Source organism: Mastigoproctus giganteus, chromosome 10 (genome assembly GCF_048544385.1).
Source record: "Mastigoproctus giganteus isolate SK-2022 chromosome 10, ASM4854438v1, whole genome shotgun sequence".
In the NCBI taxonomy this organism is placed as follows: Eukaryota; Metazoa; Arthropoda; class Arachnida; order Uropygi; family Thelyphonidae; genus Mastigoproctus; species Mastigoproctus giganteus.
In genome coordinates this window covers 177,021,606-177,165,784 of record NC_143584.1, presented here as the reverse complement: position 1 = coordinate 177,165,784, position 144,179 = coordinate 177,021,606, and the positions used below count along the sequence as shown (strand labels likewise).

Sequence of the window (144,179 nt, the reverse complement as noted above, 5' to 3'; positions counted from 1 at the left end):
AAGTTTCTAATAGTATTTTTTGGTGAGGAAGCCCTTGATTTCCTTGTGCTGTAACTGCTAAGCCTGCATAATCACCAAGTATTTCTAGTTCTCTCTTCCTATGATGCCTCCGATCTCTTTACCAGTCTGCAGCTGGTAATTCCGGCCGACTAATTTCACTTGATGCAATCCCTGAGGGTTGAGTTTGTTAAATTCCATCCTAATAGCATTGCTGAATTTTTCGACAACCCAGAATAGTTGCTGGATTTTCATCTCTCTCGGTTACCACAAAGAGCTAGAGCGTTGTACATCAATTGGAAGAGGGTTACAAGTTTTCCTTCCTTCTTTGAGGTTATATCCATACCTGCTCTTGTTGATCATGATCGCTAGCGGGTTGAATGTTAGGCTGAACCACAGTTGGCTCAGAGTATCTCCCTGCCCTGGAGGATTCTTCTTGTGGGGATCGTTCTGATTGTGATGTTCTCCACCTTGATGGCGGTACTCCATTTCGCAATGGTTCCTTCTAGGAAGTTTGCCATTGTCCGATTAACTTTGCAGATCATCAGCATTTCTCTTAGCCAGCTATGAGGCACAAAGTCGATGGCCTTGCAGTAATCGATGTAGGCCGGATACAGGTCGCGGCGCTTCTTGCAGATTTGCTCTATAACTGCAGCATCTATGGTTAATTGCTCCTTGTATCCTTTCTGCTGTTCGGCCATTATGTTATGGCTTTCCAAGCGGTCTTTTTTTTTCTTGGTTAGGCAGCTGGTGTTGAACTTGTGCATTGTTGAGAGATAGGCGCTTGTCCTGGATTTCGCCGGGTTTCTTTTACCTTGGTATTTAGACTTCAGATTTTTTTGAAAGTCAGAGCTAAGATAAAACTAAAATATCGGGAATGGGTTTGAGGAATCACAGCTTTTTAATTCACCATTACATTTTTTTGAATAATCCTAGTATTAAAGCTCTTATAGTTGATAAAACACAGTTATTTTTGCTAACTTTAAATACCAGGTCATTAAGAAAAAATTGGTTTAACTTCTTGCAATATAAAAGTGCAATTAGGGAATATATTTTATGCATAGTTTTAACAGAGATTAACTTAAGAGTAGCCTTAAGAGGCCAATGTTGTTGCTCGTGCTAAACCAACGGGAGAGCCACGATGGCAGAACTTACAGCAGGATATAATGTGAGACAATTGAGAGCAATTTTCAATAGGACTAGTCGATGAATTCTCAATCGAAATGGGTATCAAAGTTGATAGCAGATGTTACATCGCTTCTTGGGCGGTTACTCACGGATTATAATCACCCTCCTTCCACATCTGATGGACAAGTCCTAATTCGAATGTGTTAATACTAATACTACTAAAACTATACCTGATATTCTTCAAACATATATGAAATTCAGAAAAAAATATAGGACAGTTTAATACAATTTAGATTATGTCTTGAAAAATCGCTACATAAGCAAAATTACAAAAGTAACTATATAAAATTATATGACGGTATATGAGAGCATTAACTAAAATTATATAATCAATTTCTTTTCAAGAAACATACCTGTTATTCTGTTCTTCAGTGCGCAAAAAAGATAGAAAATTATCCAGCTGATATTGGCGTGGTTTTCAAACCACCTCCTTATGCAAGCCAACAATTATTTGGAAATTTCGAAAGCTGAGGAAAACTCTGCATGGTACTGTATTAAGACGTAGAGTGAGTTTGCATTATGTTATTCAACCGGAAAACGATTAAGAACGTATGACTGAAGATCTGGGCGGGTGTTACGTCTAAGTTATGTTATTTCATAAAGCAAAACCAAATAAATAAAATAAAATTTCCGTTTATTTTTCGGAATGGCAAAAGGAGATCAGATTTCAAAAGATAGAAAACATTAGAAGAATTTCACATTGGTGCAAATCATTCCACTCGAACAAACAAGTTCATTCTGAGACGATCGAGATTCAGTTGGTCAAAAATACGGTTGGTCCATGGATATTTGGTCTACAAGACGATTGAAATCTTTCATTGGTTGAGAGGACTGTTGGTCGACAGACTGCAAACACTACAGCTGGTGGTATTCCACAGATCTCTAATGATGTTCTTCCATGTGTTAGACTGACTCGTTTGAGATAGAACTGATGACAACAGAGACTGATTACTGCCCACCTAACTCCTCCTGACAACGCTGAATGACAACGAAGTAACGATATTGATTCTGCTTCCTGTTGACAAGCTGTGATAAATTTTGTTTGTGCCTCTACTGAAAATAAGTCCATTCTACCAAAGGTTAAATCTGCAACAATTATCTCCTTCACTGAACATCCTCCGAGAGAGAGGGGGTTTAGTCTGCAGGGAAGCTCTAGAAGGTTACATATTTTATAGGATTATTAAGAGGACTAAACTCTCCACAAATCACATTCTGTGCTAAAGGAGTGGGTGGGAACATGTTGTGAACAGGTTAACCATAGAAAATGAGAAGCTGCGAGTGATACTTAAGGGAATGAAAAAACGAAGCTATAATTTTAAAATCTTTCCAATTATCTTTTGCTGCTACTGACAACATTAATCTTAAGATACTACAATTGAATGCCCAAAGTTTCAGGCTTGTTGTCGATAAGGTGTGCAATTATTCTGATGATATTCATTTTGATGTAATATCACTATAGGAGCCATACGACTATGGCTGAAAGGTGCTGGGATACCCTGTTTCTTTGAGAGTCATACAATCAGATCATTCTGACCAACATTCTGCTATTATTGTAATGAATAACACTCTGGATGTCAATTTGCGGTCTGCGTCAATCTTTCAGGCTAATTTCGTTCACTGTTTCTTGAATCCCTCTATTGGCCTCCCACCAATTATTCTGTCGTTCACTATTGGAGCGAACGGATGGGTGAAATGGTAAGGTTTTTCTTTTAGCTGATGCCACATAAGCTTGCTTCTTTGCATTAAATATGCCTCTACTAATGCTAATCTGCATAATCTGAATCCTGTTATTCATCCTGTTGGAACTCATCGTTTAGTAATCCGGTCTGATATCAACGCTCAATCCAGTTTCTGTTTCTCTGGTTCTACTGACTGACTTCAAGGGTCTTCAGCTAGAAGACTTCTTGCAATCTCTTCAAGTTGCTGTTTTAAGCAAACCGAGTATGCACCTCCACATTTAGGTCTCTAAATGGAGTCACAACAGTGATGTGACTATCAACTTCAGTATATTTCTCGCTAGTTACTTACTGGTCTGTATTTGAGGAATCTTGCTCTAGTGACCACTTTTCTCTATAATCTCTAATGACAAATCTTTTTACTCTGCTCTTCAAGATCTCAACGCTTCTTGTTTAGGCGGAACTAAAAGGAGCTACAGAGGCACTGTGCTAAAACAATCAATAACTGTAAATCACATAATGCCAGGAACTTGTTAACCACTCAGATAATCATGGTTTCTGGGAAGTTGTATACCAACTAACCAGGAATAAGGTCGCTTTACCTACTGACTATATCTCAATGATTACTGGCTCAATGATTACTCAAACGACTAATCGGTCTGACACTGTTAACACCATTTTAGATGTTCTCTGGCCTACCGATAATGAAAGAGTGCCTACTTTTCCATGATTGCTGCTGATGCCTTCACTCAAACTAAAGTTAACCTTGCTCTTGCTAGATAGAATAGTATTTCTCCCCTAGTTTAGTTCATATTGAAGGAATTTTTATTAAGATGGTTCAAAGATTTCTTTCCACTATCATAGCAACATTATTTATAAATTTTTGAATGAATGCCTATTTCCTTCAATTTGAAAGTTTTCTTTGTTAAATTAATTCCTAAACTATCTGTTGAAGCAGAAACAAAATCTAATCATACAGACCCATTACCTTCTGTTCCATTTAGGGAACCTTCTCGAACGGTTGATCTCTACGAGGCTTACTTTTGTTTTCGCAAATAAAGAGAAAAACCATGCTACCCTCGCCTCAGAAACACTAACTCAGCCAAGTTGTGAAAAAGATTCATAAAAATTTCTCATGTAATCGGTGGAATTCGAATTTAGGTCTTATCCACCCGGTGTAGAAGGACGGCGATTCTAACAACTGTACTACACGAGAGGGCATATATGTGTTTCCCTCCTTCATGTGATTTTGATATCAACCCGAATTAGTAAACTGTTTTGACCTACAGTCTGCGTGTATAACACAGTGGTATAGTCACCGTCCTTCCTACACCTGGTGGAAAAGGCCCGGGTTCGAAGTTCGTCGATGACGCGAGGAATTTTCTGGACTCTTTGCATTCCTGGCCGAGTGAGTCGGTCTTGGGAGTAGATAGCAATGTTCTTCACCCCGGAAACTAGAGGTATTTCGTCCAGAAAAACAAGTAAATCTACCAGAGAACAAACGGAATTTACAGACATATATCGGTATATGTAAGAAATTACCAGGTTACCTTAATTGTTTGGTTTGGTTTGTTTTGCCTTGAAAATCATTGCTGGGACCCTGCCGCATGATTTAGAAGATATCCAATGCGAACTGTCGTGCCATTTCTCTAAGGGTGTATCCCAACCATCCTAGACTTCACAACAAACCTTAGTGGAAAAGAAATGGATGTATGGCCTATCCCAGACCGCCTCACGATTCTCACCTGGACTTCACACCCTTACCTTCTGACGGGCCATGGCTTGATTGACGGGCATCAAGAGCAAACTTACATCCTTGGGGACAGTGGATGATCCCATGTGCGCCTGCAGGAGCAGGAGGCCTGATCTCACCTCTTCCGTGATTGTTCACTTTATGAGGACCGTCGTGGAATCCTTATCTCTGCCAAAGGATCAGGAATTCTATCTCTTGGACAACCAAGAAGAATATAGAGCCCTCACCCTTTTTGCTCAGAATCTCTTTACTGGGAGAAGAACACTCCCACAAACTGCTCCTGGTCTGGCGTCCTCTGGAAACAATGCCACACCTACTAACTGATAGGAACAACCTACTTCGGTCTCTCTGCCTAGAAACCTCTCCACGGGGATACAGATTATGTTGACACCTACATGACAATCTTCAGTGCACTGGACTGACAACTACCCGACTGACCTTTCTGAACAAACTGAAGTGACAATCACCGGACTGACAAGGGGAAGATGACGCCAAAAGATGATCACACCTGTGCACACTAACACAATTATTTTTATCCCATTCGCACCCCTTCCTTTGTCCTGATGGATATTATTACCCATTGTACCTTGAGAACGCCTTTTTCTACATCCCCGATACTCGTAATTTTCGCTCTCCTCTTCTTGACTCCTTGCCCCACTAATACGGGACTACCTGGCTTACCTCTCACAGGTAGTGGGTGGCGTGGGGTTCCACTAGGGCAACGTGGGTTCCAGTAGGGCGCTGCGTGCGTCAGAAAGCTAGATGAACAACACAACCCAACAACCACACTTAACACCAACAATACACAACTCACACTTCTGGCGTTTACTGAGTTCTATTTTACCCACAAGAGATTAGCTAATTTATTGCATTCGTTCCTTGACTATGAATTAAAGTTCTTTACATGCAACTGATTTCATTCAAATTTAAAATAATTTAAAAGTAGTAGCATTAATCTCTTATCGTCCTCTAGGTTTAATGTTCTGTCCTTTGTACAATTCATGGTCTTTTTTAAAATACTTTTCACTTTGACCTTTAAAAGATGTTTAAAAGTTTTAGTCACGCCTGGTAAAACAAACAATGACTTTATTCAAAATTGTTTATTCAGTTGGTTGTAATGATATCTTTAAAAATATATAAACGGACAAACGCACAAAGCGTGAAAAACCATAAATTAGCATACATCAGCATTTCTTCTGAATCACCGAAAAATTACGATGCAAATTTCTTGTTATGATAAGAGAGTGGAAAAATAATAAACAGGATTCATGTGAATCTCAAAATTTGCAACGAGAATTCAACTGAGACCTCATCTGAAACTAGAATTTCGCAATTATTAAAAGATATTTCTTCTGCAATGAATTCATTAATGCTCATCAGCTACAAAACTGCACCATCATCAAACATATGACCCTAAAATATCATGTGATTTCATCTGCTTTGCATCATTGCATAAATATCATATAATTTACCATTAGTAAATCTCATGATACACTACATTATTCTACTTCTTATCCACTTTCAAAGCTGTTAAATTGCTTAGAATTGGGAAAGAATGCACTCTGTCCTAAACTAGCCTCAAAAGCAACCTCCCCGTGACCCTTATTTCTAAAGAAAGCTACACTGCCTCTGATTATAAATTATAACAGTTTAAAGTTCATTTTTGAAATATTTCATAAGAATTATATTCTATTGTAAAAAAAATATATTTAATTCATATAATATGGCTTTATTATATACGAGGTAGTTATAAAATAAGTTTCCCTATTGAAGAGGCCCTACCTAGAATACAGTAACACTAATGCAGCACTACATGAATAACGGAAACTTAAAGGTTTCTGTAAAAGACCTTTGACATTGTCAATGGGATGTGGTCACAAAGGAACTGAATGCCAAAAATAATTTTTATATCATATACTTGGCATTAAGGCATTAAGGGTAAGTTGCTACAATGGATAAAGGGATGGTTGTGTGGGAGACGGCAGAGAGTGGTAATCAATGGACACTGCTCTTCGTGGACAAATGTTATTAGTGGAATTTCCGAGGGTTCGGTGTTGGGCCCATTGTTGTTTTGTGTACTCATCAATGATTTTGATGAGGGTATATCAGGTTTAACGTCCAAGTTTGCAGATGATACAAAGGTTGGAAGGGTTGTTAACGACAGTAAAGACAGTATGCTACTCAAACTGGATCTAGATAAGTTGGGAAAATGGGCAACTGAAGTTTAACATTGACAAATGCAAAGTACTGCATATGGGTAGCAATAACCGAAGAGAAACTTACCAACTGCGTGGTACTACACTCAGCAAAGTGGAAAGTGAAAACGACCTTGGGGTATTTGAGCAGTACAATATGAAGTTCGCTGAAAGTGTAGACTGGCTGCTAGGGCAGGTCATGGAGTGTTGTCAATGATATATAGGAATTTTGCTAGAAGGGACAGGGAGATGATTATCCCGGTATACGAGGCAATGGTAGGCCACACCTAGAGTACTGTGTATAGGTCTGGAGGCCTCATTTTAAGAATGTAGAGTTGCTAGAACGAGTACAAAGAATGGCAACAAGATTTGTGAGGTGACCAAAGTGATGCCCTTACAAAGAAAGGCTTAAATTCTGGAAATTGCAGCACCTGGAGAGTAGGTACTTGCGATGCGATGTGATCTGATTGAGGTGTAAGGCCTTGAATGGGTTGAGTAAGCTGAATGATGATGAGATTTTTCCTCTTGCTCAGATTAAGGACCTGAGGGAGCACAGATTTAAATTGAGGAAAGACAGTTCTAGAACAGATGTGCAGAAATTTGCCTTTAACCAGCGGCTAGTTGATTGGTTGAACAGACTTCCATCTTTTGTTGTGGAAGTTGATAGCCTAAATAAATTTAAGGCTGAGCTGGACAGGCATTTGGAACGAATGGAGGGGCGAAATAGGAAGTTTTTTGTTTTTTTTGGGTGATGCTGCATAGAGCTTGCTTTCTTGCATCGTATGCCTCCACTAATGCTAACATCCCCAATGAGATGCTACGCGAAACTATCTTCAGTTTTCAGAATGTCATCTCAAGCGAAAGAAAGCACATAGAACAATATCTGTAGATTTCTAAGTTCTGTCATTAAAATCTAATCCTAAGTTAAGTATTCCATGTCATCTTTACGGTGCCAATTTCTCCCCTGGTGGCGGAAATTTGACCTAAGTTTTTTTCTTCTACACGTCGCTTCCCCATACCCTAATGACATATTCACCGATTTTCACAGCGCTATCTCTAACCGTTTGTACACTAGGGTCTCCTGAATAGGACAACTTATTTTATCAGCACTCGGTATATATATGTACAATGAGAGTACAGAATTCATGGGATACTTAATTATTTGGCAACGCAACGCTGTCATCCCTCTCGCTAGTGGACGGACTTACCGCTTAGCAAGTATATAGCTACACTGCATTCAAGTAGACGGTAATTCGATGTCAGTATGGATAAAGGTTGTGAGTTAATCGACTTTGAAAGCTGGATGATAGTGGATCTGGTTCCAATCCTCTCGAATGCAACTTCTCAGGAAAAGAACCATGTCCGGTCAGTATATAGCTGGTAAACATCGAAGGGTAAAACCATAATGAAACTGCTTTTGATAGCGAGAAATCCGCCTGTGGAATAATTTTCCTGGTTATCTCTCCAACCTCAGATGGGTTCCAACGAGTCCTCCAAATTTCTATAAGACAATTCCAAATTCGAAGTTTATCTTCTTTAATACTAGCAGTCAGCTCAACAGAAATATCCAAATAACGGATAGGAATCCCTTTCTTCAAACCATACAGCAAGTCCAAATGAATGGATCCCGCAATCACCTGCAGTGCAGCCGTATACACAGTCCTTGGAGCAAACAATGCAGTCAACAGCATGGATCTCTGAAGCGACATCAATTTATTTTTAATTCGAACTTTGACAACTGCTCCCAACCATACTCCTGCAGCATACGCAAATATTGGCAACAAAATAGTTTTGTAGTCCAAAGACAGTTCTTTTATTAAGACTCCATTCTTTCCTTGAAATACGAATCACTGAAGAAGTGAATTTCTTAACTTTGTCAGACAAATGCAACACATGCTGATAAAAATCCAGTCGGTCATCCAGAATAACCCCCAAAGGATTAATTTTAGAAACAAGTGAAACTTGAGTACCATTTAATAACACTCTAGGAGGACGATTGTAATCAAAATGTTTTTTGAATACCATAAATTTGGTTTTCTTTGAGGAAATTTTTAGCTTATTCAAAGTAGCTCATTCGCAGAGGTCATTTAGAACTTCTTGCATTCTCTAGTCCAGAGCCACTCTCGATCCTCCAACGACCAAATAATCCGCGCGTGCCACTTACAAACATTATAATTCACTCGATCTATTAAGCCACTGATCCACAACCGCATTCCAAAATGTCGGTCTCAGGACAGATCCCTGAGTACATCCTCGAGTGACATATTTACTGAATACCACGTGCTTGGCACAAACCTTAACAAGACGATCACTGAAGTAAGAACGAATGACCCCATAGATATGTTTATCGAATCCAGCCATTCTCAGAGATTTCAATACACTCTCCCACAGACTGAATCAAAAGCACCCTCAAAGTCAACAAACACAACAAGAACATACTTATCAGGAGAAGATCTTGTATAATTAAGCAACATCAATATTGCATCCTCCATCGAATGTCCCTTTTTAAATCCAAATTGATAATCTAAACTAAGATTCTTTCTGAAAACAATCTGACTATGCAAGGAACCAACAGTCTCTCAAACAACTTTCCAAGATTTCCCAAAAGAGAAATGGGTCTATACGCTCGTGGGTCATGTTTTGGCTTACCAGGCTTATGCAAAATGTTAAAAAGAGCAATCTTCCAAGGTCTAGGGAAGGTCATCTCCAAAGGACATTTATTAAACATATTTAGCAATATTTGTGGAAAACGATCATAGAATTTAATCAGTATTTTGTTCTCAATCAAATCTAGGACTGGGCATTTTTTAACGTTTAGCTTTGCAAAGGCAACTCCAAGTTCCAACAAGGAGAAGAGATCAATTTCAGATGAACCCATATACTCACAATTATCAGATCGAACTCTAGATTGATCGCACATATCCAATTCCAACTCATCCTCTGGAAAACGTTTTTCGACAATATGCTCCATAGTATTATATCAGTTATCAGTCTCCTTACCATCAGATACAACAGTATTATAAACTTCTCCATGCAATAGCTTATCTCGTGAGCTCTTATAAATCAATCCTCAGGGATCCGAGCTTCCTACATCTCTAATAAGATTCTGACAACAATCAACTTTGGCTCGAACAATTTCCTTATGATAATTATTAATACGCAAGTATCTATAACTTTTCTTAAATTGCTGAACATCCCGCTCCGACAAATGTCTATTCGCTGGTACACATGCCTTGCTCTTTGCACCTGAGATCTCGGCACAGCCAAAGCAGGGGTCCACCAAGGAACCGGGGTTACTCTGGACTGCTTCCTTCTAGTAAACTGAAGCATTGCATGATACAAATGATATAGATGGACATGGCCCTCGACGTCTGTCTCGCATTGTTTCAGCCAACCGGAGAGAGACAGTGCCACAAACCAACGCCGACTACAATGAGGGAGGTGCCAGAAACGTCTCCACCAAGACCATCAGGCGATCATTAGCCGCAATAAGTTATGGGAACCGCCGACCCACCAGAGTCCCATTGCTAACACCACGAAATAGGACACCGGTTCTTGGTATAAGACATCGATGGACTCTGTGTGTGGCTAGATTAGATCAACAGAAGCCCATGGATCCATCGTGCATGGCGAGAGCAACAGAAGCCCATGGACCCATCATGCATATTGATCATTATCGAGCAGATGGCAGTGGTTTCCTCATATGGGGCCTGTTTTGCTGTCAAGATCTAGAACCCCTGCTGTGTATAGACGGACGTTTTACTGGTGAGATCTGTGGGAAGCTGCCCAGTTAGGATTGTCTCCTACTCCACTTTGTCTCTGTGGACAGAAAGAGAGTATTGGCCACATTATTTTCGATTGCCAATATTATCAAGATTACAGGCATGAACTCCAGCTTGTTTCAGATACCTGCACAATGGGAAATAAATCTGCGCTTATCCGATCTCAAGCAGCATTTATAGCACTGAACATGTTTGTCTCACGTGCTTTTAAAAGAAGAGAGGAGCTTAGTCTTGCTAATTTGGGATAATTGTATCAGGAATTGATCATGATTGGATACTCATTGTAACTAAATATACCCTGCTGGACATTGATCGTCTTCTTGTATATAGTGTAAATTCTTGGTGTTCTGCTGACGACACGGAACCTGTTTATAGAGTGATTGGGGTAAAAAAAATTCCCCATTCTTGTTTTCCCGAGGAAAGGCCTGAAGCAATGTCTACAAGAGATTACACATAATTATATCTCAATAAATCTTGCTGATCCTAGCTTCTTGGATGGGATCCTCCATGGGATTATTTCCCATGACATGAGAAGTCAGTCCACTTCTCCACCTCTTATATCCTTTAGTCTTGCTTTATTTCTTCTACCTTCTAACTACTGGAGGGCTCCTCTGTCTGATCCTCCTCTCTTCTATTCAGTATTCTAACTCCTCCGCACCCAAACTTCTTCTACAGCCTTTTCATATTATCCTTATTTGGGATCTCCCGGGTATTTTTCTCTGAGCTAGTCCAGCAGGTGATAGTAGATCCTGGTCGCCTCCACGTGGCAGGGATGGGGGGTAGGATGTGGTGACTAAGTGTGGCTACTTTCCATCTACTAAGAGCCAGGTACCGGCCGACAACATAACAACACACCGTATCACTACACTTATACATCCAACACACTACATAAAAATGGTCGGCTTTGGCTTAAGTTTCTACACAAGATGTAAAACGGCGGCTAATGGGGTAAACCCTTTATCCCCCACAACAACACATGAATATATTTCTGTTGATAGCTCTTAGGGGTTCACCTGCACCGTGCTATGTTGCATTTTATCCCGGACAGAAAAGGGATTCTGCAAGATGATAATGCGCCATGTCATCTGGTTGCACTCTGCATGATTGGTCCCAGGAACACGGTGAAGATATCACCCATCTTGATTGGCCTCCAGATGCTTTGACCACAATCGAATTGAACATCTATGGGATATTTTGGAACAAGAACTGAGGCGTAAGGACACGGAATCGTAATCTATTCCAACATGTGGAAAGTCTTGTAGGCTGCATGTTTAAATTTTAATAATTAGCAATGCCTCGTACATTTCTTGAAATTTAGCTTTGGTTATTAGTAATATCCTTTGCTAGAATGTGTTTAACAACTCCAGCTGAGTTGGATGGACGATTCCAATAAACATATTCGGTGACACTCTAATAGACGAAGTTTGGATTTTTGCCTATAATTATTTCAGATAATAATTACTTATTAAATTAATTAATAGTTATTTTAAAATTAATACTAATGTACTCTTTAATATTCTCAATTATTTATCGTTAACCTTTTTTAAAATTTCATATCACATTACAAAAATCATATAAACTTGAAAGAGTTTATAAAACCCTAAATTATGCATTTCATAAACTTTTCAGAACCCCTTCTCAAAAATAGTGTCCCATCTAGCATTGTCGGTTTTATGTGTGGAGCTGATTAAAGGTATCGACATACACAACATGTCAGCTAAGCTGATTGTGCTGCCATCTTTCGCGTTTAGTATGAATTACTTTATGTTAGTAATTCGTGATGCCATTGTATAACCAAAATGGCACGTCTTTGTGGCAATCTTTGTGGTTTTCTCTTATGGTCTGGTTTAATAAAAACACCTCAATGGGAAAATTTTGAACCTAAGACAGGAGACTAAAGAAATGTGGAATATTGAACAATATTCCTGCCATCTTGGAAAAATTCAAGCAAGATGTCAGCGATTAACTGCAAAGCACAAAGAATATGGTCAATATGGAACCAGAGGAGGAACCTCATACCATGGAACAAGAGGAGGAGTAGCAAGAAGTAATACAACCCGGAGTCACTGAAGTGGAAAGAGACGAAGTCCAGTCATGATATACAGAATGGAAGACGAGTGGAAGAAGGCCCTAACAGAATTCGAAGGAATGGACCCCGCAAGAACCCACGTGATACCTAAGCAGAGGCCAAATAAAATCCTGCGGAGAGTAATAGACCACCTTAAACGACAAATAATGCCACATTACCTTGACAACAATGGTGCAACGCTGGAGGCTCTCCACACAGCCGTATACTGTGCTGCCATAGCAGCTACTAGGATTAATGGAAAAGAAACGAAAGACCAGCAGCAGAAGAACCGAAAACAGAAGGAACCGCCAGCTTGGGAAAGAAGACTTCAGCAGAAGATAGAAGAATTAAGAGTCAAGATAGGTCAGTTGACCCAGTACCAACAGGGTAGTAGAAGAAAGAAATTGATTGGAGAGGTGAAGAGCATTCTCAAGAGAGACAGCGTCCACAGAAAACATGAGACCAGAAATCAGAGAACAGGAGAATACATGGATACACTGAAGCAGAACCTTCTCACATTCAGCAAGAGACTACGCAGATACAAAGCGAGCTCCCAGAGGAAAATAAACAACCGAATCTTCGATGAGGACCAAAGACCCTTCTACAGGAAACTGAGTGAAGATGAAAAAGCAGGAAACGGACCACCCGAGAAGAAGACGATCGAGGAGTTCTGGGGAAATGTCTGGAGCAGTGAAGTAAGACATAACAGCAGAGCACGAGCACCCTAGATAGAAGTAGAACGGAAGAAAACGAAGGACATACAAGAGATGAGAGAGTGGGAGATTCGAAAAGAATAAGTAAAACAGTCGATCAGGAACACCCACAACTGGCAAACCCCAGGAATTGATAATATCCACAACTACTGGTACAAGAAGCTCACCTGCACACACACAAACACCTAGCAAAACAGTTCACTCGAATGATAAGGCGCCCTGAGACAATCCCGCAGTTTCTCACCTAAGGAATCACATATCTGAAGCCTAAAGACGAAGATACAAAAACCCGGCGAAATACAGGCCAATTACCTGCCTCCAAAATTGTTTAAGATCCTGACCAGCTGCATAACCAAGAAGATATCAGACCATTTAGAGAGTCAGAACATAATGGCCGAAGAGCAGAAAGGATGCAAGCGGAGGAGCAAAGGATGCAAGGAGCAATTAACAATAGATGCCGCAGTTATGGAGCAAACCTACAAGAAGCACCGCAACCTATACCCGGCCTACATTGATTACCGCAAGGCCTTCGACTCCGTACCTCATAGCTGGCTAATAGAGACTCTGAAGATCTACAAGGTCAATCCGATAGTGACAAACTTCCTCTTAGCAACAATGAGAAATGGAGTACCACCATTAAGGTCGAGAACATCACAACCAGGCCAATCCCAATTAGAAAAGGAATCTTTCAGGGAGATGCTCTGAGCCCACTGTGGTTCTGTCTAGCACTCAACCCGCTATCCACCATGCTTAACGGCAGCAAGTATGGATATAATCTCAAAGAAGGAAGAAAGAACCTGTACACCCTCACCCACCTGATGTACATGGATGACATCAAGCTCTATGCGGCAACCGAGAAGCAACTCCAGCAACTACTTCGGATTACCGAAGAATTCAGCAAGGGCATCAGGATAGGAATTTGGTCTAGACAAATGGAAGACCCACACACTGCACCTGGGAAAATTAGTTGGTTGAAACTACCAGCTGCTGACTGGTAAAGAGATTGAAGCTATGACAGAAGGAGAGACCTACAAATACTTAGGGATGATGCAGGCTCGGCAGTGGAGAGACTAACAATAGCTCGGAAGGGGGGGCTGATAGACCTGATAGAGCAACACAAAACAGCAATAGTTAACCTGAAGGATTACTTCGAGCAACACAGTCCCAATTCACCAGGCCATAAGGAAGATAGATAAGTGCTATACCCCCACTCAACCTAAGCGAGGAACCCCCACCCACCCAGACGGCAAAGAAACGAAGTTAGAAAGATGGGTCCCGCCTTGGCAGAAGCGAACAAGGCTCCATCATGCTGGGAGACAGGTATAATAATAATAAATACATAAAATAAATAATAACAATAGAAATAAATAAACATCGCGAAAGTTGCACCAACGGACCAAACTTCCCCATGATCTGAGTGACAGGTAAGATAGTGGCGCCATCTGGTGTCACCCCCAAGCCCAAGAACTAAGACCACCACTGGACGTAAGCCGTAGCTAAAGAGGTCCACCTCCATAGATGGATGATGTCGAAGAGAAATAATAATCATATTGCATCAAGTGTGGCGCAGGATAAAGTCACTCGCGTTCGGGCCTTAGGCAGAGGCATCGGTTCGAAAAGTCGGAGATAGTCTCTGGTGGAGCAAGTGGCGTTGTTCCCCATACGACTACCACAAGGCAACGGCAAGACCATCCAGCTCAACGAACTGAAAGTGCTTCTTGGGGTAGTGATCACCCAAGAAGGAAGAAAAAAACGCCAATGCAAGAAGTGGAACATCGAAATTAATACGTTCATCAACGAGTATACAACGATATAACCAAGCTAAAGACCAATATGAAAATGTACAGCCCAGGAATATATATCAAGTGGTTGGAAAGATTACCGGATATGCAGGTCATCGAACAGCGAATAGTGGACCAGACAGGGGCCACCATCACGAAGTACCTGATAGCGCCTGCAATCTTGGAAAAATTTCAACAGGACGTTTGCCTTTTATTACTTTAATTTGCTCTTTATATCATATATTGTTATATATTATTATATTGTTTGCTCTTTATTACTATAAAGAGCAAACAATATGGACACCACGGAACCAGAAGAGGAAGAGCAAGAAGAAATACAACCAATAGTAGCTGAAGTGGGAAGAGATGAGATCATACACTGGTGTGCAAAACTTAAGGACCAACACTATTTCTAAAGGTTACAACCACAAAATCTTTACTTAAGGTACTCTTTACTGATGAGAGTAGATTCAGTCTCAGCAGCGATTCTGGACGTCAGCTAATCTGGCGAGAGGTTGGCATACGGTATCACTCTGTAAACATTACTGAAAGGGATCGATATGGCGGTCAAGGTCTTCTCGTCTGGGGAGGCGTTATCTTGGATGGACGTACACAACTCCAGATACTGGAAGGCGGTACTGTAACCGGTGCATGCTACTGTACTGAGGTAATTCTTCCCCATGTGCGTCTGTTCCGAGGTGCCATTGGGCCCGAGTTCGTGTTTATGGATCATAACGCCACATCCCATCGCACTGCAGCTGTTGATATGCTTTTGGAAAGCGAGGACATTGTTCGTATGGATTGGCCTGCTTGTTCTGCGATCTAAATCCCATCGAGCACATATGGGACGCTCTGGGGAGACGCCTAGCGGCACGTCGACACTCACCAGAAAATGTTCGCCAGCTGAAAGATGGCGCTGACAGAGGAATGGACGATGTTATCGCAAGAACTTATCAACAACATTGTTCTGGACAGGCGGTGCAAACCTGCATCAACATTAGGGGTGGCCATATCTCCTACTGAGGACCACCTCTTCACTTTGTTCCATCTTTGGCAGTGATGCATCTGTATCATGGCAGCCAGTGCTATGTTGCCATTTTTGATTAAAGTCCCTCTGTGCCATTTTGCTTCCGTTGTTGTCTCGGTATTGTTTCCTTTATCATTTCTGTACCTCACGAGGTTCCTTTGGTATGCTTTTCCCATATCCAGGCCACTCCTATGAGAAGCTACAGGTGAAAATCTGACTGGTCCTTAAATTTTGCACACCAGTGTAATATCCAGAATGAAAAATGAGTGGAAGAATGCCCTAACAGAATTCGAAGGAATGGCCCACGCATGTGATACCGAAGCCCAGACCCAACAGAATTCTGTGGAGAGTCACAGACCGCCGGAACGGCAAATAATACCACATTACATCAACGACAATGGTGCAACACTGGAGGCCATACACACAGCCGTATACAGTGCTGTCATATCTGCCACTGGGATTAATGGAAGAGAAACGAGAGACTAGCAGCAGAACAAACGAAAAAAATGGAACCCCCAGCTTGGAAAAGAAGACTTCATTAGAAGTACTAAGGGTCAAAATAGGCCCAATTGACTCAGTATCAAGGGGGAGGTGAGCCAGAAATAGGAGTAAGAAATTGATTGGAAAAGTGAAGAGCATCCTCAAGAGAGAAAATGTCCACAGCAACCACCAGACCAAAAATCAGAAGATAGGAAAATACTTAGACCAACTGAATCAGAATCTCCTTGTACTCAGAAAGAGACTACTCCGATAAAATGAATCCCAGAGGAAATAAACAACCGAATTTTCGCTGAAAACCAAAGAGCTTTTGACATCTTGTCCGATATAAAAGTATCTCACTAGATGGGATAGGACGGAAACGGAACACCCAAGCGGAATGTGATCGAGGAATTATGGGGCAACATATGAAGCAGAGAAGTACACTGAGTGGACAGAAATAATGGGATACCTACTTAAAAACGGTTAGGCCCACCTTTCATCCGGATAAGCGCAGTCACACGGGGAGGCATTGCATCCAATTGTTTACGAAAGCATTCCACCCGTATTTCTATCCATGCATGCTGCACCGCTTTCCATAGTTCGATCACATTCCTGGTTGGAGGATCCAAAGCTCGAACGGACTTTTCCACAGCATCGCAAAGGTGCTGTACAGGGTTCATGTCCGGTGAACAAGAAGACCATTCCATTGTGGTAAAATCTGAGTATTGCTCTTCAAACATTGTTCTTGCCACCACTGCTTTGTGTGGGGTTGAAATTGTCTTACTGGAAGAGTTCCATTGCCTTGTGGGTGCACATGGCCATGAAGGGATGCAGATGGTCTGCAAGGATGGACACGTAACGTGGACTATTCAGAGATGCGTCTAGACGTACCATTGATCCCAACGTGTGCCAGTTGAACACGCCTCAGACCATTACCAACCGTCCACCTGCCTGAACAGTTCCTTGTTGACATGACGGGTGCATAGCTTCGTGCGGCGGTTTTTTTTTTTTTTTTTTTTTTATGTGAACCCCAAACACGAGAGGTATTAGAACCTATAGTACTTAGTACCGTGCTTGGGTTGGAGGTTGAGAAGACGAAAGAAGATATTTGTTGACATTGGACTTGAACTTCTGTAGATTGTAATTTTCAGGAAATACGTATGAAGGAAGGTTGTTCCAGAAAACGGCAGTTGAATGAATAAATGAGGAAGATGAAAAGTTGGTTCTGTGGGTTTGAAGTTGGACAGTAAATGGATGTTGGCTGGTGGCGGCACGTGTTCGGACTGTTCTGAAAAAGAGAGCAGGAATTATAGAAGCCAATTCAGAAGAACAGTGCCCATGGAAGTATCTGTAAAAGAGGCATGCAGCAGAAACAGTGCGTCTATGAGAAAGCGAGTGGAGAGACTCTGTTAGAGATGAGTCAATAATTAACCTAACTGCCCTCTTCTGAATGGAATCAAGAAGCCTGAGAGAGGTTTTGGGGGCACCACCCCAGATGTGGGAACAATATTCCATGGCAGGGCGGATTTGCGATTTATACAGAGTGAGCAGCTGTTTGGGAGAAAAGTAACGCCGAGAGCGAAAGAGAAAACCAAGTTTTTTAGATGCAGAGGAAGCAATATTTGTAATGTGCTTGTGCCAAGAGAGATTAGAAGTCAGGGTAATCCCCAAAAGAGATATATCCTTTTGCCTAGAAATTGGAGTGTCACTAAAGATAAGCATAGGAGCAGAAGAATCCTTTTTGCGAGATATAAGACAAGACTGAGTTTTAGAAGGGTTGAAATCAACTAAGTTGTCTTTGCCCCACTGGAGAATTACCTGAAGATCGGCATTTAAGGAATTGGTAGCAGATTTTCGAGAAATTGAAGCTGATTGAGCAGGACAAGATTTCTCAAAATGGAAAGTTGAATGCAATGTGCTATTATCGGCAAAACTATGGATAGGATTTCCAGTCAATGGAAGAAGGTCATTGATATACAAGAGGAAAAGAGTGGGGGAAAGAACTGAACCTTGGGGGACACCGGCATTAGTGGAGAAGTTAGAAGACAGAGAGCCATCTACCATCACCCTCAGTGAGCGATCAGAGAGAAAACTGGATAACCAATTACTAAAAACAGTTGGCAAACCATAAGATGGAAGCTTGTTTAGAAGACCTTTATGCCAAACGCGATCAAAAGCCTTTGAGATGTCAAGAGCAACTACTTGTGTTTCACCGAACCTTTCCATTGAAGTAGTCCATAAATGGGTAATAGACAGGATATCACCAGTGGATCGACACTGACGGAATCCATACTGGTGATCGTTGTCAGACGGAAGGTTTCCGCCAGATACGCACCCTCCCGTCCTCTATAACTGGAAACGTGACTCATCGGATCAGGAGACCGGTCTCCAGTCATCCAAGGTACAGTGCAGATGCTCTTTCGCCCATTTGAGGCGTCGAGTCGTGTGTCGTGGTGCTAGCAATAGGATTCTGGTGGGTCGACGGCTCCCATAACCTATTGCGGCTAATGATCGCCTGATAGTCTTGATGGAGATGTTTCTGGCACCTCCTTCGTTGAAGTCAGTGGTGATTTTTGCTACTGTCGCTCTCCGGTTGACTGAAACAATGAGAGACAGACGTTGACGCCCACATTCATCCACCATCTTTCTCCACCCACAGCGCTGTCCACGATGAGATGTTATTTTAGAAATGGCGTATTCCCGATATACTCTTGATATTGTTGAACGGGGACAGTGCATTTTCTGTATCACCTCTGCGATAGAGTGACCCATGCGTCGGGCACCCACTATCATCCCTCTTTCGAAGTTGTTTAACTTACGACGTTCATCCATACTGACATTGAATTACTATCTACGTGGATGAATTGATAAGTGTGCCTATATACCAGTTAATCGGGGGGTTCGTCAACTAGAGAGAGAGAGGAGTAACAGCGTCGCGTTGCTCTGGAACCAGGTATCCCGTGAATTTTATCCTTTCAGTGTACATCGATTATCGCAAAGTCTTCGACTACTTGGGTCTTAGCTGGCTAACAGATACGCTGAAGATCTGCAAAGTCAATCCAACATTGATGAACTTCCTAGAAGCAATCATGGTGGCACGGAGTACCACCGTCATGGTCGAAAATAGCAGTCAGACGTAATTCCATCAGGAGAGGAATCTTTCTTGAGAATCGTTGAGCCCACGGTGGTTCTGTCTAGCGCTCAACCTGCTATCCACCATGCTGTAACCTGAAAGAAGAAAGGAAAACCTGTACACTCTATCCGACCTGATATATATGGATGACATCAAGCTCTACGTGGCAACCGTCAAGCAATTCACGCAACTCGTCCAGATCACCGAAGAATTCAGCTCACCGAAGAATTCAGCAATGATATCAGAATGGCATTTAGTCTAGACAAATTGAAGACCCACGGATTCCATCAGGGGAAACTATTTCGCCGAAACTACCAGCTACAGACTTTTAAAGAGAACGAAGTATGACAGGGGGAGAGAACTACAAATCCCTGGGAAAATGTAGGGTCAGCAATTAGAGCACAAGGAGATCAAGGCCTGCCTGATCGAAAATACGATCAGAAACTCAGAAGCCTGCTCAAATTACGTGTGAATGGGAACACTTAAATCCGTAAACAGTAGGCACTCTATGTGATAACATACTCTTTCGGGATCATAGATTGGGCTAAGACTGAGACTGAGTATATCATCAGAAAGACAAGGACAGTTTTGACCAAGAATCCCCAACACAAACCGAAGTCATCCACGGAGAGAGATGACAATAGCATGGAAAGAGGGACGAAGTGGTCTGATAAACCTCATTCAGCAACAGAAGACAGTGATAGCTAACCTGAAGGGTTACTTTTATTTTTTAACAGTGATACCTCAAGGGGTACTTCCAAAAAAAAAAAAAAAAAAAACACAGCATCACTCTATCGGGCAATATTGAAATTAGACAAGCAAAACAGCCCACTCAACATAATCTAGGAGTCCACTTTCATCAAGGCCATGTAGGTAAAATGGCTTCCGATGAACGGGTCATTGGAACCATTGTGGTTTGCTCCTGGACTATATGGAACATACCTTTTATCAGATCACGGCAGTCTCAATAGCAAGCTATGTATACTTTGACTGTCTCCTTCCTCTTTGTCTCTATGGAGGTGAAGAGGATACAGATCATATTCTTTTGGAGTGCCATTATTATAAAAATTTACCGAATGAATTACAACTAATTACTGGTTCCTGTGACAGGGGAGAAAAACATTTTCTGATCCAATCACAACATGCATTTAGAGCTTTTAACTTATTTGAAAGTCGAGCATTTAAATGACAACAGGAATTGAGAGTTGCTGCCCTAAGATAGCCTGAATCTGGATCAAGAGAAAGGTATGTTTATTTAAGAATTTCTGATTATATTTTACATTTTAGTACCTTGACTGGGGTAAACTACATAAAGGATGACAAGCCATTTGATGGTACCCTCGAGTTTGGGCTTTGAAAGGACTGTATGCTTCATCAACTAAGGGTCTATTTAAGTCAATTTTTGTTATCTATTTTAGACTTGTTCCTTGTTTGACACCATATATTAATACTTCAATATTTCTTATCTTCAGATGTTGATTGCCGAAGTGATGTTAGTTCTCTAATCTTATCCATTCATTTAAGTGACTTCAAATAGGATTGCAATTCTCCTTGGGGACTTATAAAAGGACTAAAATTCTCTCTGCAATTTGAACAAGAACTGTTATTTAGAAAGTATTGACAAATACATTGGATTTTAATATATCATTACATTATCACTTATTTCTCTATATCCTTTCTTATAAGAACTGGTGTAACTACTACTGTGTTTGGTGGACTAGTAGCAGCTGTTGGATACTTATTGGGAAGTGAATAATCTCCTTTTCTGCCTGTTGCGCTTAATGTGCATGATTGTAACTACATAATGTCTTAATTACTCCATATTTCTATGGAATTCTGCCTCACGAACATTGGGTGATCTGACCTGTCCGAAATAAAGCTTTGGTGACTCCTTTTTTTTTTTTTTTTTTTTGTATTTAGTGTAACTACAAAATGTCTGGTCCTTGTGGTTGTCGCAGACATTTTCTCAGATATGCCAGACAAGCTGTACTTGCTACCTGGAGTCTAAAACGCTGATGGAACTGATATTCGGGTGACACTCAAGTCAAGTGGACCCAATTTCGGCGACGTCCGGACGGTCTGTGACAGCCAAATCCTCTGCTTGCACCTTCACGATGGTGGGACTGTTAGTAATGCTCGGTATAACCTCTATGGACAAGCACACGGTGGATGACCACCCAAGTGTGAACCAAAGTCAGCAGGGGTCGAGGTGTGGCGCCCATACCACATGGTGGAACGCCGCCCCTCTTTGTTACCAGGCAGTACTAGGTGGTAGATGACTCTCATCAACCGGTGAAATACCACCACTTTGCTTATTGGAGGCTTGAAGTGGTGGAACCCATGTTTAGTCTCCAGAGCTAAGTTCCGGTCAACCCTTCCCCATCTCTTCCATCATGCAGTATGACTGATGACTTTCGAGGTTATGATGGACGTCATGGCGAGATCCAATGTTCCTTACATTTCGAGGGTACAGCTCTAAAACGGTGTTCGCAGGCCGGCCGCTAATTAGTACACCGGACCGAACCTATTGGTAACTCTCTAGGAGGCTTCCGGATCAGCTAGTGTATAATTTTGCTACCTCTACTTTGCCAGATAGTGACTGGAGGGAGTCCGGGTAGTGTATATGCGGGGGGGGGGGCATTGTCAAGGCCACGATATGTCAAGGACCTGGGTGTATTCTTACCATGCGTACCCCATTTCCAAAAATTGAATTACTTCAAACAGCATGTCCCACCCACTTTTCCTTACTATTGAATACACCATTAATTGTCAAACTAATAGAGCAAGCTTATCTGTGAAAAGATCTAAACCTCCCAAGCACTTCCTAATTCATTTCACAAATATACGTGGTCACAGTTCTAATCTCAACGATGTCCATTTCCACTTGCAGTCTATCAAACCCCATGTACTTTTTCAGACAGAATCTCAGTTAATGGTTGATTCAACTAATGCTCATCTTAAATGCCCCAAATCATTCGCTGTATGATTCCTTTCGCCCTAAAGGTGGTATTTGTGTATATGTCCGTTCCGATATTCCATGTCAGAGACTTGGAAATTTGGAATCTCCTCTCTTTGATCTTCTCTGACTTAAAATTTCTCTATCTCATTGTGTCAAATTCATCTGTGTCTCTACCGTTTACCCCAACTCCACTAATCACTTGGAACTCTTTGACTTCCTCTCTTTGCAACTTGACTTCCTCCAGTCCAGCTTTCCTAACAGTGAGGTAATTTTCCTTGGTGATTTTAATGTTCACCACTCCACCTGGCTTGCGTTTTTCAGTCACACCGACCCAGCTGGTCGAGATGCTGAGGCTTTTGCAATTTCTAATAATCTTGCACAGATTGTTCATTAACCTTCAAGAATACTGGACAATTCTAACCATACAGCCAACACGCTTGATCGTTTTCTCACAAAAAACCCTTCTAAGTACACGGTCGAAGTGAGTGGTCCTTTAGGCACTTCAGATCACAACTTTAGGCACTTCAGATCAGAACCTTTATCTCATGGCTATTCCCAACCTCGTATTGTTTGGCATTACAAGAATGCAAAGTGGGATGACCGGCGAGATTTCTTTTCTTCTTTTCCTTGGTCTGATTACTGTTTCAAAACTTCTGATATGACCGTTTGCTCAGATCGTGTCAGTGAAATTATTCTTGCAGGAATGTCTGCGCGGGTAGCACAGTGGTATCGTCACCGTCCTCCCCACACCGGGTGGAAAAGGCCTGGGTTCGAATCCCGTCGAAGACGCTAGGAACTTTAATGGGCTTTTTTCACTCCGTGGCTGAGTTAGTTGGTCTCAGGCGTAGATAGCAAGGTTTTTCTCCCCAGTAACTGGGGTTTTTTCGTCCAGCAAAACAGGAAAATCAACCATAGAACATAAGCAATTTACAGACACGAATACGGGTTAATGTATTTAATTTCGGGCAACCCTATAATAATAATAATAATAATAATAATAATAATATTCTTGCAGGAATGGAATCGTTTATCCCACACTCCACTTTAAAATCTCGTCCTTTATATAAACTTTGGTTTTTCAATAAATGTGCTAAGTCTGTTCAACAGAAGAACGTTGCATATCGTAATTGGCTTGTTTCTAATTCTTCAGTTTCATTTTCTGCCTACACTAAAGCTAGAAACAATTATAAAGCAGTTATTAATCAGTCCAAACTAGAGTTTGAACAGGCTAAGAGTAGAAAACTTGCTTCTTGCCCTAATGGTAGCTGAGCATTTTGGTCTCTTGCCAAAGATATTGGCCGTAACTTTCGCCCATCTCTGCTCCCACCTCTGTCCAAACCAGATGGTTTTGTTGTCACTTCAGCCAAGGATAAAGCTGACCTTCTAGCATCCCATTTTTCTTCCAACTCATGTATTAATGATCTTGGTAAAACACCTCCCACCATTCCCAACACGCTCCATTCAATGCCTCCTGTGGTCTTCCGTCAAAAGGATGTCAGAAGGATTTTGACGAATCTTGATGCTAAGAAAGTTCCATGTCCTGGTGGTATTTCTCCACTTGTTCTCAAAACCTGTGCTCCTGAACTTACACCTATTCTTTTCGCCTTTTTTCACTTTCTTATTCCAAAGGTGTTTTTCCTTCTGCTTGGAAATTTGCTCACATCCAGCCAGTTCCTAAAAAGGATGACAAATCTCTCCCATTTAATTATCGTCCCATTGCAATTACTTCTATTCTTTCTAAAGTAATGGAGAAATCAATTAACCGCCAACTCTTAAACTACCTAGAAACCTTCCGTCTGATCAACGATCGCCAGTATGGATTCCGCCAGTGTCGATCCACTGGTGATATTCTGGCTTATGTTACCCATTTAAGGACGAATTCAATGGAAACGTTAGATGAAACACAAGTAGTTGCTGTTGACATCTCAAGGGCTTTTGATCATGTTTGGCATAAAGCACTTCTAAACAAGCTTCCATCTTATGGTTTGCCAACTGTTTTTTGTAATTGGTTATCCAGTTTTCTCTCTGATCGCTCAATGAGGGTGATGGTAGATGGCTCTCTGTCTTCCAACTTCTCCACTAATGCCGGTGTCCCCCAAGGTTCAGTTCGTTCTCCCACTCTTTTTCCCTTGTATATTAATGACCTTTTTCCATTGACTGGAAATCCTATCCATCATTTTGCCGATGATAGCACATTGCATTCCACTTTCCATTTTGAGAAACCTTGTCCTGCTCAATCAGCTTCAGCTTCTCGAACATCTGCTACCAATTCCTTAAATGCCAATCTCCAGGTAATTCTCCAGTGGGGCACAGACAACTTAGTTGATTTCAACCCTTCTACACTCAGTCTTGTCTTATATCTCGCAAAAAGGATTCTTCTGCTCCTATGCTTATCTTTGGTGACACTACGATTTATAGGCAAAATGATATATCTCTTTTGGGGATTACCTTGACTTCTAATCCCTCTTGGCACAAGCACATTATAAATATTGTTTCCTCTTCACCTGGCGCTTCCGTAGTCAGGTGGGAAGGAGCAGCAGTGCGTAGCACCCGCTTCTTGATTAGACTTCTATTCTTATTCCAAAGACCGGGGTTCGCGCCTGTCATCACCAAATACGGAGGATGCGGAAAGGTCAGGGAATGACCACCGCATATTCCTGGAGCAACATGGCGTTTGTTGCTTATGCTCCTAAAAACCAAATAACAAACAACAAACATCCTCTGCACCCAAAAAAATTTGGTTTTCTCCTTCACTCTCAGCGTTACTTTTCTTCCAAACAGCTGCTCACTCTGTATAAATCGCAAATCTGCCCTACCATGGAATATTGTTCCCACATCTGGGGTGGTGCCCCCAAAACCTCTCTCAGGCTTCTTGATTCCATTCAGAAGATGGCAGTTAGGTTAATTAATGATTCATCTCTAACAGAGTGTCTCCACTCGCTGTCTCATCGACGTACTGTTTCTGCTGCATGTTTTTTCTACAGATACTTCCATGGGCACTGTTCTTCTGAATTGGCTTCTATAATTCCCGCTCTCTCTTTCAAAACAGTCCGAACACGTGGCGCCACCAGCCAACATCCATTTACTGTCCAACTTCAAACCCACAGAACCAACTTTTCATCTTCCTCGTTTATTCAATCAACTACCGTTTTCTGGAACAACCTTCCTTCATACGTATTTCCTGAAAATTACAATCTACAGAAGTTCAAGTCCAATGTCAACAAATATCTTCTTTCGTCTTCTCAACCTCCAACCCAAGCACGGTACTAAGTACTATAGGTTCTAATACCTCTCGTGTTTGGGGTTCACATAAAAAATATATATATATTGGAAATTGTGGTTCTTGGTTTAAAGATGAAGACCACTGAATGGAATGCTGGTTAATTGTTATGCTAGATCTGGAACACAATATCAAGCTATGGTAATTTATCACACGTTGCAGTTTATCTAACATTGAAACTTTGGATTGCTACAACTACCTAACCTCAACCTGGTCTGACGATGAGTTCTGTTTTTCCTTTGCTCCAAGAGGATTTTCCTATAAAATTGATGGGACTGCTGAAGAAATCTTCAACGTTGGAAATGGTTTTCGGTCGTTGGAAGAGTAAACCCTTCAAGCTGAAGGATCATTTGAGGAAGCGCCTCGCATCTGCTAATCCTGGTCACAGGACAGGAATTGCTAATCCTAATTTAGAATTTGATTATACCACGATATGTGGCTTCTACAAAAGTTGAAATCTTCTTCCAATTCCTCTTTTTTCTTTTTTTTTCAGTTTCTCTTAATTCACTTTTATTACGGAGGGTCCCATCTCTGACTCCCAGCTGCATTTCTTTTCCCCACTCATACACAAGTTTTCCAATTTTACCCCTTTTTCCTTTTCTCATACCTTTGTCTCCCTTACACTGTAGGCCCATTCGTAGAGTTCTACTTGCATACAGAGGACACTGGTGGAGATGCACATTAGTCCAAGTACCAACTCAGACATACACACTGTGCTCCCACTTTATTAGGTACACCCCGTGCTGTGCACACAAATGGTTTATCCGACAACGTTGCAAGTCACATGACCACAGTTGTGACTATAAATGCAGCAGAACCACCTTTCTAGTATCAGTTAAGCGCACAAACCTTAGCAAGAAAGGGGAAAAGGAGTGATCTAACGGACTTCGAATGTGGCATGGTAGTAAGTGCAAGATTTTCTGGACAAAGTATCTCAGAAACGGCAATTCTGAACTTTTCACTCACCACAGTTTCAAGGGTGTATCGAGAATGGTGCAACGAACAGAAAACATCCTCTCAACGGCACTCCGGTGGAAAAAAATTGCTTGTTGATGAGAGAGGTCAGAGGAGGATGGCTAGAATTGTGCAAGCAAACAGACAGGCCACAATGTCGCACATCGCGTCAGAATACAATCTTGGTGCGCAGAAGAAAATATCGCAACGGACCACTAGCCGCACTCTGTCGCGATTGGGCTACAACAGCCGACGGCCACATTGCGTACCTTTGTTATCAATGAAAAACAAGAGAGCATGCCTCCTGTGGGCACAGCTACACCAGCTCGGAACTATCGAGGATTGGAAAGCAGTTGCTTGGTCTGACGAGTCGAAGTTCCTGGAACATCATGTTGATGGAAGGCTCAGAATTTGGCGAAAGCAACATGAATCCATGGACGCGTCATGTCTGACTACTACTATGCAAGGTGGTGGGGGCAGTGTTATGGTGTGGGGAATGTTTTCTTGGCATTCACGTCTGAATGCCACATCGTACCTAAACATCGTTGCTGACCAAGTGCATCCGTTCATGTTGACAGTTTATCCTCAGTCAGATGGTTACTTCCAGCAGGATAATGCGCCGGTGCACAAAGGCCGAATCACTATGGAATGGTTCCAGGAAGAAGACAATGACTTTTCTTTGCTGCAGTGGCCCGCTCAGCCCGGTAAAATAGCCCACTAAGTTAGTTAAGCCTGATATACCGTTAACAAACCCATGTTTTGTGTCCATCAGAATGCTATATCTATAAAAATGTCCCTGGAGTGCGCACTTAATCATTGCGTGTAAAATATTTCCTACTACTGAAGTCAGACTACCCGGTCTGTAGTTTCCAATCTTTGTTCTCTGAATCAAAGCTTTCTCATATGCAGCCTCGGCATCCCTGACCTTATTTGCGTTACTATTACAGATCACCATGTACCTGGTGTAGAATTCAGCATTTTTCGTCGCTCTGTAACTATCTCGCTCTCTTTGACCAGCCAACTCTGCAGCCATCCATTTTGGCATTCTTCTCCTGCAACATTTTCTTAAAGGTATGTATGCGTTCGTGGCTTCTGTGATTTTTTCTTTAAAAGTATTCCATAATTACTTTAAAAGTAAGCTACTTGTAATTAGAGATATACACTGAAAGGACAGAATTCATGGGATACCTGGTTCCTGGGCATCGCCGCGCTGTCTCCTCTCAATAGTGGACGAACCCACCGTTTGACAGGTATATATGCAGGTATAGGTACACTGCATTCACCTAGACGGTAATTCAATGTCAGTATGATAAACGCTATGAGTTAACCGACTTTGAAAGAGGAATGATAGTGGTTGCCTCACTCATGGTTCACTCTAATCGCGGAGGTGGTACAGAAATCGCACTCTCCTCGTCCGACAGTATCAGGAGTGTATCGGGAATACACCATTTCCGGAATAACATCTCATAGTGGACAGAGCTGTGGGCGGAGAAAGGTGGTGGATGAACGTAGCTGTTGACGACTGTCTCGCATTGTTTCAGCCAACTGAAAAGCGACAGTGACACAAAGCACTGCCGACTTCAACGAGGGAGGTTCCAGATACGTCTCCACCAAGACCATCAGGTGATCATTAGCCGCAATAAGTTATGGGAGCTGGCGACCTACCACAGTCCCATTGATAACACCACGACACAGTATCTATGCTTCAACTGGGCGAAAGAACATCGGCACTAGACCTTGGATGATTGGAAATGGGGTCTCCTGGTCGATGAGTCCCGTTTCCAGTTAGCTCGAACGGACTCTTCCATAACAGCCGGAAGATTCTCTTCATGGTGCATGTTCCGTGAACGGAGAGGACATTCCACCGTTGTAAAATCTGCAGGATGATCTTCGAACCATGTTATAGTTACCACGGCTCTGGGGCGAGGCGCATTGTCCTACTGGAAGAGTCCATTGCCCTGTGGGTGCACGATGACTATGAAGAGATGCAGATGATTTGCAAGGATGGACACGTAACCTGGAGCGTTCAGAGATGCGCCTAGACGTACCAGAGATCCCAACATGTGCCAGTTGAACGAGACCCAGACCATTACTCATTGTCCTCCTGCCTGAACAGTTCCTTGCTGACATGACGGATGCATAGCTTCGTCCGGTTTTCCCCCCCCAGATACGCACCCTCCATCTGGCGGGTGAGTGTCTGTCATCGAAATAACGGGAAACGGGACTCATCTTCCACCCAGGAATGCTAAGGAATTATGGGCAGCAGTGCAGCAAGCGTGGATGGAAATACCTACGGAACGCTTTCGTGAACTAGTGAACTCATTGCCTCTTCGTGTGACTGCCCTTATCCGGGCGAAACGTGGGCCTACCACTTATTAGATAGGGATCCCGTGTGATTTCTGTCCGCTCAGTGTACTCGCAAGGAAATGAGGTGAGTGGGAATAGAGCTCTCGCATGCATTTCGTGGGAAAGTCTTCGGAGTAAAATAGCTGAATAATTTAGTATCCCATCTTTTCAAAACTAGCAAATACTAAGGACTAAGGTGAATTACTAATCACCATTTCTATTTTTCAGCACATATGCAAAATCATTCAATCAAAGTTAAACATTTTATTGCTACGATGTTAAGAATAATAAGACAAGACCAGAATTAAATAAGAAACTTTCCATTTACTTTAAGAGGCAGTTATCATTCCTATCATGATCAATGCGGCAGGATTATAGTTTAGAGGTAATATACTTATCACAATGCAATCATAGTTATTCTTCGTACAACATTCTCCTCTTGACCTCACTCCATGTTTGCTGCTCATTATCCATCACAACCTTGGAAATTTACCTCTAGATTTACATGTTGCTTTTGAGGTTTTTGTTATTACGTATGTAAAGGTATATCAGTTGAATTTCAAGGCATAACAACTGACCCATTGATAGAGCTTAAATCTGAGAAACACAATGTTGACATGTTACTTGCAAGATGACGGGACAAATGGACGTCTATCGAAAAAGGACAAATAACCAAGACAATATTCCCAAATGCTATATCTTTGTCTGATGAGTCAGCTAAGAAATGACCTTCACCGTTTTGAAATTAAGTTCGGGAGTCTGGCTAAGCTCGAACATACGCCCAAATCCAATGAATTAAAGGATAACTTTATCCCCAGAATAGGTTCATATAACACTCTATGATTTCGCTTCTGTATTCAAGAACAAACAAGGTTCCATCCTCTGCCCACATGGAAAGAGGTGTAGAAAGTAATGGTGATGTTTCTCACCATCATTAAAAGCTGTTCTTGACTTATAGGACAACGGTTTATTGCGGACCACGATGCAACAGATACAGCAACACCGAGAATTGGTGTTTGAGCTGAATCTTCATTATGAAAGGGTCTTTTGTGGATGCAGGTTAATTAATAGAACCCAAATTGTTGATACCTACCATAGCATTCTCTTTGTTTATCTCTTTTGATATCTCTATTTTGTTTATCTCTATTTTGATAAAAAAAATCCTGGCATTGAATTGATATAACACGGATGGCCCTCAATAACGCTATATTTAAATATGGATAATTACTTTTGGTTACGTTTTTAGATTTTGTTAGTTTATTGGAGATTTCATTTAGATGTCAAGAAAGTAATTTTTAATGTGAGCATAATAGCATACTACAGTACCCATCTGTTGAGTAACTTTTCTACTACAATTGAAGAAAAAAACTCTGCATATTTTCGATGGATATGAGCTATAGGACAACTATAGGCCTCATGATCACCACACGAGCAAAGGTAAATTCTAGCCCAAAGGAATATTCGAATAACGTTACCTTGGGGTACAACGAGAGCCATACCAATCTGATGGTTCTGAGTGATTATTTCAATTGCGATAAATTTAATACAGATGGAATCCATGAAGTACTCCATAGGTGGGGATGCATTGCATTTCCTCTCATCACTCCTTCAGAACCGTACAATCATACTCCATAATTCTGAAAGATCTATACAGAACAAATATCTACAGGAGTGCCACAACGGGGAGTCCTCTCCAGCCTCCTCATTACTGCCAGCATCTCCCGTTTTATAATCCAGAGACCAGATATATTTTCTTATGCTGACGATGTAAAAATTCTGACCATCATCCAAACAAATGCAGACCCAATATGACCACAGAGGAAATTAACAGTGTGCTCCGCGCACTAGTAGGCTACCTCAAACAAATTAATATCAACCCAGCAAAGTCTGAGTGCATGCTCTACTCCTTGAAGAAAGAGCCCACAACCATCTCGCCAAAGATCAACAGAGTACTATACCGTCTGTTTCCTATCATTTAGATTTGGGTGCAGTTTTTGGCAAAAAGCTGACATTTAACCATCACATCTAAAAACTCATCAGGCAGGCGGCGCACCTGAAATGAAGAGCGAAACAGCACCTACATTACGTCTCAGACAAGGCCACAGCAACAAGATATCTCAGGACCATCATATACTCTCCGCTACTTTATGTAGCAGAAATCTCGAGCTCGGCAGCATCCATGAACACAATACCCATCTGGACAGCGAAGTATTGACTCCTCAAGTGGGTAACCTACAAACACAGGATACCACCCCAAGCCCGTACGACTGAAATGGCCCTGGCCCTGGGAATTCCCAGGCTAGCCTCTCTTTGAAGAAAGAATACTGGTAATCACGATAAAGATGCTGACCGGTGTCATCACATCTACTTCATTCTGGGATCTCTGTGGCAGGAGGATTCCGCCGGCCCAGCTCAGAGCCACCTCAACAATTTGCCCTCTTCACTTATCAGATCGCTTCCTACTCTACCAGATGCTCGGAAGAATCCAGGACATCGATGCCGACTTAAAAAATTTGCTGTTAATCGACACTACAGACACTTGATTCTGAACCCCACACATCCCATGCCCCCCAATCACTCAGCGTAGACAAAGGGCGTCGTCGAAACAATCTAGTTACATGCAAATTCACCAGAGGTTCCTTCCAGTAAGGAATATTCAACGAAGGACCGGACAGTCTGTAAAATAAAAAGTATTCTCTTCGTCGCATCCAAGCCAGCATGTACTGCATTCACCACTTTAATGCTCCGGTTAATTACTGAGAGACGGATCTAGCGGTGTGTGCATCAACTGCCTCTATTCATGCCATTCTTTCCCACGAACTGAGAAGACAAAAATCGGGACTTCAGGGTTTTCTTTTGTTAATTTAATTTTAATGTCATCTTAATATTTTATGAGATGAGCGACCGACGTTCGGGGACTGGTGTTGTGTCTTGAAATTTAGGAGTTGTGGAGAACTCGACTTGTATGCTGTTCGGAAATTTATCTAGTCATAATAGAGCATGAATTCACCCGTTTGTCAGTAGTCGATTTCTATTCAAGAATTTCTTGAAAAGCGATCCATCAGTGTGATGCTGCATCCACCATGATCATCGGATTTATCTCCTTATAATTTTTGTTTTTCATTCCATATGATGGTTTAATATAAGACACTCGCAGGTATTACAGTTAGATTTATCACTCTCTACCCTACACCGGCAGGAAAACGCCCAGGTTCGAGTCCCGTCAATGAAGCCAAGAACTGTTATGGTTTTTATTTCTAGTGTGGCTTGGTCCCAGCCCGGGATTGCATGGTTTTGCTTTCGAAAAATGCAAAACTGCCAAGAGCATTAAAGCAATTCACAGACACAGTATACTCACGCTTCATACCCTTAGTTTATTTGGCTCTTAACACACAAGAAAACATCAGTATAATGTTCTTAAAACTGTGAGGTTTTTAAAATGATTCTCATTGGCCTAATTTGAACTATTGCACAGTGACCTGAACATAGAGAACGTTCTAGAAATAAAGCGAAGATTCAAGACTCGTTGAATGCCCGGAAATTTATAGACTGTTGAGAGGTACATTTTCATCTGATTTTCTGAAAAATAAAAATATATATACTTTAACATATGTTGAATTCTCTAAAAAGGTACTAACAGTATTACATAAATCGAATTCACAACTTTGTTATGAACTTTAAAAAAACTGTTTCAAATTAAAGAAAAGTTGAAGTATTAAACTAAGCTTTATTTCATTGTACACTATTTAAGAAAAGTATTCATAAATTATCATGTTGTGCAAAACACGACTTTTAATTAACATATTTATAAGATGGAGGTTTGGATTTTGCCACAATAAATTTTGGACACGATAAAAAGGAAATAAGAGTATTAAAAATCCATTATACATAAAGGTATATTATCAAAGTTCAGTTAGAGATAAATGTTCAGTGTTGTTGACACTGCTATTTTGTCCATTTTCGTACCAGGCTGCTCTTTGATCTTTTGTTCTTCCACTTCACTCCAAAGATATAACTTTAAGTAACTACCATTAAGGGTCGCCTCAACCAGATTGTAAATTCTATTCAGTGGACTCAACTAATGACGTTACCAACAGCAAATTCTAAATTGGAAGCAGTCAGAAAAATAAATCATAGAAATTCTAGGATTTTCATACCAACTAAGAAATACTCTTCGAGGCTTGGTTTATATGATGAGACAAGTGGAAGAGGAAATAAACTGCATGGGATGCATATAAAGTATCAGTTGATACAGAAGTCTATGGTAGATACAAAGCAGCAAAGACTTCTTTGCTTATGTGAACGCTAGAAGGAAGGGGATGAATCAAATTGGTCTACTTGATATTGATGATATAACTATTGATGATCCTGTCCAGGTTACTGAAAAACTGAATGGGTATTTTGCAACTACATTCACACATGAGAAATTCTTTAGGAACGGGGATACCAGAAATTTGTCAAACCTTAACAGGGCTAAATGATTTTGTAATAACTGAGAGGAAAGTTGAGGAGAAGTTGTCGAAGTTAAACATAAAAGAGGCACCTGGTGTGGATGGGATCTATCCAATTCTTTTAAGGGAGTTCAGCGAAGAAGGTGATAAGCAAACCCTTGGCCACAATTATGAGAGCATCGCTGGGTTGGGTCCCTATGGACTGGTGATATGCTAATATTTCTCCAATTCACAAAGAGGAATCAATCGGTGACATGAACAATGCAGACTTCTTTGCTTCACGTATGTTCCAAGGAAAATATTGGAGTGTCTAGTTAACGAATTAATGCAAGGCCATTTAGACAGGGATGCAATTATATTGCAGACACAGCATGGATTTGTTAAAGGGCTATCATGTGTGACCTGAGAGACAGGGCTATCATATACTTGGATTTCAGGAAGGCTTTTGATACTGTTGCACATAAAAGACTGCTGTGCCAATCGGAGCAGGGTGTCATTAAGAAAAATTACTGCTGTTGATGAAGGGCCAGTTGAGTTGTAGAAGACAAAGTGGTGTTATCAATATACACTGCGCTACGTGGGCCAATATTAGTAGAGTCCCACAGAGTTCCTTGTCGGCCCCATTGTTGTCTGTACTTAGTGATAATATTAATGAAACTATACTAAATTTAATGCCTAAGTTTTGAACCAAACAAAGTTTGAAAGAGTGGTTAATGATAGTAATCAAGTTTTGCTACTGAAACAAGATTTATAAAAAATCAGTCAGATGTGGACAGAAATGGCAGTTTAAATTTAACATTGACAAATGCAAGGTCCTGCATACGGGTAACAGTAGCGCAGATTAGCCTCCCATCTGTGTAGTACTATACTCAGGATAGAAGATAATGAAAAGGACCTGGGGTAATTGTGCATTCAGATATTGAGTTCTCAGAGCAGTGGAGACAGGCTACTGGGAGCGCTCATGGGGTTTTGTCAATGATATACAGGAATTTTATCAGTAGGGATAAGGAAGTGATAATTCTATTGTATATGCAGATCTGGAATCTTCATTTTAATAAGAATGTAAAGTTGCTGGAACTGGTACAAAGAAGTGCAACGAGGCTGGTGAGGGGAACAAAGGGATGCGCTTACGAAGAACGGCTTCATTTCAGTTCACATAATTGGAGCATCTGGAGAGTAACAACCTTCGAGGTGATATAATTGAGATATATAAGGCTTTGGAAGGATTGAGGAAGCTGAATGCTGATGGGATTGTTGTTCTCTTTGCAGAGACTGTGCACACACGAGGTCATGAATTCAAAAGGAAGGAGGGTGGTTTCAGAATAGAAGTGCAGAAGTTTGCCTTCAGTCAATGAGTAATTGATTAATGAAACAAGCGTTCGTCCGCTGTTATGGAAGTCGATAGTTTCAATAACTTACGGGGGAACAAGTTGAACTATTTGAGGGGATTTAGCGTTCTTTCACTACTAATACTAAGACATACAGTAGACATGAAAACAAATGAACGAAGTTCGTCCGAGAACCTCTGACCCAAAGACCTTACTCAAAGACTTAACAAGAAAGGGTTTCAATGAATGTTTCTACAAGTGGGTTCCTCGATTTAGCATATTTATGGAGTTTATTTCGAAAAGAAGAAAGATAATTCGCAAAAGTCAGTGAGGAAATTTAAAATTCAGCGAATTTCTTTGCTTTAATTTTAATTCAATGATAAAACTAGGTAAATTTTAAATATCTCAGATTAATTATAGCCTCCCTGGTAAAGAATTCTTGTGTATCGATTTTGATGATTGAAATAAAATGATAACCATTCTTTTTCATGAAACCTATAATGGTTTCTGTAAACTATTATTAATGTAACATCTTTGGATGTGGATTATATAAAAGGCAATGGCGAAACCTATGAGAAATTGCTACATTTTTCCATCTCTGTTTTGTTGATAATGTCTCCTAGCGGGTAATGTATTCGGTAGAACCAGGCAAAGAACGTAGGCTCTTTGCCCGGTCCACCTTACAGTAGGAGACACTTTTTGGACTATTTTAAGACAGTAGCTGAGTTATTTTTTCTCAAGGCCTTCATTGCCTTCGCTCATATTATGATCAGTCTCGAAACCAAGCCACACAGCCGAAAATGATTAATAAAAGCCATTTAATTATTGGATCTCTTTGGATAACAACACTTTCAAAACAGATACTCTTTTGTTTCGCTTTAGACATAGGATAATAATAATAATTGACAAAATCAGATTCATTCACTTCATTTCAACATACCTTTCCCAATACTACAATAACTTTTCAAATTGACAGAATTTATATTAATGCGATGCAACAGAAAGGGAAAGAAGGATCCTTACATTTCATTTGCTTCAGGAATCTTTTGATATTTTCTTAATAACGGACTTAAGAGCTTTGGCTCAACCTCTTTGTTGGAACCTAAGTAAAAATACAAATTAATTGTTTTCTCTAAATCTTTATATCTGAAATATAGAAATCAACCAATTTTTGTATCTGGATATATCTTAATTTTAGTTGCTTTTTGTTGGTAGATGGCGCTGCTTATATTCTGATTTAATTTAATTTTAGTCGATAGATGGCGCTGCTTATACCCTGATTTAATTTTCTTTTCGTCGATAGATGGCGCTGATTTTTATATTCGGATTTATTTTGGAGGAGATTTGAGCCTGCGTTGTTGGAAATGTCATGAGGATGGTTCGGATATCTTTTCATGATGTCAGAGGGATATAAGGCATTTTAATAGAATTTTATTCATCTTTTGCTGGAGGGGGCGCTGATGTCTGCACGTTTCTAGACTATATAATCATGAAATGTCCCTTTTATGGTGTTGTTTGATTCCTTTTACTTATTTTAATTTTTAAAAGTACACATTGACTTAAAGAGGTTGACAACACTCAAATGGAATGAACTGAATCTTGAAAGAGAGAGATCTGAGTGTAAAGAAAACTATTTGAACTTCTTATTCATTAAATATTCAAACACTCACCAGCGATGCTGTGCATATTCAAAATCTTTAGAAGTCTGCTTTAATTTCTTACCTGTTAGAAGACTCGCAATATATCCAACCACCAATGTTGTCAGGAAACCAAAGTCAACGATCCACATGTAGGATACTTTGTATAGGGGAAAAACGTAACTGAAATAAGAAGAAATGTACTTAAATTAAAGTTTTCATATATAAAGAGAAAAATTTAAATTTCCCTTTAAATTGGCACAATTGCATTTATTGTCATTGAATTTTATGTTTGGGAATCTAAACTGAAAATAAAGTATCATCAGAAAATATAAAAAAATTTGGAAATTCTTATCACCTGGCATGATCAGAGGTTCCTTGGTACATTATAAATACTGTACTGAGTTTCTTAGTCGTACAGATCATGGGGAAGACAGATGATCCTTCTGGGTTTCAGTAAGCCATAATTTTTCATGTTTAGAAGGAGCTACAATTGAGAAAACAAATGAATTCACTGGCGTTTCGAAATCAGTCATTTGAAAAGTATACAAAGAGTGAAGCATAATAGAAGAATTCAGCTTTAAAAGGAAGAAATGCGCCAGAAAATCGATAGTCCAAGAACGAGTCCACAGGAATCTTTAGCAAATTGTGCATCAGAATAGAAAGTCCAATGTGCAACAATAACTGAAAAACTGAATTTAGACAGTGAAGGCAAATTTCCAGCCGAATTATATGGCAGGAGGTGAAGAAACTGGCTTCTTCATGACTGTGGGTCTGACAAGTCTAAATTTGCATTGTTTAGCACCAATGGTGGAGTCCACTTGGACCAATTTGGGTCCACTTGATTTGAGTGTCACTCGAATATCAGTTCTATCAGCATCTACATTTTAGACTCCCAGGTAGCAAGTACAGCTTGTTTGGCCTATCTGAGAGAATGTCTGCGTCAACCTCAAGGACAATTTGGAACTACAAATGCATTATTAAATTTTATTGTTTTTATAAAGGTCATTTACTGTAAACATATCAGGCTTAATTACTTTTAATTATAAGAATAATATGATGGCCAATAAACGCAAGGTACCAAATTTCTGAAATAATGAATGGACATCCTTACTTACTCTTCTTTTTCCTTCACCATACTTGTAAACTTTGTGGTTATCGGTTCTGAACTTTCCCACGAAGTGTTTGTGCTCAGTTGAAGGATATCTACCAGAGAGGAACTATTCCCGGCTATTGTGTGGTTGCAGAGTTCCACAGATAACGGCAAAGCGTGTGAAGACTTGTTTTTCGCTGATAGAATTCCGAATGCCATCCAGGCACCAACTACAATTCCTGTGACGATCCCCGCCATCGAACCCTAAAATAATAGACACAGATTAACATTATTATAGAAGAGACAACCGTTTATTTTTAAGATTATAAATAACAGAATGATTTTTATAATTATTCAGTCCAGGGTAAACTTACCATGGACTGAACACTTTTGTTAGAGATTATTACTTAATACGTTTAATTTATTTTAATAATTCACAAGTGAACTAAATTTTTCTTAAATTGTTCTTGATTTTTTTCTTAAACTGAATATATTTTTTAAACTTTTGTAATTAATAGAAGCGAAAAAAAACAAATTGACGAATATGATGAAGACTGTAAATTCTTTTTATATTTATTTATTTAAAAAAACAATGATAATCACCTTTTGATTTGTTCTGATGGTAAATATTCCTAAGATGAACACGCCTAACATTGGTCCACCTATCAATCCAGTCAGAACTATCATTGCTTGGATGATGCCATCAAAAAATCCAATGAGAAATGCTAAAGCGATGCAGAGAACTCCATAGAAGAATGCTGAAATATATGAGGGAAAATTGCAATATATAATTTCAAAAACGAGATTTTCATGCAAATTATTTTCGTATTGGTATGTTTCACTATAATATAAAAAGGCATGCCAATGAAATCTTATACATTTACCAAGAAATCTGGCGATGAAAGCTTTGTGCTGTTGAATGCGCTCGAAGGAAGAGTGAGGAATTATTACATCCATCATTGTAACAGTGGTCAAAGAGTTGATAGCAGAAGAAAGTGTACTCAACGAGGCGCTTATGATCCCACACACACACAATCCCGGCAATCCAGGAGAGTTGGAGAATAACACCATAGCAAAATACGGAAAGAGCTGCAAGAAAAAGGGGAAATCTTAATAAATCTTATCTTTCACCAACACATTGTCACACAGACATAGAATTGAAAAACGAAACCTACAACAAATGAACAGATCTCTCACTGAAATTCTCCACGAATGTCAATTGGAGAGATCGGGATTTCAGTTTAGAAGTAAAGTGGAGGAATTTCTAAATACTTCTTCCATCGCGGCTGTAATTAGCCGATGCTCTATTCCTAGATTATTGATGTCCGTGTTCTCTGGGTCGATTTACCTGTTTTGCTGGACAAAAGAACCCCAGTTTCTGGGGGGGAAAACCTTGCTATCAACACCTGAGACCGATGTGTGTGATTTGTTCATGTGTAGTGTCATGTACCGTTGTTCATCTGGTCATTTAGCCGTTGGACCCCTATTCAGGCCCAACGTTGCCCCATAACGAAGAAGGAATGCAAAGGGTAAAAGCGAACGTAATTGCTTTACTTTTCAAAAAATAAAAACTATTTTAACGCATAAGAATAATTATGCGTTAAAATAGTTATCCCTAAAACACTTAGGAGATTTCCTTTGATTTTGGAAATAGACGAGGAAAATATTATCTCCAATCATGTCGAATAATCGGAAGTTTAGTGTATGTGAAAAAGTATAATATACAATTAGATATGTTTCTTTTAGTTTTGTAAACTGAGTTACTTACTTGGTCAGCTCTGGACAGAGAAGTTCGCGGATCTTGAAGTGGATCGCATCCATAAAACTTAGCAAACATCACGAAACCAAGAGCAACGGAGAAGAAAGAAAAGCATACATTAAGGGCTAGTCCAATCGCAAAGGTCCTAGAAATAAAAAATAATAATAATATATTGTTTTATGTTGTTATTAACAACATTAATATTCTTATTACTAAATCAGTCTTAATTATCTGATAAAATTTGCTCATAGGACAGGTGGCATCCAGCTCTCTCTCTCTCTCTCTCTCTCTCTCTCTCTCTCTCTCTCTCTCTCTCTCTCTCTCTCTCTCTCTCTCTCTCTCTCTCACACACACACACCTATTGCAGGTCATCTGCCTAATCCATTGTGGGAGAAGGTAGAATATTTCACTCATCGAACAAACTGTGCAGATGGCTCTTAATAAATATACACCATTGAAATATCACTCATACAAATTGGAGGGAGGAGTGATTCACCCAGTTTAGACTCTGAGGGCGACAGCAATCAATCGATCAACACATGTCTTTCTTCCTTTGTTGGTCCTTCCCTAATAACCTCCGGTCTTTGAGCTCAGGTTTTTGTGAAAGACCAAGTCAAAAGATCTTCCTAGACAGCGGTGGGTTTAGGAAGTAGTGTATAACAGAATAACGTCTATTGTAATAATTGAACCAAATCAAATGCATCAATCCTATCCAACTCAGCTAATGACATTTCACCAAAAATTGTCCTAAAACATCTGTCAAATTTCCCCAAAACCAGCGTGCTTAATTGCAAATCTTCGAAGTTGTAACGGAATGAGGCTCAATAAATCTACTTCTATCACAACCTAAGTTGAAAGTAATCGCTCTGTGATCGGTGTTAATCCAATCTGATTTAACTCCGATATCAGAATAGATATATGCAGAAGTATCCCCTCTGAAGCCATACAATTCGAATAACTGAGATGAGCAGGAGTTGAATCAGCTAATGATTCGGATTCTCTCAGAAAGAGTACATGGCATTTGGCAGAATGTAAGTATAAATGGATATCATTGAGATTGAACTGGAACTACCTATGTTTGTTAAATGAATCGGGAAGTGTTTTGGAGGTTTAGATCTTTTTGCCGATAAGTTTTTTTCTATTTGGTTTAACCATTCGTGGTTTTGTTCAGTAGTAAGATAAGGTGGGGAGGGCATGAAGGGCTGAAATTTTTGGATGTGGGTTACAAGGTTAAGGTGTCAAGGTATGTTCGTTTCTATTGCGGTCTTCAGGGTTCCCCTATATGCCACTGTAGTATCTGAAAAGGTGAAGGCCGACAAGTGTATGTACGTAGGTGTGTAAGTATGTGTCTTGTTATGTTGAGTGTTGAGTGCCAGCACTGGCGACTTTGCCCCCTGACTCCCAATATTGGCCACGAGGAGGGGCACCATTGTCCACTTCCTAGCTGAGACTCTTATTGGGGATATCAGGCAAGCCTGGGAACTCCAAGGTGTTTAGGGAAAGTAAGTGGGGATAAGAATTGAGAAGTATGGGGATTGGAAGGGATGGGGATGTTGGATAGAAAATAAGGGGAAGATTATTATAATGCCGCTTTTCTTACCATTTGGCATGTGAAAACGATTTCGTGGCTAAAAGTCTTTGTGCTATCAGTTGGTTTGTTCCTTGATATGCAGCTCCATAAATTGTTGAGCACAACATCCCATTCCAAAAGCTGTAGCGGTTGGTCATATCGAATTCAAATCTGAAAGATTAATTTTTATCAAATGATATTCCGTTAATATTTCACCATTTTTAACTAAAATATTTGTGTTTAAGAATAATTTTTTCTTTATTTGGAGTATTAACTTGTTTTATGAATTTTTTTTTTTAATTTTAATTGGCACAAGTATGATTTTGAAAATTTGAATGTTAAAATATTGACATATAGTCCAATATTATTTCTACTCTAATATGCAATTACATAAACACAGTCGTATTTGAGCCTAATTAGCAACCAATTGCTCTGAGAAACCAATTGTCATTTAATGAGAACCAATTGCTCTGGAGGGGATATTTTAATACATTTTAACACATCCGTGGCAGCTGCAGTTATCACCGATATAGAAAGTGATTTCTTATCCAGACAGCTGGAATATAATTTCGGATCCTCTTATCAATTAAATTATTGCAGCTCCTACTAATCATACTATTATGAGGTTGTTTTACATTCACCCGGATAACGTTAATCTGCCTCCTTTGGATCCGATATCGATCACGTTTCCGAAACCACCAACCGAATCTGTTCCTTTTCCCAAAAGCAGAAGAACAGCAAGAAACATCAAACCCGCCTGCCACACATCGCTCCATATGACACCCTTCATTCCTCCCTGAAAACAAAAATATATTGTTTGTCGTAATGGAATTGAATCACTCTCAAGCTATCAGATTTAAAATTCCTGAAGTGGTTTTATGAATACATTGTTGTATATCAAGTTTGGCATTTGAAAAACAATTCAGGGGCTGTACTAACGAAGAGGACTTGTAGTTGACGTTCTAGTTAATCCGAAAGATATCCATTTTGGTTAAGATCGGCCCTTTGTGTTGCCCTCTAAATGTTCCGCTCTTGGTCTCTTCAAGCCATACAACTCATTCATTTTGACCTGGAGCGGGCTGTAAGAGCACGTCGTGTGACTTGTCTTTCTGCCTTTGAGATGAATTCAGAGATAATCGCTGGGCATATTTGCGAAGCACAATATTGGTGTATCTCGTAGTTGCATTCAATTTTCTGCAATCAGAAAGGTTTCCAATGATTTTGGAAAACAGTGTATATCGCGTTTCGGGATTATCGCTGTTATCTTTTATCTTCAAGATTTGGGTTCGCCCATGTTTAATCAAAATCTAGCAGGATTAATTTTTATGCTATTTCATGCTCTTACTGTAGTTGAATTTACAAAAAAAGAAGTGATGATTGAAATTAGCCACTGATTTAATTATAAATAATACGTGTCCTTGTCCTCCGTCGTAGCTTAGTTGGGGAAAAATTAACGCCGTTTTCCAATCGTTTGCAGAGATGTGAGTTCAATTCACATCCTCGATATTCTCTTTAATCATAAAACAAGCAAATCTTCATGACCTTTAAGTTGAAAAAGAGTTCCAGAACTAGCAATGCAACTTATATGTGTTGTTCATGAATTTGCCCCGAATACCTGAAAGCGTTTTTTGGTTTAATAAACCTTGTTTCACTTTCTCTCCTATTATAACACCTCTTGGTTCTTTAGTATGAAACGTGAATTATATTTAGAAAGGCCCATGAACAACAATAAGACTAGAAGGATTCTCTACGCAAGAACCCGTATTACATTTATTGGATGGACTAAACTTGCGATGGAATTCGATATATTTCCACCCGGAGAGTGGCAGAAACCTTCGTTAATTAATTTCATAATGTCACAAACTCAAAGTGAAATTGTCCAAATCTGATTCGCTAAAAATTTTCTAGACAATTCGGTCGCAGGTTACTACTACCGATTATCTTTTTGCCGGTGTTGTGAGTGAAAATTTCCGAGTTTATGCCAATAAAACCATTGAGCACTGGTCTGAGAACAGTGGATTCTGCACGGTTCGACAAGAATAGTCTATTAGAATTCCGTCTATCTGAAGCAGAATAACCAATCAACATTCGTGCTGTGTTCCTTAGACATCAGGTTGTCTTAGCAAAAATCTGAGTTATGGAAATCGAAGATTTTAATATTCATCACTTTTCACCCCTTAATTTTGGGATTTTATTTGTTCCAATGCCCTGCATGCATTGGAAAAACTCATTCTTGAGATGTAATGGATTATTTTAAGGTTTATCCGACAATCAGATGGTATAAAAAAAAAAGAGTACACTGTGGCCATTATCAATCCACTGCAGGACGGAAGCCTCCTCAGTGATTCATGTTGAGTGAAATGGACCATAATCTGCCACGCGGATTGGCAGATCGATGGCGTTTAGCATTAAGGGGGATTGAACCCCGGTATACCCAAAGAGCGTGTGCTACTGCACTCCCGCTCCTGACCATTCGGCTACGGAGGCCGACAGTTAATAGCTACTACCAGTAGATGGTAGGAGCGGTTAAAAGTTGAATATAAAAGGTAGGCACATTCATTGACAGGAAGATGAAAGAATGAGAGTAAGTTGTCACATAGCGTGCATGACCATTTGCAAGACAGTAAACAGAATGGAACAGCCACTCTGTTTAGAAAAGTCAACTGCTGGAAACATCATGCACCACTAACTACAGAATGGACCGCCACCATCTAGTGAACCTAGAAAGACTACCTTAATGATCTTTCCCCTGGCACGAGCATTTTGATATTTGAAACGGGTACTCAGAGGAAATGAGAGTGGCATCCTTAAGAATAGCAGAGAACACTTCTTCATCGATTCAAAAGGTACCTGTCTTTGCTTATTGTCCAACTGTATTATCGCAATTATTAAAAATCATAACTCTCTAAGGGATTTTAAAACAAATAGTGGTTCATTTCGCATAACATTTACTCTAGAATATATTCTACTTCATTTAACAAATCAAGATACGTATTTACTTTTTCAAAAGCACACAGATTGGTAAGGAGGATTAGTAGTATAGAATTTATAATATATATTCTTCAAAAGCACTCAGATTGGTACGTAGGAAAAAGTAAATTTCTTACTATTGCAGAATACGTGGTACAAACAACCCCTGCCGTACAGATATATATCCAATCTGGTACTCCTGTAACGCTGTTTAAGCAGATGGAAGTTACATACAAAATGACACTTGAATAGAGAATCTGTAAAACATAAAATAAACACATCAACGGTATCTGCTATTTGAATGATAATAATAAATGACAATGGAGAAAAAAAGAATGATATCTTAAAATTAATGGAAGTTTATGTATAAAGAAATCCAGAAAATTGCCTTAACTTACCGATTGAATCAAAAATGCAACTGAGCACAATGTCCTTAAAGAGTTTCCAAATCTTCGCTGCAAATACTGAACATAAATATTTTATTAGAATGTTATAAGATCATCAGTGTTTTCTGTAAAAGAGAAAACTATTATTAAAAGATTACACCTTTTATTTCAACAGATAGATGCTTTATAAGTTGATATCCAAGGTATCATCTTCGTGACACAACATTTTTTCCTGAGGGAATAAATTAAGGCCCTTGAACCCTTATGGTTCACTTCCTGAGACCAAAGATTGGTGGACAGGTTTCAGGCTGCTCTTCTAACTGATTGTCTTCTGTGTATACTTCTATTTGATACAGAGATTGTCTTTATAAGAAGTTTAATATACCCCAATCCAGTCCTGATCATTGATTCATATCAATATGCACTTATCACTGTATACTGATATGAATCTTTACTATCTAATATAATACATTTTAACATATTAAAATATTTAAACACCATAATTAATGCGAAAATAAAATTAATTTGCTCAATAGTAACTTGGGACATACGTACCTCATTTATTGTGAATTTTGAAACTCCAAAGTAGACTGGTATAATGAGAAACCCAGCTAGGATAATCCCCAGACGATAAAAAATAATTTGATAAACGAGATCATTTCCAAATCTGTAGATCTCTGATGGGTATCCAACAGTAGTGACTCCAGATATTGAAGTAGCCATGAAAGAAAGCGCAATGGGAAGGATTCCAGTTCTTTTGTCACCCAACAAATACTCTTCGGTTGTCCTCTTCCTTCCATCTACGATTTTGAAGTATATTCCGATGGCAACAGGTATTATTAAGGCAATGGCAATAACAGAATAATCAACACTCCCCAGCCTGGAACTTGTGGGACCTGTGTGGATTCCATTGGCTGTGGATAAATTTGTTAATATTAAAGTTGAACTCGCAATACATTTGTTAAAACTTTAATTTAAAGAAAGACCAGTTTATAATTAAAATAAAGGTTTTTCAATCATTTAATTTAAGATAAAGTCGATTTTTGCAGGCCAATTGCTGTTAGGTTCCTATGGAGGATCTTTGGTAGCACTGTTGGGTGCTTGACACGGCAGTTCATGAGTTTTCTTGGCTGTGACTACAGCTCTTATCAATTCAATGGTAATACCATGACCGGATATTATACAACGATGCAGCATGCTAATTAGTAACCACTGTATGGAAATTAACAATGACAACACAAAGAACTAATGCTGTGAATTGAATAGATGCTTCACATGGCTCTCTATTATGGCTCTCAGGAGAAACTGCAAGCCAGTCTAAATGATGCAATTAGTGATAATGCAATTAGAAAGTCGCGTATGCAATGAATGCCTTGAATGTTCAAGGAATTGCAGTAGAGGAAACTTACTGGTATTATTCATTGTCTTGCTGTCAAGTCCACTGTGAATAAATTCAGATTCGGATCCTTTTTAATGCAATGTGGGAGGACAGTGATTACAACCATTTTGCTGCTAGACACTTGTACATAGCATGAGTACGATTTATTTGATGACAGTTTCGTTCCAAAGTTGAGTTCAAAAACAGAGCATTGTCGCAGCATTTCGAGTGCTGAGTTCTTCTTAAGAGATGTTGCCTTCTATATGTATTTGAAAGAGATGTCGTGATAGAAATTCCATAAAAAGTACAGAAAATCTGAAATTGATTCCAAAACCCTCATACTAAGAGTAAGATGTCGGTTTTTGGAACCATATAAAGTTGAAAATCAGCGGGATTTGTTGGAAATATAAGTTCCTCATTGCTACAATATTAATGATCCACTTTGTATTAAAATACCTTTTTTAAAAAGACTCATTGTCAATAAATAGAGTTCTAATTAGATGCTGATATCACTGCCGATGCATGTAATTAAATGAATAAAACTGATTGAGGATCAAAAGAGAGAGATGTCAGGAATGGCTCCATTCAACTGATTAAAACTCAAACTACAACTTCTGCAAAACCTAATGATTTTTTTTCAAAATTCTTTACCTCTTCAGCAGTGGGTTGAACGTTGGACTTTTAGTGATAAACGTAGAGTAATGTCCTACTGGAAGAACATTTATCGAGTTCTTTGTGGGTTCCATCAGAAAATTACCATTGTCCTGGTCAATAAAAGAGAAATTTGCATTTGTAGACTCCATAGCTTCAACAGAATAAACGACTAAGGTTTCTGCATTATTTCCAGGATGCACTCTGAATTTTTTTTTGTAACACAGACAGCTGAAAAAGTTGACCATCATCATCATATCGTGGTTCTTATTACTTGAGTTTACTCTGAGCAGAATCTTCTTGAAGAGTCTTCCAACGCCTTGGAAGATTTTGCAATATATTTAAAGGGAAGGTATCATTAGACCCGTAGTGAACTTGCAAATATTTTTTTGCACATAACTGCTGCTTTAAAGTAGTTAAATTAATTAATTAAATTGGCATCGTTTTGGTTATATCTCATATTGTGACTGCCTTCACAACGAGTTGCCCTTAAATACTTTATAGTCTATATCACTACGCACCATCAGGCATCCCTCATATTGTGAAGTTATACTTCATAATTGGGTTGTCACTATTGCAACACCAGGATACCTGCCCACCCACCGAAGAGAAGCCAACAAGCTTTGAAACGATGCTGTCTGGGTTGTGGTATCCGCTGATAATAAATAACAGTAGTCTTCTCCACTGGTGAAGTGTTATTTATTCGAGGTAGTACAATACCATGGCAACTCGTTGTGAAGGCTGTCAAAATATGAGATAAAACCAAAACGATGCCAATTTAATTAATTAATTTAACTACTTTGGTAGATGGCTATGTTAAAATGATGCATTTGCACTAACCTACGTATTAGTCATTCTACTGATTGGCCACGAGATAATAGCGTATATGACCAACTTTCGCTCGAATCACTGGTCCGAAATGACATGGTATGCATCTAGAGGAATTGTGGTAATTTTTCAGGATGCGCACGCATCAGGAAATGCTATTTATTTATTTCAATGCATCCGCAGAATAATCAAAAACAATACAATAAAGTTGTATACAGAATGGGTATTTTAGGACATCTTTCAACTTTCACAAAAACGAAGGTATCTCTCATATTGCGGAGTTATACTTGATAACTGGGTTGCCCTTATTGCAACTCCAGGGTCCCTACCCACCAACCGATGAAAGGCCAACAAGCCTTAAGACCCTCCCATTGGATAGATTGCAGGTTTAAAGTTATATATTACATCAGATTGACTACGCTTCATACAAATTAATCGCCTTAGTATAACATCAGATTGAATGCCGTTATCATTAGTTCCTCTTACAGCCGAAAAATAATATTAGGTCTATACTAAGGTAGTCTTCTCTACCTTTCTTAGAGGGGACTTCAATATGCCCACCCAAAGACACTCGGAAACTAGGAGAGACTTCATTAGCTTCATTGAAAATTTAGGGTTGGATTTCCTTGAGTCACAGCCTACAAGGGGCGACCAAGCGTTAGACCTAGTATTTCATGGTACTGCAGATTTGTTGCCCACAATACCGACCTTCACTTTTAATTCAGACCACAAACCACTTACGTTTGCTTTTAAGTTCCCGTCGATGCATCCTAGGGATGATGAAGTCCTAATCAAAACCATTTTCTCAGTTAATTTCATCAGGTAAGACGTCATAATAAGTTTTCTCACCTCAACCAATTGGGCGGCACTTTCTACCCTACCGATCGAAGAAGCCACTAATGGTCTGGCTTCCCTCCTAAAGACAATGGCAATTCAAGAAGCTTCAAAAACCATCAGAATATCTAAATGGACAAAACCATGGTTCTCAAGAGATCTGAAGCCCGATTTTCTGGATAAGCAACGTGCCTTTAGGAAATGGAAGAGGACTGGATCCACAAGTGATTTCATTAGCTTTAAAAAGAAACGAGCATTTTTCCTGAAGCAAAAGCGACAGGCCAACAATAGATACATAGCTAATAGATTAGTTTGCTGAAAGCGGCCATTTTCAGAGCATTGCAAAGATATTAAGATGGATGAAAGCCTTTTCGTTGAGTGGGCCGATAATACGTTTGGTGCGCCTCATGTGAAGAAAGGATCGAATCCTCCCATCTCCATTCGATTACGTGATTTTACTCCCCTGTCTACACTTAACATCACAAAGGAGAATCTGATGAAAGTAATAAACGAGTTACTGAACAAAGCTACTGTCGGACCTGATTGATTTCCTTTGTTTATCGTTAAAACATCCTGTGTCTTCATTGGGGATGCTCTTTTACATATCTTTAATGAAATTTTACGAACCTCGGCAGTGCCCCAGATTTGGATACTCTACCGCGTCAAACCCATTCCGAAGAATTCGAGGCCAAAAACTGCGAAGGATTTTCGTCCTATCTCAGTGGGCTCTTCGCTCCTTAAAGTTTTTGAAAAGACAATCCTTACTCAACTTATGGAGCACTGTTTCCATCATTGCGGAAACATGAAAGGTCTACTACCACCAATCTCCTTCAAACTCTCTTTCATATACAGGAAGCTTTGAATTCTCGAATTCAGCTCGACATAATTTTTCTGAACGTTAAATTTGCATATGACAGGATTTCCATCACATCCTTACTAAACATCCTGAAGAACTGCTTCAGGATCTCAGATAACCTGCTCACCGTACTCAGTAAAATTTTGAACGAAAGACGGCTTGTAGAGCACAATGGTCTCTCCCGTTCCTTTACTGTCTGCAGAGGGGTTCCACAAGGTGGCGTTCTGTCAGCAGCACTGTTTGCAGCTGCTTTGGAACCACTTCTGGCAAATTTCAAAAACATGATCTCTTACGCCGATGATTTCAAGCTCTTCATTCATTCGGATCAGCCAGAACAAGCGCTCTCAGTCCAAAGAGCTGCAATAAAACAAAAAAAATGAGATAAACACCTTTCTGCATTACATCGGACTCGAGCTAAATGCAGAAAAATCTGCCAGAATGACCTTCGCAAAGAGGAAAATTATAATACCAATGCATCATCATCATCATCATCATCAGCCATTTTCAATCCACTGCAGGATGAAGGCCTCTCCAGCAACTTTCCAGTTCCTTCTGTTTTGAGCACTGGCCATCCATTTACTACTCAAAAACTCATGAATTTCATCTATCCATCTCCGCCTTTGTCTTCCAGGTTTTCTTCTAGCTCCTCTTGGGTACCATTCTGTTATTTTCTTAGTCCATCTGTCATCATGTCTTCGAGCTATGTGTCCTGCCCAAGACCATTTTAGTTCTTTAGTTTTGATAAGAATGTCCTTTACGTGAGTTTGCTGCCTAATCCATGTGTTTCTCTTCTTATCTAACAGTCTGATTCCCAATATAATTCGTTCCATTCTTCGCTGTGTAGTTCTTAGCTTCTCTTCCATTCTTTTGGTGAGTGCCCAAGTTTCACTTCCATAAGTCATGGTGGGGAGTATACATTGATTCATTATTTTACGTTTCAGACAAACTGGGATATTGCTCTTCAGTATGTGACTATATTTCCTGAATGCTATCCATCCAAAATTTATTCTTCTCTTGACTGCCAGCCATTTATCATTATTACAGCTAATAACTTGTCCCAGATAAGTATATGACTCCATCTTTTCAATTACTGCTCCTTCAATCATTATTTCCCTTTCCGTGGCATACTTGTTCATCATTACTTTTGTTTTAGCCATATTCATCTTTAGTCCAAAATCCTTACTAACTGTGCATAACTGATTAAGATTTTCCTCTAATTCTTTGGGATCGTGGCTTATGACCACAATGTCATCTGCAAATCGTAAATGGTTTAGGTACTCTCCGTTCACATTGACTCCTTTCTGCGACCAGTCTGATCTTCTGAAAGCTTCCTCAAGGGCAGCAGTAAACAACTTCGGAGATATTGTGTCTCCTTGTCGAACTCCTTTCTCGATTTTAAATTTGCTACTGTCTTTGTCTCGTCTAATAAAGGATTTAGCACTCTCATATATTTTCTTCAAAATCATAATATATGGGGTATCAATGCCTTGTCTTTCCAATGCCCGAAACATTGCCTTATGCTGTATGGAGTCAAATGCCTTTTCATAATCCACAAATGCCAGGCATAATGGTGTTTTATATTCATTTGCTTTCTCAATGCACGTCTCTATAAATGGAGATCAAATAAAGCATGTCAACTCCCACAAGGACCTCGGTTTGGTGTGTGATTCGAACCTGTCTTTTCTGGAGCACTTCAAGGAAGCAAGGAACAAATTCCACGCAACCCTTTGGTCTGCTCGACAGGAACTGGTTGGTTACGGCAATAAGAAACTAATATCTAGATTTGTCCAAACTTGTGTTGTACCCGTGGCTCTCTATACATCGGAAATCTGGTCCTCCGCTCCTCCAACCTACCTGCAGCAGTTCTTGGGGCTTCAGTATTGGCTGCTGCGATCCCTGAATAGGTCTTCAGGACATCCCCTTACTATCGCTACGGCTATACTGCATTCGCTGAATGGAATGACCCCTTGGAAACAAATAATCACTACTCGCAATATAATTACTCTCTCCAAGCTTATTTCGGTAGACTAGATGCTCCCATCATCGATAGGCTCATCATTCTACCCAAAGATAGCAGAAGAACAAATAATCACCAAACGTCTAAGATCCGACCAGCCCTCAACGAAATCAGCTCGCTCAGTCATATGTTTCCAGCAAACACGATTGGTCTCAAGAACGACCTAAATATTAACCCCGAGGCGTTTTGCGTGGAGAAGATCTACAGATCCAAAGTACTTGCGGACACGTACTCAATGTTGGAATTTTAGATGTTTCAGGTCTCCTTCGCTCTATGTAGTCTTCTGTGAGCACAAACTGCGCTCCCCCTCCAGTTCCGGGCAGCTTCCTACAACTTTCCTGCTCTCCCGCACAGTGCTACGAGGAATGCGAATTTATTTACAACATTTATCTCGAATATTGTCTTAGCTGCTGTAATTTATTTGATCTGTATCCGCTATATTAATATATATATATATTGTTAATCTGTTATAGTTATATTCACCCTCCTAGCAATGTTTTGCTGTCTTGGGGTGAATGTAACCTTTCCTTTTCCTTTACTTAAATAAATAATATCAATAATAATATAATAATAATAACTTGCCATTCTCCAAAAAGGGGAGATTTGAGTAATTGTGCTTATGTGAAGAACGATGTGAAGACGGTAGCAGCTCGAGATCACGCTCCTCTTCAAATAGCAGTTCCAAATGAGGATGTAAGTCTAATGTCGGCCTATAACAGCTGTCGTAGCTCTTTCAACAACAAAGTGATTCCGGTCCTGTCGAAGTCAAATGGTTTTAAATATCCACAGCACTTGGGGAAACTAGATTTGGTAACGGAATGTCTCATATCTCCGAGACTCCCATCCATGTGGCATTCATACAGTCAATACAGGATCCTCGGTCAAGTCATAAATATTCGCCTGAAGAAGTTTCACTTAAATTCCGCTATGCGTGCTCGGCACACACATTTTTTTTTTTCTTTATAAAGGAAAACTCCTCGTATATATTCAGACTGCTAAAATCTATTGGACAGAAGCAAAAGAATATTAAACTTCAAGAAGAACTTCAATCTGAGGATATTATGAAATTACAGAAAATCTAGAAGCTATACTTACAGTCGTAGCTAAAGCTATTGAGCATATACCTAAAGATAGCTTATAAAAAACACAAACCTGAAAAGAAAAGTAGATGGAGAGTTATGCTAGTCATCAGATGATTGGTTTCAAGCAGACTTATTTGATGTCGATTAAGTGATTGGTGTATTTTCTATGTGTGTATGTACTTGAGCGAGGAGTATATGTTATATTAAATTTTAAAGACTGTGGCTAATACATATAATGAAGAAAATACAAATAATGAAGAAATACAAGGTTCATTTTATGAAAAATCTTAGTAAAATATAATATGAAAGCTGATATTTATCAATTGAAAAATTCTGAATAGTTTTATTTTACTGAACGGGTCAGTTTTGCACTACAATGAGAATAGTTCAACATTCACTTCATAGATGGAACCACAGGAAGATGCTAACTGTTAAACAAACAGTTGTTTGTTTAACAGGTTTGCTAAACAGATAAGGCATTTTTTCTGATTAACAATTTGCACTTTAACTATTTAACTGATTGAAAATTTTCACGTTTGCACAATCCTGTTCTTTATTCAGAAAAAAAAAAAAATAATAATAAAACTCTACTACAAATTGTGAAATTTTCGCAACGGGTACAGCTAACTGTAGCCATTGCGTACGATAGGCCTAACCGATTGGGTCTCAAATTGAAGATATTTCTTCCTACGTGTGCGCAGAACCATGGGAAAATATGAAAATTCCGAATAGTTTTATTTTGCAGAACGGGCCAATTTTCTCTACTAGCACTGCCTACCTTAAAAGAAGGAATAGTTTTATTTTACAGAAATAAGAAATGAGAAAGGATTCGACGTGTACTGGCTTACCTACTGACGACCAAACATGGACTACATTTCTTTAAAAGAGCTAGAGAAGAACTCTGCTACCAATTGCAAAATTTTCTTAAGGTGTACTGCGAGTTCTTTTTTAATTACAAGTTTTTTAATTCCTTTTGATATCTTTTCAGGTTTATTTTCAGGCATACAATTTTTTTTTATCTTAAACCTACAAATTCATTCATAATTTTTTCATTTATCCAATTATTTTCTTATTTAATGTAGAATTTTTATATTTACGAATAGATACAGATATATTTATCTATAATTATAGATAGATAATCTGATGTATCAAAATAGTCTATCATTTCTTTCTTCTCTTCATAAAAGTTGTTTCTTTCTTTCTTCTCTTCATAAAAGTTGTTTCTTTCTTTCTTCTCTTCATAAAAGTTGTTTCTTTCTTTCTTCTCTTCATAAACCATTTTCATCATCAAGTACATATCGATATCAGTTGGTAATTATAATTCAATAGTTGTAATTTTTAACACTGCATTCCACAATCTAGGAGATGTATAATACCAAGCAGACATTGACAGGATTCGAACCATGTCTTTTCAACCCCGTTTTGGGAGAAACTTTATTTCTCTAGAATCAAAGATACAAATTTTGGAACGTTTTGAAAAGGGGGAAATATCATACGTTGCAAAAAGTTTAAATTTAAAAGAAGCAACAATCGGACCATAAAGAAAAATGAGTAGCTTGAAGAATCTTTCATTTCTTCAAATATGACAGCGCGTCTCCGAGTCCTAATCTTTGAGAAAATGGAAAAATCCCTCTGTTGTTGGATTGCCAATAGCAGTTAAAACGGATCCCATTAGACGGCAATGTAATTTAACAAAAGACACTAAACATTTATAACCATTTAAAAGAAAATGGAGAATATTCTGTTAACCTGAAGTTTGTTGCTAGTAAAGGTTGGTTTGAGCGATTTCAAAACCGCTTCTCATTACTTATAAGAATTCAAGGGGAAAGTGCATCTGCTGATAATGAAGCTGCCAAGAAGTAAGCAGAGGAATTTCAAAATAAGGTTCTGATAGTAATAAGAAAAATGGTGTATTTTTGTTAGCTTTTGGAACCTCTTTTTGTACTCGTTCTTAGTCCCGCATAACATGGTTTCGCACTACACGAGATTTTATAGGAACCGTGTTATTAGAGAGTTGCCTGTATATAAAATTATAAATAACATTATATGAGAACGTATCTAAAATTATAGAGGAAATTTCTCTCAAAGAAACATACCTGTTATTTTGTTGTACACTACGTAAAAAAGGCAGAAATAATGCTGAATTTTATGTGGTTTTCAGCTCACCTCCTGATGAACGCCAATTATTATTTGAACATTTCAAAAGCTTTAAGAATACTCTGCATGACGCTGTATTAAGACACAGAATGACTTTGCATTAATTTATTCTACCAGAAAATGATTATGCACCTATGACTGAAGATCTGGGCGGGTATTAAGTCTTAGTTATATCCAAAATAGTTAAAATATATTTGTTAAAGAATGCTGTCCGGATCGGAAACTGGAGATCACACTTTACTGGATAGAAAACACAAGAAGAACTTTACATGGGTGCCAATCACATTAAAATCAAACACACAAGTTCAGTCTGAAAAGACCGAAATTTAGTTGGTCAACTATTGTTGGTCCATGAATATTTGGTCTACAAGCAATTGAAATCTTCAATTTTTGGACAGGGCGATTCGTTGACTGGCTATTTGTCAACAGAATAGGTGGTGGATTGACAAATTTGTCTAAATGACAATTGGTGAACGGACTGTAGTACTGGAACTTTAAAAAAACCAACTTTCCGGGTTTGATTTTCAAGTCGAATTAAAATATATTGTTTAACCATAACAAAAATTAATACAGACTCAAAGGAGAAGATTGGAACAGGGTGGATTGCAATTTTCGGGAAATACGTATGAAGGAAGGTTGTTCCAGAAAACGGAAGTTGATTGAACAAATGAAGAAGAAGAAAAGTTGGATTTGTAAGTTTGAATTTGGGCAGTAAAAGGAAGTATTTGGACTAGTTTGGAAGAGAGAGAGAGCGGGAATTACAGAAGCCAAATCAAAAGAACAGTGACCATGGAATTATCTATAGAAAAGGCATGCAGCAGATGCAGAACGTCGATGAGACAAGAATGGAGACAGGAACAAAATAATCCTTTTTTGCGAGATATAAGACAGGTCCCAGTTTTAGAAGGATTGAAATATACTAATTTATCGTTGTCTTCCCCGGGAGAATTACCTGAAGTTCAGCATTTAGGGAATTGGTTGTGGATGTTCGAGAAGGTGAAGCTGTTTGTGGAGGACAACATTTCTCAAACTGGAAGGTGGAATGCAATGTGTTATGATGAGCAAAAATATGGATAGGATTTCAGGTAAATGGAAGCAGATCTTTAATATACAAGAGGAAAAGTGTGAGAGAATGAACTGAACCTTGGGGAACACCAGCATTAGTGGAGACGATAGAACACAGAGAGTCATCTACCATCACCCGCATTGAGCTGTCAGAGGGAAAGCTGGATACCCAAATACAAAAAAAAAAAATGTTTCAAAACGAAAAGATTGAAACTTATTTAGAAGACCCTTATGCCGCAAACGATCAAAAGCCTTTGAAATGTCAAGAGCAACTGCATGAGTTTAATCAATTTTTCCATTGAATTTGTCCATAGATTGGTAACATCAGCCAGAATATCACCATTAGATGGACACTGACGGAATCCATACTGGCGGTTGTTGATCAGATGGAAGGTTTCTAGATAGGTTAACAGTTGGCAGTTAATTGATTTCTCCATTACTTTCGAAAGAGCTGAAGTAAGTGTCATGGGACGATAATTGGTTTGGAGGGATATGTTACCCCTTTTAGGAACGGACTGGTTATGAGAAAATTTTCAAGCAGAAGAAAAAACACCTTTATGATAAAAAAGTACAAAAGAGAGACACGGAAATCCCTCTTTCAAAGGCGGTTAACTCACGACATTTATCCATACTGACATCGAATTACCGTCGACATAAATGCAGTGATGCAGTGTACCTATATACCTGCCAAGCCGTGGGTTGTCCACTAGCGAGAGGGGTGACAGGTCGCATTGCCCAGGAACCAAGTGTCCCATGAATTCTGTCCTTTCAGTGTACATATACACATGTCCAAATGGAGGCTATGCCCAGGATTACTACCATTCCCACCATCGTGAAGGCGGAAGCAGTTGATTTGGCTGTCAAAGACCAGACGTTGTTGAAATTAGGTCCACTTGAATTGCACAAATAATTGGCTTTTCATCATGCTTTCCATCAGCGTTTTAGACTTCTAGGTAGCAAGCATAGCTTGGCATATCTGAGAGAATGTCTGTGATAGCCTCAAGGATTATGTATATAACAACATACAAAAAGGACTATGCACATAACAAGCGACATAGTGGACAGTGTTATTGTTATGCGATTCCTGTGGTTTCCCACAAATCAGCGTTAAGTGATCTGTGACGATGCACAACATTTAAAAGCAGTCGATGTGGGTAGTGTGGGTTGTGTGAGTAGTGTGTTGTTTGACTGGACTGTTGGTTATTGGAGGCTCGATCACCAGGACGCATCCTCCCAGCATCCGTCCACCGGCACGAGAATCTAGGTAGATGAAGAAACCAGTCAGGCAGTAGAAAATGACTGGCCGTCAACACTCTTGCAGGAGCGAAAGTAGAGAAGGGCCAAGGAAAGAGAAGAGACAGGAAAGTGGACGATAGGAAAGACAGCAGGGAAGGCAGAGTGTAAAGTATCCACCTGGCGAAAAGGAGCAAAAAAATGTTGGATGCAGTTGGGTTGTTCTTAGATTTTAGGATCATCGGGGGCTAAGGCCACGTTGCCCCGTGTATATTGTCCGTAAGTTGTGTGTTCTGAGGTTGATATTCGGTTTTCTGGATGGAAAACCCGAGTTTCCGGGAGAAAAGACCATGTTGCTCTCGCCTAATACCGATTAACTCAGCGACGTTGTGAAAAAGACCCATAAAATCCCTCCTCTCATCGACGGGGAATCAAATTCAGGTCTTTTCCATCTGGTGTTGGTTGGACGATCCTATTAGCTGTGCTACCCACTAGGACGGTGATCTTTAACTACTCTAGTAATCTTTACATCATCTGCAAATTTAGACATCATGCCCCCTATCCCTTCATCGATGTCATTTAAAAAAACAAAAATTGTATTGTCCCAATGTTGATCCTTGGGGAACTCCACTTCTTACATCAACACAATCTGAGGAATAACCATTTATCACAACCCTCTGCCGCTTCCCATGAAGCCATCCAGCTATCCATCTACGAATTTTTTCTGTGATTCCAACCTTTTCCAGCTTATAAAGTTACCGCTCATGTGGGACTGAATCACATGCTTTGCTGAAATCCGAATGAACAATATCCAAATTATTCCCTAAATCCAGATCACGAGTGACCCAGTCAAAATAGCTAATCAGATTTGTTAAACATTATTTTCCCTTTTCAAAACCATGCTGCGTATCTACTATTCTACTACTTCTCCAGCATTTGGTGCTACGGTACCCCCTATAATATCGATATCCCCTAAAGTTCTGACATAAAAACAGTTTAAGAAACTCAGCAGACATGGTTGGTTAGTGGTATAGGTTTTTGTAGAAAGAGCCACCGGTGGTTTCCCACATCGAAATTGTCTTTCATAGCGCCATGAAATATTGTTTATTGTGATCTTTCAAGGAGCAGATTTTGAATCCGATAATCAGAGGAACAGATGCTAAACTTATTTTGAGTTTGGAGAAATATGTGGCTTGAAAATCGTGTAAAATACATGTATAGGATTTTACTATAAATATTTATAGGAAAAAAATTCGGAATCATTGCTTTTGGTTGAACGTAGTAATTATCTTTGTACAGGTGATCTACCAGCAATGATTCATCATAATGTTCCTGATAATTACAGTAAAGAAAAGAAGTTCCTCCCTTTATCATCATGGATGGTTGCATAGTTTAATTCCTATCACACTCTTCCGAATATAATACACAAATAGCACAAGTATACTCAGCATTTTTCTTGTTGTTTACCCTGTAGAGTCCCACTTAAAAATTCACTTCAGCTTTAAAAGAAGTAACTCTATTTCCTGTTCAAGGTCTACGTGCACTTTGGTTTGCACGAAGGTAGCATAAAATGCTTTAGGCTAGACGTTTTTATGAGAACATCAGGGAGTTTTTAGAAATATGTAGCTCGTATGAAGCTTGTTTAACATCTTCATAATTAAGAAAAGCTGATAAAATAATTTAAGAATTGGAATCTCCTCCATTTCAGAGAAGGTGAGAAATTACTTCTTTTTTTCACAGTGCTGTAGTTATTGTTGTTGTTGTAACTGATTTCTAGGAGCATGTCCAACTAAGGCCATACTGCGCCGTGTATACTGTCTGTAAAGTGCTGTGTTCTAAGGTCGATTTTCTGTTTTCTGGACGAAAAAGCCCAGTTTCCGGGAGAAAAAACCATGCTTCGGTCGTCTGAGACAGACTATCTCAGCCACGTTGTGGAAAAGGCCCATAAAAATTCCTCGGCTCATCAACGTGACCCAAACTCGGGTCTTTTCCCCTGGTGCTGTAAGACCCTAAACTCTTGTTTAGGGTCTCAGCACCAGGGGTTTCCCTTATCTCCACGTTATGTTTTTGCATCACAGAACACTTATTAAGGCCAGAGATTTTTTTCAAAAAGTGTAGGAGTATTGTTCTGTTGTGTATTGTTGTGGTATTTTATTTTTTGGACTTTTAGTCGTTGGGCCCACTGTTGGAGCCCCCAGTTGCCAACACTTTGCCACGAGGAGGAACGTCAGGCACCCTTACTGAACCCAGTAAAAGTTTATATTAGCACTCTAGTGCAGGCCTTGCCATCTAGTTTCCGAATATTTCGGTGGCTAGGTCCAGTAACGTTGAACCAAGGTGAAGTTGCATTTGAACACCAGTAGAATTTAGTCGGTTAAAATAGGGGCGTGCGCTGTCGGAACAGTTAGAGTTGGGGGGAGACTGAAGGCTGGAGGGGAAAGATAGAAAAAAAAAAATATGGGTACGATAGGAAAGGCGACCTCGGAGAGGACAGTGGGGGTGAGAAGACAGAAGACCGTCCCATCCCCCTCCCTACCCAGTGAAAGGGATGTAAAGTGAACTGGGTGAGAGGGCCCAGTTTGGATCGCCAGGGAATGATAGAACACTGAGAAATGCAGAGAGCCAGTTCGAAGAATCAAGTCCGGGCAGGGAATTCATGGGACATGGTGCCGTCCATGGTGAGTAATGTAGTGTCATGTGCGGTCTTGCCATTCCTGGGACAGTGTCCCACCCATGATGATTCGTCACATACAGGTTTGGTAGTAGCTAGGTGTTTGAAGAGTTTGCAGAAGGTGTCAAATTATTCGTATTTAGGTCTTATCCACCGGGTGAGGAAGGACAGCGATTCTAACGATTGAGCGTTCTGATAGGCGTCTATGAGGGTTTGAATAGTCGGTTAGATGCCCGCGAAGGAATTAAAATGGTGGGCCCATCAAGCTCTCAACTGTCCAACTCAACGCCATAGCTCACTCTCGTGCAGCAGGCAAAAACAGCAGCAAACTTCAGGGCAGAATGCGCTGGTCCCACAGGAGCTAGTTATTGTTGATGGCTCAATTGTGAGGGAAACGGGCAATGGTATGTCTACCAGGAGCAAAGGTTGATGACATTGTAGAGCAGATATCATCTTTAAAGGGCACAAATGTGATACCGTTGTACACGTTGGCACTAGTGACATTAATTGTAGGAGATCTGGGGATTTACTTAATATGTACAGGTCAGTGCTGAAAAAAGTCGCGAGTTAGGATTGAATTTGGAAGTGTCTGCAATTTTGCCCAGACACAATAGGAGGGAGTGCATGACGAGAGCCATGTCAATCAATTCGCCCTGGAGAAAATGTGCAAGGCTCATGGGGCAGAATTTTTCCCAGCGTGGTCTGTGCTTGTTAACAGGAGAGACTACCTCTACAGGGGTGGGATACTCTTAAATAGACGGGGTGCAGGAATATGTGGATAGGTGGATCGGAAAACGTCTAGCTTTGGAGGATTCAGAGAATAATAGATTAAGAGCAGCCGCAGCAGAGGTGGAAATTATTCTAGCAATGTTTCTATTGGAATGAGCAGCACATTGGAAAGCAAGTTTCTGGGGATTTCAGGAACTGCTGGAGTCACGAAACAAGTAAATACATGGGCTGTGTTAGAGTAACTAAGAGTAAGAACAGGCGCATGTACACTAATGGTAGGAGTATAGTAAATAAATTTAATGAATTTGAAGTGCTGGTCAAGACATCAAAGGCAGATATAGTTGGGATATCAGAGACGTGGTGTCACACAGATATAAGGAATGCGGGATTGGAATTTGGGGGGTACAATGTGTACAGAAAGGATAGACAGAATAGGAAGAGAGGAGGGATTATGCTGTTAGTTAAGAAACATAAAATCTAAGGAAGTGCATCCAATTGATGTTGGTGGACAATGCAATGTTCAGTCAGTTTGGTTTGACGTAAACATTGGAAAGCAACAATGAGGGTAGGAGTTTGTTATGTGCCTAATGACTCTGATGAGTACAATGAACAATTGTACAGAGAAATAGAGTGGGCTAGTAAATCAGAATGTCTTATAATGGGGGATTTTAACTTCCCAGATATTGACTGGAACTCTTGCATTGGTCACTAGCACATTAGCAAGGATTCTGTGGATTTATTGAATAATTGTTTTCTACAACAGCATGTTCGGGAGGCAACGAGAGGCAGTAATACTCTTGATCTGATTATCAGCAGTGGTTATTCATGCATGAAAAATTTACAGATAAAGGAATCACTAGGTGGCAGTGAACACAGTGTACTGATGTGGGATTTACTTAAAGATGTAACTACCATCAGGGGTAAAGCGAAAGGTTTTTGCTTCCTTGATATCAGATGAACTAATGAGACTCTTGGCAGAGAAGAAAAATGTATGGGATGCATATAAATCATTCGGAAACATAGAAGGATATGGTAGATATGAGCTAGTCTGTAACCAAGTCACAAAGGAGGTTAGGCAAGCGAAGCAAGATTATGAAAAATCTTTGGCAAAGGATTCAAAGAAAAACTGCAAATACTTCTTTACTTATATAAACTCTGAAAGGAAGGGGATGAATCAGATGGTCCACTTGATATCAATGGTTTGACTGTAGATGATTATTCTCAGATAGCTGCCAAAATAAATGAGGATTTTGCATCTACATTCGCACAGGAGGAGAGGGCCAGGTGTTTATTAATATCTAACAGAGAGTTAAATGATTTTGTAATAACTGAGAGCAAAGTGGACGAGAAATTGTTGAAGTTCAACATAAGAAAGGAACCTGGGGTGGATGGGATTTATTCTGTTTTATTAAAACAGGTGGCAAAGGAAGTAATTGAACCTTAGCCATAATTATGAGAGCATCCTTGGACTCAGGGGAAGTCTCCACGGACTGGAGATGTGCATATGTATCTCCAATGCACAAAGGGGGATCAAAGGGTGACACAAGTAATAACAGACCTGTTAATTTGACTTCTGTTCCAGTGAAATTAATGTTAATGGAGGCACTGGTTAAAGAAGCATTGCAGGATCATCTAGACAAGATTGCAGTAATAACTCAGACACAGCATGGGTTTTTTAAGGAAAAGTCTTGTCTGACCAACTTGTTTGGATATTATGACGTGGTCACAAAGGAACTGGATGCAAAAAAATAATTTTGGTATCATATACTTGGAATTCAGGAACGCTTTGGATACTGTTGCACATGGAAGACTACTGTACAAATTGGCGTAGTATGGCATTAAGGGAAAGTTGCTACAATGGATAAAAATAAGGTTCAGTGGAAGAAGACAGAGATTGGTAATCAATGGACACTGCTCTTGGTGGAAAGTTTTTTCGCAAGGTTTTTTCCCAAACTTTTCAACATTAATCTGACTGTCCTTTGAACCCTCTCCAGAAATTCTCTGTCATTTTTCACTGTCTGTGCGCGTAGCACAGTGGTATCTTCACTGTTCTCCCCACACTGTGTAGAAAATGCCTCAATAACGCGAGGAAATTTTTATAGGCTTTTTTACTCCTTGGTAGAGTTAATCGGTTTCAGGCGTAGATAGCAAGTCCTTCCCACCCACCGAAGAAAACTCCACTTTACTATTCAGGGTAGAAAGCAGCAAATCCACCAGATGACACACGCAATTTAGAAACACAATAAATATGGGTAGATGAAAGAACTTTGCCGATGATCCTGATGTATTAGTTTTTTTTTGTTTGTTTGTTTGTTTGTTATTCAGACCTGAATAAATGCAATATTCCTACTTGCAATGGTTCCTTTAAATCATGGACAGAATACCAAGAGCCTTCCAGCAGCCTCTTTAACCGTCATGGAAAATCTCATGTCAGATTAAATTGTAAAACCGGTCTTTTCTACTGGCTTGAACCACTTTGAGTTTCCCCTCCCCCTAGATGATACGTGACTCTGGGATCGGATTTAGGATACTCAAACTCATAACCTCTTACATCTAGAAGCAGTAAATTTTAGTTGCTATTTTTCAGATCACATATGCTGCCGATCGAAGTCATTTTGAAATATCGTAGCCTGACAAGAATTATTAACCACCTTTTCCAACTCCAAATCATCAGAAAACTTTGTAACTTTGACAGCTTTGTTTGAATACCCTCGTTAGGGTTATTTATGAAGATTATAAATAGAACCGAATTTCTAATTCGTTTCTATTTATAAATTGTAATATGCGTTTCTATTTATAAATTGTAATATGCGTTTCTATTTATAAATTGTAATATGCGTTTCTATTTATAATAGAACCCTGAGGGACTTCACTTGTTATACTGATCCACTTTGAAAACTGACCATTTTTGACAACCCTCTGTCTCCTTTTACAAGATTTGTGAACCAGAGTAAGTTCTTCCAGTAACTTTACCTTCTTCTAATTTATATATTAGTCTCATGAGAGACAATAACAAAAACTTTTCTAACGTCATGGTGTATAATATCAAATATGTTACCTGAATATTACTGTTTAATTATAACATCATACTGATTTAGTAGATTAGTCAGTATGAAATCCCCTTGACGAATCCTTGCTGGAATTTTATTGAAGATGCAATTCTTGTCGAGACGGTCTTGAATCAAAAACTCCTATGAAAAACCACAGACTCCGTGATATTTCTTACCACAGAAGTCAAACTCACTGGCCTATATTTACCCAATTCCTCTTTAGGGCCACTTTGTGGATTGAGTAGATAATAACACTTTTCCTGTCTAAGTCGGTCACTTTAGAATATACAGAATAAAATTAATATTTGGATATATTGAAACAATTATATCAACGTAAGAGAAAAGAGTGAATGTCTTTCTAAGACGGATTTAATTAACGAATTCGGCCATCTGTTTATAACGAAATTAAAAACAAAAAATCAATACGAAAAACATATACTGGTGTGAAAAAGGTTTTCACCTGTAGCTTCTCATAGGAGTGGCCTAGATATGGGAAAAGCATACCAAAAGAACCTCGTGAGGTACAGAAATGATGAAGGAAACAACACTGACACAACAACGGAAACAAAACGTACAGAGGGACTTTATTCAAAAATGGCAACATAGCACTGGCTGTCATGATACAGATGCATCACTGCCAAAGATGGAACAAAGGGAAGAGGTGGTCCTCAGTAGGAGATATGGCCACGCCTAATGTCGATGCAGGATTTGCACCACCTTTCCATACTTAGAACAATGTTGTTGATAGGTTCTTGCGGTAACATCGTCCATTCCTCTGTCAGCGCCATCTTCAGCTGGTGAACATTTTCTGGTGGGTATGGACGTGTCGCTAGGTGTCTCCCCAGAGAGTCCCATATGGGTTCGATGGGATTTAGACCAATGGAATGGGCAGGCCAATCCATACTAGCAATGTCCTCACTTTCCAAAAGCATATCAACAGCTGCAGTGCGATGGGGTTCGGCGTCATCATGCATAAACACGAACTCGGGGCCAATGGCACTTCGAAACAGACGCACATGGGGAAGGATTACCTCAGTACAGTAGCGTGCACCGGTTACAGTACCGCCTTCCAGTATCTGGAGTTGGGTACGTCCATTCAATATAACAATTCCCCAGACGAGAACACCTCGATCGCCATATCGATCCCTTTCAGTGATGTTTCCGGGGTGATACCGTGTACCAACCTCTCGTCAGATTAGCTGACGTCCAGAATCGTTGTTGAGACTGAATCTACTCTCACCAGTAAAGAGTACCTTACCCCACTGCGCTGCTGTCCAGTCCTAGTGTTCGATGCACCGCTGTAAACGGTGTCTCCAATGGGCAGGTGTTAAAGGGACACAGCGTACTGGTCGTCGGGCAAATAGTCCACCTTTTTGAAGTCGCCTGGCCACAGTAAACCGCGATATCCTGCGTCCTTTGCAGCTGATTTGCAATGGATCCCGGTGTCTGGTGTCGGTCACTCTTGGCCTGTAGGAGTATATAAGCGGAGGCGTCTCCGTAGCCAGGTGGGAAGGAGCAGCAGTGCGTAGCACACGCTTCTTGAATAGACCGGGGTTCGAGCCCGTCACCACCAAATACAGAGGATGCGGAAAGGTCAGGGAATGACCACCGCATATTCCCGGAGCAATATGGCCTTAGTTGCTAATGCTCCTAAAAACCAAATAACAAACTAACAAGTATATAAGCGGTCATCAGTGGGCGTTGTTTTTTCGTGGACGACCACCACTGGTCATTCGAACAGCTGTACCTGTCGTTCTGAAGACCGACCACGCACGTGAGACGATGCTATGGGTGATACCGAACTCTGCAGCCACACTCCTCGCACTTCGACCTTCCTCAAGTTCCCAATTATTCGTCCCCTTTTAAAGTCATCCAGATGTTGTCTACTGGCCATTTCGTTGTCTGTAGCACTGTATGAAACCAATCGAACGTCTGTAACAATCGTGCTCACCATTCGGTAATTTGCACATATGTATCTGATGAACTGCTGCTTTTATCTGTTTATGTGAGCACCCTCATCACGATTCAAATTTTTGCATGTGCACCAGCTTTCTACTGAACGGCCACAGTCATGCAAATCGCCACAAGCTGTTTCGTTTGATTTTTTGGTTGTAACCTTTAGAAATTGTGTTGGTCCTTAAGTTTTGCAGACCAGTTTACATTCAGCAACATCTATTCAACCCTTCTTCATCAGAGTATTTTAGTATTACAGTATTTTAGGAAGCACATCAATGCTCTGCTTGTAAATGGTCGTTTTCTCTTAGTTGCAAAATAAAAAAAGAGTTACAAAATTGTCCATAAAAGCTCCTGCCTTCCAGGAGGGAATCGTATAATAATTAATGAAATTTAAACCCAGACTGAAGCCACTATACCGTAATTGACCACTCAGTTGACATCGTTCAGGTAATAATAATAAATTGTTATCTAGTGAAGAAATGAAGCAAGAGTTATTGAAAACAGTAAGACTAATGTTGCAAGATATTAACGTTAAAATAAAACTTTGCTGAAGTGAGGATATAAAGGTAATTATAGAGACGGATTCAGACTGAGATCTTGAGGAAATTAAAGGATGTATTCAGTTTAAAGATCTTGGCGTGACTTTGGAGAAATCCAATAGATTGAAACCTAAGCTGCTAGACTTTGATGTTCGTAAAGTGGTTACTAAAGAGCAAATGACTGAACAAATATGGGAAAGGAACTTGATCGAATATGGAATATTAAGATCAAATGTTGAAAGATGTCTTTGTTTTTCTATTAATAAAGTTAAAGGAAAAATTACAACTAATTGGATTATACAAATGTCTGGACATATCCACAGGCTTTTGTTAAATAGTGGTAGCCTATTTATTAACTGGAACTCCTGCCGGGTGCGGAATATTGTAACAGTAACCCAATGTTATAAGAGTTTGGCTGATGGGCATATAGCAAAACATTGTAGGAACTAAACCGTCTGGGGACACTATAGTGCACAGGTTCACTCATTGAGGAAATATTCCAAAAATTGACACATTCTAAAAGCATCAATTATTGGTGGAGGAAAAGTTCCCTGAGCATAGCGCAGTAATAAACGATGCCCTGAATAAATATGTTTGTACTAACGTTTTACAAATAAATGCGTATCGGACAAAAGATGTAGCATCTCAGACATGTAGGGCGGTGGAGGACTCCAATCCAACAAACCTTGCACCAGTACTCTGCTGCAAGAGTCGTTGGATTGAAGTGTTCTGCACAAGCTTAATATTTCTAAAGACAAAACTATCACTAAGTTGCTGAAGAGAAGGATACGCAGGATGAAGCCTTCTGTTGTTCGTAGTGGAGATGTCTCTTTGAGGAACGTCTCGCCCTTCAGGTACCTTGGTGTTCCTTTATGTCAAGCTCTGTAGAGTAATAAGGATGAATGTGGGATCAAAGGAGGATCATTGAATATGTTATATGAGTATGTATTTGTTCCCATTATCACATATTCTGCTGGAGCTTGGTGCCATAGAGTGAAAAATGTTGTAATTAGGAGGGATTTAATGTCTGTCCAAAGATTCACTCTTCTAGGCATCACCATGTCCTGTCGTATCGTCCCTACTGACGCTCTGAATGAAATACTTGGGAAGATGCCTGAGGATTTATTGGTAATTCGCGTTGGCTTGAGGTACTGTTTTAGGAGAAGCAACTCCACAGAAATTTTAGGTATTCGTTAATGCCCGGGAGGGGGAGATTGAGCGGCGATTACGAGGTGGCTGCTTGCGGTCGAGAGGCGGAGGATGCATCATGAGTTAATGACTTTTTGACAAATTAGATGGAATGACTCTGACAAAGACAAGGAAACTACTCCTTTTTGCCCTCCATAACGAACGTGGATCGGAAACTAAGATTATGGTCGCGGTTCAACTTCCTGCTGGCAGCACAGGGCTTAATGCCTAGGCTGAGTCTGTTTGGCTTGGTCTCTCATGGATTGTGCCTCTGTGAGGCGGTTGAGATTGGCCTGCATTTCATGCGCTATTGTCCCTATTATGAAGGTCTGCGCAGCACACTTAAACCGGATACCTTCCATTTGGATTTGAATACCTTCCTGGATTTGTTTGTAAGTCGAATGTCTTTAAAATATTTCTCAACTTTTGTGAATTTTTTTAAAAGGAGGGCTATATTGTTACATGATAGTGGAGGCTATCGTTCACAAAGTATAGGAATGGTAGCTGAAGCCACTGGACAGCACAACGTGCTATTCAGTGCCGAAGGGCTAATATTACGACTTTCTGATTTTCATGACACTCCGAACCAAGGATCTGATTCACTAGAACTCAGGAGCCAGTAATGATAATGAAATATTGTGCGGGGAATGCCAAACAACCACAACTACATTGCGTACCAAAGTACACTAAAGGGCCAGACGGCAGAATAAGAACACTGAGCGATTACGAGATCATGAAAGTAGCCAGCGAATAATACACCTTCCTCTTTCCCAACCAATACACGATAAGAATTATAACATACAGATAAAATCACCCGCAAATGACAGTTCCTATCGTAATGAGAACTAAGAAGTAACCCCATTAAAATAGTAACTTCACAACTGCAATTTTTAAATAATGGTAGTAGAAGGCAGCATATCAGTGACAGCCCTATGTATATCAGCCTGCGCAGTAAACAAAGCCATGCAGAAGCTGGTACTCACTAGCTTCTGCACGGATGATCACTGATCCTCAATTTAGTAGCTCTATTGTCACGAAAAAGTAATGGTATCGCCTCTGCTGTTAGAGCAGAGATAGTCCAAGTCTGGTCGAGAATGGAACTATTCCTCCTCAACCTCCACGTAGAACATGAACAAACGCCAAATTATATACCTACCTTGAAGGAGGGAAAATAAAATGCTACAGCGCCTTTTCTCTTACCGCAATGCGCTGAGGACCATGCATAATGTAGCACCATATACCAGCAAACCTCCAGCCAGAAGTTAAAAAACTCTCCTCGCATCTCATACTACTAAAGCTTACTGAGAATTCGACCTTTGCCTACAGACAGGCTGTTAAAATTACTGTTGTACAGAAGTTATCCCAAGGCTTCAATTGAAACCCACGAGAATAAACTCCCTCAGGAAGACTCGCAATGTTGGAGTAATTATTGAGACAGCCACAAAACAAGAGACACATTCAATCATCTCCAACGTGACAGTTATTTCACTCTCTTGACCTGACGGCAGAGTTTCCCAAGAGTAAAGGATGCTCTGCACTGATATTTGACGTGGACAAAGATCTCACTCTGCACCACTTCATAGACGAGTTAGTTCATGGGAATCTGCAAGGTTCCTTTGACATCGCTGAATTCGGAGACCATTTCAAGCCTAACTCTCAGGAGAAGTCCCCACAATAATGTAACTGGGTTATGAATTTCTCTCTCTCTCTCTCTCTCTCTCTCTCTCTCTCTCTCTCTCTCTCTCTCTCTCTCTCTCTCTCTCTCTCTCTCTCTCTCTCTCTCTCTCTCTATCTATCTCTCCACAAGCTTGGAACGCGCTCCAACAACACATAAATATTACCTGCAATAGATTTCGCCTGGGCATTCGATATGCTCTTGTTTGCCGAGCATCCTGCGAAGATTGCGGAAATCACATATTCCACTCAACTTGTACAAGTGTATCCAAACATACTTGGATAACCGTAAGATAACAATTTCCATTCCATTCCTCACATGCTCTGTCCTCAGAGGATGCCAGGGCTCGTTTCTGGGTCCTTACCTCTGGAACATTGTTTTTGATGAGCTCCTTGCTTATGACCTGGTCCCTGTTACCGCTCAGGCATTCGCTGACGACCTCACCATATTGGTCGCTACAGAGCATCTCTCATCCAAATCATCCTATTATGATCTTTCTGGATAGGGCCCACTTCGGGAAGCCACGTATCTCCCCACAGAAAACGCATTCCATTCTCCTTAAGGGATCTATAAAGACAAGGCCTCCACAGATTAAAATCCAAGAAACTACCATCAAACTGGTTAACGAATTTAAACATCTAGGCATCGTCTTGAAGTATAACTCACCATTTTACCACATCCTTCTCAGCTCCATACCAAGATCTGCAATTACATAGCCCTCATTACTTGGGCTCGTGAGAGTGGGGATTCAACAACTGCATGCTTGATTAGCTCTAAAAATCCATCTTTCTACCACTCATTGCATTCGGCTCCAAGGTCTGTTTTCACCGAGTCACATTCGACCAGCATAACGTGGAAACAATCCAGCAATATTTCCAACTATCACCAGGGTCTGCTGCACGGTCATTTTTGCGGACCTCCAGTGTCCTTGTGGGCGTGTTTCCTCTTAATCTAAAGGTCATCTTGAGGATTCTATTACTACCCATCTAGGGGTTTACCAAACTCCATCCTTGGGTATACCATCAACACCCTCAGTGACAGAGACTGAGAAGAAATTAATTGCAGCGAAGCTTCTGCAGATACTGGTCCCTTGCATTTTTCAATATTAAACTTCAGTTGTCACTTCTTAGCCCATCTACCTAATTTGTCTAGATAGATCTTTTTTGAGTAGCATACCCTGAATGCTGTCATTAACCAGCCAGCCAACCTTTATATCCTCTGCAAACTTAGATATTAAGTCTGATATGCCTTAACACCATTAATAAATAGTGAAAGAAAAATGGGCCAATCACTGAATTCTAGATCTCGCATAGCTTCCATTCGTGCATTACAAGCCATATCGGTCGTTTTTGATGGCATTTATATGTCTTCAGGCCTCAACTAAATCAGAGAAATCCTATTGTTTGCAGATTGTAATTTCAAGGTGAGAGGATCGTAGAATCCTGATTCTAAAGGAAAACTATATGTCAGTTCCTCCTCACTGTTTCTTGCCTTAATAAAACAATCCTAAAATGGCTTACACCTAGTATTTTTATTTGATACCTACTAATCAGATTCGTAGGACATAAGATTTAACACATCGGATTCGAGGGCATAAAAAGATTTAACACAAGCAAAATAGAACAAACATTAAGGGAAAACAAAGGATTTAAATCAGCAGCCATGAGCAGTAATACAGAAAGACAAATGATACTGAAACTGAAGAATAGCGATGGTGTACTTATAAATAGCAGAGAAATCACAATTCAAATAGCAGAAGACTACTATAGAGAATTATACAAGGAGCGAGGGAATGATGCCAGCAGTGGGGAAGATGGATCGCAAATTAGTAACACAAACGACATACCTGATATCCTTCCTGATGAGGTAGAACATGCGATGAAGAAAATGAAGATTCAGAAAGCGCCGGGAAAGATGAAGTTACTGTAGAGTTGTTAAAATTGGGAGGAAGAGACATAACACAAAAACTGGCAAGGCTCTTCACAAAGTGCATTAGAAAGGGTGTGACTATTAAGGAGTGGAATAATGCAATCATAGTTTTGCTGCATGAGAAAGGAGATAAATCATAAATTGGAAATTGTAGAACAATTAGCTTGTTATTCCACATGTTCTTTGAGGTTGTCACAGACATTCTCTCAGATATGCCAGACAAGCTGTGCTTGCTACCTGGGAGTCTAAATGGAACTGATATTTGGGTGACAGTCAAGTCAAGTGGACCCAATTTTGGCGAAGTCCGGACGGTCTCTGTCAGCCAAATCCTCTGCTGGCACCCTCACGATGGAGGGACTGTTAGTAATCCTGGGTATAACCTCCATGTACAATCACACGGTAGGTGACCACCCAGGTGTGAACCAACGTAAGCAGGGGTCGAGGTGTGGCGGCCACACCACATGGAGGAATGCCGCCCCTCTATGTTACCAGGCAGTACTAGGTGGTAGATGACTCTCATCAACCGGTGAAATACCACCACTTTGCTCATGGCGGCTTGAAGTGGTGGAACCCATGTTTAGTCTCTAGAGCTGAGTTCCGGTGAACCCTTCCCCATCTCTTCCATTATGCAGTGTGATTGATGACTTTTGAGGTTATGATGAACGTCGTGGCGAGATCCAATCTTCCTTACATTTCGAGGGTACAACTCTAAAACGGTGTTCACAGACGGGCCGCTAATTAGTACACCGGACCGAACCTCTTGGTAACTCTTTAGAAGACTTCCGGACCAGCTAGTGTATAATCTTGCTACCTCTACTCTGCCAGATAGTGACTGGAGGGAGCCCGAGTAGTGTGTATGCGGGGAGCATTGTCGAGGCCACGTTATGTCAAGGATCTGGGTATATTCTTACCACGTGTACGCCATATTCACAAATTTAATTACTTCATATAGCATGTCCAACTCACTCTTTCTTACTATTGAATACGCCATGAAATGTCAAACTAATAGAGTAAGCTTATATGCGAAAAGCTTTAAACCTCCCAAACACTTCCTAGTTCATTACACAAATATACGTGGTCTGAATTCTAATCTCAACGATGTCCATTTCCACTTGCAATCTTCCAAACCCCATGTACGTTTTCTGACAGAATCCCAGTTATCGGTTGATTCAACTACTGCTCATCTCAGTTGCCCAAATGATTCCTTTCGTCTCAAAGATGGTACTTGTGCATATGTCCGTTCCGATATTCCATGTCAGAGACTTGGTAAATTGTAATCTCCTCTTTTCGATCTTTTACGGCTTAAAATCTTTCTACCTCATTGTGTCAAATTCATCTGTTTTCTCTACCGTTCTCCCAACTCCAATAAACACTTGGAGCGCTTTGATTTCCTCTCTTTGCAACTTGACTTTCTCCAGTCCAACTTTCCTAACAGTGAGGTAATTTTCCTTGGTGATATTAGTGTTCACAACTCCAGCTGGATTCCGTTTTTCAGTCACAACGACCCAGCTGGTCGAGATGCTAAAGCGTTTGCAATTACTATTGACCTTACACAGATTGTAAGGTCAATTACAAAGCTCGCAACAATTGTAAAGCAGTTATTAATCAGTCTAAATTAGAGTTTGAACAGGCTAAGAGTAGAAAACTTGCTTCTTGCCCTAATGGTAGCCGAGAATTCTGGTCTCTTGCCAAAGGTATTGGCCGCAACTTTTGCCCATCTCTGTTCCTACCTCTGACCAAACCAGATGGTTCTGTTGTCACTTCAGTCAAGGATAAAGCTGACCTGCTAGCATCCCATTTTACTTCCAATTCATGTATTAATGATCTTGGTAAAACACCTGGCACCATTTCCAACACGTTCCATTCAATGCCTCCTGTGGCCTTCCGTCAAAAGTATGTCAGAAGGATTTTGACGAATCATCGTGCAATGGTGCCCACTATTTATATATTTCCACCGGTTCATTGGTGAGGTAGTGTTCCTGTTTGCGATCCCCATAAGCTGCTGGTGAGGTCTACCGGCAACTCTTAGGAGATCATGTGCACAATGTTGTATTATCCAGGACAGAAACGGGGTCTTCTAAGATGATAATGCGCCGTGTGATCGGACGCGCACTGCGCACGAGTGGTTCGAAGAAAACACAATGAATTTATCACCCATCATAATTGGCTTCCAAATTCGCCTGACCTCAATCCAATTGAACACCTATGCAATATTCTGGAATGGCAAGTGAGGCGCATGGACGTGCAAAAGTCATCTGCTGCGACACACTGCAAAGCTTGCAGCCAACATTTTTGCAGACCTCCAACGGAACTATTCAGACAGCTATTGGAATCCATGCCTAGACGAATAGTGGGCATTGTCCGTGCGAATTGTGGCCCAATACGATATTAGGTAGATTCTCATAATTCAGTAATTACTGAGTACTTATATAATTGTATATTTTGCATAATTGTGCTTTCGAAATGCATTGTTGTCTTTCAGATTTTCTACAGCCTTGCATTTCTATGACTTAGAGTTTTAACTAAGAGTTTTGACAGTTGTTTTGATCCACTCCACACTTCGAGGATTATATATATCGTACTTGGTCGATTTTACAGAGGTCCTGTAGGTGAGCATTCTGGTCTTTTGCCAAAGAGTCAGGATTGACGAGTTGAATTGACGTTCCAGGTGCCGCTATACACTAGACATTGGATACCGACATGCATATCCAGTGGATGAAATCTGATGATTTCTGTAATAAATAAAATCAAGCCAATTATTGTGTTGAAATAATTTATTTTATTAACAATTCAGTTGAATTATGGATTAAAAATACTAAAAACCAGGATTCAATGTGCTTCATTTCAAAAATGAAAATTAAAAACATAATATTAATATATATACAAATGTTTATATATTATATAAACAATATATATATTTTTATTTGTAAATTATATTGAGGTCGATCATGCATTGAATAAAATGAAGAACCAGAAAGGAAAGCCCCAGGTGAAGATGAAGTTACTGTACAGTTGTTAAAATTTAGAGGAAGACACAGAAACTGGAAAGACTCTTCACCAAATGCATGAGGAAAGGCGTGACACCCAAGGAGTGGAACAATGCAGTCACAGTTTTGCTGCATAAGGAAGGAGATAAATCAGAAATTGGAAATTATAGACCAATTAGCTTGTTATCTCACATCTACAAGTTGTTCACAAGGGACATTACTAAGAGATTGGAAACAATTCTTGATGAGAATCAAGGGAAATAGCAATCTGGCTTTAGAACAGGATTCTAGACTATGGATCACCTTCACGTAATTTCACAGCTAATAGAGAATTATTATTGTGGGTTATGAAAAGGAATTCGACTCCCTACAGCATAAGCAATGTTTACTCCCTACTCCCTAATTCGACTCCCTACAGCATAAGCAATGGACATAGACATTTCATACATTATAATTTTGATGGAAATATGAGATAACGCTCCCTTCTTTATTAGACAAGTCAAAGACAGTAGCAAATTTCAAATTGAGAAAGGAGTTCGATAAGGAGAAGAATATCCCCAAAGTTGTTTACTGCTGCCCTTGAGGAGGCTTTCAGATGATTGGACTGGTAGCAGAAAGCAGTCTATATGAATGGAGAGTACCCAAACCATTTACAATTTGCAGATGGCATTGTGGTTATAAGCCACTATCCCAAAGGATTAGAGGAAAATCAGTTATGCACAGTTAGTAAGGATTTTGGAGTAAAGATGAATGTGGTTAAAATAAGGGCTAAAGCGGTCGGCTACTCACTATTAGGTAGTATACCTGATAAAGTGGCCACTCAGCGCAGTTTTCTGTTGTTGTTGTAGTATGCTTTTAGAAGCATCAAAGACTAAGGCCACATTTCTCCCTAAGTAAAATATGCAAATTTCGTGTGTCTCAGTTCGATTTTCTGTTTGTGGAGCGTCAAGCCACAGTTTCCAAGAGAAAACACGATCTACCATCTCCTGAGACCGACTAACTCAGGAAGGTTGTGAAAAAAACAAAACGCATATAAATTATTTACCATCATCGCCGGGACTCGAGCTCAAGTCTTTTCCACCCGATATAGGGACTACTACTATTCCACTCACGAGTACACAGGTTTCTGAAATTAGTGTGCGTATTGTTCGCAACCTTCTCGTCTTGTATGTTTAGGTCCTGCATCCTGAAAACAAACAAAAAAATAATTCCTTCCACCCGCGGTATGGCATCGGAAATACTAGCGGGTATGTTAACCATAGATACAATATTATGAACATTAATTACTTTGATATGTATATATAAAGTAATTTGAAATGATATTGTCACTGTTCAAATTATGCTTCTAAAAGTGTTACCAAAGGAACAGACGGTTTTATACAAAGTTAGTAATTTCTAATATCAAATATTTAATAAAGCATATTTCTATCTAAGGAATATATCTGATATTCCGTTATTTATTATGGAAAAACCACCCGGAAACTTATCAGGATGCAGGTGATGTACTTGGCGAACTTCTTATTTCCAGAAATGCAAAATATCAAATAAATTTTAATGTCTTCCGGTGACACAAGACTCAGAATGACGCCGCGCAAAATGTTTTCTACTATCCTATTATCATGTTCACTGAGTCGGTGATAAGAGGATCGTGACAAGTGGATTCAAGTTGTTTTTCTTCCTGAATAATCTTTATTGTAAATGCTATACACTGAGTGACCCGTTTATTAGTTGAGATCCCAATGTCCAAAAAATCCAGAGCTCTGTAAAAGACAGTGCCAATTATCTGTTCGATACATGAGCAGTTTTAGTGAGAGCACAAGCGTACGGGACAACTGGAAAAGGGATTCGATGAATCCCTTTTGCAGTTGTCCCATGTTGGCAGGAGGACGTGAAATCCACCTGGCTTCAGCAGCAGCATGAATCAATGGACACATCGTGCTATTTTTCAACCCTGCATGCTATTGATGAAAACGTGTTGGGGTGGCACACATTTTAGTCACCTGATAATGGTGTATTAATGATCGAATACCAACAGCAACTTGCAGAACTTTATTGGTAAGCGCACCCCTTTGTTCCTCTCTCCAATTTTGTTTCCCATCTCTGTACAAGCTGAAGCAACTCTACATCCTTTCTAAAATGAGGCCTCCAGAACTGTACGAAGTACTCAAGGCATGGCCTGACCATTGCCTTATAACAGGCCTAGGCAAATGTTGGGCTGAAGGGTCATAATAGGAATTCAAAAAGAAGGCGGGCCGCACGTAAAACACTATTTTGAGATATATATTATTTGTTATCATGAAGAAGAAATATAACATAAAAAAATATTCTCTAAGAACCAAGAACTTTATGAGATGAATGGAACTGTTTTAAATCTTTAACATTTTTTTTAATTTCGGGTGTTAATTTTGTAGTTGAGATTCTTAAAACTGCTTGTAAATGTTCATCGGTGATGCTTGATCGTAAAGAATTTTTATTTAGATTCATGATGGAAAATATTTGTTCACATATGTAGGTTGATCCAAAAATAACCAATATTTTTCGAGAAAAATCTTTACGTTCGTCGAATTTGTCCGAATTAATAGTATTGTAAAATTTACAGATTTCCTCACGACGGTGCAATTCCCTTAAATCGGTATCACGCTGCAGACCTATAATCTGCAGTGTGATATCGATTTAAGGGAATGGCTACCAGATCTCTTGCTGGGCACCTAAATTATTGAACGGTGCAGGAAGACTGGACCTCCTCAGACCACAGAGCTATCACCTTCACGATGCACAGATCGCTTCACCGGGTTCCAACAAACAGCTACAAACTCAATAGAGATGCCGTTGACAAGGCCACCTGGAACAATTTTCAAGAAGCCATAATTAGGAACACGGAGAACCTGTTTTCCAATAACATCCACAACCAAACCCACGATCAACACCAGCGTGCTGTCACTAACGCCATCCTACAAGCAGCGGACCAGTCGATCCGGAGAAGGGCCCCCCAGCCAGGCGCTGTGCCGTGGTGGTCGCAGGAACTTGACCTACTTAGCAGAGATATGAACAGGAAAAGACGTGCCTTCCAAAGAGCCAGACGGTCCTGGCCTCCCCCAGAGGTTGAACCCCTCAGACAACAATACAGGGAGGCCAGGGATACTACACTGCGATGATCAGGCAGCAGAAGAAACTGTCCTGGGAGCATCTGGTTTCCACAGTCGGCAATACAGACCCATGGAGCATCATATATAGAATAACCACAAACAAGTTAGCAAGGGGAGAGGTTACTCCCTCCACCATCACCCCACAAGGCACCATGAACAACAACTGGTATGACACCGTCAACAACATTCTCAATGCCACCTTCAAACCCGTCGAAGAGGACAATACACCTCAACAGCAAAAGCTGTGCCACTCCAACAAAACCTACCAATCGGCCCGAGTGGAACAACCATTCACTCTGCAAGATCTACAAACTGCCGTACAAAAAATAAAAAAAAACCGGGACTGGACATGCTTGAACTAGAACTGGTAAAAAAGGTGGCCGACTATGCCCTGAACGTGCTGTTAGACTTATATAACCACTGTCTTCATCAGGGCTGGTTCCCCTGGGATTGGAAGGTAGCCAGCATAAAATAAATCATAAAGAACCCATCAAAGCAGCCACATATACCAGAGTCATACCGACCTACAGCCCTCCTGTCTGTATTAGCAAAGTACTGGAACAACTTCTTAGACAGAGGCTTGAAGTTCATTACACGGCAGCAAATTTAACAACGGACACACAATTCGGATTCAAAACGGGGAAATCCACTCTGGATGCACTAGAATATATCATGAATGCCGCGTCAAACTGCCAACGAAAGTACCTTCTTCTCATCTCTGTGGACTTTGCGGGGGCGTTTGACACACTCTGGTGGCAGAGCATACTCGCAAGATTAAGAGCTGCCAACCTGCCAACAAACCTATATGGATGCATTCAGAGCTCCTTGAACAATAGAAGGGTCCTAGTGCAGGCTCCCTACTGCAAGGTTAAGCACCAGCTACACAGCGGCTGCCCTCAGGGCTTTGTACTAGGTCCCCTTCTATGGAACTATGTGCTGGATGAGTTCCTCTCCCTGGAATTGGGGGGCTAAGAGAGCGGACTGAAACTCATCACCTTAATATCTCTGCCACCAAAACCCAATCTATCCTACTAAAGGGATATCTAACTCCTACCAGACCATCGCAGATAAAAATCTACAACAGAACGATCAAGTTGGCCACAGATCTCAAGCACCTAGGAGTGATCCTGGACTGAAATTTATCGTTTACACCGCACTTAAAATACATCCAGAAGAAAATGAAAAACTATGCTGCCATTCTTGCCAGGATGACCCGCCGCGACTGGGGACTGAAAAGAAGAACCCTAGGAATACTTTACAAAACAGCCATCATCCATGCGATTGCATATGTTTCTGGTGTCTGGCACCATAAGGCCTCTACGGCAGTAAATCTTCGGCTACTCAACATCATTCACCAACCGATTTTATTCACCGACCGTGCAGCACCGTATCTACTCATGCGCTGAAAGTACTCACTGGAACCGTCCCTCTTGATCTTGAAGTGATTCGCGTAGGCATGTTACAGCAGCTTAGAGGCGTAAATCCAACTACCTTCCAGAATCACACCATAGACCCAGCTGCAAATCAGACAGTGGAGAAGAAAAGACTCCAGATCTATATGCGATCAATATGGCAGCAGCGTTGGACGACCTCCACAAAAGGGGAAGTCACGAGGAGGTTCCTCTCCGATCTACAGCAAATATACCCACAGTATCCGGCATGGCTTTGCCCTGGATTGTACAGCACGTATCTCCTAACAGGACACGGAGCGATCTGCCACAAATTACACCTTCTCGGACTCGAAAACAACCCAATGTGTGCATATGGCTCTGTGGAGACTTGGGGACACCAGATGCATGACTGCGAACTTTATGATGATCTTCGTGTTGAATTAATCATCCAAGTGCGCTTTAATCCCAAAAACTGGGAACACTACCTGCTGGAAGACGAAGCCTCATAAATAGCATTCACCGAGTTTGCCCAGAACCTGTATGCCAGACGATTGACCATTCCTCTGTCTGCAAACCTTCTCAAGCAAAGCTTCTCAGAGACCCCCCCCCAACCAGACGTCAGGTTTGACTGCTTGATCCATCATGCAGGACAAAACTGGAACTCTTCCGAGGTACACGATGCAAGAAAGCGAGCTTATAGAGCATCAGCCATACACGAAACAAACACCCCTCCCCATTTCATCAATCCATTCATTCCAAATGTTTGTCCAGTTCCTCCTTGAATTTTTTAGGTTACAAATTCTTGTTTTTCTGTACTAATAGTGCAGAAAAACAAGACAAGACTTCAAGGAAGCAGAAAAATAACCTTTTTAACAACTTAATCTTAAAATTTAAACACCAACAACATATACAGAGGATACAAAAAATTACAATCATTGCTTTCAGACAAGACTTCAAGCGCGCGCGCGGGCGCGCGCGCACACACACACACACACACACACACACACAAGTTTAATTTTCAGCTTTTCAAGATGAGATAGAACTTTGGAAGGAGAAAAACTTGAAGAATACGGATTTTATTTTGAAGTTTCAGCAACAGTTGGAAACAACAAGAAATTTATGTTTCAGAAAAAAAAAAAAAATTTTTTCTGAAAGATAATGGATTTATTTACTGGATTTCTAGTAATTAAAAACGAAATATCGGTACAGAGTTGAAGTGAATAGAGTCGATATCATCGTTAATGCTGACGTAAAATCACGGACACTTTAATGCTACGACAGGTACTTATATTAACATGAAACCCACTCTGCAGGTAAGAGTAAATCCAGCTGAGGACCCTGGGTGTGCCAATCCCATACTCACCAGATGTGAGCCTCTACGGTTAATATGGCTCTATTTGTTTGCGATGGTGTCGTGAACGGCGACAGTGGTAATTAAAGTACAGGAAATATGTAACGTGGCAGTGATGTTTGCTGTTTCATACTCCTTATTACCATCGAACGCGGTCCAGAAGACATGTTGTCTCTCTCGAGACAGTTGGTTTGCCTTCTTAATGGATGAAAAACTCAAGTTGGTAAAAAATGAAATTAATTACGTTCAGCTGTTCGTTTGGATTATCGGTTTTCTTAAAGGACTTTTTTTCTGACGCCAGCTGATAATTGCGTGGAAGAGGAGGAATCTTTAGTCACGATGAAAATGTTAATTCTTTTTGGAGTGACTGCTTTTTTTTTTTTTTATTCGAACCCCAAACACGAGAGGTATTAGAACCTATAGTACTTAGTACCGTGCTTGGGTTGGAGGTTGAGAAGACGAAAGAAGATATTTGTTGACATTTGACTTGAACTTCTCTAGACTATAATTTTCAGGAAATACGTATGAAGAAAGGTTGTTCCAGAAAACGGCAGTTGAATGAATAAATGAGGAAGACGAAAAGTTGGTTCTGTGGGTTTGAAGTTCGACAGTAAATGGATGTTGGCTGGTGGAGGTACGTATTCGGACTGTTTTGAAAGAGAGAGCGGGAATTATAGAAGCCAATTCAGAAGAACAGTGCCCATGGAAGTATCTGTAGAAGAGGCATGCAGCACAAACAGTACTTCTATGAGACAGCGAGTGGAGAGACTCGGTTAGAGAGGCGTCATTAATTAACCTAACTGCCCTCTTCTGAATGGAATCAAGAAGCCTGAGAGAGGCTTTGGGGGCACCACCCCAGATGTGGGAACAATATTCCATGGCAGGGCGGTTTTGCGATTTATACAGAGTGAGCAGCTGTTTGGAAGAAATGTAACACCGAGAGCGAAAGAGAAAACCAAGTTTTTTTGATGCAGAGGAAGCAATATTTGTAAAGTGCTTGTGCCAAGAGAGTTTAGAAGTCAGGGTAATCCCCAAAAGAGATATATCCTTTTGCCTAGAAATCGGAGTGTCACTAAAGATAAGCATAGGAGCAGAAGAATCCTTTTTGCGAGATATAAAACAAGACTCAGTTTTAGAATGGTTGAAATCAACTAAGTTGTCTTTGCCCCACTGGAGAATTACCTGGAGATCGGCATTTAAGGAATTGGTAGCAGATATTCGAGAAGTTGAAGCCGATTGAGCAGGACAAGGTTTCTTAAAATGGAAAGTGGAATGCAATGTGCTATCGTCGGCAAAACTATGGATAGGATTTCCAGTCAATGGAAGGTCATTAATATACAAGAGGAAAAGAGTGGGGGAAAGAACTGAACCTTGGGGGACACTGGCATTAGTGGAGAAGTTAGAAGACAGAGAGCCATCTACCATCATCCTCAGTGAGCGATCAGAGAAAAAACTGGATAACCAATTACTAAAAACAGTTGGCAAACCATAAGATGGAAGCTTGTTTAGAAGACCTTTATGTCAAACACGATCAAAAGCCTTTGAGATGTCAAGAGCAACTACTTGCGTTTCACCGAACTTTTCCATTGAATTAATCCATAAATGGGAAACATAAGCAAAAATATCACCAGTGGATCTACACTAACGGAATCCATACTGGCGATCGTTGATCACACGGAAGGTTTCTAGGTAGTTTAGGAGTTGGCGGAATTTCTACATAACTTTAGAAAGAGGAGACGTAATTGCAATGGGACGATAATTGGATGGGAGGGATTTGTCACCCTTTTTAGGAACTGGCTGGATATGAGCAAATTTCCAAGCAGAAAGAAAAACACCTTTGGAATAAGAAACTGAAAAAAGGCGGACGGCAAAGAATAGGAGTAAGTTCAGGAGAACAGGTTTTGAGAACAAGTAGAGAAATACCATCGGGACCTGGAGCTTTCTTAGCATCAAGATTCATCAAAATCCTTCTGATATCCTTTTGACGGAAGACCACAGGAGGCATTGAATGTACCGTGTTGGGAATGGTGGGAGGTGTTTTACCAAGATCATTAATACATGAGTTGGAAGAAAAATGGGATGCTAGCAGGTCAGCTTTATCCTTGACTGAAGTGACAACAGAACCATCTGGTTTGGACAGAGGTGGGAGCAGAGATGGGCAAATGTTTTGGCCAATAGCTTTGGCAAGAGACCAGAATGCTCGGCTACCATTAGGGCAAAAGGCAAGTTTTTTACTCTTAGACTGTTCAAACTTAGTTTGGACTCATTAACAACTGCTTTTCAATTGTTGCGAGCTTTGGTGTAGGCAGAAAATGAAACTGAAGAATTGTAAACAAGCCAATTACGATATGCAGCATTTTTCTCTTGGACAGCCTTAGCACATTTATTGGAAAACCACGGTTTATTTAAAGGACGAGATTTTAAAGTGGAGTGTGGGATAAAGGATTCCATTCCTGCAAGAATAATTTCGCTGACACAATCTGAGCAAACGTTGACATCAGAAGTTTTAAAACAGTAATCCGACCAAGGAAAAGAAGAAAAGACGTCTCGCAGGTCATCCCATTTTGCATTCTTGTAATGCCAAACAATACCAGGTTGGGAATAGCCATGAGATAAAGGTTCCATTGGAGAAGGGCCAACTACCAAGTTCTGATCTAAAGTGCCTAAAGGACCTCTCACATCGACCGTGTACTTAGAAGGGTTGTTTGTGAGAAAAACATATAGCGTATTGGCTGTATGGTTAGGATTCTCCGGTATTCTTGTGGGTAAATGAACAATCTGTGCTAGGTCATTAGTAATTGCAAAAGCCTCAGCGTCTCGACCAGCTGGGTCGGTGTGACTAGAAAACGAAAGCCAGCTGGAGTTGTGAACATTAAAATCAAAAAGGAAAATTACCTCACTGTTAGGAAAGTTGGACTGGAGAAAGTCAAGTTGAAAAGAGAGGAAGTCAAAGAGCTCCAAGTGATTAGTGGAGTTGGGAGAACGGTAGAGACAACACATGAATTTGACACAATGAGGTAGAGAGATTTTAAGCCAGAGAAGATCAAAAAGAGGAGATTCCAAATCTCTGACAGGGAATATCAGAACGGACATATGCACAAGTACCACCTTTGAGACGAAAGGAATCATACAGCGAATCAATTGGGCAACTGAGATGAGCAGTAGTTGAATCAACCGATAACTGAGATTTTGTCAAAAAATGTACATGGGGTTTGGCAGACTGCAAGTGGAAATGGACATCGTTGAGATTAGAATTGAGACCACGTATATTTGTGAAATGAATTGGGAAGTGCTTGGGAGGTTTAGATCTTTTCGCAGATCAGCTTCCTCTATTAGTTTGGCAATTCATGGTATATTCAATATTAAGAAAAAGTGGGGGTGGCATGCTGTATGAAGTAATGAAATTTTTGGATATAGCGTACATACTGTAAGAATATACCCAGATCCTCACTACTGGCAGAGTAGAGGTAGCAAGATTATACACTAGCTGATCCGGAAGCTTCCTAGAGAGTTACCAATACGTTCGGTCCGGTGTACTAACTAGCGGCCAGCCTGCGAACACCGTTTTAGAGCTGTACCCTCGAAATGTAAGGAAGATTGGATCTCGCCACGACGTTCATCATAACTTCAAAAGTCATCAATCATACTGCATGATGGAAGAGATGGGGAATTGTTGACCGGAACTTAGCTCTGGAGACTAAACATGGGTTCCACCACTTGAAGCCTCCAATGAGCAAAGTGGTGGTATTTCACCGGTTGATGAGAGTCATCTACCACCTAGTACTGCCTGGTAACATAGAGGGGTGGCGTTCCTCCATGTGGTGTGGGCACCACACCTCGACCCCTGCTTAAGTTGGTTCACACCTGGGTGGTCACCCATCATGTACTTGTGCATGGAGGTTATACCCAGGATTACTAATAGTCCCACCATCGTGAAGGTGCAAGCAGAGGATTTGGCTGTCACAGACCGCAGGCCGGAATTTGCCGAAATTGGGTCCACTTGACTTAAGTGTCACCCGAATATCAGTTCCATCAGCGCTTTAGACTCCTGGGTAGCAAGTACAGCTTGTCTGGCATATCTGAGAGAATGTCTGTGACAACCTCAAGGACCAAGGAAGAATTTAACGCCTCTGGAAGAATATCTGCTGCTAGCAGATATCCGTCGAGAGCCCTTAAAGAAAGCAATAACTTGATTTAAGGGCCATTTCGATACTGTATCAAGATTCGTTTCGGGAGGTCGGTCAAATGAAGAGCAATTTTTTCACTGATTTGGTCTCAGAACAGAATTGTGAAATGAAAAATAAAAAAAAAATAGTTACAAATATCCGACTATTAGAAGTGAAATTTTAAGGAAACAAAGTCGATAAACATTCAATACATACCTGTAGCATTCTTTCAAATATCGATCACGTGACTTTAGCGCACTTAACTCTGTGTGTCTCCAGGGCCGTGTCGGAAGCTTCAGTGGTGTCACGTGGACTGTCATAAGTTGGAATTAGCATTTACTGCTGCGCGTATTGCGTATCACAACCATTAAAAATCAGCCAAATCCCCACTATCAGCCCACTTGCAATGTGGGGAAAATATCCACCGAGCTCCCTGAAATAAAGAAGAAATAAAAAAAAAAGATTAATTATTAATCGTGTTAATAGCTGTTATATGTTTATTTACATATATTGTGACCAGATGACAGAACTATATTAAAGTGCTGAGTGCATTATATTAAACTGCACGAGAACCATAGAAAACTGTTAAACGAAAAAACTATGTTTGTAGTTTAAAGGGGCATCACGTTATCTGTATCTCTATTGTACTCCTGCTTCACAACGAGTTGCCATGTATTGCACTGCCTCGAATAAATAACACTTCACTAAAAGAGAAGACCATGCTTACTTATTCTCGGTGGGCACCCCCCCCCAGACGGCACCGTTTGAAATATGGTATGGGATAAAGCTCTCTGTTATCCTCATACTATCCCTACTAGACTTAGGAAAGCAATGTGACCACCAAGTTGGCGGCTGCCTGGAGTAGGCCTGCCCTTCATGAGTTTTAGGGTCGTCCCCCTCTTACTCACTCCTTTTATTACATGATTAATGAAAATTGCAAAAACAGGAGTAAAAATGTAAAAACGAGAAGATTAAAAAAATTGAAGCCATCATAGTTCCTCCTCTGCGTCTGTATACACTGTAATGAATACATTTTTGAAGGTACTGTATAAATGATGCATTAAAAAATAAATACCGAATTTTTATGAAACCCTGTTTTTTATTATTGTAAAACAAAACCCAATAGCTTTAATTACAGATTAAGATCAACAGAAATACATATAAAATGATCGGTGAAAAAAATTTACTGTTTATCTACAAAGAAAGAAAGCCAACTAGGTAGAAAGCAATCTTTATTCGCATTAACAAAAATTCAAGCCTTAAGTAAATGAATAATATCTATAAATAATAAGATTCGAATTAAAATAAGTGTGTACATAAAACCTCAGTAAAAATAATAAATATAAACATGACATGCAGATATAAATGAATAAAAATAAATAAATAATAAAATATACAGAAATATAAAGATACACCGCAGTAAAAATTTACACATAAATATATATAACAGTTTAAAGTAACTTAAAAACAAAATAGTTCACTTACTTCTTTTTCCAGTTATCTACTTATTTATAAGTAGATTTGAACTAAACGAAATATAAGAATTGGTGCCGTTAGGGAACAGAGGGCATTTACTGTAGTGGGGAGGGGGGAAAGTGAATGAAAGAAATTTATTTACCTTACCAAATGTGAAATGTGGGCGTTGTGTAGTGAGGAGGAAAGGCAGTAAGGTTGTTTTTGTCTCCGCATCAGCAACTTCTACCACTCTCTTTTTCTTTTCCTCCTCTTTTAAATCAGCAGCATCTCCTTTTTTCTTCCACTACCCCTTCTCATTGGATGCTCTAAGTCCAGGGTCTTATCCTTGATTTTCCGAATATCCCGTGATGGATAAAGAATCCATTGCCTCATCTTTCAAGCATTTTCACGACCATCGAACCATGGGTATGTCATGGCTTTTGTATGGCCACCAAGGTGGCTCCGCAGTCACATGTACTGCTTTTGACCATTTTGGGCAAGCGGGAATGTTACTCAATACCAAAAACACTTAGAGAGCTCAAAGTATTTGCTGCACACGTGGGAAACGATTTTTCCCCTCTCTGGTGTCATCCCATACTCGTGGAGCCCTTGAATGTTTATGAGGGAAGATAGTTTTTTTTTTTTTTAACCCTTTGCTGACTTTACAACGGAAGTCAGTCGCTGTCATGTGCATGCTGGCCTAAGGTTATGTGGCATGTACATCTACATGGTGTCTTCTACGCTAGTTTCGAGTGACTGGGCTTTTCCTAAGCTTTCTTTTAATATTGTAACTCTGATTTTGAATAATAATGCTTGATTCTGCTGGTTTCCGTCTTTGTCTATGGAATTAACAGTTTGTTAATTAAAATAAACGTTTCCGCTTAATAATAAAGATGTGAGTAATAAAAGAAACCAGAATAATATTGGTTTTGTCAATTAATAAAGGTTTAATTTATTCAAAAGGGAAAGGTGGGAACTACACCACTCGTAACATAACTTGAAAAATAAATTTAAGTTATTGATTGTTTTACCTCTTGTTTGTGAAAGCGATTGTCAGGCTTCATAAAAATCTTGTTGAAGCCATCTGTTAATTTATAGTGGGTTTCAAAACGCTCATGATATGTAGTCAAAATATATTTCAGCGAAACATAAATGGGCTTTCCTCTCAAATATTTTAAGTAAATTATATTTATAAAATAAATTAATTATTCGCTATACGCCTGTCCTTGAATCTTATTCGTCCTCTGGAATTGAAGAGTGTACTTTGGTGAGGAGTCATTGCTTAGCGAAGCAGTTTTTTTTATTTCATTGGAATTTACAGAAAAATAAAAAAAATGAGTCACTTTTGGAGAGCAAACTATTAAAGTAACGGAAGCTCCACCTGTTGAAACTTTCAATAAATGAAAGCCAAACAGAGTGCATGACTTTCATCACCCGGTGAGATACCACCACTTTGCTTATTGGAGTCTTGAAGTGGTGAAACCCATGTTTAGTCTCTAGAGCAAAGTTTCCGGCATCCCCCTCCGCCTATACTTCTCCTTCAACCCATACACGGTACTAAGTACTATAGGTTTTGATACCTTTCGTGTTTGGGATTTTCATAAAAAAAAAAAAAAAAAAAAAACTACATTTAACCACATTGAATGACTCCACGGCTGAAAGTTTAAGTCACAGAACCTTGCCCTAGCAATGCTGTGTACGGGGCCAACAGCAACAAATCAGTAACTTGAAAAACCAGCAGATGGTCCTTTCGAAAGTGTCGTAATTAAAACTGCATAAGTAGAGAGTGAAGACGAACCAAAAAAATGAAAGACACTCATCTGATTCAAAGTGGCAGTTACCTGAAACAAGATGGCTTGCAGAAACCAGGTGTTAACGGGGAAATAAACAAGACAGGTGTTTAAAACAAATGGAGAGAGAGCGGTCTGCCTCAATTAAGTTACTAATCTTGTTTCCTTGCAAATTCAAAGTGACTTTTATAGAATCTGACGCGGTACATCCGGCCTGTGTGGTGAGTAGTGCGCGTGCGCGCCTGCATACAGGTGTCTTAATTTTGTGCTCTTCAAAAGTATGCTTTTAACAAGTATCTAACTTAAGGAGTTTCCATTTCTTGGAGTTCAAGTGTTTCACCTACTCGCTGTGACTACTCTGGGCAACTTACAGGGATTCTCTTGGACGATTTCAGGTAATTTTATTCATTTTTCGAATTTCAGTAATACAGACAAAGAGCTTTCTTCTGCTTTCAACTGGCTGGTCAAAGTCAGCAGTTAGCGTCTTCCGGCCTACATACACTGTGTTATGCTTTCAAACGTTTCAAGCCCTAGAGCTATGTTTGACAAGCTAAAGGTCACGGTTAATTACTGACTGTCACTACGAATCGCATCGGAAGGGCTGCTTGGCATATTCTGTTCTTCTGTTTTCTTTTCCACAAGACTATGGAGAAATTGTTAATCTGTACAAGTTGTAGCATCCAAGTGGACTATGCACTTCAATGTACATCCTGTCATGCCCATTATTGCGGATCCTGTTCTCCCTACCGAATCTGAAAAAACTCGCTAAAAAAGTAAAAAAATTCTGGAAATGTGAGTTATGTAAGGGTGGCGATCAGTCTAAGGACTCAATAAATGATGACTCATTAGATGATGCCGAGTTAACATGCCCTCCGTCGTTAACATGGAATGGCACGCGGAGCGCGAGCAGTGACGAAGGATTAACACAGATTTCTACAGCTGTCAAACAACTCTCAAACGAGTTCCGCAACTTCCAGAAAGATCATTTAAATAGAGCCGATCTTATGGCTAATAAACTAATTGAACTTTTGGAGTTGACAAAACAGGGGTCTCATAATGGGAAGCCACTGACAAACAACCTCGATGATAGCACTCAGTTCCTGCAATCTGAGAAAAAAATAATTGAAACTGAAAAAAAGTGCAATTGTGAAGTTTATTCAGATTTTGTTACTAATCCTGAGCAAGGAAACGTTCTTATTAAAGCTCAATTACAAGAGCTGAAAGACTATATCACGGTACTGCACAGGGAAAATAAGGAGATCAAACTTATCCTCCTAGATATATTTAACAAAATCGAACTAAGGAATCTTGATGACCCAGCTAAACTGACGAACTTACTTAATTCAACTGAGCTTATCCGATTCTATAAGAACTATGCCCAATCCAGCTTAATTGCAATCTGCCCTCATTGCGCACGCAATCTTGCTGACAAAGTACAAAGTACAAAGTATGTTGAGGGTCAAACGGCACCAGGAATTTCTCCCATCTCCGCGAGTGTTCGCTGTATCGAGGGACAGTACTCTGTCAAGACCAGAGATTTAAAAGTGTGTGGATCATGTGTTGTGTAGTATGTTGTGCCCATTGTTCTTCTGGCCTATTGGCCGTCGAGCCCCTGATGAGAACCGACGTTGTCCGTACTATGCCAACGAGGAGGCTGGCCAGGTGTACCTTGAAATTTATTATACTCTGGCAGGTCCCGCCGCCTAATTTCCTGGGATTTCAGCGGCTGGGTCCTATAGGAAAAAAAAAAAAAAAAAAAAAAAAAGGATAGATAATCGCGGTGGTATAATTGCAAAATCGCTATTAAGCTAGTATGTGGGGTTTGTTCCCCGAAATTACCATGGGATTGTACGCTAAAATGACAAGTTCTAGAGGCCTATTGGGGCGGGCAATAATTTTGGTGCTAATTTAAATTTTGATGCGTGGGGCTTTCGCGGTGTATAGTCAAAGAGAAGGGTAGGGAGACTGAAAGCTGGGGGGGAGAAAGAGAAGTAAGGGGCCGATAGGGTAGATGGCCCCTGAAGTCAGTGGGGCATGCCCATGCCCCACCAGAGGGAAAGGGGGATGGCAGGAGGAGGAGAAGACAGCGAGCCATCTCCCCCCCCCCCCTGCCAAGGAATAGGAGTGAAAGCAGGCTGGTCAAGGTTGCCAGCCCAGATCGCCATATGGCCAGTGTTGCCAACTCTTAATAATATTTCCCGCTAGCCGCATACTCAAAATCCGCTATTTTTAGCACTTGACCCGCCAAATTTTTAAAATTTTCATTTGTTTGTACTTTGTAGTGAATAAAAACAAACAAACAAATAGTATATATAAATAGTTATTTATTTTCTGTTTTTAATATAAAATCAATATCTAAAAATCTAAATTAATTTCGAAATTCAATACCTCCTCATCATATGTTTCTTGTGTGCCTATTTTGCGAAGCACTTCTTCAGGTAAAACATAATTTTTACAACACTTTTCAACTCTTTTGAGCCCGTATCGTACTGATAAGATTGCATTAACCGTGCCAACACTCATTCTGTTGCGTGTTTTGTTATTTACTAGATTTATGTTGCTGAATATTCTTTCCACATCTGCATTGGATAATGGCAAAATTAAAATACCCAATGCAAATTCGCTAATTTCTTTAAATGGATTTTTACCGCTTGCATCTCGATATTTCGAAACTTCTGACCAAAACTTCATTGTATTGTTGATGTTTTCCCATTTACCGAGAGTAATGTTTATATACTATTGCTCAATTTTTTCAATTTCTACTTCAGACAATTTTAAATTTTGTAATAAATTTATCAGTGGTTCTTTTTGTTTCTTTAATATATTGTTAACTGAGATTAATGACATTTTTTCTAATTCTTTTATGTTGTCCGGAAGGCGTTGTTTTAATTGTGGATACAAATCAATCAAGAAATTACGGCATCTCTCTCTTATTGCCATTTCATCCGTTGTTGTTGTGATAAGTTTATTCATTATTAATTCATTTATTTTTCTTTCATTATTTGGTAAAAACATTTTATTGGCAATCATCGACAATAGCATGTTTAAATCATGTAGTAATAATGTAGGATCGGCAGTATTTGATTCAAAAGATTTGTTTACTCTTTGTACTTCAGATAAGATAGGTTTTAAAATAAAAGATACGCTAAATTACTTTCATCTTTGAACATTGAATAAAGAAGTTCTGCAGTATAACATTTGTCAGTCAAACGAGTTATTTCAAAATGGGCTTTTAATTCAATATACTGTTCTAAAATTCTTCAATGGATAACCACCTTGTTTGACACGAATGAACTATCTTTTTCGGATCTGCACCATCGTTTATGGCACTGTATAAATATTTGAATTGATTTTGTCGGCTGGTGGATTTACTAAACGCACGATTTTGCATTGCACGAGGGTTTCTAGGAATACAACTATCGTGCTATACGAGGACTGACTATACTAAGATATTATTACACTGTGGTTATTAGAAATAATTATTACTTATTACTCTTATTGCTCTGTGGTTATTAGAAACGTTGAAAGAGATGTCGGTAATTCGGATCGCATTTCTTGGAAGCCAAACAAATACGACGAAGAAAAATTATCCAATGCCATTCCTTCGCTGTTTCAAAAAAAGGCGTCATTAGAATTTTTTCCACATTTTTAGATTTGATTCAACAATTTAAAACTATGACCCAATGATCAGGTCGTTTGACCGCGAGCGTAACTACGTAAAATTGTTGGGGTTCTCCTCAGGGAAATCCAGAATAATATAAAACCGATTCTTCGCTTTATAAAAAAAAAACTATGAAATATGATATCCCTACTATTTCAATTATGAATTATTTTTATTGTTAATTAAATAATTAATCGAACAATTAATTTAATATTTCTTAAATGAATATTTCTTAATATAAATGTTACATTGCAAAATACATAAAATGCTAAACATTTATACTCTTCCCGCTAAAAAATCCGCTATCCGCTATTTCATATTTTTATCCGCTAAACCTGAAGCAATTCCGCTAAATCTAGCGGGAAAACCGCTAAAATGGCAACACTGCATATGGCTAGGTGGCAGCAATGTGCTGCACTCATTTCTCTGAGCCCTTGCATGGTAGTATCTGGGAAGGTTTCCGTGGTTGTGTAGACATTCTGCTGGCCTGCACGGCATGGTTGTTTACTGCAGTGGTTGAGGCTGTGGGAGCGTCCTTCTCCTTGTGAAGAGGTCCTGGGCCAGCTGCGCGAATGCCTTGTATGTGTCAACTTCAGTTATGGCGAGGTCTTCTTGATTACGGAGGTTAAGCTGTGTTCTAGTAATGAACCTGCAATAGAGGTCCTCATATAGTGGGCAACTGTACATTAGGTGCTCCCACGTTTCACGTTCACCACAGAGGCAGAGCGGTGTATCACTCAGTCCAAATCCTTGTAGTTTGTCTCTAATGGCCCCGTGTCCCGTCAACAGGTAGGTGGTGTAGAGTCCTGGTGAGAGCCACGGTGGATAATTCGGGTATACCAGCCGTATGTTGGGTAGAAATTTTCTAGTTATTGCACCTTTGCTGGAGGTCTCCCAGCGGGCCTGCCAAGTTTGTTGGAGGTAAGCGGAGAGACGGCTCCTTTCTACTTTGGGATCATTTGACAGATCTATGGTGTAGTCGAGGCATGTTGCCGTTCTGCCTTTGGTCAGTTGATAGAGTAGCCCATGCTTAACAATCTCCAGGTCCAGAGGGAGGGATCCGGTTAGAGCCTGGAGTGCGTGGGTACTTACAGTGTTACATGCTCTCGAGATGGTTAAGAGTATGTGTCGCTGTGTAGTCTCCAATTTTTTCCGGTTCACTGCAGTGGTAGCCTTGCGATACCATATTCCAGAAGCATATGTAATCGCTGGCAGGAAAATAGCTTTATAGTAGAGGCTGAGGGTTTTCCGCCTCAAACCCCATTCCTTGCGACTCCAAGGTGCTTTAATTCGGTGGTAAGCTTGATTGTGTTACCTTGTATCTTGATTTGAGGGGGTCGTCTGGTGTCTAGGGCTCCTTTTAATAATATAGATCTTGTCTTCGAGGATGAGATCTTCAAGTTATTATTGTTAGCCCAGTCCTCTAGAGTTTCTATTGCTCTGTTGGCGGTGTTCTCCAGTTGCGCCCTAGATCCCCCAGGCAGCATCAGAACCACATCATCCGCATAGGCTAGGGGAACGACGTCGCCGAGTTCCAGGTTCAAAAAGCCATCTAGAACCAAGTTCCATAGGAGTGGGCCCAGGATTGAGCCCTGTGGGCATCCTCTGAATACTTCTCTTGTTACTGAACAATATGGTGCTCTGACTGTCACGAACCTATTCGACAGGTAGGATTTGATGACTTGATACAGATTTGATGGTAGGTTGGCTTTCCGGAGTCGGGCCAGGACGCTTGGCCACCATAAAGTGTCAAACGCCCCAGCAAAGTCTATTGCTATGACCAGAAAGTATTTCTGATCTGAGGTAGTTGCAGCATTTGTAATATTTTCCAGGACATCCAAGGTTGAGCATCCCTTCCTAAATCCATATTGTCGGGGTGACTGCAAGCCGGCTGCAGTGTAGTGGATCCCTATTCTGTTTCTTAATAAGTGCTCAAAGAGCTTGCTCAGGACTGATAACAGTGCTATGGGTCTGTATGACCCCGGAAGGTCCAGTTGTTTGTTGGGACTTTTGGGAATGAGGCACAAGTTTGCAGTTTTCCAGGCCTGGGGGAACAGGCCTTCTTTGAGGCAGTGGTTGTATAGATTAAGAAGCACCTCTGGAATGGTTTCGACGGCTTTCTTGACAATCTCTGGCTCCAAGAGATCAGAACCAGGAGACTTCTTGTTTCTAATCCTCATGGCAGCTGTTTCCAGTTCAAGTTTGGTGAAAGGTTCTTCTGTTGCAGTCGTGTAGTAGGTTTCATTGTCTGCACAGAGGGTTATCTGCTCTGGGGTAGAGGGGGAAAGATGGTCTTGAAACATGGTATCCATGATGTTAATAATTGTTTCCTGCCAGGTCCGGGTATAAGTACCCTGCCGTGTCCTCGTCGCTGGTATGGTCTCACCCCTGGGGAGTTTGTTTGTGGTTACTCTGTATACCACACCCCAGGGGTTATCATTCCCAGTGGTAGAAACAAGGTGTTCCCAACTGCGCATCTTACGCTGGCGTATGGTTGCCGTGTATAGGTTCCTTGCATCTCGGAAGTTCTGTCTCAGTGCCTCCACTTCCGCTGCCGGCTGGGAGCGCCTTGCCCGCTGGAAGAGTTTCCTTCTCCTGTGCACCTCCTGCCTAAGCGTCTGTAGCTCTGGAGACCACCAGGGTACAGCCCCCGGGGTTGGGTTTTTCTTTTTGATAGAGGTGTTGGCAGCTTCAGTGATGAGACCAGCGACCGTCATCTGGTGCTGATCCGGGCTGAGTCCAATGATGTTCAACGATTGGGCTGCTGTGGTCAGTGTGGCTTGGAAGAGTGGCCAATCCGCCTTCTCTATGGCATATCTTGGCTGGCTGTGCCTGCTTCACTGCTTGGTGTCGACTAAGGGAGCGCTGGAGCTCAAACGTGATGGCCCTGTGGTCCGACGTGGTCCAGCTTTCTTGGACGGTCCACGATGTTAGGTGGCCAGCGAGGGATCTGGTAGCCAGAGAGACATCGATTGTGGCCTCCCCCATCGAACTAGAGAACGTTGCCAGATTGTTTGGCCGGTTGAGGACTGTGTACGGACTATTTGCTAAGTAGTCTTCAAGTTGTTGCCCGTTCTGTACTCCACGTCTATCCGTGGTCTCGCTGTACCACGCTGGGGACCTGCAATTCACATCCGCTCCCACGACAATTTTACTGTTTGGGAAGTCTGTCTGGAGGCTCCTCAGATATCTGGTTACTGGTAGTATATCTTCACCTGGGTGACAGTATAGCGATACCGCATAAAATTCACCCAGGGGCGTGATAATATGGGCACATGCAGCCCAGGATGTGCAGTAGTTGGTTAGTTTTGTTGCTGTTATATTTGGATTCCGAATCAATATGCAGGCCCAGGGTGTTTCTCTGTTATCCTGCACTATCTTATAGGCCAGGGGTAACCCCTGACCTCCTTGCGATATGCATATGGCTCCTGGATGAGGAATATGTCGAGATTTGCCTCGTTCGCCTTCTTTGTGAGCTGCGCCGCTACTATTTTGGACCGTTGTGCGTTCAGTTGTATGAATTTAACCCTGTTGATGTTATAGGATTTAGGGCGTGTGGCCATAATCTAGTCTCATTTGGAAAGTGCTCTTTGCTTTACAGTACACTGGACATTCGTTATCCCTAACTGAGTGCTCTGCTGGTAGTTTATGGAATTTGCAATTTACGCAGGTCGGCGGCTTGTCTTTATTCGGACACGTGTTGAAGTCGTGACCACGTTCTGCACAGTGGCCACAGGTGGGTTGGGTTTGGGCACAGGTATGAGTGGTATGCCCAAACCGGCAACATCTGAAACACTTAGGGACAGCAACGTGTTCCCTAAAGCGGTGACTGCCCCAGTTTATAAACACTCTGTCGGTCTGGCTAAGCGTGACCCAGGCCGCTGGTGACAACTCGACGACCCAGTGGTAAGCATTTCCTGTTCTGGCTTTCGTCTTGAACTTGGGAATAATCAAGTTGGCGGGTTCTTCTTCCGGATGTGCGTGCTGGAGGTTTCTGTAATACAGTTCCTCCTGGAGAGCAGTTGGTGTCAGATCATTGTCGAGGTTATATATTCTGATGCTAGGTCCTTTGCGTCTAGGGTGTAGGGCTTCAAGTCCGAGTGTTTGAATCTTCTCATTTTGTAGGATTTTTGTTGCGTCCTCTTTTGTTTGAGTCTCGATGATAATCCCTACGTTTCGGGTCTTCCTTACCGATTTTATTTTGGTATCTCTGAAGTCGTCTGCCAACTTTGTGACAACTAGATTTTTGACCTGTTCGCTGCTACTGTTTTCGTCTGTGGAGGTCGGGCGCAGTATTACCAAATGTGGTGTTGGCAGGAGGGTCCTGCGTTTCATCGCTGTAGTCGCAGTTGCAGTTGGGTCAGCAGTCGGTCGGGTCCTCAGCGCTTGCGCATACGAGGGAGTGCGCTGTGGCATTGGGTCTGCTCCCACGGATTGGAAGGCCTCCAGTTTCGCTTTAGCTGTTTCGCACTCTAGGTTGGTTTGTAGTAGGACTGTCTCCAGCTTTGTCCAGATGGACACTATTTTTCTTCGAAGTCCAGTAGTTATTCTGTTGCTGGTATCTTTCAGGAGGTTCTCTAACGTTGTTCTGAGGGCGAGGGTCTTTTCCAGTACCGTCCCCTCTGGGAGAGTCGGATCTAGCGACTCGCTATTTTCGTCCTGCTTTACATTGTCGGTATTTTCTGCTTGAGAGCAGAGGATGTTCTGACTTCCTCTTGATCCTTGCTGGCTTCTTGTCTCTCTGTCGCTCTGTTCGACGACCTGTTTTTTATTATTTTTCCGCTTGGGTGCGGAGTTCGTTTCCTCTGTATACTCAAACTGCACAGTTTCCAATAAAGTACTGCCTGCTGTTTCCTGCGGAGCAGTGTTTATTTGGGCGGTGTTGCTGTCAGTATCTTGTGGCATCTTGAACCAAAATTCGGATTACCGAGCTATTCCAGATAAACGAATGTAATGCGTATCGTTGTGGAAAGTGATTCACAAGATTGCAAATAGCGTTGACTACAAGTTCGTAGCACAAGTCCAAGCCGAGATATGGCGTGTCAAAGTTTCAGCTAACCCCCGCAGATCACTGAGGAGCGGGGGGGGGGAGAACACCAGGGAGCTGGGACTACCTTTAGTAGGTTTTGGGTCAACAAGTACAACGGTGGTGTTATTTCTGTCTATGGTGCATGGTTATCAATCGCGTCTTTAACATTTTAGGTTCCACGTGGGGTGGGTGGTGGGGGAAGCACATTAGAAATTTAGAAATCATTCTATTAACTAATGTAATAATTAACTGGAATATACGAATGCTTAAAATTCAGATTAAACATATTTTCCTTAGCAGACACTACAGGTTCTAGTTCTCATAAGCTTTCTGTTAAATTGTGATTCAATATATAACACAGGGGGTCACCCTCCCCAGTCAAGAGTGCAGTTCAACCGCGGTGGCAGGGAAATAAGTGGAATGCCACTCTCTCCAATGCTAGAACAATGCCGCCATGGTGAGCTGACACATTGTTGCCAGCGTTGAATCAAAAACGAGTTGAAATACACTATCTCACCCAATAAAACTGAAAACAAATCTCACCACTGTGATCCACTGATGTAGATAAATCCTTCAGTACACAATTTAATTACCATACTAAACTTAAAACGCATAATCCAGACACATTTTCACGGAGCGATGAACAGCACGTGTGAGTAAGAAGGCGGCCATTTTGGCGATCACCAATCATGCTGACAGCCACTCCACACTGGCTTCAGGAGGAGATTTTTGCGATGTAGAAAAACGGAATCTGCCAGCTAAGCAATCAACTGATCATAGACCGCAGACCTCCTCAAACAAGATCGATAGATCTGATGAAAAAGTTAGTACCCTCAGGAAAGGGAAGAAAATATCTGATGTTCAGGCTAAAGCAGGAAAACAGAGGAAACCACAACAAACTGGCTCTGCAGGCGAAGCCAACATCAGTAATCTCATACCTATTGGTAACAAGAGATCAGGGTCTGAGGTGTCTAAAGTTCCAAAGGATAAGGCACTGCAGGTGGATTTCGACGTAGGCAGATTAGAGGACAGAATCATCGAAACCGGTAGAAGTACTAACGAGAATAATAACAAAAAATCCAGTAGAAGAACTCACGGGAATGATAACAAAAAAACTGGTGGAAGAACTTACGAGAATGATAAGGAACCAATTGATAGCAACACCTCTTCAGCCCATTATCGTGCAGCCAATTATCTCTCTTCGGCACACGCACCTTCTCAATGTGAGGATCGCCTATTCAAAGGCAAATACAATCTCACTGTAGTACCTCGCAAATCCAAGTTATTTATTTCCCGGCTCAGTCCACACACTAAAGTAGAAGTTTTACATGAATTCATCAGAAACGAAATCGGAATGGTAGCTGAAGTTCGTGCACTTAAAACTAAACATCCATCCTACGCTTCTTTCCTGGTGACCTGCAATGCATTGGATGAAAGAAAACTACTGGATTCCCTGTATTGGCCTCCCGGATTAATAACCAGGCCATTCAAAATCTACAGCAAGAGTACAAATAATGTGGAGAAGAATGATAGTTAGCAATCACGGTGCACAAACAACTCTTGTTCTTTTCTTTTCCAGGCCTCTACTGATCCTGTATATATAGGGAGAGCTGATGTTGCCTGTCAGCAATCTCTTCACATATATTATCAGAACTGTAGGAGCTTAGTGAATAAAATTGACAAATTTAGAATCTCGCTCTGCTCTCTGGAGTTTGATATATATATCTTCACGGAAACGTGGCTACACGATGGAATTCTGGATTCGGAAGTGGCAGCAGTGGGCTATACTGTCCTCAGAAGAGACAGGGGATCTAGGGGAGGTGGTGTCGCGATAATTATCTCAAACCAATTTGCAGTTACAATGCACAGGACTTTCCAAAACATTGAAGGAATCTTTTGTCAGCTGAAGGTTCTTAATAAAACTGTTCTCATTACAGCTATCTACCTTCCGCCTCCGGTCGATCTTCTTCTTATGGAGAGGCTGTCGCAAGCACTCTCTGAGTTTGAAACGTTTTTTCACCAGTCGGATGAGGTGTACTTGTTTGGAGACTTCAATACTCAACACTCTCCACTAGGCATCGAGAAGTCAACCGCTACAACTAAGCTGCTATATGACATCACGTCAGAACTGGGCCTCAAGCAGTATAACAATACTTGTACTAGAGGCAAGGCAATGCTGGATCTCATTTTTGCATCCAAGCAGATCCGTATTTTAGAAGCAGTTTCATTTCTGCCGTCTGATCACAAGGCTTTAAGCTGTCAAATAAACATATCACAGAAGAATAGATGCACAACTCCTGTTCCAGCCAAGCTGAACTTTAGGAGAGCAGACTGGCAACTATTAGGGCGTGAGCTCGATTGCATTGATTGGTTCTCCTTCCCACGGATTAATGATCTTGACGCAGTCACCGATCATCTTATTAGCACAATCTCCTCTATCATTCAAGAGTTCATACCTCTTAGTAAAAATTACAGGAATAGATTCCCTCATTGGATCACGACAGACATAATTGCGATTATACGAGCCAAAGAACAGTGCAGAAAACTCTTTAGGACGACACATGATGAAGCATATATGGCACTGTTCAAGGAACACAGAAGTAACGTTAAAAGGATGATCAGAAATCAGTACGCTCGTTATATGCAATCAATTCAACACAGTTTCACAGTAAATGGAGACCTAAAGCCATTCTGGAACATGCTAAAGAATTCTAATAACTGCTCAACAGGAACAAGGATCATTGATTCCGATGGCAAGCCTATAACCTGTGACAAAACTAAAGCAGATCTTTTGGCGACCTTTTTCTCCTCCTTTTCAGAGAAAACAGCAGCTACTGCTGCTTCAGCGTATCAATTTCAAGTTGTTAAGGATGATACACTGAATAATCTCTCGGTGGACACAGACGATATCATTCAAGCGCTTCGGAAACTAACAAAAGATTTTTCTGCAGGCCCAGATAAGATTCCACTTATCTTGTGGAAGAAATGCTTTCCACAACTTAAATATATAATATTGCATATATTCAATCTTTCCGTTAAGTCTGGTATCTACCCCACTCACTTCAAAACTGTTAATATTATTCCTATCCCAAAGAGAAGTGCAAACCACTCACTAGAGAATTACCGTCCCATCTGCCTTATGAACTCGCTGGCAAAAATTCTGGACACTGTCATTCACCACCGATTAATGGAATATTTTAATCACTTCATCAGCGACTGCCAACGTGGCTTCACCAGGGGCCGATCAACTACCACTAATCTTCTCACCATCTGGCAACAGGTTCTAGACACCGTCGATCGCGGGGGACAGGTTGATGTGATCGACACAGACCTTACTAAGGCTTTCGACAGTGTCCCGCATAATCAACTTGCTCAAAAACTAAGCCACTATGGAATACTTGACCCTTTATTATCCTGGTTGATGAGTTATATCTCATATCGAAAACATACAGTGATCATCGGCCAGGAAGTCTCAAGGGAATTTTTTCCATCGAGAGGAGTACCACAGGGATCATCTCTTGGGCCTCTTTTATTCACCATCTTTATCAACGATCTACCGCAATTTGTTGAGAGAGGTGGTATCAAGATACTAATGTTTGCCGATGATGTGAAACTATATTCACCTATCTGCAGTCCAGATGATGCAGTTAACCTTCAGACTGCTCTCAACTCTTTTGCTGATTGGGTTGCTTTGAATGGTTTGGAGGTTAATACTATGAAGTGCAGCTCTATTTCCTTTGCCGCTACGAGGAAAACTAAGCCTTTAGTTAATGAATATTACATCAAGGAGATGCCGATTTCCAGAGTTGACGAAGTTAAAGATCTGGGAGTTACTTTTACCGCTACATGTGGGTTTGATAAACATGTTAGGAATATATTAAACCAAGCGAAAAAACAAATTGGCTTCATTAAACGGCAGACGTACAGATTTCAAGATCCTCAGTTCTCTGTGCTCCTATTTAAGACAACTATACTCCCTATAGTGGAGTTTGCTTCTCCTATATGGAACCCACACTATGCATACTTGATACAGCAAATAGAATCGCTCCAGATGAAATTTATCCACTATCTTTCCAGACGTAACCCCATGTTTTACCACAGAATCTTCTACCGGAATCTCTGTTCCTACTTCAAGCTTCAATCTCTGGAAACTCGGCGAACTGTTCTTGATTTAAAACTGTTGTACCACATCTTCGCTGGATCAACTTACCTGCCGGATCTTCTATGCCATATTGACCTTCACGCTCCAGTGGTGGCTACTAGACAGAAGACTACTTTCCACATCGGTAACTCCAGATTAGAGATATCCAGGAACTCCTTCTTCAAAAGAACATTGGCACTCATGAACAAGTTTGACTTGGATATGGTTGTGAACAAGAAACAATTTCACAGAAATATTTGGAGTAAATTGACCGATTGACGGATGAGTTCTGGCCCAAAGATGTCCTCATTAATTCGTGTGTGTGTGTGTGTGATGATGTCTCCTGCAGCAAACTGCTTTCTGCGCGTTTACATAACGCTGGACTTGACGTCATGAATATCTTTTTATTTTTGTGAATTGAACTTTTCCCGTTTCCATTGTACAAAGTATATTAGTCTACCATTTATTTTTATGTTTGTACAACCTTTGCTCTGTTATACACTTTAACTGGGCGAATGCCTGTTGTGTATATTATATGTTAAAAATAAAATAAAATAAAACTGACGACCTGAAGAATACCCCGGGGGCTCACATCTATTATTATTACCCATATGGTGCAAGGAATCCTGAGGCTTATGCTGCACGAGCCAAAAAAAAAAAAAAAAAAAAAATTGAAGTTACCCTGACAGAGAGAGGGAGAGATAAGAAGGAAGGCATCACCAAGAAAGAATGATGATATCCAGCTGAGGACCCTGGGTTTGCCAAGCCAATACTCACCAGATGTGAGCCTCTACGGTTAATATTTTAGGAATCTGTGGCCTTTTGTGTGCCTTAGCCTTAAGGGACAAACTTTAGCTTGAAGACATCTGAAGCGGATATAACTAAACTGCATTTAGTTCGTGTGTTTTCTTTAACCCGCTTAAACCTACACATGGATGACCAACAACTTCCTAATACTGAGGAGTTTCTTCCGCCAGTATCTACGGCTGAAAGTTCTGGGTTATTAAATCCACAAGTTGCCCTCGAGGGATCGGATGATTCTGAGTCTTCGCAAAATGAAACTTTTCGTCAGAAATCTCTTTCCACTGAACAGATGGAATTGGATGGCGCATTGCAGGACTCTGCAACGCAAAAAACACTGGCTAAAAATATACAATCAAGAGTTGGATAGTGATATCGCAAAGGGGGAGCCAACGAATGACAACTTGGACACAGGCTCCGAAAGTGAATTGAACTTACAAAAAAAGCTAAATGAAATGGACGCACCTGTCATTCTGGGTACCATATCGAAACTGCATAATGATTTTTCTGGGTTTCTCTCCCAAGAGGGAAACAAGATTACTAAAACAGCTGGTAACATCCTAAGAGAAAAGTGGCATAATGTGGAAACCGTGACAATGTCACTTCTCATTGAAAACGAAAAACTAAAGGCACTTAATCAGGAGGTACAAAACAGAACAGATCTCCTTGATAGAATTATAAATACCTGCCCGGCATTCGTGATGAATTCAGATGCGGCCAGACGAGAGAAATCAAAGGATCCGAGGTTATCGATTCTCAGCTGATAAGGGAGTCACACCTGTCATGTTCAGAACCTAATCATTCTGAGTTACTACCTGCTTCTCCTGTTCCTAGATCATATGCAGACACTGTTCGAATATCGGTACAAAAGACTGGACAACCGAAAGTTAAAACTGATAATGTTATTATTCTTCGAGATTCAGACACCACTGGGTGCAAAACAAGTGGCGAAGTTAAAAATCTCGTTACTAAGACCCTCAAGTCTGATCTTAAGACTGTTAAAATTAAGTCCCTACGCATGATACGAAAAATGGGCACACTACACAGTTTTGTTCCCACGAATCCCCTTCGTGTGGTCACTGTGCCCACAGTGGTCATGTTTTCTCTGAGTGCCCTCATAAGGAAGAGGCGGCTTGCTGCGCAAACTGCAAGCGACGTAAACGGGAGTACTGTACAGCCGTTCTGTAAAGAACAGTGAATGTCCTGAATGTAAAAGAGCATTAGAAACCGCAAGAATAAGGACCGCTTATGAGTAATTTGACTCATTACTCTGTACATAATGTAAACAACACTACCTCTCTAAACGGTTCTACGCCAGTTTCGTCTGTGAGGGAGAAAGGCCGTCTGAGGATTATGCAGATAAATGGGCAACGATCTCGGGCAGTAGCTGACGAGATTAGGCTTTCTGCCGAAACAAATTGTATCGACATTGTCGCTATACAAGAGCCTTATTTTGCACGCGTCCAGTCTGGACCACAGTCTAAACTCCTGGGTTACTCGTTAAAAATGAGAATAATACAACCCGTTGACCAGAATCCCAAATCTTGTATATTAATTCTTAATGACTCTTTAGACATCACGGTTCTTCATGGATTTTGCACTCAGTTCTCTACCTGCGTTCTTGTCACACACTCAGTAATGAATTTTTACTTAATTTCTCTCTACTGCCCTCCATCGGAGGACTTTAAATACTTTGGGACCGAACAGCAATATATTGATCTCATCGGACGTCAACGCAAAATCAAACTTTTGGCACAGCTCTTCTACAGATGCACGTGGCCCTCTCTTGGAGGAGTTCATAATTAATCATTGTGTTTCAATTCACAACAAGCCTAATCACCCTCATACTTTCTCAAGTTATGCAGGAGAATCTAATATAGATATAACGATGACAAACTCTCACTTCGATTTGCGGCTTACTGACTGGACTGTGTATACGGACTGGTGCACCACCAGTGACCACAGAGTCATCTTTTAAATTCTTTCCCCTGATTCTACCGTTCCATCTTCACACACTTTCTCACAGCCAGGATTAATAAGATTTTCCATCAGAAATATTGACTGGAATGCTTTTGACTCTTCCATTTTTCTGGACCTTGACGAACAGAAACTTGCTTCTTTTGAAACCTCACCTATTTCTCATCAAGTGAACTATATTCAAAATGCTATAATAAAAGCGTCATATACGTCTTCTAGGAAAAAGAGGGTTAATCAGAAGACGTGTTCATGGTGGACGCAGGAGTTATCCCAGTTAAGAAGGGAAGTTCATCGAGCCCATAGGTACTACCAAAGACATAGAGACTGGCCCCAAGTCGACATTAATCGTTTTTACCAGCAGTATTCTTCATTGAGGAAAAGCTACGTGAAGGCCATTGCCTCTCGAAAGCGTGAAACGTGGATGAATTTCGTTCACACCTCTGGAAATGCTAACCCTTCGGGTCTTCTATACAAGATTGTAAGAGGAAAACCTCTAGTTCTAACATATTTGGCTCAATTGTGGCGGACTCCGTGGAAACACTGAACTGGCATGATTCTGCAAATGCAATCTTAGATGCTCTTTTTCCGTTGGATGATCCTACCTCAGACCTACCTGTTCATTCTAAAATCCGATCAGACAATGACTTTTATGTATCCTCAACAACCACCGAACCTTTTACGTTGGATGAACTGCGGGCTGTCTCGCATAAAGTTAATGTTCAGAAGTGCCCAGGACTAGATCTTATAGAAAACAATTTTATTATCAGAGTCTTGAAATTAAAACATTATGCTCTTCTAAACTTATTCAACAGATGCCTTCAGGAAGAAACTTTTCCGGAAATTTGGAAGGTCGCTCTAGTTAAGTTTATCAGAAAGCCGGATAAGCCTCCTGGAGTGCCTAGATCGTACACGCCGATCGCTCTGCTGGCTAACTTGGGTAAATTGCTAGAGCGACTAATGGCCACTAGATTGAATATCCTACTGGTAGAACAGGATCTGCTTTCAAGGAGTCAATATGGGTTCTGTCCCGGACGTTCCTGCGAGGATGCTCTTGTGGATTTTGTCTATTCAGTTCAAAACTCGGTACATAAATATACCCTGGCCGTTTTCATCGACTTCGAGGGTGCTTTGGTGGGAGAGCGTCCTGGAGCGTCTGCGATCAGTAGGTGCTCCAACCACCTTTACCTTTTAATCCGTAATTACTTTGCCAATAGAACCATAATAGTCAAGGCTAAACATAGCCAAGTATCAAGATCAGTATCTAGAGGGTGCCCACAAGGCTCTATATTGGGTCCTTTTACATGGAACATGGTACTGCAGCAGTGGCTCTCCCGATCTTTCGGTAACGTCAAAATAATAGCGTATGCAGACGATCTCACCATCTTGGTAAATGGTAACTCTAGGGCCGATCTTGAAAATACCGCAAATTTTGTTCTCCGGGATCTCTACGATTGGACTGTGGCCAATAAGCTTAAAATCAGCTTGTCAAAAACAAAGATGATGATTCTTGGATCAAAGTTGGATATCTCTCGTCCTCCGTTGGTCAAGATCAACAACATTCGTCTCCTCATAGTTAAAGAGTACAAGGTTCTAGGAGTGGTAATTGATTCCAGTCTCAATTTTATTTCTCACTTGACAAACTTATCATCTAAAATACGTAGATTTACTGGTGCAATTGTTAGGGTGTCCCGTGTTGAATGGGGGCTCTCCAGAAAAACTTTAAGGATCTATTACAATACAGTTTTCCTCCCTCTAATCACGTATGCTGCCGGTGCATGGTTTCACAGGGCACGGCTCAAACACTTCAAAGCAAAACTCGCCTCTTGCAGAGAACCATTTTGCGGTGTTTAGTTAAGGCATGCAGGACAGTCTCAACGCAAGCTCTGCAAGTACTAGACGGAACATTACCTTTAGACTTGCAAGTTACTTATAGAGGATTTTTATACAGACTGAATAGGCAGATTGAGACCGAATTTCTTAGAATAACCATCAACCTTCAAGATGATGCTAAAAGAGAAAGAAGGAGACTGTGGAACGAGTTAGTAAACATCTGGCAGTCCCGATGGGATACAGCTCGCGTTGGTGCAACAACGAGAAAATTTATACCACAAGTTTCATTTCTCCTTGATAAACGTGTTCGATTGTGGTTCTGCATGGACATATTCACGTCGTACCTGTTGACAGGACATGGATCGATGAACCAGAGTCTTCTTAGGTTCAAATTATCACAAACAGACCTATGTTCGTGTGGATCACCAGAGAGTTGGGATCACATCTTGTTTCATTGCTCCCTGTATGACGATCTCAGACTTCCTCTTCAAGCACTTACCAATTTTCAACCAGGACAGGAGTCGTCTCTGCTTCAAAGCTCGGAGTCATATCAGATTCTTCAGGCTTTTGCTCAAGGCGTATTTCTTCGAAGGCGTTCAGTGTCGACAGATCTCAACAGGATGCAGCACAATGGTCCTGCTGATGCATAGCTGGTTAGATCTCCTTTAATAATACATAAACACAAATCCTCAAGAAATGAAATTTTCCTCGGCCTGCAGACAAAATTAAGTGCTTTCTTCCTTTTTTTTCCCCCTCTGGAAAGAGCCCCCAGAGGATCCTGGCCTACCTTCTGACAACATTAGGAGGGTCAGAGTCTCTTTTGAGACAGTACGTGCTTTACATGGACTGGCCCACCTTCCCGTGGTGTGGACGAGTACCCAGAATCATCTGTCCAGGTGACTGATGCTTCTGGGTAGCCAAGTGGCCAGACACAACAACAGAACACACACATAATACACACAAACCGACGTCACACATATATCTGGCCCATTTGTAGTGATACTGTTCTTCACAGAGATACGAGGCGGAGTTGAACAAACGTTCTAGGAGCCGCACTTTACAAATACACATATCCACTTAGTACCGTGCTAGGGTTGGAGGTTGAGAAGACGAAAGAAGATATTTGTTGACATTGGACTTGAACTTCTGTAGACTGTAATTTTCAGGAAATACGAATGAAGGAAGGTTGTTAGAGTAAACGAAGAAGATGAAAAGTTGGTTTTGTGAGTCTGAAGTTGGACAATAAATGGATGTTGGCTGGTGGCTGCACGTGTTCGGACTGTTTTGAAAGAGAGAGCGGGAATTATAGAAGCCAATTTTCAGAAGAACAATGCCCATGGTGTTATCTGTATAAAAAACATGCAGCAGAAAGAGTACGTCTATGAGACAGCGAGTGGAGAAAAGTTAGAAGACAGAGAGCCATCTACCATCACCATCAGTAAGCGATCAGAGAGAAAACTGGATAACCAATTACTAAAAACAGTTGGCAAACCATAAGATGGAAGCTTGTTTAGAAGACATTTATGCCAAACACGATCGACAGCATTCGAGATGTCAAGAGCAACTACTTGTGTTTCACCGAACCTTTCCATTGAATTAGTCCATAAATGGGTAACATAAGCCAGAATATCACCAGTGGATCGACACTGACGGAATCCATACTGCAGATCGTTGATCAGACGAAAGGTTTCTAGGTAGTTTAAGAGTTGGCGGTTAATTGATTTCTCCATTACTTTAGAAAGAGTAGAATTAATTGTAATGGGATGAAAATTGGATGGGAGGGATTTGTCACCCTTTTTAGGAACTGGCTGGATATGAGCAAATTTCCAAACAGAAAGAAAAACACCTTTGCAATAAGAAAGTGAAAAAAGGCGGACGGCAAAGAATAGGAATAAGTTCAGGAGAACAGGGTTTGAGAATAAGTGGAGAAATACCATCGGGACCTGGAGCTTCCTTATCATCAAGATTCGTCAAAATCCTTCTGACATTCTTTCGACGGAAGACCACAGGAGGCATTGAATGGAGCGTGTTGGGAATGGTGGGAGGTGTTTTACCAAGATCATTAATACATGAGTTGGAAGAAAAATGGGATGCTAGCAGGTCAGCGTTATCCTTGGCTGAAGTGACAGCAGAACCATCTGGTTTGGACAGAGGTGGGAACAGAGATGGGCAAATGTTGTGGCCAATAGCTTTGGCAAGAGACCAGAATGCTCGGCTACCATTAGAGCAAGAAGCAAGTTTTCTGCTCTTAGCCTGTTCAAACTCTAGTTTGGACTGATTAATAACTGCTTTACAATTGTTGCGAACTTTCGTGTAGGCAGAAAATGAAACTGAAGAATTAGAAACAAGCCAATTACGATATACAACATTCTTTTCTTGAACAACCTTAGCACATTTATTGCAAAACCAAGTTTAGATAAAGGACGAGATTTTAAAGTGGAGTGTGCGATAAAGGACTCCATTCCTGCAAGAATAATTTCACTGACACGATCTCAGCAAACGTTGACATCATAAGTTTTGAAACAGTAATCCGACCAAGGAAAAGAAGTCTCGCAGGTCATCCCATTTTGCATTTTTGTAATGCCAAACAACACGAGGTTGGGAATAGCCATGCGATCAAGGTTCCATTGGAGAAGGGACAATCACCAAGTTCTTATCTGAAGTTCGTAGAGGACCGCTCACTTCGACCATATACTAAGAAGGGTTGTTTGTGAGAAAAAGATCAAGCGTATTGGCTGTATGATTAGGATTGTCCATTATTCTTGTAGGTAAATGAACAATCTGTGCTATGTCATTAGTAATTGCAAAAGCCTCAGCATCTCGTCCTGCTGGGTCGATGTGACTAGAAAACGGAAGGCAGCGGGAGTTGTGAACGTTAAAATCACCAAGAAAAATTACCTCACTGTTAGGAAAGTTGGACTGGAGAAAGTCAAGTAGCAAACAGAGGAAGTCAAAGAGCTCCAAGTGATTGGTGGAGTTGGGAGAACGGTAGAGACAACAGATGAATTTGATACAATGCGATTAAGGAGTTTAAGCCAGAGAAGATTCCAAGTTGCCAAGTCTCTGACAGGGAATATCGCAACGGACATATGGACAAGTACCACCTTTGAGGCGGAAGGAATCATACAGAGAATAATTTGGGCATCTGTGATGAGCAGTACTTGAATCAACCGATAACTGAGATTCTGTCAGAAAAAGTACATGGGGTTTGGCAGACTGCAAGTGGAAATGGACATCGTTGAGATTAGAATTGAGACCACGTATATTTATGATATGAACTAGGAAGTGCTTGGGAGGTTTAGATCTTTTCGCAGATCAGCTTCCTCTATTAGTTTGACAATTCATGGTGTATTCAATAGTAAGAAAAAGTGGGGGGAATATGCTGTATGAAGTAATTAAATTTTTGGAAATGGCGTAAAAAGGTAAGACAATTCCTTGACATATCGTGGCCTTGTCAAGGCCCCCTGCATATACACTACCCGCACTCCCTCCAGTCACTATCTGGCAGAGTAGAGGTAAGAAGATTAAAAAACTAGCTTCGGTCCGGCGTAGTAACTAGCGGCCGGCATGCGAACACCGTTTTAGAGCTGTACCCTCGAAATGTAAGGAATATTGGATCTGGCCACGATGTCCATCATAACCTCAAAAGTCATCAATCACACTGCATGATGGAAGAGATAGGGAAGGGTTGACCGGAACTCAGCTCTTGAGACTAAACATGGGTTCCACCACTTCAAGCCTCCAATAAGCAAAGTGGTGGTATTTCACCGGTTGATGAGGGTCATCTTCCACCTAGTACTGCCTGGTAACATAGAGGGGCGGCGTTCCTCCATGTGGTGTGGGCGCCACACCTCGACTCCTGCTTACGTTGGTTCACACCTGGGTGGTCACCCACAATGTGCTTGTGCATGCAGGTTATACCCAGGATTACTAAAAGTCCCACCATCGTGAAGGTGCAAGCAGAGGATTTGGCTGTCACAGACCGTCCGGACCTCGCCGAAATTGGGTCCACTTGATTTCAATGTCACCCGAATATCAGCATTTTAGACTCCCAGGTAGCAAGTACAGCTTGTCTGGCTTATCTGATAGAATGTCTGTGACAACCTCAAGGACCAAGGAAGAATTTAAGGGATCTGTAAGAATATCTGCTGCTAGTAGATATTCTTCCAGAGCCCTTAAAGAAAGGAATAACTTTCTTTAAGGGCCATTTCGATACTGTATCAAGATTCGTTTCGGGAGGTCGGTCGAATGAAGAGTAATTTTTTCATTGATTTCGTCTCAGAATTCTGAAATGAAAAATAAAAAAAAAATAGTTACAAATATCCGACTATTAGAAGAGAAATTTTAAGGAAACAAAGTCGATAAACATTCAATACATACCTGTAACATCTTTTCAAATATCGATCACATGACTGTAGTGCACTTAACTCTGTGTGTCTCCAGGGCCGTGTCGGAAGCTTCAGTGGTGTCACGTGGACTGTCATAAGTTGGATTCAGCATTTACTGCTGCGCCTATTGCGTATCACAACCATTAAAAATCAGACAAATCCCCACTATTAGCCCATTAGCAATTTGGCGGAAAATATCCACCTAGCTCCCTGAAATAAATGAGAAATAAAAAAAAAGAAATGAATTATTAATCGTGTTAAAGGCTGTTATATGTTTATTTACATATATTGTGACCAGATGGCAGCACTATATTAAAGTGCTGAATGCATTATATTAAATAGCACGAGAACCATAAAAAACTGTTAAACGAAAAAACTACGTTTGTAGTTTAAAGGGACATCATGTTATCTGCATCTCATATTGTGCTCCTCCTTCACAACGAGTTGCCATGTATTGCACTACCTCGAATAAGTAACGCTTCACTAAAAGAGAAGACCATTCTTACTTATTCTCGGTGGGCACCCCCCCCAGACGGCACCGTTTGAAATATGGTATGGAATAAAGATCTCTGTTATCCTCATACTATCCCTACTAGACTTAGGAAAGCAATGTGACCACCAAGTTGGCGGCCGCCTGGAGTAGGCCTGCCCTTCATGAATTTTAGGGTCGTCCCCCTCTTACTCACTCCTTTTATTACATGATTAATGAAAATTGCAAAAACAGGAATAAAAATGTAAAAACGAGAAGATTAAAAAAATTGAAGCCATCATAGTTCCTCGTCTGGGTCTGTATACATTGCAATGAATACATTTTTGAAGGTACTGTATAAATGATGCATTAAAAAATAAATACCGAATTTTTATGAAACCCTATTTTTTATTGTTGTAAAACAAAACCCAATAGCTTTAATTACAGATTAAGATCAACAGAAATACATATAAAATGATCGGTGAAAAAAATTTACTGTATATCTACAAAGAAAGAAAGCTAACTAGGTAGAAAGCAATCTTTATTCGCATTCACAAAAATTCAAGCCTTAAGTAAATGAATAATATCAATAAATAATAAGATTCGAATTAAAATAAGTGTGAACATAAAACCTCAGTAACAATAATATATATATACATGACATGCAGATGTAAATGAATAAAAATAAATGCATAATAAAATATACAGAAACATAAATATACACCGCAGTAAAAAATTAGACATAAATATATATAACAATTTTGGAGTAATTTTAAAGTAACTGATTAAAACAGAGTTCACTTACTTCTGTCGAGTTAAATCTACTTTTAAATAAGTAGATTTGAATTAAACGAAATATAAGAATTGGTGCTGTTAGGTAACAAAGGGCATTTACTGTAGTAGTGGGGGGGAAGTGAATGAAAGAAATTTATTTAGCTTACCAAATGTGGGCGTTGCGTACTGAGGAGGAAAGGCAGTAAGGTTGTTTTTGTCTCCGCATCAGCAACTTCTACCACTCTCTTTTCCTCCTCTTTTAAATCAGCAGCATCTCCTCCTTTTTTCTTCCACAACCGCTTCTTATTGGATGCTCTAAGTCCAGGGTCTGATCCTTGATTTTCCGAATATCACGTGATGCATAAGGAATCCATTGCCTCAATGGATACCGTCATGACTTTTGTATGGCTACCAAGGTGGCTCCGCAGTCACATGTACTGATTTTGACCATTTTGCGCAAGCGAGAATGTTACTCAATACCAAAAACACTTAGAGAGTTCTGCCGCTGTACTGTGCATGCTAGCCTAGGCTTATGTGGCATGTACATCTACATGGTCTCTTCTATGCTAGTTACGAGTGGGTGGGCTTTTCTTAAGGTTTCTTTTAATATTGTACCTAATTTTGAATAATATTTGCTTGATTCTGCAGTCCTTTTTGATGGAATTAACAGTTTTTTAATTAAAATACAGGTGCTCGCTTGATAATAGATATGTTTGCAATAAAGAAAACGAGATTAGTATTGAATTTTTCAATTATTAAGGTTTATTGTATTCAAAAGGGAAAGGTCGGATCTACACCACTCGTAATATTACACGAAATATACATTTAAGTTATTGATTGTTTGCAAACGGCTTTCCGTCTTTATCAAAGTCTTGCAGCGTTGCCAATGTCAACTATCGTGAATAAGTCTGTTAATTTAGAGGGTTTAAAAACGCTCATGAGAGGTAGTCAAAATATATTTCAGCCAAACATAAATGAGCTTGCCTCCCAAATATTTAAAGTAAATTATATTTATAAAATAAATTAATTATTCGCTATACTCCTGTCCTTCAATCTTATTCGCCATCTGTAATTCAAGTGTGTATTTGTTGAGGAGTCAATGCTTTTCATTGCTTTGCTAGGCAGTTTTTTTCATTCGACTTTACAGTAAAATAAAAAAATTAGTCACTTTTGGAGAGCAAACTATTAAAGTAATGGCAGCTCCATCTGTTGACACTTTCAATAAATGAAAGCCAAACAGAGTGCAACTACATTGAATGACTCCACGGCTGAAAGTTTAAGTCACAGAACCTTGCCCTAGCAATGTTGTGTACGGGGCCAACAGCAACAAATCAGTAACTTGAAAAACCAGCAGATGGTCCCTTCGAAAGTGTCGTAAATAAAACTGCATAAGTAGAGAGTGAAGACAGGAACCAAAAAAATGAAATACACTCATCTGATCCAAAGTGGCAGTTACCTGAAACAAGATGGCTTGCAGCAACCAAGTGTTAATGGGGAAATAAACAAGGCAGGTGTTTAAAACAAATGGAGAGAGCGGTATGCCTCAATTAAGTTGCCAATCTTGTTTCCTCGCAAATTCAAAGTGACTTATAGAATCTGACGCGATACATCCGGCCTGTGTGGTGAGTGAGGGAACTGACGACCTGAAGAATACCCCGGAGGCTCAAATCTATTATTATTAGGCATATGGTGCAAGGAAGCCTGAGGCTTATGCTGCACCAGCCAAAAAAAAATTCAAGTTACCCTGAGAGAGAAGTAAAAAGGCATCACCAAGAAAGAATGATGATATCCAGCTCAGGACCCTTGGTTTACCAAGCCCATACTCACCAGATGTGAGCCCCCAGGGTGATCTGTTGAGTATGGGTTTGGCACACCCAGGGTCTTGAGTTGGATATCATCATTCTTCTTTCTTGGTAATCCCCTTCTCCTTTTGACTCCCTCTCAGGGTTACTCGGGAACTTTTTTCCCTGGTGCAGCATAAGCCTCAGGCTTCCTTGCATCATATGGATATTAATTATACTCCAATATACGCTGCAACTTTGTAATTGGCTGTTAGAACGGGGGAAAGAAGTTATTGACAGGTTGTGACTCCGCCTGCTGACTGCATCCCCCTCTTCGTTTAGGCGGACGTCGCGTGACACGACGTCACTGGAGCGCTGAATGCGAAATTCGTTGCATATACTGTATTTTAATTTGAATGCTGGTTTCTGTTCGGTGCTTTGCTGTTCGTTTGCTGGTGTTTATAATGTAATACGTCACGTGATTGTAGTATGTCACTCTTCATATTAATCTCAAGCAAAAAGTCAGTCCAATTGTGCAAAGCAGGTGTAGAAATTTGAGAGCGGCATATTAAACTTAATATCGGCTAATCACTTCCAGATCAATTCTATACACTGAGTGGTCACTGAATTAACCCCCCCTCCCCCGTATGGAAACTGAATGCGACTGGTTCACCACGTGAGGTACGAGAGTGCGCAGTTAATCCAGTGGTGAGCTATTGTGTTCGCGAGAGCCCATTGTTATTTTGTTTTTGAAAATTTGCGAGTTCATGTTTGAGACGATTATTTATTTCACAAATGAAATCGTGGATGTAATTATTGAGAGTATCCAGAGTCAAATCTACGGTGGGATGAGCCGGGCCCCATTCCCAGCATTTTAATGGCGCAATCGATCAGTTATTTTTTTTTTTAAATTGCTTCATTTTTGATTTAATTTTAGTCGGACTCTGTTTAACGAACTTCTTAATAGCGAATTTTTTTGATTTCCCCCTTTTGGTAATTACATTTAAAATAGTTTCCGTTGAACGAAGGAAATTTCCATGTAACGAACGGATTAGGAGAGAACAACTGTGTATGCATTGTTCGCCCCTCTCGCCTTCAAGAAAATTAGGCAAAAGTGCTGTTGCTAAGCACAGTTGTAATCTCTTTGGCTTAAAAGATTGCCATCTGCAACTTACTGGTACCCTTAAAACCTATCCAACTTCCTGTCCCACATTTCATTGTATACTATGGTGTGGTCAGAAAGGATCTGGAGACAAAAATAACTTTGATGTGATATACTTGGATTTCAACAAAGCTTTTGATACTGTTGCACATACAAGACTACTGAACAAATTGGAGCAGAATGGTATTAAGGGCAAGTTGATACAATGGATAAAAGGGTGGTTGAGTTAGAGAAGACAGAGGGTGGTAATCAATGGACACTGCACTTCATGGATTAATGTGGAGAGGAAGTTGCCAGAGTGGAGTTCCCCAGGATTCGGTGTTGGGCCCAATCTTGTTTTGCATATTTATCAATGATATTGATGAAGGTATATCAGGCTTAGTGTCGAAGTTTGCAGATGATATTAAGGTTGACAGGGTTGTTAATGACAGTAATGGCAGTATGCTACTGCAGCAGGATCTACAAAATTTGGGCAGATGGGCTGAGAAGTGGAAACTGAAGTTTAACCTTGAAAAATGCAAAGTACTGCATACGAGTAGAAGTAACCCCAGTGGGACGTACCAACTGTGTAGTACTACACTTAAGGTGGTAGAAAATGAAAAAGACCTGGGAGTAAATGTGCAGCCAGATATGTTCTCTGAACAGTGCAAACAGGCTGCCAGAGCAGGTCACGGGGTATTGTCAATAATATACAGGGATTATGCTAGTAGGCAAAAGGCGATTATTATCCCGCTGTAAAAACGGGAATACAGACCAGAATGTATCTACCATAGGTAGCTTTCAGCGTAATGAATAGAATTTAGTGAATGAACAAATGAATAATGTTGACAATTAAACACGTTGCAGATTACGACATCTAAACGGAAAACCCTTGTTTCAATTTGATCCGGATCGTTACGTCAAATCATTCCTCTGTAATCATCGCTTAGCTATTGAGCAAAGCTCGACAACAAATATTAATAAAGAAGTAAATTGGCAATTTTTAGAACAAATTTCTCTTCAATATATGTGTGTAATAATTTTTTTCGTGTAATCTGTGGATTTTGTGTACCTTTTCTAGAATACTTTGTCTTTTCTGTAATATTTTTTTATATTGTCCAATGTTTGCTGATAGTTTTTGTTGTTTGTGATGTGGGAAATATTTTGGGTTATTTTTTTGTTCGCAATATTCAAAATTTATCACAAAAAAAATCTATCATTATATTTCCCAATTTGTAAAAAAAAAATGAATAAAAATGTCGCGCGTAGATGGTTCTATGTGAAACATCTTTTGCGTTTCTTTTACATATTTTGATTTGTATATATCGATTACGAAATAAAAGAGCTTATTTTGTATTGTAAATTTTTCATTAATCATTCACATATTCACACAAAATATTGCACTTTTAAAAGATTACTCTGGCATAGCCAACTTTGATTTAAGAGTTCAACCAATGATTCTGCTGATTTATTGGAGAAAAATTAATTTCTATACACAGATATAAACGGAAATTGAGTAGTTTCATACCTTGACCTTATTATTTCTTTCGCTTTTTCAAGTTTTAATACGGTTAAGAATAGCACCAGAATACAAATAATCTCGTGACAACATTCAGGCAATACATTGCCTCACGAACTTCTGATGAAATCAGCTAATGCTGATGACAACACGTGTGAAAGAACAAAGCTATAAGTCCTGAAATAATTGTGAATGTGCACTTTGAGAAATTATTAATAGTTTAGATAATAGTTTTATTGTACATTGTCGGGCCTAAACGTACTAAAAGGACTGTTATCTTTTTTTTTAATTCATTTATTTTGTAACAAAAATAATTAATAAAACAATTACTTAATTAGAAATTTTTTTGTTATATTAATAATTTCCGAAAATAAATAACAGCACCATAATAAATATTGAATGTAACATTATAACGTTGGTGATCTAGTCTGTTTTTGTTTTTAAGCTGGAGTTCTGCAGTTACTGTAGTTAGCCCCTTTCCGAAACAGTTAATTATGAACCTATGAACCAAAGACAGCACATAAATCTATCTTGCACATATACATATTTCAATACTGTTCGATATTTTATTTTTAGACTTAGATCAACGTTCTATTTCTCCCAAGAAAAAAAACTCTTCGTGTCAAATCCCTTTTGTTCTCCCCTCCACCCTGTTATTTTCCACCAATCATTAGATATTTCGCCCTTGTTATCTCCTTTCTCATTTGCTCATTCCCATTCTATTGTCTTGACCTCCGACTTGTTGCAAGTACTTCCGGCGTCCAGAATATTCTCGAAAGTTCTAGAAGGGTGACCGGAAGTCTAGAAGCTTCCAGATCTTCTTTGTGACTACAGATACCCTTAATTGTCCCCATGAAATTTTTAAGTGCCTGCTCCTTTTCCTTGGGTTTTACTATTAGTATTAGTATTAGTAATGGCAGCAAGGTGCAAGAAAGCCTATGGCTTATGCTGCACCAGCCAAAAAAAAAAAAAAAAAAATCCGAACAAAACAATGATAAAAACAAAAACAAAAAAAAATAATAATAATTAATAAAAAAAAGGAAATTAAACCTATCATCCTATGCGCTTCCCTAACCCGAAGATACTATCCAGATGACCTTAGAATTTCACCAAACTGTCAGCCTCTACCACCCATGAAGGCAACTTATTCCAGCAATTTATAACTCGCTGCCTAAAATAAAACTTTCTGCAGTCCAATCTAAACATTTCCCCCCGTAACTTGAATTTATGTCCCCTAGTTCTAGCATCATTAATAATCTTGAAAATTTCGTCCTCATTCATTTTACTGATGCCTCTCAGAGCCTTAAACACCTCAATCAAATCTCCTCTAAGGTGTCTAGTTTCCAAACTCTGCAACCCACATATTCGAAGTCTTTCTTCATAAGGACGCCCTTTTGCTGATTTCACCAGGCGAGTTACTCATCTTTGCACCCTTTCAAGAAGCTCGATGTCTTTCTTAGGTGCGGTCTCCATACTTGAACACAGTATTCCAAGTGTGGTCTAACATAAGCCTTATATAATGGGATTATCACGTCCCTATCTCTACTTGCCAAACTTCGATAGATCATCGATAAGACACCATGGGCCTTCCTTGCAACCTGTTTACAATGCCAGAGAATTTCATGTCTGACCGTATCATAACATCCAACTCCCTTTCCTCCAGTACTGGGTTTAATTGAACTCCACCAAGTGAATAAGTTATTTTGGGATTACTGTTTCCCAGGTGTAGTACCTTACACTTTGTTGGATTAAAGCATAGCTGTCATTTTTCTGACCATTCCTGAAGTCTATCTAGGTCTCTCTGAAGAAGCTCTGCTTGGCGGAGCTTCTTCAGAGTGACCACTGAAAACCACTCTACCAAACTTAACATTATATGCAAATTTAGACATAATCGTGATGTCCACAGGGGCTGTCCCCAGGGTTCTGTTCTGGGGCCGCTCCTGTGGAATATGGTTTTGGATGGGTTCTTGGCTTTGCACCTCGGTGATGTGCGCTCCCAGGCCTTTGCTGATGATTTGGTCCTCACCATTGCTGCAGATAGCCGGGCCCAGCTAGAGGAAAAGGCCAATCAGGCAATGCTGATATTGCAAAACTGGACCAGAACCCACTGCCTGACGATATCAATAACAAAGACGTCCTCCGTCCTGCAAAAAGCAAGCTTGATATACGTAGACCGCCACAAATAAAGGTGGGACCTACCACAATAAAATTAGTGACCCAGTTAAAATATTTAGGAGTTATAGTGGATGGTAATCTTACCTTTAAACACCATCTAATTTATATCAAAAATCAAAAGATACTCTGGATTGGTGGCTAGGATCGTCAGGCGGGACTGGGGGTTAAACCAACGCACCCTGTCATTGTTTTATAAAACAACCTTCCTACCGATCATCACTTACGCCTCAGCAATATGGTTTTCCAAAACAGGAACTGTAGTAAACCGACGCATCCTTGATGCAACGCAAAGAACAATCCTACTGACAGTTACACGTGCTTGTAGGACAACCAGTACCCACGCGCTGCAGGTCTTAGCCGGAGCTCTTCCCCTTGACTTAGAGATCATGCGTAGGGGAATGAACTACCACATAGAGAAAGGAATACCTTGTACATACCATGGCTATACTGTGGACGTTAATGCACCACAAAAAAAATGAAAAGACAAGGCTGCAAAAACACCTGATGCAAGTTTGGCAGGAGCGTTGGGCCAACTCAAATAAGGGAAATATCACCAGGAAATTCATTCGGAACATCGACAGGATGTACCCCAGTCCCCCAACTTGGTTTCAACCTGGCTTATACACCACCTATTTATTGACTGGTCACGGGGCCTTTAAAGCCAAGCTGGCAGCGCTGGGGATTGAGATGGATCCGAGATGTGCCTGTGGGGAGCTTGAGTGCTGGGAGCACATTATGTATGATTGCACCCATTATGAGGACCTCAGGTGCAGACTGATCACTGCAATACACTACCTCCCCAAGAACTTGGAATCACATCTATTGGACTCACTTGAGGAATACAGGGAGCTAAAGGAATATGCCCAAAAACTATTTGGTAGGCGTAAAACACTGATAGCCATCTACAGAAGAAGATAAAAAAAAAAAGAGACACAGAACCCGCGTGGAGAGGACTCAAGGAGAACCTCGCCCAGGAACCTGCTTACTACTAATCATCTAAAACCAGCGATCGCAAGAATAACCCCATGGAGCTGCGGACCTTCCCATGATGAAGAGAACCACAGCCATAGCTAACAGACCAACAATGGACCTGACCAGTGTTCATAGCTGAGGAAAAATATGGCTATCAATGACAGAGAAGACCAACGAAGATAGAGAAACTCCAAGTTGCTGCCTCAACGGAGCCATATTGGCTCTATGCTCTGCACTCTCTTGTGCAGTGCAATTCTTTTACTCCCACTCCCGGCAGGGGAGGGAGGTGACGGCTTGCTGTCGCCTCTCTTCCCTGCCACACCATTTCTTCCCTCTGGTGGGGCATGGGCATGCCTCACTGAAAAATTGGGGGTCACCTACCCTATCGACCCTCTTCTTCCTATTTCACCCCCCAGCCTTCACTCTCCCCTCCCAGCACTTTTTCTTGCACAGCGTATAGCCCTACACGTCCAAATTTAAAATACACCAAAAAATTTCGCCCAACCTTTTAGGCACTTTAGAAACAGGCTTTCAGCGTCAAACCCCATATTAGTGCTTTAATGTAAGTGATTTAAAATCAACCGCGGTCGTTCCAATTTTATTTTAGGTCCTAGCCACTAAAATCCCAGGAAAGTAAGTGGCAGGACCTGCCAGAGTACAATTGACTCAATGGTAACACCCGGCTAGCCTCCACGTGGCGAGGTATGGGCAACGTCTGGTCCCATTAGGGGCCTGGCGGCCAATAAGCCGGATAAACAATGGGCACAACATATAACACTACTCATGACCCACACACTTCTAAATCTCTGGCTTTGACTGGGTACTGTCACCGATACATAGAACATTCGCGGAGATGGGAGAAATCCCAGGAGCCGCTAGACCCTCAATACCTCATACCTCATACCTCATCGATGTCGTTTATAAAAATTAAAAACAACAGTGGTCCTAATACTGATCCTTGAGGAACCCCACTTCTTACCTCAACCCAATCTGAGGAATAGCCATTTATCACAACCCTCTGCCTCCTGCCCTGAAGCCATCCTGCTATCCATTTAAGGAATTTCCCTGTGATTCCAACCTGTTCCAGCTTATAAAGCAACCGCTCATGTGGGACTGAGTCAACAGCTTTGCTGAAATCTAAATAAACAATGTCGAAATTATTCCCTAAATCCAGCTCGTGAGTGACCCTTTCGAAATAGCGAACCAGATTTGTTAAACATGATTTTCCCTTTACAAAACCATGCCGAGTATCCTTGAGAATTTCAATTCGATCCAAATGATCCTGAATTCTACCCTTGATCATTGCCTCCATGATTTTCCCTACCACTGAAGTCAGACTGACAGGTCGATAATTTCCAACTTCACTTTTAGCGCCACCCTTATGTATGGAAGATACATTTGCACTTTTCCAATCCAAGGGAATCTTCCCAGAGTCTAGTGATGCTCGCATAATTAGCCCGAATGGTTCAATGCACTCACTTGCCGCCTCCCTTAAGATTATAGGGTATATTCCATCAACTCCAGGAGCCTTACTATTTTGTAGGCTCGAAAGTTTTTTCATTAAATAATCTTGCGAAATTTCAATATATTTTTTAACTTCGCTCCCACAATTTCCCATTGCCACAAAAGGTTTTTCATTTGTAAATATCAATGCAAAATAACTGTTGAGATCATCTGCAACGGCAGCTGGTGTATTTAATAAACAAATAAATCTTTATTGTGAAGTAGAGTTGCAGCACAATATCCCATCACGGTGACGAGCGGCAGGGGTTCACATATAGATAAGATAAGTACGGCGTACAAATACAAAAGGCTACAAAATACAGCGAACACATACAAAAAGGCTACAAAATACCGATCACGAATGCAACAGAAATACAAATACAGCATAAAAACACAGAGCTAGACGCAAATGCAGAAATAAATACAACTTGGCAATATATCGCAGTTCAAGGGCTTTGATAAAGTTGTGTCTGTCCTTCTTGTTACTTATTATGCTGTCGATGTCGGCGTCCACACGGTTGAGGGCAGCGAGCATCTGCTTGGGAAGAAATCTCTCAGTGAGTACAAGCCTGTTGTGGTGAGCTACGAGTGCTGGTACCGACCTTAGGCTTGGCTGTGGAATCCTCCAAGAGCAAGCGTTCCAAATATTTGGAGATGATATCTGGCCTGTGATGAGTTTGGCTGTGAAGACCAGCCTCTTTTCCACTGTGAGGAACTTCGTCCTTGGGATGTCGAGTGCTTGTGCCATCATGGTGGTTGTGGTAGCGGGAGGTAGCTGAAGCTTGTTATTGGCCCATTTCAGTAACCAGTGTTCAGCGGTGTACACCCGCTTAAGGTTTGTAGGTGCGGCTGAGGCCCATATTTCTGCACCATAGAGAACGGTGGGGTAGACGGTGGAGGTGATGAACCTTTTAACAGTGACAGGATGTCGGACGTGTAGCAGCTGCTGCTTTGAGATCCACCGTAGACGAGAAAATCTGGTACTAATTTGTTCGATCTGGTTGACAAAGGACATCTTTTGATCAAACAGAACGCCAAGGTCTGTGTGCAAGGGTACGTTTGGTATTCGTACCGCTGCGAGTGAAACGTTGAGTACTGTCGGCATGGATTTAAGGGAGAATATAACCTGAGCAGACTTCAGTGGGTTGATTTTTAGATTGAAGTTTGCCACGTACAAGATCTTTAAGTTGGGAATTGATCCTGTTGCTGAGCTGAACGGGGTTGTCGCCAAGGTTAATTTGAGTCACCAGTTTGAGGTCATCGGCATAGCATAGGAGACCATTCGTTGAGGCAATAATGGGCACGATGATAGCTGTGAATAGGACACCAGATATGTTAACTATAGATACAATATTATGAACATTAACTACTTTGACATTTATACAAAAATAATTCGAAATGATATTGTCACAGTTGAAATCATGCCTCTAAAAGAGTTACCAAAGGAACAGACGGTTTTATACAAAGTTAGTAATTTCTAATATCAAATATTTAATAAAACATATATTTCTATCTAAGGAATATATCTGATATTCCTTTATTTATTATGGAAATACCACCTGGAAACTTAACAGGATGCAGGTGATGTACTTGGCGAACTTCTTATTTCCAGAAATGCAAAGTATCAAACAAATTTTAATGTCTTCCGATGACACACGACTCAGAATGACGCCGCGCAAAATGTTTTCTACTATCCTATTATCATGTTCACTGAGTCGGTGATAAGAGGATCGTGACAAGTGGATTCAAGTTGTTTTTCTTCCTCAATAATCTTTATTGTAAATGCTATACACTGAGTGACCCGTTTATTAGTTGAGATCCCATTATCCAAAAAATTCAGGGCTCTGTAAAAGACAGTGTCAATTATCCGTTCGATACATGAGCAGTTTTAGTGAGAGCAGAAGCGCACGGGACAACTGGAAAAGGGATTCGATGAATCCCTTTTCCAGTTGCCCCATGTTGGCAGGAGGACGTGAAATCCACCTGGCTTCAGCAGCAGCATGAATCAATGGACACATCGTGGTATTTTTCAACCCTGCATGCTGTTGATGAAAACGTGTTGGGGTGGCACACATTTTGGTCATCTGATAATGGTGTATTACTGATCGAATACCAACTGCAACTTGCAAACTTTATTGGTAAGCGCACCCCTTTGTTCCTCTCTCCAATTTTGTTTCCCATCTCTGTACACGCTGAAGCAACTCTACATCCTTTCTAAAACGAACCCTCCAGAACTGTACGAAGTACTCAAGGTATGGCCTGACCATTGCCTTATAACAGGCCTTTGGGATGAAGGGCCACAATAGGAATTCAAAAAGAAGGCGGGCCGCACGTAAAATACTATTTTTAGATATATATTATTTGTTATCATAAAGAAGAAATATAACATAAAAAATTATTCTCTAAGAACCAAGAATTTAATGAGATGAATGGAACTGTTTTACATCTTTTAAAATTTTTTTTAAATTTCGGGTGTTAATTTTGTAGTTGAGATTCTTAAAACTGCTTGTAAATGTTCATCGGTGATGATTGATCGTAAAGAATTTTTATTTAGATTCATGATGGAAAATGTTTGTTCACATATGTAGTTTGATCCAAAAATAACCAACATTTTTCGGGCAAAATCTTTAAGTTCGTCCAATTTGTCCGAATTAAGAGTATTGTAAAATTTAAAGATTTCCTCACGACGGTGCAATTCCCTTAAATCGGTATCACGCTGCAGATCTATAATCTGCAGTGTGATACCGATTTAAGGGAATGGCTACCAGATCCCTTGCTGGGCACCTAAATGATTGAACGGTGCAGGAAGACTGGACCTCTTCAGACCACAGAGCTGTCCCCTTCACGATGAACAGATCGCTTCATCGGGTTCCAAAAACAGCTACAAACTGAATAGATATGCCGTTGACAAGGCCAAGTGGAACAACTTTCAAAAAGCCATAATTAGGATCACGGAGAACCTGTCTTCCAATAACATCCACAACCAAACCCCCGATCAACACCAGCGTGCTGTCACTAACGCCATCCTACAAGCAGGGGACCAGTCGATCCGGAGAAGGGCCCCCGGCCAGGCGCTGTGCCGTGGTGGTCGCAGGAACTTGTCCTACTTAGGAGAGATATGAACAGGAAAAGACGTGTCTTCCAAAGAGCCAGACGGTCCTGGCTTCCTCCTGAGGTTGAACCCCTCAGACAACAATACAGGGAGGCCAGGGATAAATGACCTGCGATGATCAGGCAGCGGTCGAAATTGTCCAAGGAGCATCTGGTTTCCACAGTCGGCAATACAGACCCATGGAGCATCATATATAGAATAACCACAAACAAGTTAGCAAGGGGAGAGGTCACGCCCTCCACAATCACCCCACAAGGCACCATGATGAACAACTGGCATGACACCGTCAACAACATTCTCTATGCCACCTTCAAACACGTCGAAGAGGACAACACTCCTCAACAGCAACAGTTTTGCCACGCCAACAAAACCTGCCAATCGGCCTGAGTGGAAGAACCATTCACCCTGCAAGATCTACAAACTGCCGTACAAAAAATAAAAAACCCCGGGACTGGACATGCTTGAACCAAAACTGGTAAAAAAGGTGGCCGAGTATGCCCCGAACTTGCTGTTAGACTTATATAACCACTGTCTTCGTCAGGGCTGGTTCTCCTAGGATTGGAAGGTAGCCAGCATAAAAATTAATCATAAAGAACCCATCAAAGCAGCCACATATACCGGAGTCCTACCGACCTACAGCCCTTCTGTCTGTACTTAGCAAAGTTCTGGAACAACTTCTTAGACAGAGGCTTGAAGTTCATTACACGACAGCAAATTTAACAACAGACAAACAATTCGGATTCAAAACGGGGAAATCCACTCTGGATGCACTAGAATATATCATGAATGCCGCGTCAAACTGCCAACAAAAGTACCTTCTTCTCATCTCTGTGGACTTTGCGGGGGCGTTTGACACCCTCTGGTGGCAGAGCATCCTCGCAAGATTAAGAGCTGCCAACCTGCCAACAAACCTATATGGATGCATTCAGAGCTACCTGAACAATAGGAGGGTCCTAGTGCAGGCTCCCCACTGCAAGGTTGAGCGCCAGGTACACAGCGGCTGCCCTCAGGGCTCTCTACTAGGTCCCCTTCTATGAAACTACATGCTGGATGAGTTCCTCTCCCTGGAATTGGGGGGCGTGCAAGCGCTCGCATACGCAGATGACCTTTCCCTAATCCTCTCTGCTGATTCAAGAGCAGAACTGGAAACGCTTGCCAACTCGGCACTTTCTACACTAAGAGAGCGGACTGAAACTCATCACCTTAATATCTCTGTCTCCAAAACCCAATCTATCCTACTAAAGGGATATTTAACTCCTACATGACCGGACGTCAGGTTTGACTGCTTGATCCATCATGCAGGACAAAACTGGAACTCTTCCGAGAATGGAAAACTTCCTCTTCCGAGGAAAATGATGCAAGTAAGCGAGCTTATACAGCATTAGCCATACACGAAACAAACACCCCTCCCCATTTCATCCATCCGTTCTTTCCAAATGTTTGTCCAGTTCCTCCTTGAATTTAGTTAGGTTACAAAAAACACACTATTAGTGCAGAAAAACAAGACAAGACTTCAAGGAAGCTGAAAAATAACCTTTTTAACAACTTAATCTTAAAATTTACACACCAACAACATATACAGAGGTTACAAAAAATTACAATCATTACTTTCAGACACGACTTCAAGCGCGCGCGCGCACACACACAAGTATAATTTTCAGCTTTCAAGAACAGATGGAACTTCGGAAGGAGAAAAACTTGAAGAATACGAATTTTATTTTCAGGTTTGAGCAACAGTTGGAAACAACAAGAAATTTATCAATAGGAGTCCAACGGCGAAATGACCAGATGAAGAACGGTCACGACACTACACATGTAAATAATACATACACCTTTAAACTTGTCACACCCACAATGAAAGCAACGCGGACAAGGGGAAAACCCCGGGTGCCATTAGACATGAACACACTTTACACTATGCTAAATAATATTGGTGTAAATACACTATGCTATATAATATTGGTGTAAATACACCATACAAAACTGTTAAAGAAAAAACTACGTTCGTGGTTTGAAGGGGCATCACGTTATCTGTATCTCATATTGTGCTCCTCCTTCACAACGAGTTGCCATGTATTGCACTACCTAGAATAAGTAACGCTTCACCAAAAGAGAAGACCATTCTTACTTGTTCTCTGTGGGCACCACCACCCAGACGGCACCGTTTGAAATATGGTATGGGATAAAGATCTCTGTTATCCTCATACTATCCCTACTAGTCTTAGGAAAGCAATGTGACCACCAATTTGGCGGCCGCCTGGAGTAGGCTTGCCCTACATGGGTTTTAGGGCCGTCCCCCTCTTACTCACTCCTTTTATTACATGGTTAAGGAAAATTGCAAAAACAGGAGTAAAAATGTAAATACGAGAATATTAAAAAAATTGAAGCCATCATAGTTCCTCGTCTACGTCTGTATACACTGTAATGAATACACTTTTGAAGGTCTTTTTGTATAAATGATGTATTAAAAAATAAATACCTAATTTATATGAAACCCTATTTTTTATTATTGTAAAACAAAACCCAGTAGCTTTAATTACAGATTAAAATGAACAGAAATACATAAAAATGATCGGTGAAAAAAAAATTACTGTATATCTACAAAGAAATAAAGCTTACTAGGTAGAAAGCAATCTTTATTCACATTAACAAAAATTCAAGCATTAAGTAAATGAATAATATCTATAAATAATAAGATTCGATATAAAATAAGCATGAACATAAAACCTGAGTAACAATAATAGATATATACATGACTTGCTATTAGAAATGACAAAAATTTAATTCATAATAAAATATACCGAAACGCAAATATACACCTCACTAAAAAAATACACATATAGAGATATAACAGTTTTGGAGTAATTTAAAATGCAAGAGCGTTTTTCATCCCGCATGGGAGAAAGATAGGCAGACTCCAGTTAACATCTTTCGTCATTTCAATTTCGGAATCTATGATTATAACATAAGGAAAATCAGAAAAGTTCTTTTCTTCTTAATTTTTAGATTTGAACTAAATGAAATATGACACAGTAATCAAGAATTGATGCTGTTAGGAACAGAGGGCATTTACTGTAATGGGGGGAGTGGAAGAAAGAAATTTATTTCGCTTGCCAAATGTGGGCGTTGTGTAGTGAGGAGGAAAGGCAGTAAGGTTGTTTTTGTCTCCGCATCAGCAACTTCTACCACTCTTTGCTCTTTTTCTTTTCCTCCTCTTTTAAATTAGGAGCAGCTCCTCCTCCTTTTTTCTTCCACAACCCCTTCTCATTGAATGCTCTAAGTCCAGGGTCTGATCCCATATGATCCGAATATCACGTGATGGATAAGGAATCCATTGCCTCATCTTTCAAGCATTTTCAAGACCATCAAACCATGGGTACGTCATTACTTTCGTATGGCTACCAAGGTGGCTCCGCGGTCACATGTACTGCTTTTGAACATTTTTGGGCAAGCGAGAATGTTACTCAATACCAAAAACACATAGAGAGAGCTCAAAGTATTTGCTACACACGTGGGAAACGATTTTTCCCCGCTCTGGTGTCATCCCATACTCGTGGAGCTCTTGCATGTTTATCAGGGAAGATCGTTTTTCTTGATCCTTTTCTGACTTTACAACGGAAGTCAGCCGCTGTACTGTGCATGCTAGCCTAGGCTTATGTGGCATGTACATCTACATGGTCTCTTCTATGCTAGTTACGAGTGGGTGGGCTTTTCTTAAGGTTTCTTTTAATGTTGGAACTCTAATTTTGAATAAAAGATGCTTGATTCTGCTGGTTTCCGTCCTTGTTGATGGAGTTGACAGGTTGTGAAATAAATAAAATACAGGTGCCCGCATAATAATATGGATGTCAGCAATAAAGAAAACCAGGTTAATATTGGTTTTATCAATTAATAAGGTATATTGAAAAGGGAAAGGTGGGGATCTACACCACTCATAACATCACTTGAAATATAAATTTAAGTTATTGACTGTTTTAACTGTTACATTCGAAAGCGATTGTCCGGCATTATCGAAGTGTTGTTCCACGCAACGTTTTGTTAATGTCAACTCTCGTGGAATAAGTCCACTGTTAACTTATTTATAGAGGGTTTAAAAATTCTCATGACACGTAGTCGAAATATATTTCAGTGAAACATAAATGGGCTTGCCTCTCCATTATAATTTGAAAAACCAGCAGATGGTCCTTTCAAAAGTGTCGTAAATAAAACTGCATAAGTACAGAGTGAAGACAGGAACCAAAAAAAAAAAAAAAAAAAAATGAAAGATCCTCATCTGATCCAAAATGACAGTTACCTATAACAAGATGGCTTGCAGCAACCAGGTGTTAACGGAGAAATAAAAAAGGCAGGAGTTTAAAACCAATGGGGAGAAAGCGGTATGCCTCAATTAAGTTATCAATCTTGTTTCCTCGCAAATTCAAAGTGACTTTTATAGAATCTGACGCGATACATCCGGCCTGTGTGGTAAGTGAGGGAACTGCCGACCTGAAGAATACTCCGGGGGGGCTCACATCTATTATTATTAGCCATATGGTGCAAGGAAGCCTGAGGCTTATGCTGCACCAGCCAAAAAAAATTGAAGTTACCCTGAGAGAGAGATAAGTAGAAAGGCATCACCAAGAAAGAATGATGATATCCAGCTCAGGACCCTGGGTTTGCCAAGCCCATACTCACCACATGTGAGCCCCCGGGGTGATTTGGAGAGTATGGGTTTGGCACACCCAGGGTCCTCAGCTGGATATCATCATTCTTCTTTCTTGGTGATTCCCTTCTACTTTTGACTTTCTCTCAGGGTTACTCGGGAACTTTTTTCCCTGGTGCAGCATAAGCCTCAGGCTTCCTTGCATCATATGGATATTAATTATACTCCAATATACGCTGCAACTTTGTAACTGGCTGTTAGAACGGGCGAAAGAAGTGATTGACAAGTTGTGACTCCGCCTGCTCACTGCATCCCCCTCTTCGTTTAGGCGGATGTCGCGTGATACGACGTCACTGGAGCGCTGAATGCGAAATTCGTTGCATATACTGTATTTTAATTTGAATGCTGGTTTCTGTTCTGTTCGGTGCTTTGCTGTTCATGTTACTTGCCACGAGGTCCTGAGTTTGTGTCGTTATCCCGTTCCATCCCGCAGGTAAACTCCTTCTTTGTTTTTTGCTGCTGTCATATTTATTTCTTAGGTTCTTTTTGTGTTTTTCTTGCCTTTATTCAGTCCCAAGGAAGCGAGAATGTTGCATATTAACCTAGTATTGTGCGAAAAAAATTATACATTGCTGTTTTGTGGTTATGCAAAAAGAAATTTTATTGTTCGTTGCACGTGTCGTTTCTATTTAGCGAAAAAATGTTAGGTTTTTATGACTTTGGCAGGGATTCAAGCTAAAATTGGTCGTTGGGAGAGAAACAATAACAGACGTCATGTTTTTAATGGACTTACATTTGTGTTTAGAAAGGATGGTTAGTTTTTAGGTTGTTTTTAAGCGAGGGAATCAAGCGAAAACCTGTCGTTGGACGAAAATGACAATGGGTGTCATTTTTCATCGACTTTCAGATGTGTTTAGTGAAAAATGGTTAGGTTTTTAGGTTACCTTTTTACGCGACTTCGGGAGTTTAGTGAAAATTGGTGGTTTATTGCGTCTTTAGTTTGTTTCATTTTGAAAAAAAAAAGGCTATTATTTTTATGTATAATTATTTTAGTTGCTGCTCCGAAAAATTTGCCCTATTGCTATTAATTTCGTTGTTTTTCAGCTTCTCCATACTGTTACGTCGCGTGACATTTGCCACGTGCAGTCGTCGAGAAGAGGGGGAACGCAGTGAGTGGGCGGAGTTACGAACTGTACGTCACTGCTTTCCCCCTCTTCTTCTCGACGTGATATTCAAAGGGGCACCACCCGTGTTCTGGAGAATTACCAAGTTATTTAATAAACGTGGTGCATTTTCATTTCAGGGCGTTTGCAAAAAACCAACGACTGTTATATACGAAGCGAAAGCACTTCGTTCCTGCGCATCCGCAGTATTCTTATTTATTCATCCAATCAGTGCACTGCAAAAAAATAATAAATAATTGTAAAATAAATAAAAACAATTAAAAGAATAGTACGATTGGCAATATACACAAAGTACCAACATCAAAAATAATGAAATCGACATACTAATTTACTCTTATTTTCCAATTATCATACTCGTAAACATTGGGGTTGTCTTTACTGAGTTTTCCCACGACAGTTCATGGTTAGTTGCAGAATATCTATCATTGAGAAATTATTTCTGACTACTGTGTAGTTGCAGAGTTCTACAGACAGTGGCAAAACTCGTGAAGACATAATCCCGAATATCATCCAGGTACCTACTACAATACGTGTTACCATCCCCACCACTGAGCCCCAAAATAATAGACACATTAAAATTATTATAGATAAGACAAGAGCTTATTTTTATAATTAATAGACCGATGATTATTTATATAAATCAAAGCACTATTAAATCATGTTTTTACGGTCGTTATTGTCCATGTGGATGCTTTAGTCTGATCCAATTTGGTTTTGTTCGTGACTCAAATGAAGATCTCCCAGTAGAGTTAAACTTAGCAATTAATGTAAGTAATCTAATTTAGATAAACGGAGCACGTCTTGGAAATCCCTGGCCTCTGTAGCCAAGTGATCAGGAGCGGAAGTGCAGTAGCACGCGGTCCTTGAGTAGACCGGGGTTCCAGTCCCTGACTGCTAAATACTGTCGATCTGCCAATCTGCACTGGACAAGCGTGGCAGACTAGCATTAGTAGAGGCATACGATGCAAGAAAGCAAGCTTATATACCATCAGCCAAGAAAAATAAATAAATAATAAAAAAACCCACTCCCATTTCACCCCTCCGTTCGTTCGAAATACCTGTCCAGCTGAGCCTTAAATTTAGGCTATCAACTTAGTATTAGTATTAGTAACGGCCGCATGGTGCGAGAAAGTCTATGGCTTATGCTGCACCAGCCAAAAAAAAAAAAAAAAAAATCCGAACAGAACAATGATAAAAACAAAAAAAAAATAAATAAATAACTAAATAATAATAATTAATAAATAAAAAAAAATAAATAAAAAGGAAAAAGCTATTATCATATGCGCTTCCCTTACCCGAAAGTACTATCCAGATGACCTTTGAATTTCCCCAAACTGTCGGCCTCTACCACCCATGAAGGCAACTTATTCCAGTAATTTATAACTCGCTGGCTAAAATAAAACTTCCTGCAGTCCAATCTAAACGTTTCCCCCGTAACTTCAATTTATGTCCCCTAGTTCTAGCATCATGTATAATCTTGAAAATTTCGTCCTCATTCATTTTACTGATGCCTCTCAGAGCCTTAAACATCTCAATCAAATCTCCTCTAAGGTGTCTACTTTCCAAACTCTGCAACCCACATATTCGAAGTCTTTCTTCATAAGGACGCCCTTTTGCCGATCTCACCAGGCGAGTTACCCTTCTTTGCACCCTTTCAAGAATCTCGATTTCTTTCTTTACGTGCGGTTTCCATACTTGAACACAGTATTCCAAGTGTGGTCTAACATAAGCCTTATATAATGGGATTATCACGTCCCTATCTCTACTTGCAAAAGTTCGATAGATCATCGATAGGACACCATGGGCCTTCCTTGCAACCTGTTTACAATGCGTAGAGAATTTCATGTCTGACAGTATCGTAACACCCAAGTCCCTTTCCTCCAGTACTGGGTTTCGTTGAACTCCACCAAGTGAATAAGTTATTTTGGGATTATTGTTTCCCAGGTGTAATACCGTACACTTTGTTGGATTAAAGCACAGTTGCCATTTTTCTGACCATTCCTGAAATCTATCTAAGTCTCTCTGTAGAAGCTCAGCTTGACAGTGACCATTAACTACTCTACCAATTTTAACATCATCTGCAGATTTAGACATCACGCCCTCTATCCCTTCATCAATGTCATTTATGAAAATTAAAAACAACAGTGGTCCTAATACTGATCCTTGGGGAACCCACCTTCTTACATTAACCCAATCTGAGGAATAGCCATTTATCACAACCCTCTGCCTCCTGCTCTGAAGCCATCCTTCTATCCATCTAAGGATTTTCCCAGTGATTCCAACCTGTTCCAGCTTATAAAGCAACCGCTGATATGGGACTGAGTCAAAAGCTTTGCTGAAATCTAAATAAACAATGTCGAAATTATTCCCTAAATCCAGCTCGTGAGTGACCCTTTCGAAATAGCAAAGCAGATTTGTTAAACATGATTTTCCCTTTACAAAACCATGCTGAGTATCCTTGAGAATTTCAATTCGATCCAAATGATCCTGAATTCCACTCTTGATCATTACCTCCATGATTTTCCCTACCACTGAAGTCAGACTGACAGGTCGATAATTTCCCACTTCACTTTTAGAGCCACCCTTATGTATGGGAGATACATTTGCACTTTTCCAATCCAAGGGAATCTCCCCAGAGTCTAGTGATGCTCGCATAACCAGCCTCAGTGGTTCAATGCACTCGCTTGCCGCCTCTCTCAAGATTATAGGGTATATTCCATCAACTCCAGGAGCCTTACTGGTCTTTAGGCTCGAAAGTTTTTTCATTAAATAATCTCGCGAAATTTCAATATCATTAATTACATATTTTTCGACTTCGCTCCCACAATTCCCCATTGCCACAAAAGGCTTTTCATTTGTAAATATCGATGCAAAATAACTGTTGAGTTCATCTGCAACGGCAGCTGGTGTATTTAAAACTATCCCCTTTCACTTACGTAAAGGTCCGATCTGGTTTGTTCTGCTCTCCTTGGCATTTATATATGTGAAGAATTCTTTATTCCCCCCCCCCTTTGCTCTGTTTGCTAAAGATTTCTCATAAACTGCCTTCGCCTGTCGAACCTTTTCTGTGGCTCTATTACACATCACCTTGTAGCTGTTATAGGCTTCAGTACTTTTTATTGCTCTGTAACGTTTCCATGCCACCTTTTTCTGCTCAAGTAATGTGGCAACTTCACTATTCATCCAACTTGGAACCCTCGACGTGGAGTACTTTTTTAATGGTAAATACGCATTCAAGGCATCTGTGATTAATGTTTTAAAAGCGTACCACAGTTCAATTGTATTCATTCTCTGCGCGATATCTACCCAGTTAATAGAGGCCATGTAGTACCTTAAGGCATCGTAATTTCCTTTTCTGAAATTAAAACCCATTCCTTTGCCTTTTACTACTGCTACCTCTCTCGTCATCATCCACCGTAGAACTCCGTGATCACTTCCTGCTACTGGTTCCTCTACTGTCAGCCCTGTTATGTCATCTGATTCATGTGTGATGATGAGGTCTAGGATATTCTTTTCTCTAGTACTTTCCCTGACATGTTGATACAAATAACAGTCATCTAGTTGATTTAAAAATTTGTTCCCCATGTCGAGTTTCCTTCCCATTTACTCCAATCAATTAGAGGCAAATTGAAATCACCCATAATAAGACATTGACGCTTACTTGCCCATTCCATTTGCATGTAGAGGCTTTTGTCATAATCTTCACAATCACGTGGTCTGTAGATTACTCCTACTCGCATTATACCTTTGTTTCCAACTATCCCACACCATACAGACTCTATACTAGCATGTGAAATGTCTGAATCCGGGAAAGCTATCGTCGCACTCAGGCTGCTTCTGATAAGAAGCATTACCCCACCACCCCTTCTATCTACTCTATCCTTCCTAAATACATTATACAAGCCGTACTGAAACTCATCATCCCCAATTTCCGGGTGGCACCACGTTCCTGTAAGCCCTATTATGTCCGCGTTACTTGTTTTAACCAGCAGTTCGAATTCGCTCATTTTATTGACGACACTTCTAACGTTACTGTACAAACAATTAAGATTTACTGTTCTTGTATATTTAACAACTCTAACACAAACCTTGAAGTTTGTTAGGCTCTGTTCCACAACAAGGGATGGAAGTCTGTTCCACCAACCAACCACCTGCTGGCTAAAGGCAAATTTCCGCACGTCTATCCTACATCTGTCTTTCCTCAATTTGAATTTATGCCCCCTCACGTGATTATTCTGAGCGAGAGGAAGAATCCCATCAGCATTGAGCATGCTCAAACCATTTAAGGCTTTATACACCTCTATCAGATCACCTCGCTGGTGCCTAGTCTCCAGACTCTGTAATTTGCAGAACTTAAGCCTTTCTTCGTTAGAGCACCCCTTTGTTCCATTCACTAATCTTGTTGCCCTTCTCTGTACTCGTTCCAGCAGCTCTACATTCTTCTTGAAATGAGGCCTCCAGACCTGTATACAGTACTCTAGGTGTGGCCTGACCATTGCCTTATACAAGTGAATAATCACCTCCTTATCCCTGCTAGAAAAATTCCTGTATATCGTTGATAAGACGCCATGAGGTACCCTGGCAGACCGTCTTAGGTAGCGTTATTTAACAATACCTAACTTGTCCTCATTGCCTTACATTTCACGTAAGGTCGTTTTTTTTCAGCATAATATTCATTCGCTCTTTATAACGTACTTTCTTTTGATAAGAATGTAAATGCAACACATACACTGTGCTGCCAATTCATTAGGTACACCGCTGCTATGCACACAAATGGTTTGTGCCACAACGTTGAAAGTCACATGACAACATTTGTGAATATAAATACAGCAGAACAACCTTTCTAGTATCACTTAAGCGTATAAACCATATATAGCAAGAATGGGGAAAACGAGTGATCTAACGGACTTCGAACGTGGCATGGTAGTAGGTGCAAGACGTGCTGGACAAAGCATCTCTGAAAGGGCACTACTCTTGAAATTTTCACGCACCGCAGTTCAAGGATGTATCGAGAATGGTGCAACGAACAGAAAACATCCTCTCAACGGTATTCCTGTGGAAGAAAATCGCTTGTTGATGAGAGAGGTCAGAGGAGGATGGCTAGAATTCTGCAAGCAAATAGAGGGGCCACAATGTCGCACATCACTTCAGAATACAACTTTGGTGCGCAGAACAAAATATCGCAAAGGACGACTTTGTCGCGATTCGGCTACAACAGCCGACGGCCATATCGCGTACTTTTGTTATCAATCTTTATAATGCACGTTGGATAATTACCTCCGGGCGGAGGGAAACCTAAGCGTTCCTCTCCTCCTGTTGGTAATTATCCAACTGACCTTTGAATTTCCCCAAACTGTCAGCCTCTACCACCCATGTACGAGGGGTTTACGAAAAGTAAGGTAACACATTTTTTCTCTCGATGATGTCTAATAATACGAAGTTGAAATTACACACTAAGGGATGAGTGAACACGCACTACTTCTCCACAAAGTCTCCAGTTTTATTGATGCTCTGGTCCCTCCCAACGATGGATCAGTTTATCAATACCAGGACTGAAGAAGTCCGTGCCCACACGCAGTAATCAGCATCGCACCGCCTGATGAACTTCCTCATCCGTGTCTGGGCTGTAGGGAGGATGTGACAGACTTTCCCAACGATTACGGCGCACCCACTCACCAGGGTGTGGTCAGAGTATGGAGTTGCGTTGTGATGCAACAAAATCACGCCGCTTGTCAGTAATCCTGGTCGTTTGCGTCGAATGTTGGCTTTCAGTTTTTCCAACGTTTTACAGTAAAGCTGTACATTGATTGTTCCACCCTTCAGCAAGAAATTCACCAATAGAACGCCTTGGCCAACCCCGAACACTGTGGTCATGATGTCGATCTTCAATGTCAACGCGGCCCGCTTTAAATTCATTGCACCAAAAACACACCTGCTTCTTTTTCATCACCATTTCGCCATACATAGCAACCAGTTCACGTGAATGTCGCCTGGTGAAGACCCTTTTGCTTATAAAAAGGGAACATCTTCAAGAACAACTGTTTTGGATCACACTCGCACGGTAGCCGTAATTTTGCAACTGGAATCTGGTGTGAGGCGACAGTTCCACCACACTGCACTGGAGGTCTTTTTGAACGTTATTAACTGGTCTATCTGTCAACCGTGCTCATTCCCTTTCACCATTATTAAGAAAAAAAAGTGTTACCTTACTTTTCGGAAACCCTTAGTAGGTAAATTATTCCAATAATTTATAACGCGCTGGATAAAAGAAAAATTCCTGCGATCCAGTCTAAACATCTCCCACGGTAACTTGAAATTATGGCCCCTTGTTCTAGAATCATTTATAACCGTGAAAATTTCGGGGCGAACCCTGGGGCAGCCTTGCCATCCAAAGAAACTTTTATTGTAAAGGAGATAATGGGATGATCGGAAGAGGATAGGATAAATGTGGTGGAGAACTGAGGGAGGTCGTGGTTAAGACATCCGATTTGAAAGCGGAGACAGTAGAGGAACCCCTGGTAGAGGATCCTGGTCCAGAGGGTGGGAGTTGAAGGTGAGTGGTGGGATGAGCAACCGGGGGGAAAGGGTTAGAGGTGACCCAGGGTGGGGGAAGGAGACAACCACCCCAGGTGGTAAGAATAAAATAATGTAGTGAGAGAGCTCCCTATGACAGAGCATGCATTTTGCAGCTCTGTCCCACACTCCCCTGGGGGTTACCCAAATGAAATTGCCAGTGTCAGCATCCCACACCATGCGAGGTAGAAAAGGCTATAGCATTGCATCAGCTTGGAAAACCATGAGGCCCGTGAGGGCCTGCACTCTGTTCTAGCCATCACTCTGTTCGGGCAAGAGGCTCAGATAGAACATGCACTTATTAATAATTGTCATTCATTTTTGATTTTAAGGAGTCCTTAAGTGCTGTAATGTAATAACCAGATCGTATATAGCTTAGCTTAATTTTCAGCACTCACCTCATAGTAATCCGCTTAGCTGGTGGAGAGTTTGACCACATACATAGTGGTTATAGGATTCCAAAAAATTACAGGGATTATGGGTTTAAAAACTAAGTTATGGGCTATAAAAATGTTTCTAAGAAAGGAAAGTGCACCTTCCATTCTATGGTTACCTAATTAAATTAAATTAAATAAAGAAAAATAGAAGCTAATAGCCGCGCACGAGCGACTTTCAAAATCTTCCTCAGTTAGCTATAGTGGGAGGGGAAAGAGAGCGCGCTTGTGTTATATACGTGTTGGGTTCCCGAAATGCATTTCAGTGCACGTGGAAACTTAATACGTGCTAAATTCCAATTTAGCGCTTATCCAGTTTGAAGCTAATAGCTTCAAATCTAATTCAGCAAGTACAGAACTAACACAACATGTCCAATCTTATAATCACAACCCACTCATCGATTCAGCCATCACAGTAGTCAAATTAAATTCCAGCTACAAAATCCTTGAAAACGAAGCCCTCGTCATCGGATGGTTTAAGCGCCATACATCACTCAACGTGTTAAACAAAAAGATTCCGGCCAATTTCTCCCCCATTTGGAATTTAGCACGTATTAAGTTTCAACGTGCACTGAAATGCATTTCGGGAACCCAACCCCTATATAACACAAGCGCGCGCTCTCTCTCTTTCCCCCTCCAATATAGCTAACTGAGGACGATTTCGAAAGTCCCCGTGCGCGGCTATTAGCTGCTATCTTTCTTTATTTAATTTAATTTAATTAGGCAACCATAGAACGGAAGGTGCACTTTTCTTCTTAGAAAAATTTTATAGCCCATAACTTTGTTTTTAAACCCATAATCCCTGTAAGTTATTGGAATCATATAACCACTATGTATGTGGTAAAGCTCTCCACCAGCTAACTGGATTACTATGAAGTGAGTGCTGAAAATGAAGCTAAGCTATATACGATCTAGAAATTGTCATTCAATCAACGTTTAAACAATTTTATATTTTATAGTTTTTCCTTACATATTTTCTTTTATATATTAGATTAGATATATTACATCACCCCACCGATGATGAAGCCAGAAACCTTCGAAACGATCGTCATGTGGGGTGGTATCCACTGAAATTAAATAACAGTAGTCTTCTCTACTAGAGAAGCGTTATTTATTTGAAGTAGTGCAATACCAATTATCTCGTTGTGAAGGCACCCACAATATGAGATACAAAAAACGATGCATTTTACACTACATACGTACTTCAAATTTATTGGTAAACTATGTTGTATCAACACCGATATTTATTATACATTAAATTAGATATCGATCAGTGCGTTTTGACAGTGATGTTGTTTTCGTAGGAAAAATAAAGTGCATTAGGAAAGCTTTGACAGATTTCGTGTAGGCAGAAAATGAAACTGGAGAATTAGAAACAAGCCAATTACGATATGCAACCTACTTCTCTTGAACAGCCTTAGCACATTTATTGGAAAACCAAGGTTTAGATAAGGGACGAGGTTTTAAAGTGGAGTGTGGAATAAAGGATTCCATTCCTGCAAGAATAATTTCACTGACCCGATCTGAGCAAACGTTGACATCAGAAGTTTTTAAACTAATCCGACCAAGGAAAAGAAGAAAAGAAGTCTCGCAGGTCATCCCATTTTGCATTCTTGTAATGCCAAACAACACGAGGTTGAGAATAGCCATGAGATAAAGGTTCCATTGAAGAAGAGACAATCACCAAGTTGTGATCTGAAGTGCCTAAAGGAGCTCTGACTTCGACCGTGTACTTAGAAGGGTTGTTTGTGAGAAAAAGATCAAGCGTATTGGCTGTATGATTAGGATTGTCCGGTATTCTTGTAGGTAAATGAACAATCTGTGCTAGGTCATTAGTAATTGCAAAAGCCTCAGCATCTCGACCTGCTGGGTCGGAGCGACTAGAAAACGGAAGCCAGCTGGAGTTGTGAACGTTAAAATCACCAAGGAAAATTACCTCACTGTTAGGAAAGTTGGACTGGAGAAAGTCAAGTTGCAAAGAGAGGAAGTCAAAGAGCTCCAAGTGATTAGTGGAGTTGGGAGAACGGTAGAGACAACAGATGAATTTGATACAATGCGATTGAGGGAGTTTAAGCCAGAGAAGATTCCAAGTTGCCAAATCTCTCACAGGGAATATCGCAACGGACATTTGGACAAGTACCACCTTTGAGACGAAAGGAATCATACAGCGAATAATTTGGGCATCTGAGGTGAGCAGTAGTTGAATAAACCGATAACTGAGATTCTGTCAGAAAAGGTACATGGGGTTTGGCAGACTGCAAGTGGAAATTGACATCGTTCAGATCAGAATTGAGACCACGTGTATTTGTGAAATGAATTAGGGAGTGCTTAGGAGGTTTGCTTAGGAGGTTTAGAACTTTGCGCAGATAAGCTTACTCTATTAGTTTTACAATTCATGGTGTATTCAATAGTAAGAAAAAGTGGGTGGGACATGCTGTATGAAGTAATGAAATTTTTGGATATAGCGTACACATGGAAAGAATATACCCAGATCCTTGACATAACGTGGCCTCGACAATGCCCCACGCATACACACTACTCGGACTCCCTCCAGTCACCATCTGGCACAGTAGAGGGAGCAAGATTATACGTAGCTGATCCTGAAGCCTCCTATAGAGTTACCAATAGGTTCGGTCCGGGGTATTAACTAGCGGCCGGCCTGTGAACACCGTTTTAGAGCAGTACCCTCGAAATGTAAGGAACATTGGATCTCGCCACGATGTTCATCCTAACCTCAAAAGTCATCAATCATACTGCATGATGGAAGAGATTGGGAAGGGCTGACCGGAACTTAGCTCTAGAGACTAAACATAGGTTCCACCACTTCAAGCCTCTAATAAACAAAGTGGTGGCATTGCACCGGTTGATGAGAGGCATCTACCACCTGGTACTGCCTGGTAACATAGAGGGTCGACATTCCTCCATGTAGTGTGGGCGCCACACCTCGACCCCTGCTTACGTTGGTTCACGCCTGGGTGGTCACCCACCATGTACTTGTGCATGGAGGTTAAACCCAGGATTACTAACAGTCCCACCATCGTGAAGTTGCAAGCAGAGGATCTGGCTGTTACAGACCAACTGGACTTCGCCGAAATTGAGTCCACTTAACTGGAGTGTCACCCGAATATCAGTTCCATCAGCGATTTAGAGTCCCAGGTAGCAAGTACAGCTTGTCTGGCATATCTGAGGGAATGTCTGTGAGAACCACCAAGAGGACCATGGAAGAATTGAAGGGCTCTGGAAGAATATCTGCTGCTAGCAGATATTCTTCGAGAGCCCTTAAAGAAAGCAATAACTTTCTTTAAGGGCCATTTCGATACTGTATCAAGATTCGTTTCGGGAGGTTGGTCAAATGAAGAACAATTTTTTCACTGATTTCGTCTCAGAATTCTGAAATAAAAAAAAAAATAGTTACAAATATCCGACTATTAGAAGTGAAATTTTAAGGAAACAAAGTCGATAAACATTCAATACATACCTCTAACATCCTTTCAAATATCGATCACGTGACTGTAGCGCACTTAACTCTGTGTGTCTCCAGGGCCGTGTCGGAAGCTTCGGTGGTGTCAAGTGGACTGTCATAAGTTGGAATCAGCATTTACTACTGCGCGTATTGCGTATCATAACCATTAAAATCAGCCAAATCCCCAGTATCAGCCCACTAGCAATGTGGGGAAAATATCCACCAAGCTCCCTGAAATAAAGAAGAAATATAAAAAAAAAAAAAGAGATTAATTATTAATCGTTTTAAAAGCTGCTATATGTTTATTTTCATATATAGTGACACCAGATGGCACCACTATATTAAATTGCACGAGAACCACAGAAAACCGTTAAACGAAAAAACTACGTTTGTTTGAAGGGGCATCACGTTATCTGTATCTCATATTGTGCCCCTCCTTCACAACGAGTTGCCATGTATTGCACTACCTGGAATAAGTAACGCTTCACCAAAAGAGAAGACCATTCTTATTTATTCTCAGTGGGCACCACCACCCAGACGGCACCGTTTGAAATATGGTATGGGATAAAGATCTCTGTTATCCTCATACTATCCCTACTAGTCTTAGGAAAGCAATGTGACCACCAAGTTGGCGGCGGCCTGGAGTAGGCTTGCCCTACATGGGTTTTAGGGTCGCCTTTTATTACATGGTTAATGAAAATTGCAAAAACAAGAGTAAAATGTAAATACGAGAATATTAAAAAAAATTGCAGTTCCTCATAGTTCTTCCTCTGCTTCTGTATACAATGTAATGAATACATTTTTGAAGGTACTGTATAAATGATGTATTAAAAAATAAATACCGAATTTATAAGAAACAAAACCCAATAGCTTTAATTACAGATTCAGATCGACAGAAATACACACAAAATGATTGGTGAAAAAAAAATTACTGTATATCTACAAAGAAATAAAGCTAACTAGGTAGAAAGCAAGCTTTATTCATGTTAACAAAAATTCGAGCTTTAAGTAAATGAATAATATCAATAAATAATAAGATTCGAATTAAAATAAGCATGAACATCAAACCTCAGTAAAAATAATAAATATATACATGAGATGCAGATATAAATGACAAAAAATAAATACATAATAAAACATACACCGCAGTAAAAATTTACACATACATGTATATAACAGTTTTGGAGTAATTCAAAAGTAACATAAAAAAAATCAAAGTTCACTTACTTCTTTCGAGTTATCTACTTATTAATAAGTTATTAATAAGTAGATTTGAACTAAATGAAATATAAGAATTGGTGCTGTTTGGTAATAGAGGGCATTTACTGTAGTGGGGGGGAGTGGAAGAAAGAAATTTATTTCGCTTGCCAAATGTGGCCGTTGTGTAGTGAGGAGTAAAGGTTGTTTTTGTCTCCTCATCAGAAACTTCTACCACTCTCTTTGCCCTTTTTCTTTTCCTCCTCTTTTAAATCAGGAGCAGCACCTCCTCCTTTTTTCTTCCACTACCCCTTCTCATTGAATGCTCTAAGTCCAGGGTCTGATCCCAGATGATCCGAATATCACGTGATGGATAAGGAATCCATTGCCTCATCTTTCAAGCATTTTCACGAACATCAAACCATGGGTACGTCATGACTTTCGTATGGCTACCAAGGTGGCTCCGCGGTCACATGTACTGCTTTTGAATATTTTTTGGCAAGCGAGAATGTTACTCAATACCAAATACACTTAGAGAGAGCTCAAAGTATTTGCTACACACGTGGGAAACGATATTTCCCCGCTCTGGTGTTAACCCATACTCGTGGAGCTCTTGCGTGCTTATGAGGGAAGATGGTTTTTCTTGACTCTTTTCTGACCTTACAATGGAAGTCAGCCACTGTACTGTGCATGTTAGCCTAGGCTTATGTGGCATGTACATCTACATGGCCTCTTCTATGCTAGTTACGAGTGGGTGGGCTTTTCTTAAGGTTTATTTTAATATTGTAACTCCAATTTTGAATAATATATGCTTGATTCTGCTGGTTTCCGTCCTTGTTTATGGAATTAACAGTTTGTGAATTAAACTACAGTACTCGCTTAATCATATAGATGTCAGCAATATAGGAAAACAGATTATTATTGATTTTGTCAATTAATAAAGGTTTAATTTATTCAAAAGGGAAAGGTGGGAACTACACCACTCGTAACATTACTTCAAATATAAATTTAAGTTATGATTGTTTTAACTTTTATTTTCGAAAGCGATTGTTAGGCTTCAACAAAGTCTTTGTTGAACGCATTGTTCTCCTCTCCGGGTTCATGTATTAAAAGGATTAACTCCATTACCAAAGCAGAAATATCAGTTGGTCTTGAAAACAATAGAGGCAAGAGAAAAGGTTTTGAAAGGGTTTTCTATTAGAAATGTAATGATCAAACCTGTGCAAATTGGTAACTATTGACAGGTTTCCGGTAGAAATGTCTAACAGTCCTGTCGAGAGTTTTTTTAACAAGTTTGGTAAGGTTGTTAAGATTCATAGGAAAGAATATGAGGAATGGCCAGCCGTGGAAACAGGTACGGTGCAAATTCATATTGACATGAAAACGCCCGTGCCAAACATCATCGATTTGATGGGTCATAGGTTATTAATAAATTACCCAGGAGTTCAGAAAGTTTGTTTGAGGTGCGGAGGTAAAGACCATTTGGCAGCAGAATGCCAAAAATCACGTTGTTTTAATTGTAATGGCACCGGTCATATTACGGCCAACTGCCTTAATAATTGTAAAAAATGCGGAGATTCCACGCATAAATTCATTCAATGCCCGGAACGAACATTTGCCGAAAGAGTTGCTGGTGGGGGAGGACTGCAGAAAGCGAGCGAGCCGCTAAACGATATGCCTAACGCTGAGAGCGCGGAAACTATAGTAGCGCAGAGGCGTGAGACGCAGATTAAAGAAATCGCACCAACGTTTACGATATGTCGGTAACACAATCGGAACACGCAGAGCTAACCGAGGATATGGAACCGGAAAACACGGTACAAAATGTACATAAACGGGGGAGAAGGAAGAAATAAGCGGTAAAACTAAAAGAGCAAAAGGGGAAACAGAGGACATTCAAGAAGAGACCGAAACAAAACAAATAGAGGGGGAAGAGGTATCAATTTTGTCAGGCGGTAAGAAAGATTGCAAAACACTTTCGGGGTCTGATTTGGATTCAGATGGCATACAAACGAGGGGATACGAAGGAATAGAATGGTTAAATTTAATAGGAAACACAAAAGAATACAGGGAATATAGGCGAAGCTTGGCGGAAATTGTTAAAACTCGAGGAGAACCGAATTTTCTTTGGAATGAAAACGAGGCGGGTCAGGTAGTTAATATTCAGTTCACTTGGGGTGATTTCGTTATTTCTAATATTAAAAACAAGTCATAATGTCCGGAATAATATTTATGTCGTTAAATACAGGGTCTGAGAGGGATTAACAAACAAAGGATGATATGGCAAATTATGATGAGCATGGGGGGTGAAGATTTGGTTTCTACAAGAAACCCACTTCGCCAGCTTAGCAGACATCCAGCAGTTTCAAAACAGATATTTGTTGTTAGGATTTTGGAGTTTTGGGACAAATCGATCCACAGGGGTGGGAATAGTAGTGGTTCCTCCAATTTTAGGGACTGTACGACTGGCAGGTAGGGATACAGAAGGTCGGGTTATGGCAGTGGATTGGAGTTATGGGGGGCGCACAATTAGACTAATCTGTGTCTATAGTCCAAATTCCACTTTAGAAAGGAAAACTCTGTTTCAGGGGCTGGGCAATAATGGCAGGGGACTGGAACTGCGTTCCTGACCCCATTATGGACAAAATTCTGCCGGGTGTCCCGCATCATGGTACAAGGGGGGTTCGTGAATTAATCGAGGTTTGTACTAAATTAGACTTGGTAGACGTCTGGAGGGAAAAAAATCCGGGGAAACGAGCGGCCACGAGAATAGCCCGAGAATATAGGAACTAGGATAGATCGCATTTATGCAACAAGTCAGTTGAAGGATAAGATAACAATGATACGGCATGTGAAGTTTGCGGGAGGTCGACAAGTTTCAGATCACATGGCAGTAATGTGGAAGGGAGATCTATTTACGAACGTTAGTCTGGGTAATGGCTATTGGAAGCTCAACCCAGCAGTTCTGGAGAGAGAGGACTGGGACTTTACAACAGTCATTAAACAGATAGTAGAGCAAGGTAGAAATGAGTGGGAAATGTTGGCGAAAATTAAAGAAAGTGCCAAATCATTTTATTACTCCAAAATTAAGGAAGGAAACGAACAACGCAGAAATAGACTGAAAGATCTCTTACAAGAAAAAAGAATTTACCACCGGTGCGGCTATGAAAGTGCAACAGCGGAAGTACAAGCGATTATTGACGGTATAATATTGGAAGAAGAGAAAGAAAAGGCGCGAAAAATACAGCTGAAATTTAGGGAGGCTGATAGTCCTTCAGCTGCGTTTTACCAAAGAAGACTAAGGTTAAATAATTTAGCGAAAACTGATCAGGAAATTACAGACGATGACAACACACATTCAACAACGCTAACTATTATGAATAGTTTTGTAAATTACTATGAAAAAGAGCTTGCTTTGCAAAAAAAAAGAGAGAGACAACTCCATTTGGACGATTGGACAATTCACACCCGAGCAAAAAGCATTACAGGACAGGGAAATAATTATGGGGGATCTAACCGTGGCTCTAAAATCATGTAAATTACGACGCGTGCCGGGACCGGATGGTTTGGGGTTTGAATTTTATAAGAAAGTTTGGAACTTGTTAGCGCCTATTCTTCTGGCCGTCTTTAACAATTTTTTTCAGGAAGGGGTTGTACCCGAAGGCTTTTTAAATGCCTATACTACTTTCATTCCGAAGCATGGACGGGATTTAACGAAAATTGCTAACTGGAGACCTATAACGTTGGTTAATTGTGACTATAAAATATTTGCAAAGATTTTGACAACTAAGTTAAAACGCGACGTAACCCAGGTAGTTAGAAGCACACAGTGCTACGGTATACCGGGGAGGCGGATAGAATATAACCTTTGGCTATTAAAAGATATATTAGAATATCGGAAACGAAAGAGTTACAATTTAGCGTTAGTGTTAATCGACCTAGAAAAGGCTTTCGATAGAATCGACCACGACTACCTTTTCTCTATAATTAAAGATACGAACGTAGGATCTCAGTTGTTTACAGTCCTGGAAATCTATGTACACGTAGTAGCACGCGACTTTTGATAAATGGAGAATTTTCGAAAAACATTAAAATTGATAGGGGAGTAAAACAAGGATGTCCGCTTAGTCCTTTGTTATTTACGTTAGCACTGGAACCACTACTGGGAAGAATAGACAGAACTGAAGCCATTCAGGGGATACCGTTGCCACAGCCGGCAGAACAGTGTAAATGTATAGTGTATGCGGATGATGTTACCGCCACTCTCACTACGAGTTATGCTGTGGAAGAATTTATGTCACTCGTTACTTCTTTTGGTAAGAAGTCGGGGTTAAACATAAACGAAGATAAAACTAGGATAAAATTGTTAGGGGAATGGGTACATCAGCCTTTACCACAACGAGAAGTGGAGTCGAATAAATCAATTCAAATATTGGGAGTTCCGTTTAGAGAGAGTCCCATGCTACTTGTAGGAGGGCTCACCACTAAAATACGGGAAAGTTTAAAAGAGTGGGAAGTGGGACAATCTTCTTTTGAGAACAAATCCATTATTGTTAGAACCGTAATTCTTCCTAAAATCTTATACACGGTGTTTATAACAGGAATCACAGCTAGGACAATGAGACGAGGTGAGCTAGTCGCATTCAGTGGTCACTGAATGCGACTGGCTCACCTAATTCAGTGACCATTGAATGCGACTGGTTCACCACGTGAGGTACGAGAGGGCGCAGTTAATCCAGTGGTGAGCTATTGGGTTCGCGAGA

General features: G+C 40.4%; 2 protein-coding genes across 2 annotated transcripts in view; both read right to left on the bottom strand.

Annotated features, from left to right (window-relative positions):
- LOC150079558 (sodium-dependent multivitamin transporter-like) overlaps nucleotides 1-9,780 on the bottom strand; it is a 22,187-nt gene extending 12,407 nt beyond the window's left edge. Inside the window, exon 1 of the mRNA XM_090383111.1 lies at nucleotides 9,459-9,780. Within this exon, the coding sequence (XP_090239237.1) occupies nucleotides 9,459-9,780 (322 nt within the window). The remainder of the gene's footprint in view (nucleotides 1-9,458) is intronic.
- A 23,006-nt stretch (nucleotides 9,781-32,786) lies between these two features.
- Nucleotides 32,787-95,216, bottom strand: LOC150079557 (putative sodium-dependent multivitamin transporter). The gene is made up of 13 exons (XM_090383110.1): nucleotides 94,503-95,216; nucleotides 83,811-83,838; nucleotides 45,082-45,440; nucleotides 44,539-44,604; nucleotides 44,278-44,397; nucleotides 41,812-41,966; nucleotides 41,201-41,341; nucleotides 39,610-39,745; nucleotides 38,726-38,930; nucleotides 38,445-38,599; nucleotides 37,867-38,105; nucleotides 36,834-36,931; nucleotides 32,787-32,911 (listed from the first exon to the last, which is right to left on the bottom strand). Exons 1-13 carry the CDS (start codon nucleotides 95,214-95,216, stop codon nucleotides 32,787-32,789), a joined length of 2,541 nt encoding a protein of 846 aa, XP_090239236.1.
- Between the last annotated feature and the right edge of the window lie 48,963 nt (nucleotides 95,217-144,179).

Bases quoted from the DNA above. Each gene is read 5' to 3' on its own strand.
- LOC150079557 (XM_090383110.1), bottom strand. From the start codon at position 95,216: ATGCCACAAGATACTGACAGCAACACCGCCCAAATAAACACTGCTCCG. The intron at 41,342-41,811 runs GTGAATGTAAAA...TTAATCTTTCAG, and splicing joins GGCAGATTAACGTTATCCGG to ATTTGAATTCGATATGACCA. The intron at 32,912-36,833 runs GTAAGAAATTAA...TTTATTTTTCAG, and splicing joins TATTGCGAGTCTTCTAACAG to AAAATCAGATGAAAATGTAC.